This window comes from Calliphora vicina, chromosome 1 (genome assembly GCF_958450345.1).
Source record: "Calliphora vicina chromosome 1, idCalVici1.1, whole genome shotgun sequence".
NCBI lineage: Eukaryota > Metazoa > Arthropoda > Insecta > Diptera > Calliphoridae > Calliphora > Calliphora vicina.
In genome coordinates this window covers 151,667,121-151,777,799 of record NC_088780.1, presented here as the reverse complement: position 1 = coordinate 151,777,799, position 110,679 = coordinate 151,667,121, and the positions used below count along the sequence as shown (strand labels likewise).

The window sequence follows — 110,679 nt, the reverse complement described above, 5'->3', positions numbered from 1 at the left end:
ATGTATTTATGTATGTATGTTATGTTTATCTATTTTTGCAAAATTTTATGTTTAATTGCAATAATTGTATGTAGTTGCAACATAATCAAATAAAAATCATAATTAATTTAACCTTGAAAGTAATTGGTGTTGTGTCAATGGCAATCAATAATAAATTTTAAAGCACTTCAAATTCAGAATATATAAAACACAAGAATTCGGTGCAACCTGCAATAGTGACAAACATAACATTGAACTTAAATCATCCCAATATGTATTGTAGTTAGGAGAACAATTGAACATCATATTTGGCTTTTGTAATAAAAATATTGACATCATAATAAGTGTTGTGTACAAATGTGGTAAAGTTACGCTATTGACTTTTGTGAGTACATACATAGTTACACTTAAACAATAATTTAAATCTATTGATTTAGAACTAATAATTTGCTTAAAAGCTTTTTTATTTATTGTATTAGAGTTCATATTATTAGAGAACATACATATTAGACTTTAATATGTATGTTCTTTGTTCTGAACTTTTAAAATCACGAAAAACACAGTCATTTTGACCCCAAGTTCCCAAGGGTTAATTTCCATTTTTGTACTGTTATTGTAAATACTTGTATACCTGCGAAGGTTAACTGTATCCTATGAAGATAAAAACTCATATACATACAAGTAAATATCGATATATTTTCAGTAAGAATAAACTTTTTTTTTAATATTTCTCAAAATATGTTAATTTTATTCCTACATTTCTTGGAACGACAATTACGTACACATATCGATTCTTTCAAATTAAATTGCAAAAGTAATTACATAATAGCAAAATTTAAAAAAAAAAAAATGAAAAAAATGCATTTTTTTCCCTTGTAAATGCACCTCAAAACTAAATAGAAAGTTGGCACTGATTGCCCTTCTTAGAACAAGCTAAACAATTTTTTGGTGGTATTTTAGGTCATTACGAAAGTTTTAAGAGGGTACCGTGTCAACATTTCAAAAAATGTAATTCTATGGGACACTCTAATACATATGTATATAAAAAGAGTTTTTCTGGTCAACCGTGTCAAAAACTGTTATTGGAACACAGATTGTTTAATAAATCGTACACGCAGAAAAAACAAATACTAGTTGTACATGCTTACCATAACCATTTCAAAATGTTTACCATAATAGTTTTAAGTTACCATTGTTATGATTGTTGCAATCATTAACAATACTTGTAAAATTTTTGAAATGGTTATGGTAAACATTTACAACTATATTTTTTTCTGGGTGTAGTAAATATATGGTGTTTTTTAATATAATTGAACATTATTGGATATTAAGGTCTTAATAGGTCTTAAAATTCAACAGAAATAAGTTTCATGTCACTTAGTTTTATGACAATCGCTCCATAATTAGTCATGGCTCCATTATATAAGCCATAAATGTCTTCAAAATGTTGATAGCCTGTAGAAAACAATATTTCGTATAGAACATTTCGTGTATAACAGTATTTTCTATGGAAAATTGTTTGTTTACCTAAACAAATCCCACCATTAACATTTGGGTAACCTAATATTTATTTATTAGTTTTCAAATAATTTTAATTTAATAATATATAATTTTATTTGCAGAAACTATCAATTGTGTTGTTCTAACGCCATTATTTAAAAAAAGGAAACAAATATTTGTCAAACGGTATTTGTGTTTGTGTTTATGTTTATTTTTTATTTTGCATTATAATGCAAATTATTATTTTCCAGTCACTGAACTTCATGGGTTCTAATTTATTAATAAAATATAAATTAAATGGTTTAGTGTTTTTATAGAACAACATAATCATGAACTGTACTAGGTTTAGTGACATTATAACCCTGGTAATGAAACACATTTCTATAAGTATACTTAGTTATTTGCGTTTTTTTACAATAATAGGGAGATATACATATTTACATATGAATATATTAAGTGATAAACTACATAATTTTAAATTGATTGAGCTAATTTTATACTGTATTAAGTTCAATCTCAACATCAGCTACAGTAGTACTCTTAACATTGACATTTCCATCTTCATCATTCTCGGTTGAAGATTTTTCCTCCGTTGAATTTGACTCCATTGCAACAGTTGTCGACATTTGGTTATTGTTGCTATTATTATCGTCATTCTGATCGTTGTTATTATAACCGGGTGTATCACCAAATAACAACTCATTTATTGTCATTATGCGTACATGTTCTTTGGTGAGCGTAATACATGGCGCTGATTTCAATTCAATTTCCAAATGTATCACCTTAATGGGTGCCGTTATTATAACGCCATTTTCTGAAAGTTTATATTTTTCCACAGCTGGATGATAAACTTCAACATAAACAAATAAAGCGGGCTTTTTAACAGTTATTGTGATGGTGTAGTATTGTATATACTCGATATTGGTTTTTAAACAGTACTGGGAAGTTAGACCGTACTATAAAGGAAAAAAGAATAGAATTAAAAAATTATAAATTTAAGAACAACCATCTTTGTAAACAAACACATTTTAAGTATTATGGAGTAAAATATAAGTCATATCATCAACTTTCTATTCCCTCAGCTTCCTGATCGAAAGTTTTAAAATCTGGCTCAACTTCGATTTGAAACGGTATGTGACTAAGATTTACATGAGTACCTGACATGTTGGCCTTACCTCACCGATGACTTAACACAGGATAGAGACATGTATCTATCATAGCCATTGTGTGACTTGCAAGGAACACACAATTTCCTACTCTTCGTACATTTACTACATGCATTATTGCATGTAAGCCCGTTCTGCCATCTGTAGCTAGTCAATCAGCAAAGCCTAGGGCCATTTTCAAAACAGCATCGTCAGGTACTTTTAATCCAGTCTGACATGTGATTCATTCAACGTATATTGTTTCTCGATCCACAATAGGGCTCCTATTCGGGAAAAATTTCCTATGAATTCACAGGAATAATTTTTAGAAATTTTCCGGGAATTTTCGAGATTTTCTTTATACGTTTTCTTCTTAACGTTACAATATTCAGATTCGTTGAGATGAAATTTGAATCAACATTGGACAACCAAATAAATTTATTTTGTACTTCTTTTAAAACATCTATGAAAAATACCTACTATTCGAACAAACTTTACTGTTTTAATTCAGAATTAACAAATGAAAATATAATTTTGTAATTTTCTGCCGGAAAGAGAAAAAGTTCGGGAAATTAGGAACCCTAATCCGCATACAACTGATTTTGACTGAGATTTATGGCACGAACATCAACCCATTTCTTGGTTGCCCTAAGTTTGCCACTAACACAGACATCAGTGATTTCACCAACGATCTTCTCCCCGCTGTGAATCTCTGACTAATTACAAACAACACAGGTCAACAGCAAAAAATGGCTTTACTAACCACTATATACATTTGATGCATCATGGTTACCTAAGTACAAAAATGGTATAATTTTTAAATTCTATGGTTAGATTTTTTTTAAAAAAATTTGTTTTCTAAAATTGTGAATTTTTTTAGATGTTTCTCCACATAATTTATGATAACTCAAAAAAAATTAGTCCGATATTATTGAAGTAAACCTAGAAAAGTTTAAATTTACATAACCTTTAATCTTTTTATATATTGCGTTTTAATCGGCTCAGTAGATTCGGAGTTATAATAACAAATTGAAGCAAAAAATATGTTTTTTACGTGAAAATAGCAAATTTTTGTGTTTTTAAAAATCATGAAAAATCGAAAACGGCAGAACTTGTTCAGGTTTATTACTTTATAAAAATCTATTGATTATTTTCGAATTTATTCACATTTAAGTGAATTCGCTCATTTTCACAAAATTTAACTTTTTGTTTGATATACATAAAAATGAGTAGTTAATGTTCTTCTTTCGATTGATTGAATTTTGAAAACATTTCCTCCATGCTATGTACAAATTTTTACATATACAGGTAAGCCTTCATTTACGCGGTACTTTATTTACGCGAATTCGATATAACGCGAATTCAAATTAGCAACCATTTTTTCAAATACGCGACTTTTTTACACGATTTTTATATAACGCAGATTTCTTTTTTGAAAACTTCGTTAATTTTTATGATTTTTTTGTTATGATTTGATCTCTTTTGTGTATTGGAAAATTTTGTTTTTTTAATTGATATTTTTTCCATAATTTTCGATAAAAAATAATTTTTTTAGTTGATATTTTTAACTTTACTTTTGTTTAACTACAATAATTATTGTTTTTACAGGATACGATATAAAATCAATAATAATTGAGTATTCTTGGCAATTGTTCAATCAATCAAAAACTCGATTTTGAATTTTTGTCTAGTTACGTCCGCTTTCTATTTAACGCGATTTTTAGGTCCCAATTTCTTTTTTGTTATGTGACTGATGTATTGTTTTACGCGAAATAAAAAATCATTGGCCCCACAAAAGCATTTCGTTCTAAATTAGTACCTCGTTTTACGCGAATTTGATTTACACGCTATTTTTTTGGGCCCAACAAACCGCGTAAATGGAGGCCTACCTGTATATAGCATTTCAATCGGCTCAGTAGCTTCGGAGTTATAATAACAAATTGAAACAAAAAATATATTTTTTATGTAAAAATATTCAATTTTTTTGTTTTAAAAAAATCATGAAAAATCGAAAACGGCAAAAATTGTTTAGATTTATAACTTTATCGCAAAGCCTCATGAAATAGGAACAAAATGAGATACCGATCATAAAAATCGATGGATTATTTTCGAATTTATTCACTATTGCGCCGATTAAAATGCAGTATATAACCGGATTATAGGTTATGTAAATTTGAACGTTTTTAAGTTTAATAATATCGGACTAACCGTTTTTGAGTCATCATAAAATATGTGGAGTAACATTTAAAAAAATTCAGAATTTTAGGAAAACATTTTTTTTTTAAAAACATCTATCCATAGAATTTAAAAAATGTTAACCATTTTTGTACTACTGGAACCACAATACATCAAAATTGTCTACTGGTTTAAAAATCCTCTAAAATGTTTTCGATTAAAATCTTACTGGACGTGGTCAATAACATTTTTATCGAAGCCCAAATTTTTTGTGAAAGGATCGGCAACTATGGAATATATATATGACGTTTACCACAACTACTTACCTTTAACTGAGGATCTGACAAGCCATTCGAATTTGCAATCTTGCCCGGAATTATATAAGTACTGGATACGGTATTATTATTTTGTGTCAAGACAAATTTCAAAAAGCAATTGTTACGTGTAAATGGTGCAGTAAATACTGCATTCATATCCAAATAATCCGTATTAATACCATTAGAGCTCTATAAAATAAGAATTCAGTTATTAATGCGTTGAAACAACAACAATTCAAAACAAAATTATTTAAAATATGTACCAATGATGTTTCCCAAGTTATTGACTTTCGGTGATACAGTTCAGACCACAAAAATGTATACATTGTTATATTGTATTTCGTTGGTTTTTCAATTTCACTGACTACTTCTTCTTTGGTAACAGTGACATTGATTCTGGAATTTTTAACATCCATTAAGGCTATAATGGCTGTGGGGGCCATGAATTTTTTCGACCAATTCCAAACCATCTTGATTTAAGGGAAATAAATACTATTATTGAATACACAATACAAAACTGTTAGATTTCATTAGCTGCTTACCTTATAGTTACCAAAGTGGTCGATATTGGACCAGCTGGGTGCCACCCAATTATCATTTAGTTGCCAGTAAATGGCACCCATTGTTCTCTTATGTGTTCTATGTGATCTGAATACATCCGTTGCGGTTTTGGTGGCCATGGCTTGTGTTAATTGTGATAAATAGATCAAGGACTCTACATTTTTTTCCCAGTCCATTGCTGGCAATGCAAAATGTCTTGATATTAATTGTAGAATGGGTATAAAAGATTTCGGATCATGTTGACGATGTTGCACAATATTAGGCAAACTATCGCCCGGATAAATGGTACGATTCCACGATGCCAGGGCGGGTAAACTTTGAAATCCATATTCTGATATAAAACGGGCTCGCGGATAAATGTCCGGATCTAGGCCATCTTTTTCGTCTTCCCAGAAGTGAACTAAAATAATGAAAATTTAATTATCTTTAAAATCTTTACCTTACATGTAAGACTTAATTTTTAATTACCATCTCCATAATTTGGATTCTGCGGCTCTGTGGATAGTTCCTTTTTACTCTCTTCAACCCCCATTGAAGGTGTAGAAATCATGGGACCAGCCCTGGGATTGAAATCATTACGTGATATGACATTCAACTCGTGCCGTATGGTGCCCATAAACATTTGCTTGTATTCCTCTTCCAGGCGTGCTGAGTCTGGCCCCAATTCTGTTTTATTCTTTGTCAAGTACAGTTCAATTTCATCGTTGGTCACAAACATGCATAAGCTGGGATGAAAAGCTAAACGTCTGGCATTTTGTGAGGCCTCTAAGCGTACAGATCTTAGAAATAAAATAAAAAGTTTAATTAACTTAATCTTTACAATATACTAAAAAGTACTTACTCCACAAATGAATCGGTTAAGGGATAGGTGGCAGTTGTAAACGCCAAATCTTGCCACACCAACAGACCATAGAAATCGGTTAAATTATAAAAAGTATCCGACTCATAGAGACCACCACCCCATACTCGTATCATGTTCAAGTGGGTCTCTTTGGCTGACTTTATTAGATGTAACAGTTTATTCTCTCTGTAAGAATATTCGGGCAATATATGAGCAGGCATATAATTGGCTCCCTTAATGAAAATTGGCTGATCGTTCACTTTAAAATAGAAAGTGCGACCAAAATCTAAATCAAAAAGAAATATTAATAAAAATTCATATGGAAAGCTACTTCAAATGTACCATCTAAATCTTCTTCCAGTTCAATGGTGCGAAAACCAACATCTATGGTTTTTTGAGATTTTGTTCTCGATTTCAATCTAGGTCCAGCAGGATTTAACCAACAATTACTGGCAAAATATAAAGGATACAATTTCTGTTCGCCATAACCATTAGGCCACCATAATTTTATTCTATCCTAGAAACCAAGAATAATTTTTAAAAATAATTTTAAATTCGAATATCAATATTATGTACCTACCTTTGGTATATCCACTTTAAATTCTATTTTCAGAGAGTTATAGGAGATTTCACGGTTGAAAACTAAGGGATTACTTAGAAGTTCTCTAAAAGAAAAAACAATAATTTAAATTAAAGAATTATAATATTTCCTTTATTACTTACACCGCTATAAATGTAACTTCACAATAAAACTTCTGACGTATATCCGTACTTAAAAACAATCTCATATCCATCGTCCAATGTGTATCATTATGACGAATGGCCACATCAACATCTCTCATTATGGCCACTTCATAGTATTCCAAATCAACCGGTTTCCATATACCCATCGACAGTGCTGCCAAATTCCAATCTCCACCAAAACTTGCCTGCATTTTTCTCACCATATTACGATGACACTCGCCATTCGCACGAATATGTGGACAATCAGGTGGAGCATTGATGTCATTTTCCTTGAGTTTAGCTGCGCGTTCCTTTGCGGCCAATATGGGAGATATTATTTTGATTTCCAAAATATTTTCCGACTTCAAATATGGTCCAACGTCAAAGGAAGAGCGTACAAACATATTTTCGGTTTTACCAATTTCATAATTATTTAAATAAACTGTGGACACAGTATCTACGCCATGTAGAGTGAGATTAACACGTAGCTCCTTGTCGACTTTGACTGAAAGATGGATAATTATTCACAAATTATTAGTTTGAATTATAAATGTTTATAGATATCTAGCTTCAGAAGATATCTGCTTTTGGACCAATAAAAATATATTTTTTCAATTTATTTTTTGAATTCTTACAAAAACTATAATAATAAAATTACTTCGAATTCGTAAATTGTTTTCTTTGGTTTAAAGATATTTAGTTTAGGTACTTACCACTGAAGACTGTTGAAAAGGTCCAGTTATCATACGCAATCCATCTTAAGTTATCGTCATTTTTAGACTCCAAAATGCAACCATATTTATCTTTTAAAGCGGTATAAACTCCATTGGGACTTCTGAGATTATCTACATGGATTGCTATAAAAATAATGTAATTATGCGAATAATAAATATTTGGTACATACATTGAAGCTTAGATTTTTTTAAATTTTGCTTTAGGTAAATAAATACTATCAATGAATGCTCAATACAAAACTGTTATACTTCATATAGTTCTATAGTTACCAAAGATATTGGACCAGGTTGGTGCCACCCCACTGTCATTTAGTTATCAGCATATGGCACCCATTATTCTGTTATGTGTTCTATGTAAAGTTCCTTTTTTTCTTAATTTCCCGAAAGATTTCAGTCGGAAATTTCGGGAATTTCTTTATACGTTTTCTTCTTAAAGTTATAATATTTAGATTAGTGGTGATGACCAAATTTGTTGCGTATCGATTGATTCTAGCAAAATATAGCCCAACTAAATTTTTTCAGCAAAAGCAACAAAATTACGTCAATAAGAATGAATTAAAACGAAATTTTAAGTTCTAAGGGTATATAAGAGTATCTATAGATATTCATATTTAGTGAAAATAATGAAGTGGCCAATTGCCACTAGTAAAAATATTGTTTTATTTCTATCCCGGAAGTGAAAATGTGAGGGAATTTATGAACCTTAATTCGATTTGATCTGAATAAATTCCTTTTTGGTGGGCATGGCTTGTGTCAATTGTGATAAATAGACCAGTACATCTACATTATTTTCCCAGTCCATAAGTCTTGATGTTGTACAATATTAGATAAACTATGGCCTGAATAAATAGTATGATTCTACGACGTAATAGCTAAAAATCTTATTTCGTTATGGAACAAATTTCAAAAATAACAATTTTCAGAAATGTTTGGTCTTGAAAATGGGTAAAATCAGTTTAACTAAATAGTTTGAACCAGTAAACAATTATGGATTCTAATACATACAAATCGTTGGTACCTTCCACACAAAATTCACAATAGCTCTAGTTATCATTATTATTTGCAACAAGGACTCATTCAAATCCATGTTGTCTTCATGCGACCAATATTCGTCATAAGTATATTCAATTATCAAAATATTCTCAACCATCTCCATCGATTCCGAAGATATCACAAAAGGGTCATGTTTTTATTAATCGGCTCCCCTGAGCTATTCTGAAAGCAAGGTAATAAATACGAGTTTTTAAAAATATGATCTCAAGGATACACGTGCTCCAATATAATACGTTATTTTAAGGTTAACAATCATCATATAGGAATATGTATGCATTTCCTTCCATTTCAAGGTTTGTTATATTCATACATTTTTGTTTGTCCATCCGGCATAGCCAAATATATCATTCTTAACTAGTTTTTTGTATAATATTTATGTGTTTCTTTAATTAAAAAATGTTAGCAATTTCTTCCGAAGAATTTAGCTATTTTTGTCACAATAACGTAACAGCAAAACACTATTGCAATATTAAAATCATCACTGATTTAGAAATAGTTTCTCCTATTTAATCTTTAAACAGAATGACAAACACGTTTCCAAATAGAGATTTAGCTTTTTTATTTAATATTGATATTAATACCATACATTAAGGGTAAATATTAGACTCATAATCAATATTTGAGTCGATTTAACGTTGTCCGTCCGTCTCCGCTGGCTGGCTGGCATAATGTTATCTTCGGTCAGTTTCACATAAGTACATTAAAACTGGTAAAAATCGGTCCATTATTTTCCCACAAATAAGTTTTATATACAATAAGCACATAATTGACTATAGCTCCCATGTAAGGCCCACTTCCGAAAATTACTTTAACGAGCAGAAAACTACTAAAAATGTTGGTATCCAGAAATTAATCAACAGCATTAAAATAATATACAAAGAATGTTATGGCGATCGGTCCATCATTTCCGAAAATCACTCTCTAAAAAAATTATTTAAATTTTATTAGAATAATGATTTGCTCATAATCAGTGTAGGGTATTATATGGACGGGCTTGACCGAATATAAATTCTTACTGGTTTTGTTTTGAAAATTAGGTGACGATATGTGGAATAATTTCAATGTTTTGTTTATTTTCAGTAATATTGATTCAAAAATACACTTTTTATAAAATGTAATACAATCATGAAAATTATATTGATCATCACTAATACTCGTACGTATGTAGTTCTCAAAATAAAACTGTAAGTTTTTTACTTTTAGTATTTTATTACTCCTCTGAAAATATTTATAATAAAGCTGTGTAAAGTTTGCTACTGCACCTTTAGTTTATAGTTTATAAACAATCAATAAAAGAAAAACTAACAAATAATTTTGCACGCTGAACATTATCAATATCAATAATTATCGCTGTTAAATTTCTTATCTTATCTCCGGAAGCGCAGTATACATGAATATGAGTTAAAATAAACATTTTGAATTGTTATTGATTACAATATGTCTGCTACGTTTCTCTATTTACACTCCCAAATATGAGTTTATCAAACAAATTAAATTAACCCATTTTTAAATAAATATTTGTACAGATGTTTGATCAGCATGTTTTTGATCAAGTTTGATCAAAATTTTATTTCGAAATTTAACTTCCAACTTCAGGATTCTCATACAACATTTATTGGTAATTGGTAATTGCATCATTATTTCACAATAAAAATGTATATTTGCTAGCGACTAATTTAAAATTCTCTAAACAAAATTACATAAATTTAGGACCATAGAATAAATACATAGAACGGAAGGCGAGAAAAATATTAATAAAAATTACTCTCTTTTCACACATATATGTGATACAATAACAACCCATCTGTTCTAGAAGACTGCCCGAACTAGTGATTTTACCTACCATTTAGAGTAGCAAGTAGTTACATAATTAGTAACTAAGTAGGGGATCAATTAACTCTTTAGGATTATAATTAGACTTTCTGATAGCTGACCCAAAGTAGTCAACGCATTGGATTCATATACCGGTTACATAGAGACAGTTTCCTTACTAGCTACCTAACTGGTTACTTGATCAGCCACATAACTAGTTATTTTAACATATATGGGTGCTAACTGACCTCTAATAGTCAGTTAAAAAGACATCCCATAGATAGTGTAATAACCGATTGCTTGTAAACAGAACATCCTCCGACATCTCTACAATAGTTTACTAAACTGAAGTACAAAATAAATTTTTAAAGTGACTAGACTCTAGCTTTCTTAGAAACACTAAAGTGTCAATTTACTTTACGCTAGGTTACATAGAATGCTAGTACTCTTAAGTAAAAAGACAATAAACTATATGAATTATAGAAACACAATTTATAAAAAAACCAATTTGTACGAATTAGTCACAAAAAACTGCAGTAATAAAAGTTTAAGTGACTACCCTCTAGATTACTTAGAGACACTTAAGTGACAATTGTCTTTATGCTAGATTACATGAGATGTATAAAGTAACCAATTGATTGGATTGAGCCAATGGATCAGTTAGGACTCTTTAACGGGTTAAATGATAGATAAAATGAAAGTTCAGCCACTCTCTCTCTCTTTCCTCATTAAACTGTCTATTGACGTTGATAAATATATTATTAATTTGTCAATATGTTTTGTATTTAACTTTTGTAATTATAAATAATTTTTTAAGAACACTGTCTTAATTACGATTTAATATTTAATAAATTTAAATGTTAAAATATTTTTTAAATGTGATTTATAACTGATTATTTTGATTTATTTTCCACTCAATTTTCTATTGAACTTACTTCCATTTTCATTCGATAAACTCCAAGTATTTAAATTGACCACTTTAACTTTATCGCATATTATTTCGGGAGTTATATGACACACAATTACAAATATTATTAGGGTTTTTACATATTTCATTATGATTTTAGGGATAATTTCATATTATATTTTAATTTTTTTTGTTATTTCAAAATATTCTATGATTTTTCTTATCACAAGTACGAGTACTTGTTCTTTTGTACGAAAATATTTCCTCGACAGGTGTACCCGTGACTGATAATATTTTTTTTTTCGAAACTAAAAATGAAAACACAGCCGTTGTGTTCGTTCGTCGAGAGTTTGTTGAAAACTGTTTGGCCTGAAATTGATTTACCAAAAGTTGTCGTTGGTAATTTACACTCAATTCAATTGTTATTATTTATGTTTATTAAACTTATCAGTGGAAATTTAGAAGGAACTGATTTTTAGTATATGTTCAAATGCAATGGAAACAGGGTGCTCAGAATTAGTTAAGTGCTGTTTTATTTGTCAATTAACTAAATAGTTTTATTCTTTAATCTCTTGCAAATTGTTTCGGCCAAAGATACGCACTTCATATTTAAACCAATATGTATTTTGGGCTTTTAGCAATATACGTATATGATTTTGACCTATGCCACCTCCAATAATGTTTGCATCATGTTGTGTAGAACTTTGGTCGATTTTAATATCTACATAGGCCACATTGTGTCCCTCTTCAGCATGACAAAGCACTATGAATTCTATATCTTGGGGATATGTCCACTGTTTAGATTCTCGTCGATAATCAATTAAAGGATCACCTAAAAAATTTAGATACGATATTTTAAATTGAAAACTTGTTTGAAATCCTTACCTAGTTTCCTAAATCCATACAAGTAGTTATATTTAAATTCTCCTTCACGGGATCTTGCCAAAGCCTCTTGTAATTCAGCTCCAATTTCTTGATTCGTTAAAGCATCTACTTTAGAAGGCGTTGCATAAATTCTGGCACTTGCCTGAGCCATTTTGTTGTATTTAGATTTCTTGAAAATTACTTTTGATTGCAAATTTATTATTGTAAGTCTTTTTATAACTTTGATTCGCAAAGATAATAATTGTAATGTTACGTAAAGAAATTTCCTTTATTTCCTTATCTTCAAATTGAGAAATCCTTTGTGTTTTATTTAGAAATGTTTTTACCTTCAGATGGGTGCAATAATTACGCAATTTTGTATTGAAAAAAAATGCATGTAATGTGGAACAGTGGGATCATACTTAAATTAAGTTGAATAAAAAAGTGACAAGGAAAATCTTACTAGCCCAAGGAACCATATCTCTAAAATGAATTCTGATGTTCCTTATTTTGACCCAAAGATCAAATTTTGAAAAATCCCAAATTTTGAAAATTTTACCCATTTAAAGTGGCCCAATCGAGTCTAAATGTATGACCTACCCCCACAAACTTTGGAGAGCCGACCCACCCATGCTAGTGGCACACCACCTGGAAGAAGAATATTTTGATCCCTAGAATACGATTTTCCTTGTTACTTGGGTGTTTTTATTGCTCCCTACAAATCGACCACCCCCTAATATGTAGCGACTGTTCAAATTTTTCACTATTCGAGTATAGTGCAGATTTGTTCATTACACCCAGCGAAAAAATTAACACATCCGTGTACAATTTGACAACATTCGGTGTCAATAGCGTTTCAACCCCGTATGTGTACAAATTGTACACGAACGGTGCCGACTTGACACCATCCGTTGCCGATTTGACAACGTTCGTGTACGATTTGACACCATAAGTTGTCGACTTGATACCTTTCGTGTACGATTTTACACCTGACAATTTTTCCTTTCTTTTTTTTTGGTAATTAAAATACATAAATAACAATTTCTTTATTTTTTACATTTTTTTAATACAATACTTATAAATACTTATGTAAATATAAAATAAATATAAAAACTATAAGTTTCCATTTGGAGTTGTATGTCGTCACTGGATTCGGCGGTCTTCTCTGCCTAGATTTTCACTGACTTCACTGCCTGGATCTACATCTGCATCAACACAAATTCGCAATCAAACACAATAACACTTTCTTTTATATTTTGGTTTTTAAACCATTTATTTGCACCTCTATTAACCTTTATTATTTATTAAAATATCTTAAATTTTTTAATGTAAATAAAATTAAAACACACTTATAAAAAGCAACTCACGTTGAAATGCGTCGGGAATAATTTAACAACATTGATTAAAAATTACGACAAATCAATTGTTATATTAATTACCAAATTCGTCAATACAATTATTTTTTTAATTAAAAAGGCACCAACAATCATTTTTGTAAATACAGAGAATATATTTGTTACTCAAATTGTTTAACACCTAACAATTATTTTTAACAATTAGTTTGTAATATTGAATATCAAATTTGTTATCAATCAACTAATTATATCTTAACAATGAGTTCGTCATATCGATCGATTATATTGTTATTAGTTATCAAATTTTTCTGCATTTAAAGACAATAAATTTGCAATAAAAATTTGGTTTAAATAGCTTTATTTATGTTTTATACAGAATTATATAAATCAAAATATTAAATCTAGCAAAACAATTGTAAAACGATATACATATATACACTTAATATAGTTTTTTTTGGAAAATTCTTCATCAGTTCTAGTTTTTGAGAATTGATACATCTTAAAACGAATCTAGAATACTTTTTCGCTGCGATTTTTGATTGATATTATGTCTCAAACTGTTGCGAGAGTCTTTGAATCGGATCTTGAATCCATACCGAAGGGGATGAACTGTTGGAAAAAGTTATAAGTTCAATGTCCTAATTTTACACTATATATTATATTTACTAACTATGCAAAACCAAACCAATGAGAATAAACTCTAATAATGACCAAAGACTGTCCGAGCAGAATCAATGGCTTGATGAGGTAGATTCATTCTGTTATCTGGGAAGCATACTGGACAAAAGTGGTGGTTCTATGGCTGACATATCAAGCCGCATAAACAAGGCAAGGCAATCCGGTGTGGAATTCAAATGCTTACACAGAAAAAATTATGACTAAAATATTTTCAAACAAATGCATGTTTGAAATCAGATTTGTATTTTATTATTTATTTTATTTGGTTTCATAAATATTTTAGTTGGTTTTAAATTTGATGGTTAACAATGCTAACAACTTTTTTTAATAATGAGAAACGTCTATTTGTTTTGTAAATATTTTAACATAATGCACTTAAAATCAAGCACGTTTTCATTTTGTGATACATTTTTATAATATTCAAAATAATAGACAACACTTGTACATAACAAAATATTTTCTTTATTAAAATTTTGTTTGAATTTTTTTATAAACTCAAACAATTTTTTAAATTATTGAAAAAATGTTTGTTTACTTTGAAACAAAAACAAATTTATAGTGAATTTTGACAAACAGCTGTAAAATAAAAATAAATTATACATATATTTTGAAAAAAAATATTTACATATGTACACAATTTTTAAGTTTTGGTCGTCATGAAACAGACTAGGAGTTCAAGGGCTCAATAACTCCTCACGTTTCAAGATTGGTAAGTATGTATGAACTTAAAATTCTTTATTATATCATTGTTAAACATTCCGGTATAATTGCAGACGTTGTTAGCTTCCTATGACAGAAATTTGGGAGAATACGACATAATTGGTAAGACGATTGATTTTCATTAAGATGAATGTGAAAACTGGTTTATCTTCCCACAGGTGAACAATATCCATATAATTTGGATTCCCGTTTGCTGGATAGTCCGTAAGTGGGAGAAACTAGTTCATATTTTATATGACAGTATTTTCTATAGAAAATATTGTGTATAACAGTATTTTCTTTAGAAACTATTATATATAACAGTATTTTCTTTAGAAAATATTGTGTATAACAGTATTTTTATATAGAAAATATTATCTATAACAGTATTTTATATAGAAAATATTGTGTATAATAGTATTTTCTTTAGAAAATATTGTGTATAAAGTATATTCTTTATAAACTATTGTGTATAAAGTATTTTCTTTATAAACTATTGTGTATAACAGTGTTTTTCTATAGAAAATATTGTGTATAACAGTATTTTATATAGAAAATATTGTGTATAACAGTATTTTCTTTAGAAACTATTGTGTAAAATAGTATTTTCTTTAGAAAATATTGTGTATATCAGTAGTTTATATAGAAAATATTGTTTATAATATTATATTATAATATATAATTAAAATATTTATTGATTTTGAATTTAAATGTTATTAATATTTTAATTGATTTAATAAAAAATATTGTTTGAATATCTAGTCAAAACCAATTATTTGTTTCTATGGTTTTATTAAAAATATTGTTTGATTTTATGTGGAATTTCATATAAATGTTTCATTGATAGTTAAAATATTTTAATAAGAAAAAAATTTTTTTTTTTCAATAAAATATTTACAAATTTTGTTGTTTGATTTTGTGATTTTTGTGATAGGTCCCATTTCAATAAAATATTCAATTGACTTTATGAATTTTGTGATTGGATTTGAATTTTTGTTTTTTCTGTGTAAGGAAGAAATTATATATATATTGGCCAGAACAATTTCGAACAACGAGCAACCGATCCATCTGGAATGTCGAAAACGTAAATGGTGTTGGATTGGACATACATTGCAGAAACCATCGACAGATATTGCAAGACAAGCTATGGACTGGAATCCAAGGCAGTCGACGAATAGGAAGACCATCCCATACCTGGAAACGAAAAGTCGAAATCCCGTCTTCATCTACATTGGAATGAAATAAAACTTCGTGTTATCCTATGCTCCTTGTAGGAGTTAAAAGGAACAAATATATGTATATACCAGAGCTGTAAATGAGTCTCAAATTTCATTCAATGGTGACAACGTATGGTGTCAAAATGACACCAACCGTTGTCGATTTTGCAACGTCGTTTTTCAGTGTACCAGTAAATTTAGTGATAGTGAAGATATACTTCATTATCACTTAGTATGTGAAAAATTAAATTTAGTGCACTACCACCAACTCTGTCTCATCATAATTATAGGTTTATTTTCTTTGTGTAACAAATTAATTAAGTTACTTCCTTATTGCGAATTTCAATCAATGGAATATATACCTGACTATGAAATTATTAGTCAACGATGTTGCAAAAAGGAAATTTATCTACAAATTAAAAAATATTTCGTAAAATTCTTAGTATTGAAATGCAATTATATGATGATAAAATTTTTATTTATTTTTCTTTTAAAATGATTGCTTTATTCCATTAAATATATTAACCAATTCAACCATTAATCATCTTTTTAATCTTTCTGTTGATATATTGCTACAAAATTTATATAGAATTTCATGAACAAAGTTAAATGATAAATGCAAATTCCAAGAAGATGCAAAAGATTCTGATGGAATCTAAAGTGAAATCTATTATAAATAGTTTAAATTATAAAAATAACCCCCTGTCTATACTTGACAAACATTTATCATAACAATAAATGACATTTGTTGTCAAGACAAAGTTGTCTTAGCAAAAGCACTAACAATTTTGTCATAACGAAGCAATAATACTAATAAATGGAGACTATACCTGATAATTTTTTATCTTGACAACCATTTTGACGTTTATCATGATAAAAATTTGTCAAGTATAGACAGATAAATGCCATTATTGTTAAATTATTTTTAATTTTTGTAAATTTTGTTAATAATTTACTTCAGAGTGAAATTACCGTTACCGAAATAATCCAAATTAGCGTTACCGTTTCAAAATCGGAAGCCAACCTTGTAATAAATTAAAAACAAAACATATTAGCCAACAATTAGAACGTGTGAATGGACAATTTCACACATTATAATTGTTGGAAGACTGTATGTACTATATTAACTCTTTCAGCCAAGTTTTTTTGTGTATAAGTTTAAAATCAAAACAATTGCATTTTTACTTTAATCAAGGTTAGTTTATTATAAAAAGTAAGAAAAAATAAACCAAAATCTAAAAAACCACCCCATTCCAAGGTTTTTTTGTGGAGTAAAGTGGTTAGTTTACCAACCACCGTTAGTAAACCGCGGTTGGCATGAAAAATAACTGTAATAAAAATTTTTGTTTCGTATAAATTTTTTTGAAATCGAATATTTTTGACTAAATTTTCTAACCAAACAACCGAAATAGCAAATTAACACTGAATTCGATGAACAATAAACACTCTGTGCTTTTTTTTTATTGAATGTGTGAAAGTCTCTTAAAAAACAGATTTTTACAATATTTTTAAATTAATATATTTATCTAACCAGAAAGAAAAAATGTAATTATTTAGAAAAATTCCAATAGATGCCAATAAACTATGTTTTAAAGACTATACAAAAGGTGGTTAGTTAACCCTTTGACGGACACCAAAATTTTAGGAGTTCTTCCCGTGGGACACTTGCTGTATCTCCGTTATTTGGCAAGATACGAAAATTCCGACAACACCAAACTGCTGGAAATTGAAAATATAATCTATCTAAAACATAAAAATTGGTTTTAATATTTGACGTTTATTGACGTCATGAGTCTCCTTATATATTTTATTTGATACAAAACGTCATGACGTTTATAGACGTCATGACGTATATACACGTCATGGTACATGTAGACCATTTCAAGATTTATAATAAAGCACATGATTTATAATATGTCTATTCAGAAACACACACTTTACACGACTGATTAAGTTCTAATACAAGTATGACGTCTATACACGTCATGTTACCAGGGGAAGTCCCAAATTAAAAATTTGGCATGTTGCAATATTCGTAAGCTTTGTATCCGTATTTTGTCCGCAACAATGTTTATATACATATCGTTATAAAGAAAACAGATATATTATTGATTTTAACCAATTTTTAAGGGCATTAGCTTCTTTATAATGATTTTATGAAGGAAACAATTTATGACGTGTATACACGTCATGTCCCCCCAGAAACCCTTGTTATGACGTCTATAGACGTCAGTGTCCGTCAAAGGGTTAAGTGACCATTAAACCGCAAAGAGTTAAACAAAATGGAAAAACCATTAATTCTTTAAATGATAAAAAAAACTTTATGACAATAATAAACGTCTATATTTTAATTTTTTTACATAAAAATCAGTTAGACGATTTTTAAAGTCTTTGAGTTTTTATATTTTTGGTGATTTATGTATATAAGATATTTTTGCAAACATTTTTTTTGGTACGTAATATAAGTGATCACCAGGGAAACTGGAAATATGTTCTAAAAAGCAATCTTTTGTTTTTTTTGGTAAGTAATATAAGTGATCACCAGGGAAACTGGAAATATGTTCTAAAAAGCAATCTTTTGTTTATATTATCATCATAAAAAATTAAATATTGGGGTTTTTTTGGGTTAAGTGGTTAAGTGAACCAACTTTTAAAACCGATGTCTTCCGATGGTGATGAAATTTGCACCAAGATTAGTCCTATTGGATAGTAATTTAAATTTGACATTTTGGCCAAACGGGTGTTTTTTCTAATCCATGAACCTTATTACGTTTTGTTCTTAGAAAAATGTTTCCCAAATAGTTTAGATATCTATTTCTGCAACCTTTCGAAAAAATTTAAACTTTTGACTTTTTTTGCAAAAAAAAAATCTAGACGATATTTATAAAATCGATTTTTGGTGAAAAATAAATATAGGTGATCATCACCAAGGCAAGGATTTTCATGCACTAAAATATTAAAAATATGCGCTTATAATATGCACTGTAAAGAAAGAAAATATGCACTAAAAATTACAAAAATATGCAATAAAAACAAGTCTTTTATTTGTAATATATTTATTAATAATAGCAAAACATAAATTTCCCTATTTTCAGATAGGGCAATTATATGGGGGCTAGGAGAAATGGACCGATTCTAACCAAATTCAATAGACTTCGTCTTTGGAGCAATAGAAAATATTGTACCAAATTTTGACGAATTATCTTTGACAAAAAGAAACGATTTCGTTACATCATATGTATACATCCGACGGTAAAAGCTGACTGTTCTGCAGGTATTATCGAATTACTTCGTTAGTTTAATGATTTCTTGCAAGCATTCATTTTCTGATATTAGGGTGGCAGAAATACATTACATTAGGCGGATTTTTTTGAGGTACGGTCTAATGTACTGTGTACACTAACATAAAAATATATCCAAAAGAAAATTAAATATGTAATAAAATGGAAAAATATGCTAAATATATGCATTTAAAAGAAAAATATGCAAAATATGCATTTATAACAAAATGTGCAACAACAAATCGATGTCATTTTGTTGCAAATTCTTCGATTCGGAAAGATAAATTGTCAAAAGTTTGAGTTACTGAATACAAACATGCATTTGCATAGAAATCCTTGCCCTGGTGATCACAGATTGAGCACCTTTTCTCTATTAGGCGACTGTTAATAAAGTTGTCAACAATTTTAGTTTTTCGTATGAAAATGGATTTTTTGGTGCCTGATATAGCTGATCACAGATCGAGTTTCATTTCGAAGCTTATTAACAAAGTAATTAACGTTTTTAGGTTTTTTTAATTTTTCGAATAAATATAGATTTTTGATGAGAAATATGAGTGATCACCAGGCCAACAAAAAATGCTGTATAAACATATAAGTTAGTTATTTCTCCGTTTCAACAAATTTTAAGAATATTGGCATCCATTTAATTTTTTTGCATATTTTGCTCTTTGAATATATGACTCTTAACTTCATATTTCATTAAATTTATTTTCGAACATTTTTGAGAATATAATGTTCCATTGAAATCCAAGATTAGTTCAAACCACTTTAGGTATCGACAGAGAAAACTATCGATGAGAAATATAGTACATAGAACACATCATTCAACTATTGCACGTGTTTTTGATAATTCTTTTAAAATATTGGATGCCGACTTTACATAAAAATTAAAATGACACATGAATATGTGGACAATATAATTTCTAAGGATAACCTTTTTTGTAAAGAGAGTACAATAGAAATATTATAAAAAATGAGGAACAAAAGCAGATTTACTTTTTATAGGACTCAATTATGGATTTCAAACAATATTCGACAATTTTAAACTTGTGAATTTTCCTCAATTTGTAAATAATTCAGTATTTTATTTAACTTTTATTCATTTTTTAAAAAAAATAAATTTTAAACAAACAAAAACAATTTTAAGGCATATATTGTACATTTTAACAGCATTTTTTTTTTGTTTTAAATTTAAAATATATAAGTTTGTCATTCCGTTTGTAATTTCCACATTTTTCATTTCCGACCCTATAAAGTATATATATTCTGGATCCTTATAGATAGCGGAGTCGATTAAGCCATGTCCGTCTGTCTGTTGAAATCAATTTTCTGAAGACCCCAGATATCTTCGGGATCCAAATCTTCAATAATTCTGTCAGACATGCTTTCGAGAAGTTTGCTATTTTAAATCAGCAAAATCGGTCCACAAATGGCTGAGACATGAAAAATCCAGGACAACCTCGATTTTTGACCTATTTTTTACCTATATCTGGATTACTAAGACATTAACATGGACAATATGGATATCTAATGATAGATATTTCGAAGACATTTGCAACGACGTATATAAGACCATAGTAAGTTGGACCTACAATGGGTAAAAATCGGAAAAAAATTTTGAACCCGAATTTTTTTTTTCACCAAAAAAAAAATTGAAAAAACAAAAAAAAAATGTAAAAAAAAATTAAAATAACAATTAGAATTTTTTTTTTCCAAAAAATGAAAAAACAACTTTGGAACAAAAATAAATTTTGTTTACCTAAAAATATTTAAAATTTTTATTTTTAAGTATAATTTGGTGAAGGGTATATAAGATTCGGCACAGCCGAATATAGCACTCTTACTTGTTATACATATTTTTGGTTGTCCTAGTGATCACTGATCGAATTCATTGTCTTAATATTCATTGTATCAATTTTGTCGATTCATTTAACATAAATAAGAACCAATGGTGATGAGATTCTGCAACTGATTACCAACTCTTTAAAATAGTCGACACCAACTTATCAGAAAATACTTACTTCATTCGACTTTTTATTAAATAACGTTAGCATTTTCAACACAGTGTAAATAAAACATTTTAATTGTATTTAAGATGGATTCATTTAATAGGAATAAAATTTAGCCGAATAATTAAATATCAAAGTATTCCAAGCATTGATGGTTACGCCAATGTAACCCAAACCGACAGCTCCCTCGTTAACATAACAATTTACACTTGCAGATGATACGGAATAAATAATTTCAACATATGACAATGTCAAGCCACTTCCACTTCTGGGACAACGTAATTTTAATTCAACATTATGTAGAGAGTTCCATGAAGTGCTATCTTGAGCAGTACAAGCCAAACGACCTGAAAGGAAAAAAATAATAATATGTAACAGGAAAAATAACAAAAAATCAATCTCTTTGTGCACTTACTTGAAACGTAATTTCCTACGGTACATTTATAGGTATAAATGGCATCACCAGAGTCAGATTCGATAACTTTCAATTGTGTTAAGACGGCAATCTCAGCTGGATTAGTATCTACAACATTCTTTTCCACATCAGTTACTGCGATAGCATTAGTATTGCAAGAGACGAGTGCTAACGAAGCAATCAAAGTTGCCACAAAAAGTATATTGAAATTAAACATTTTCTTGAATTTTATTTGTGTTTTTCAGATATTAACGGTTGAAATTTCTGCAAAAGACTATTGTTGACTTACTTAACTGCGTTCTTATTTATAGGTCCGATTTGTTTATTTACAATAATAAAATTAAATTGCTTTCTTATCGCTGTTTTTTTTTTAATCAGCGAACAATATTTAGATTCGTTTGTGAATCACATTTATTTTTTAACCGCAAACAATATTTTATAGTGTTTGTTTTGACCGACTTTTCCATCAAAATTCAATCATAAATTGATAAAGAAAATCTGAGAATTACAATGTATAAACAATATTTTTGTTTCATTGATAACAGTTTTCAGCAGGAAATCGAAGATCTATTGCTGTATTTTGGGCGATTAAATAAACAATTCACTGGACTTCAAAATGATAGTTTAAATTGATAATTTAAATTTCAAAATTACAATATACTTTAGTCAAAGTGATAACAATTTGTAAAAGGAAATTAAAAATTTAGCTATTAATTTTTATAACGCTAAATAGGTTGTAAAAACACTGTTCAACGAGGTTTTTGTACAGAATGTTGTTGAAAAGATTAAAAAATCATAAATCGTTAAACGCTTGTTAACTTAAAAAATATGAAGTCTGTAATAACTTTGGCAATAAGCGATTAATTGTGAAAAGGAGCTCGATCTGTGATCGCTCATATATGTAATTCTCACCAAGATTATGATTTGATAATAGAATCTCGATCCGTAATCCTTTACATTTCTCACCAAAATGGTTTTTTAAATTATGTTATTTGAGGTAAGACACTCGATCTGTGATCACTATAGTCGATTAAACGATATCCGTGCTTCCGTCTGGCTGGCTGTCCATGAAACCTACAGCGCAATTTTGAAGATATTTCGATCAAATTTGGTACATACCTAGCCCCCATACAAATGTCCTCCCGAAATAGGACACTATTGGATATAAATGTTTAATTTATATAAGTATCTACACTTAATTTTATGAAGGTCGATTCATAATTAACCCAGATATACCGACTGTACTACATGTACTACATGTAGTACATGTAGTTCTTGTCTACAGGATACGTAACGTTTATCAAAATACCATTTTTTGTTGTTCACATACTTAGTACTCACCACTACCTCATGGGAGATTGTGTGATCGCATTATTTTTTGCTACTATTATTGAATTTTTAGTTTGTGATATTTTCAAAATGCCCATATTTAGTCATTATTGACATATCTCGTTTGTACTGAAAGTAAAATTTTGTACATTTACAAGTGAATAAATACTATATTTTTTTGGAATTTATATTTATGAAGAGTAGCTTGATTGTTATATGCATGAATGTTTCATTATTGCGTTTTAGTTTTTTTGTTGTGACCCCAAAGTCCTATATATAGGACGACTTAAAAAAACACTTTTATCAATAAATTTTTAAAAAAAAACTTTAATTGCACTGTTTCTTATTTATCATTTGCTTCCAAAATAATATAAAAGTACTTTTAAAATGATCAAGCTCAAGCCGTCGGCATATCTGGGTTAATCATAACTCCCATGTAAGGAACGCTTCCGGCTCTGATTATAATGGCTTTAAACATGTATAAATAAATGTTAACTCAGAAGCACAATTATGATTATAAAACTTGATTTATTCAATCTATATATATAAAAATGAAATGGTCCATGTATGTAATGTCATCACGTGAGAACTGCTAGAGCGATTTGGCTGATTTTCTTTTATTCGATTCGAAATTTTTAGGAGATGGTTTGTAAAGAAAAAAAAATCAAAAATTCCGGGTAAAACTCGGAAATTCTTTTTTTTTTGTGAGTCCAGTCAATTGTAATAAAAATGCTCCCTAAAGTATGCAGTACAAATTTAGATATTTTATTTGCAAATAAATAAGAACAGGCTGGTGTGCGTGGATTGAAGAAACTTGAAGAACTAACATTTGTAAATGCTACCGGGCGAAGACGGGGCGATCAACTAGTTGTTAATAATTTTTGTCCATTGAGCAATCTATAGTTATTTATTTTATTTTTCTGCTAAAAATATAAATGCATATTTTTAATTTTTAATCCATATTTTGATTTTTTTAAGCATATGTGAATATTTTTCAATAATAAATGCATAAAAATTCGCCTCCTAGTGATCACTTATATTTCAAAATATCGTTAATAAATTTTGTAATACTTTGTAATTAGAAAAATATATCTTTTCCCAATTTGTATACGATAAATTCAATAAATACAAAATCGTTAATATCTCTATTTAAATAGTTAATAGTGTCTATTTAAATAAAGAACTCGATCTGTGATCACTTATATTTCTCACCAAAAATCTAGTTTTCTTTAACAATCTCAAAAAATATTAAACGTCATATTTTTTCCTATTGTGTAAATAATTTTTCTATTGAGAAATGAAGTTCGATCGATGATCACTTGTAGTTTTCTCCAATAATAGGGTTTTAAAGAAAACCCTCAACAAATAAAAAAATCATCAATAATATTGTAGAGAAGAAGTTTGATCTCTTATCACTTATATTTAAGGAAATATAAATAAACAAATTTGTAAATGCTTGAGAATATTAGGTTTATAGAAATAATCTAAAATGGGAAAAAGATCGCGATTACCGATCACTCATAGTTTGTTTTGATTGTAATGACATTTTAAAAATAAATAAAAAAAAATAACAATAGTAGTAGTTGGGAAACAGTTCTAGGGGAAGTAATTCGTTAAGTAAATACATAATTACAAATTTGCATTGACGATGTTTTCTTTTTACACTTTCATTACAGCCCATATTGAATTACTTATAGTTAAAACAAAACACATTTAGTTCATTTTTTTTCTGAAAGAATAATACATTTTATATAGAAAAATATATCAGCCCAGATCCTTTTGAAGTACTGATAGTTAAAACAAAACACATTTAGTTCATCTGTTTTTTTTCTGAAAGAATAATACATTTTATATAATTAATTCGTTAATTAATTACAATTAATTACTTAATTTACATTTAATTACAGGAGTAAAAATTAAAAACTTAAGCTAAATATTCGTTTATCATAAAAATGTGTTATTCTAACTAACGTACATAATTTTTAAGAATGAAATAATTCTACTAAAACTAATAAGAGTTAGAATTAGAATTATTAATTGTTATAATATAAGATTACAATCTAGGTATCAGATTCCTATAAATTCCCAGCTTAGTTGGTCCCAATTTAATTAAGCTACCTTAGATTAACATTTTCAACTCTCATTTTAAATGTTTATAACAAATGAAATTCGAAATTCTTATGCTAAATTTTATATATAAATGAAACTAATTAAAAACTTAGTTTAAAGTAGCCAACGCAAAAAGCTACCAAATACCGTCAAACCTAATAATATGGCCGGCACAGTAATGGTTAAAAAGGCTCGAGTACGTGTTCCCGCTCCAGTAGCAGCTCGATATTCTTCTTCGGGTAAATATTCACGTATATGACGAGTTTTATTCATCATCCAGTAAAACGCCTGCATATTACCCTGACGTTTCAGTTCATCGCCCACATATTGACGGATTTTGGCATTGTAATCATTAAGCCAACGTTTCTGAAAAAAATAATTTTTTTTATTGTTATTTTTTGTATAAGGAGGATTTAATTTAGTGGTAATGTTCACCTCTAAGGCACTTAACATTGTACTATCTATCAGTTTCGGTTCATAAGGCACTAATGTTACATCATGGAATGCTAAAAACTCCGCTCCGGAAGGATGCTTGCGGCCAGTATCTTTAACTTCTAAAACGTTCTTCAAACGTACACCATATTCTCCATTTTTATAATAACCAGATTCTAGAAAATTAAATGATTAAAAAATCAATATAAAAAATAAAAATTTTCTGTTAGTTTATTGATGGATATATAAACAAATCGGAAAAATAATGCTCGATTTATGCTAAAATTGTGTGCAATCTGTCCTATTCCTTAATGACCAGAGTCAATTTGAACAATGACATTTATGGGCTAAGAACTTCATTCTCACAAGTATCCCAAAATTTACGATGCATAAAAAATGTATTTGTCACTCTTTATTATTGAACTTACCACTTGAAAAGAAATAGCCTTCTTTAAAATGAAAACGACTGTCATGTCCATAGGCCACGGCTATGGGAGCTGTAACGTAAATATTAAATAAAAATTCAAAAAAAATCTCTAACAAAACCATCATCATAATTTTCTGCTTACGTTCCTGTACAGCACCATAAGCTCCAATACCATGACCTGAAGCCTGAGGATAATCATTCATTGTTGACCACACCGGACCTCTAACCAAGGCATCTATTTCCGATAATTTCAAATCGGAGGGAATCTTCAAATGTGCTAATCTCAAAATACCTGCCAAAACATTTGTGTAGGCTTGCTTCATATCCGCAGTTGGTTCGCCAAATATAAAAGTTCTCGAAACATCGGTGGTGCCATCATAATACTGACTGCCCGATTCAATGACCAACAGGTTTTGATCGGTTACCTCAATATCGGTAACATTACTGGAAATGTAATAGGGATAGGAAGAATGTTCGCCATAGGCCACCACAGTCCTTAGAGATAAACCCTTAACAGATTTTTGTGATAAACGGGAACGGTTTATTTCGTATTTTATTTTTTCCTCGGTCCATTGTTCGGTAAAGAACTAAAATGTAAAAATGGCTGGGTTTAGTCCAAAAATATTTTTTTTATTTAAATCTAACTTACTCTTGTTTCTAAGTTGCTCATGGCTTCACAAAGAGCGGCACCATCTCTTATATGAGCTGTGCGCATGCCTTTTTGTTCCACCGAGTTCTTTTGGGCTCTCATCATTATTATGGGAGATATGTGTTCGAAAACATTTTTCAAAGGGAATGAAGAGAATACAGCTTCCGAAGCTCCAGGCTCCTGAACACAGGGTGCTGGTACCAATACACGTTTCCAAACTTGGGAATACGTACGTATATCATTCCATACTTGATGATATTCTTTTATTCTGGAAAAAGTATAAATATTTAAATTTACTAAATTGTGGGAAACATTAAGAGGAAATATACTCAAACAGGAAACATTTTCTAAAAATTCTGACATCAAGTGTGTTTTAATTTTAAAATTGTTTTTTTCTATAATACATTCTCACCACTTAGGGTTTTGTTAGCATAGTTTCCTCACTATGTCTGCCACTATTCAAGAACCCATAAAGAAATATATAGAACGGAAAGATTGCTGTCAAAAAGTTTGTTTTTTCATAGAGAAATATACATAGAACGGAAACTCTCTTTGCAAAGGCCTAACTCAATTGTCTAAAACTAATCACACATGCGAGTGTAGTTTTTGTTTTCACATGTTTTTTTTATGATGCATTCTCACAACTTGTTTTTTTGATAGATAAAGACAAATAGATCGGAATCTCTCCTGTCAAAGAACTAACTCAGTTGCCAAAATTTTCAAAATTTTTTTTTTTTAAATTTATTTAATTAATTTTTTTGGAAAAAGAATTTATGACAAAAAAAAATTTTTGATGAAAAAAAAATTCGGTCTTATATACGTCGTTGCAAAGGTCTTTGAAATATCTATCAATAGATATCCATATTGTATATATTAATGACTTAGTAATCCAGATATAGGTCAAAAGTTGGTAAAAAATCGAGGTTGTCTTTTCTTTATATCTCAGCCATTTGTGGACCGATTTTCTCGATGTATGATGTATGAATCGTGTATGTAAGTTATTTGGGGGCTTCGGAAAGTTGATTTCAACACACAGACGGACAGACGGACATATCCAGAATATATGTACTTTATGGGGTCGCAAATGAAAAATGTGGAAATTACAAACGGAATGACAAACTTATATATACCCTGCCACTCATGGTGAAGGGTATAATTAGACATTTTTTGAACCTCCAATAAACAGATTAGTGAGTATGTATAACAACTGTCATATTTAATTTACATGTCTTTGAAACTTTTTTTGAAATAAGTCTTTTATCATAACTAAACGAAACTATTAAATTGATCAAAATCTAGAACAATCCAAAAAGGAATATTCTTTATCACGCTTTTGATTTCTGAAACATACAATCAGCGAGAGAGTTTTTTTCCAAGAAAAGTTTTATAAAATCTGAAGAAAAAAATCGTTTAAATTATATTCTGTTTATAAAAGATTATTTCAGAAGATCTCACTAAAACCCTAAAAAACTCACACATCGCTCATTTGCTGCAACAACTTAATAATTCAAAAAAAGTCGTTTCGAGAAAAACGTCTTTGAATGTTTTATGACATTTTACTATTTCTTAAATAAATTTTCAACAAATCATGCGATTTCAGAAATAGTAGATGTTAATATCTTTCTAATCTGTATTTAATCCAAATTTTTACTTGTCAAATATACGAGAAAACATGTATTTTAATTGACTTTTTTGAAAACTGATAAAATATATGAAATATTGTAGAACGGCGCATATTTTGTATTACTCAGTTCAAAAAACACGGATTTTGAGTTATGATGTTGTTGCAGCAAATAGGCGATATGTTTACAAAAATGATCTCAAATACCTTATTTGCTGTTTTTTATGTTTTTGTACACAAAATTCGTTGTTGTATTTTCAATTTAAAATTAAAAAAAAATTATTCGGTTAATCGAATAATTTTAAATTAACCTATTATTAACCGAATAAATCTAAACGTCGATTAATTATATGCTCGCTTAACCGATTAAACCAGAAACCCGATTAATTGAATACCCTAATGTCTACTATGTATTTATCTTTTTCATGAATTCTACAATAGAGCGCAGAAAAAGTATTTTCTGGAAAAATTTCCTTATCTTTTGGAAAAATTCACGATTTTATTCACATTTAAAATCATGTAAATTTACATGTGATGTAAATACTTGTATTATAAGAACCTGACTTCGAATTTTATTGAGATAAGATGCATTTAAAAGACAAATGTGTTCATTTTAGATATTAAAAATAGTAGCCATAAACATTTTAATTTGTTTGTTTATTCAACTTAACACTTTTTAAGATTATTTGACAAAAATTTAAATTTTTTGTGGAGAACATTTCTAAAAATGCATCTGAGAATTGTATTGATGCCTTTTTGAAAACGAATAATGTGGAAAGATACTTATCTTTCAAATACATCTTAAATAATTTTTAAAAAATTTTAAATCGCGAATAAAATCGTGAATTTTTTGAATTAAAAAAAATGTCGAATTGTTTGTGCTGTCTTATGGAATTTATGATATATTTTTTATAAAATAAAAAATAAACAATAAAGAACAAGTTCGTTATCCATCACAAGACAAGCTTGGATTATGATACCTCCGCACTACAATTTATATTTATTTGTATAATTTAATAATATTGTGTGATAGGTGTAATCTTTAACATGGTTTTGGCAGTCATGTGAATGATGGTAGTAATCACAATATTATTCTTCGATAAAGTCGCAAGCATGTTTTTATGCAATTATATTGTGTAAAAAAAATCAATTCGATTTAAAAAATAAACTTCGATTCTCACATTTTATTTGAACAATCTGTATGTAAATGTTTTTTTTACTGGGTAATTAACCCTTTAATGCATTATGTTGCCAATTGTCTACATTCCAGTTCCACTTAATTTTAGGCGAAAATAAGCTTGATACTAATTCAGATTATCCTTCAGCAAAATCAAATGGAGTACGAAAAGTTTCAGCTACAGAAATTCTTAATCAAACTAAAGCTAAAGGAAATTCAATAAATAAAAATCAACTAAATATTTGATACTTTATAGAAAAATAAAAGTAAAAATCATGCATTTAATGTAGTGACACATTGTTTTGTGATCAACACGCAACCATGTTTTATGCTATTTCAGGGTGTAACTTCATACTTTATGATCCAAGTACATATAAAATAAAAAACGTACAATAAAATTTGATACTCACTTAACACACATTTCATTGAAACAATCGGTATGTAAATGTAAATCTATGCCCAAACTAATTTTAAAGCGATCCACATAAAAGAATATATCCTGATGGCTGACAATCAAATATGACTAGAATACAAAAATAAACTGATGTAAAATTCAAGATTATTTAAAAATTAATGTTTCTTACTTTAACAACTGGTGTGAATGGTATATCCCGGCCTCTGATATTTAGTAAATAGGCAATTTCGGTCAATGACGTTACAATCATGGCATCACTATTATGATGATGTAAACGTTTCCTTAACTCGTTGACTTTGTCCTCCCATTTTTCACCAGCAAACGATTTCTCTTGTACTTGTATGGTCACCAAATATGGTTCGGGTCTGTCAGCTTTCCATATTAAATCAATTAAATTGTTATTGATCTTTGTTAATTCTAATAATTTGTCGGTAATTTGATTCTCCCATTTCATCCATAAATGATGGGGCACTAAATGGGGATCAGCTCCAATACGTTGATTGGGATAGAGTTGAGACTGTAATATTTTATTTATTTAGGTTTCTTAACATATGTAATGCGTATAATAAGAATACTTACATCCAGCCAATCAGCTATTGTGGTGGTATCATTCAAACGATAGATTTCCCAGTCACAATCCAATTCGCCATCGGCTTGTTGTACATAACGATTTTCTACCCATAGTGCAGCACCTTTATTGGTAATAACAGCAAATGCATTAGTGCCTGTAAAACCGGTCAAGTATTTTAAACGTTGATCTCTTAAAGCAACTTCTTGATTCAAATGCTCATCGTAGGAGGGTAAAATGTAGGCATCTATTTCAGGACCCTGCAATGACGCTCTTATTTGCATTTGCTCACGCACGGCAAATAAACGACGACGATGATCACTGACAGGTTGTAGCTGAAAACATAAAATATATTCTCTTTATCATTTATTCCATTAAAGAAAGTCAAATTTATTTTTCCTACATACCAATTTTCTATATTTGCAAACTTCTCTCACAAAACCTTTAGGTGTTTCGGCATTTACTCTTAACGCCAGCAAAGCTGCAAGTATTAAAATAAAGACATATAAATTAAATAGATTTAACAATAAATTATGTAGTTATTTAAAAATGTGTGTTTTATTTTTCATTTGTTAATTACTACACTATTAATTATTTAACAAACTATTTAAATAATTTGAAAGATTTAATTTCTGATTTTAAATCATCCATTTATTTACAAAGGCAACTGTTGTTTTGCGAAATGAAACGAACACAAAAACAACAAAAGAAAAACTTTTCTATTTTTCTTATATTTTGTTTATTTTTAGACGAAAATTAATAAAATAATCTACAAAAATTATATTAAACACTTGTGAACTAAAATAAACTTAGTGCGTCACAAATATTTAACACAATGTGTTCAGATGAGTCTGAAATTGTTGTTTTATTTGATCTTTAAATACCCTACAATAGGATTTTTAAGTTAGGATGTTGTTTAGGGTATTAATTCGACTAATGATCGTTCGATTAATCGAATAATTTCTTACGAATAATTATTCGAACAATTTTAGATTGGCCATTTTCTAATAACGAATAATTCGAACAATTTTATGTAGAATAATCGAATAAAACGAATATATATTTAAATTTATTAAATTGCTTAAAATTTTTCATAATTTAAAATAGTAATAATGACTCACAAAAATTGTATTGTTTCTGAAATTCGACAAATAACTAAAGACAAAGGGACAAAGGGGATCACTGTAGATGAGTGTTCCGATAGCTCCTTCTATAAATATATAAATATTACTGCAAGAAGTTACAATTCTAAAAACAAATATTTCAAAATTTTGAACTTTGGACATGAACCAATGAAAATAAAAGGTACGGAATAAAATATTTGTTATTTAGCTGGCGAAATATTAGAAGAATCGCAATTAATAATCAAAATATTAACTTAGATTAAAGTGGAGTTGAATGTGATGGAGAATGTGATTTTGAAACGATCGTCGAAAGAGATATTGAGGATGACATTTATATTGATTACATTGAAATAGATGAAGGCCATGATCTTAAAATATATGTATATAAGTGATGTTATTAACCGCGTACGTAAGTGTTGCAAAATATTTCATAAATCGAATGATAAACACAAATATTGCAAACTAACGTTTTGCTGCAAGAAAAGCATGGAGTTCGTCTTATACATGATTTTGACCATCGTTGAATATCTTTGTCTAACATGGTAATCAATTTTTTGCTTATTTGTAAATGCGTCAATCATGCACTGCCTGACTTCAAATTAGCCACGTTCACTGACAATGATATGAAACTTTGGACAGATTCCCTTTATTGTGTAATTCCCCAAGACCACTTTATTAAGCAAAGATTCGGCAACGTTGATAGAGCTTGATGTATAATACAATTTGTTAAAATAATTTAGAAATAGTGAATAATTAATTTACTAAAAAATTAGTTACTCAATTTAAAGCCCGAATTAATGAACGACATAAAAAAGTTCTTAATACGTTTATATTGTATAAAGCATAGCTCCAAAACGGAAACTAAAGGGTTTGCTAGTCAATTGTTTTGTAGATTGTTCGGGAGTTAATCTGATCAGAATATTTCTGTTGAAAATTTAATGATGAACTTTGTTTTCGAATGTTTTTTAACATTATCAATACTTGAATTGTTAACTTTAACTTTAACGTTATGTTTTGTTTTTCTTTTACAATAAAATATTAAAAAACCGTCATCAAAACTTCATTCTTTACTTTTTTAAAAAAAAATTAAATTATTCGAATAATTCGATTAATTTTAAACGTGTGATCGAATTATTCGAACAAGTTAAAATCTCTTATTCGAATTATTCTATTTATTCGAACAAGAGAAAAATTTAATAATTCGAATACCCTAATGTTGTTATTACATTGATGAAGTAACCCTTGGATATTTTTTTTCAGTTATATTGCTCTAAATATACTTGTCCCGCAAGTTATGAAGAGAGGACTTTACTTTTTTTATATCAATGAAAAAAAAAAGTATCAATTAATTGTAATCCAGAATAAGTGCGTTTGGGTGTTAGCCTCCTATGATATTTACTACCTAAAGATTGTTTCTTCGTCCTAAGGAAATACATATTCTGCTTGCAATCAAATTTGGTAGACAAATCTATGATCAAATTCAGTCTTTAGATGCAGAAATGGAATGTTTTATTTTTTGTTTGGAAAAGTTTCCATTGTATTGTCAACCACTGTGCAGAGTTCATTACCATATTACACGAGTTGTGTTCGGCAATGCCTTATTTAAAATTTAGGGAGTCCCACGTTCGTTCTTGATCGTTAACAATTTTCCCATTTATTTAGTTTGTTCTTATTTTCAGGCATGATTTTTCCCACGATCATAACAATTAAAAATTTAAACTAACATAAGTTCTTAAAGATTATATTTACACTTGTATACTAAGAATTATTGCTTGTCTCAACTATGTAGTTTGCATTATATTTATATGTTTTTCTATTTATTTTAACAAATGTTGTATTAAAAGCTTTTCATTTTAAAAATAAAAAGGCAAAAAAAAACCGAAATGAAATAAAAAAAGTAGTTCGCAAGAAATATGTCATCCTCCATTTCAAGATAATTTCAAATTATGCGTTAAAGATATACAATCAGTCATGATCATTTAAACAAAAGAAGTAAAATGTCTTGACAGGCTATTTTTTGCAAAAATGTTTCAGAAAAAAAACATATATAGATTTTGATGGTCATGGATATGATTTGTTAAATGTATGTACTATTTGAAAATATCTACATATACTTGAAAATACTTTATCTGTAACAGTAAGAATTGTTTAAAATCATTTTTATTGTTGCAAATTATTTTTTAAATGAAACTTAAATGTAGATTTTTTTTCTTTTTAAAAATCTTGTATTTTTTGGAAATAGAAATTTATTTTGAGTATGTATTTTAAAAGTATTAAAAATGATGTCCAATTTTTCATGAGAATTAGCCAAAGTTCATAAATAAACAAAAGTGATTCATGCTATATTTTATTTTGTGTCTACAGACTTCCAGCAGCTTTTGAATCATTTTAGTAAAAATACCGATATTAAATCAACTAAATTATTATTGAAAAAACTAAAAAAAAAATTGTATATCAGAACATTTTCCTGATAAATGATAGCTACAACAGCATTTTAAATTTTACAACTACATTCTAACTGTTTCGAAAATCGGTTAATTTTAATTATTGTTGTATCTATTTCATAAAGTTTTATCCAAATTTGGAAGTGCGTTGTGACTACTTAGTACCTTTTGGTTTTAGCTAATTTTTTTATCACTTATTTTATATTTTTAGTGGACTTAGCACATTTTCTTTATCATTCAAATACCATACAGTTACGATAGTAGCTCTCAAATGGGTATGGAGCAACACATTTTGGTGTAAATAGTATTTTATATCGTATTTAGGTTTTCTAATTTCCCGATTTTTTTCCATCCCGGAAATTAATAAAAATTTCTATCAAACCAAACAAAAATATTAATAACTAGAATCCTTTGAATTCGTTTACAATGCGGTGATGTTCAAAATTTACATAAAATAATTTTTAAAAAACCGATTAAAAATACTGGCTTACTATAATTTTAAATATTTTGTAATATAAAAGCAGTCTCAAATGATTCATTTAAAGTTTTTTCATTTGTCATTTTTTCATAGATCTCGTGCGACTTGTCATCTTATTTTTATTAAGTATTGTTTGACATTTCAACAATGTCTCAAAATTAATCAGCTGTACTTATTACCAAAATCAACGTTCTGTGAGAAATCATTTTGGTGAGTAGCTAATATCGCTTTCCGGCCACCTAGATATGATATCACACCTATTTATACCCTACACCACCATAGTGGGGAGGATGTTTTGTGCAGATGTTTGTAACGTCCAAAAATATTATTTTAAAGTATACCATTCGACTCAGAATCACTTTCTGAGTCGATTAAGCAATGTCCGTCTGTCCATGTAAACTTTGAGCGCAAAGTACAGTTCGCAATTTTGAAGGTATTTCGATCAAATTTGGTTCATATTATTTTTTCGGCCCAAGGTCCAATTCAAATTGGCTGAAATCGGTACATTATTTCACCTAGCCCCCATACATATGTCCTTCCGAAATTGGAATTTATCGGTCATAAATGTTTAATTTATATATGTATCTCCACAAATTCCGCTCCAAATAAGTTTTATATATACAAAATTTGGTTAATAATTGGTCATAGCTCCCATATAAGGCCCACATCCGAAAATCACGCAAAAATATAAATTATTGAAATTTTAAAAGAAAAATGTTTTTGGTGTAGGGTATTATATGGTCGGGCTAGACCGACCACACTTCCTAACTTGTTTTTCTTTGTGGTTATGTGAAGTCAAAAGTCTTTGTCGATAACCCAGCTACGATTCTAGACTTACAGTTATCGCAATATATATTTAGCTATGATGAAAAAAGTAATCGAAAATTGCCCAAAATTTCGATGAAATTAATTTTAAAATGTAAATGTCAGGAATTGTTATTTCAGTTCATAATTAAGAATCCGACATCCAATTCTATTTTACTTATCATTATAGACGCTGTAAATAAAATATCGTGCATCTAAGAGTAGTTTTGTATTATCCGTGAATGTCAAGTTCTTAAGATGGATTAACATATACTGAACGATATATTTGAGGTATCGGGAACAGGATTATTTTACCTTGAATGGATTAGATTTGATCTATCAATAATTTCACTAACATCTAATCTTGAAATAGGAATCAAATGGATTGTATTTGCTGGCTTGCGTGCAATATGAACACTTAATCGAAATAATTTATTGGCAAAACGACAAAATCGTATATACTTGCTAGCAATATAGAATTTCTAAAAAAGGAAAAATTCAAATACTTTTGTTTATTCGATGCTGCTAAAAAATATTTCGTCTGTCTGTTGAAAATGGCCAATATCGGCCAACGATTTCACCTAGCCCCCATACAAATGTCCCCCCAGAAGACTGTTTAAACAGTCATAAATAAATTTTATTATATGGCAACAGTGATAAAATGTTGCACTAATTAGTTCTAAGAACTTTAAAAATATACTGTAAGGTACGGCGAAAAACTGGCAAAAATTTTTCCCTGGTCCCCATACAAGATCCCCCACAAAAAATGAATTGAACATTCATAATTGGCTTATAATAATAAATATCATAATGAAAATGGACATAAACATCTATATGAACCTAAATCTCTCAATCAACTTTTTTGAGAATCGGTCCATAATTGACCCTATCCTCTATATATCCTCAAAATCAGAAAAATATTTTATTATCACTTATTGATGGTGGGTATACAAGATTCGGCACAGGTGATTATAATACTCTTACTCTAAACTCTTACTCCTAAATAATATGTTGAAATAAGTTCAGAAAATTAAAATTGTTTGGATAAAATTGAGCACTTTCTTTAGTTTAACAAGAAAAAAACAAAATACCTATGAACGATTTTTTATATAAACAGTGTAATTTTAGTTAATCTATCACTTTGTGTTAAAATCTCAATTTTCTTAATAGATTTTCACACAAAATGTTGGCAACATATTTTGTAACATTTATTAAAGGTTACATATAACCATATAATGTGTTACATTTTTAACGATCAATTTATGCAATTTTCTTTTAGGTCACTTCTAAGTATTCTAAAACTATACTGTTTGCTTCCATTTGATACGATTGAGGATGAAACGTGTAGCATATTTTCGGGGGTTTAGGTCAACATTATTTGCAAATAACACGTTACATTTTTCAGAAAAGAACACAAAGAAGAGTAAAAGGCATCATAAGCTAATGATATATTACTCTTTGACATAACTTTTATCAAACTGTGAAAACACAAATCGAACATTTTATTAAAAGAAATTATTATTAGATTCGGCATTATTTAATTTAAAACCATTAATAACTATTTCTATTCATCTCCCCAAAAAATGGAAATATTAAAAGAAATTATTATTAGCTTCGGCCCTATTTAATTTAAAACCATCAATAAAACTATTTCTATTCATCTCCCCAAAAAATGATAATAATATAAAAACATTTTTAAACAACTTTGGACATTTTAATTAACAATTAAAAAACAAAATTTTCAATTTCTTTTAATAAAACGAAATCAATAAAAAATATTTTAAATGTATTTTCAATTTTAAGCCTAAAATATTGTATTTACGAATTTCATCAATAATAAAATTGATTGATGATCAACGATTGAATTAATTCAATTCAATGGCAGCATCTACGACCCAGACAACATAATTATCGCAATAGGCTCCCTTGAGAACAAAATTTGCGTCGTTAATGTTGTTGTTGTTCTTTTTTGACGTTCATTGCCAAAGACAAATAAACTCACGCACAAAAATAGACAAATTACCAACCAACGCCAACTTTTCAATTTAAAAAAAAATTAAGAAGGAAAATAAATTTCTAATTCTTTGATTTACGTTCAATCGAACGATAAATTTGGGACAAATTATGACATGGAAATTAACCATGGAATGTGGAAGAAAAACTCATGTGTTTTAAATTTAGGATAGGGAAAAAATCATACAAATTTATAAATAAAAAACACTCATACGCCATGTATGACGTCTTTATTTTTATATGGACGGAAATTTAAATGTTTTATATACTAATTTTTATGTTTTTTTTTTTGTAATAAACATAAATGTTTTTTGTTTTTTAATATTATTTCTACTTACCGAATATTGTTAGTGCTAAATACCAAATCCATTTAGCTGTCGTCATGGCCTGCAATTTTGTTGGTAACAGTCAATATCTTGCCAGTTTTATTCCCTCTATAGTTGTTGTATCTTTGTTTTATTTTATTTTATTTCAATACTTAATACTTTTTTCACAATTTAATTTCTAATTTTGATTTTTCACGCCTTGTCGTTTTTTTTCTTAATTTTATTTACACTTTTGCACATTTGCTGCCCGTGGCATTTGTTGTATTCTGCTGCCTGCCGCTGCTGCAAGCGAAATCTTTTTGTTTGTAGTACGTACTTTTTTCAACACTTCCGCAATTGCATGCGGTTCTCTTTTTTTTGTACTAATGTATTTTTATTAAGGAGTGTTTTTTTATTTATACTTTTGCTCTATAAACAAATTTGAAAATCGTTAATGATCTTAATGCAATTAATGTAAACTTTTGTGTTGGTATACAATTTTTTTTTCTTAATTTTAAATAAATAAGCAATGTGAAAAATTAGAATGAAATGAGGTCGATTGGCACAAAATAAAATTTAAATTTTAATATGTACCTATGTATAATTAAGTGTAATGTATTCATTAAATAAATGGATGAATTAGATAAAATCATGTTTAAATTATGTACTGATATTAGTCTAAGAACTGCTAGGATTTATAATTAAACATTAATTTAAATGTACAATTATTTTTAAATTAAGAATTCACTTTATACTATTACGGATAAATTAAATTTATCGTTAAATATTTTCTGAATAACTTTGAATAATTCTTTACATTAGTAGAATTTTTATAACTCATTCTAAAAGAACTAGCTTTACAATGAATATAATCAAAACTACTTTACATTCCTTAACAACATTCTTGGAATAAGTTAATTCGTAACCACTTCGATGAATCAGTTTTCTTAAATACATAGGCGCATATTCATAAACGATCACCAAGTGTTAACTTTTTTAAGTACCTATTTAAGTTATTCACAATTGGTTACTTTCAGCACAATTAGTTAGCACTTAATCATGGGTAAAGTTGTAACTAAATGCCAACTAACTAATACATTCAAAAAAACAGCTGATTGATTTCATTTTAATACATCTATACAAAAAGAAAATAATCTAGAGATGTGTTTTTTTTTTTGTCAACAACATTCTATTGAAAAATTTTATTTTACATGCCCTTATTTTAATTGATTTACATACAAACTATAACTATAAATTTTGTATGTACTTTTTAAAGAACAAAAATAGTTTTTGAATAGTTTTATAAGCCTTTTAATTAATTACTGCATATCGATCGAAATATTATCGACATTTTGTTTTCTCTACATGTCAAAGCAAAGCAAATTGTCAAAGCAAATTGTGAATAAGAAATACAACTATCTATGAACTATTTTTTAGTTTCTGTTTTACTAGTTCCGACTTTAGTTATGATTTATGAATATGCGCCATAGCTTTTTAATGATTTCTAAGTTAACGAAACAATAAAAGTTCCTTAACTTCTGCTCGAAACTAATTTCAGAATTTGGAAACAAAAACATTGAAAAATTAACCGTGCTAAAGAAGAAATGTTTGTTACTTAACGCTTTTGTATATCTAGTCCAAAATCCTCGATTAAATAACTGATTCCGGAAACATTACAAGGAAGGGTAACGCATCCGCAGAACTAATTAAGAGGTAAAAATTTCAAACAAAATTTATTGGTCTGGCATTTTGTGAAAACTCATAGGTTTTTTATACTTTTAATGGTAAATTTCACCTTGCTATATCCATGCGTTTAAATGTTATCGGGAACAGAATAGTTATGTACAATGGTCCAAACGTTTTTTAGCGGTTCAACTTATTTTGCTCATTTTTGGAAGTCTCCTTCCGTCATTTTGTTCTAATTTTTTTTTGGTTGAACCGATTTTTCCCATTTTTAAATCCAAACATTTCTGATCAACACAAAATGTTTAGGAGAAATGTCATCCCCCTAGATTCCTCCCTCTTAGAATTGTATAAAGACCCAGAATATATATGTATTTCAATGGTTGTGTATATAAAAATGGATCGTTAATGAACTGTTCCACTGCATAATAAATTTTAAAAATAATAAAATATTAAACGTATCTTTCAAGTATATTTATCATCAAGAGTAACGGCCCCAAAAGTTTAGAATATGCAATCGCGAGCATCTTTTAGGTTATTACGAAATCGCCAAAATCAAAATCAACTGATGAATCAAATAGTTCTGTAAATGTCATTGCATCCTAAACATTTGCATAACTAAAGGTTAATTCATTGACATATCATCGACATTTTTTATTCGTTAGAAAGACCTATCAATGTTATTATGTCAGGAATATAACATACATGACTCTGACGCATAAATCACGCTGAATTTGACCGATGTCAGGGGTTATGTTGGCTTTGGGGGTCGCTGTGGTTTGTGGCACAGAAAACCCCACAAGAAAAAGTCGAACGGAGTCAAATCGCAAAACGACCATGCCCTCAAATACCTCGTACAGAATGTTCAATGCCTGTTTAAACCACATGTCGTTGGTGTCCAGCCCAAAATCTTATGTGAATTGATATCGTCCCAAATTCGACACTTTTATTTGTTACCCATTTATTGGTTTTGATGAAAATGAAAAGGTCAGAACAAAACACCTATTTTGACAAAACAATGGTGATTTAACAAAACAAACTGAATAAATAACAGCCAATCAACAATATGTAAAAAAGTTCGACCGCTGGAATATTTTGAATATTTTGAAGGAAATGATTAAACTTGATTTTTAATTAAACGCTAAAACAGAAATATTTAAATATTTTTCTTCCATACCAATTCTTTACATAATTATACCCTACACCACCATAGTGGGGAGGGTATAATGCGTTTGTGCAGATGTTTGTAACGCCCAAAAATATTGGTCTAACACCCAGTATAGCGATCGACTTAGAATCACTTTCTGAGTCGATTAAACGATGTCCGTCCGTCCGTCCGTCTGGCTGGCTGTCCATGTAAACCTTGTGCGCAGAGTACAGGTCGCAATTTTGAAGATATTTCGATAAAATTTGGTACATGTAATTTTTTCGGCCCAAGGACGAAGCCTATTGAAACTGGCTGAAATCGGTCCATTATTTCACCTAGCCCCCATACAAACGTCCTCTCGAAATGGAACTTTATGGGTCATAATTGTTTAATTTATGTTTGTATCTACACAAAGTTCGCTCCAAATAAGTTGTATATATGTACAAAATTTATGTCACCAAATTTTGTTACGATCGGTTCATAATTAGTCATTGCTCCCATATAGACCCACTTCCGAAAATCACTTTAACGTACTTAAATCACTTAAAAATTTTGGTATATACACAAAATTCAACACAAATAACTTTCATATATCATAAATCATACGACCTAATTTCATGGTGATCGGTCCATAATTGATCATAGCTCCCATATAACGCCCACTTCCGAAAATCACTCACGAATATAAATTATTGATATTTTAAAAGAAAAATATTTTTACTCATTTACTTGGTGTAAGGTATTATATGGTCGGGCTTGACCGACCATACTTTCTTACTTGTTTTTAATTAAGTTCGAAACATTATTTTGAATTTATTGATACACAATTTCCTTAAATTATGAAAACTTAGCCTGAAATTAGCATTAACTACATTTCTTTATTTTACAAATTTTTTGTTAAAAATTTTACCAATATAAATTTTGTATTTAAATATAACTACAACTATCAAAAATAACATTTGCAATATTAAGGACTATACTTAAAGGTAACTAAAAATTAAGTCTTTATTGTTAATAGGAGTAATAGGGTAACTCCCTCTTTAAAGCCTTATTCATAAAGAAATTTTACATTTAAACAACTTTTTAAAATCAAATTTTATATGAAAATTACTAAAATTTTAATTTTTTTTAAAGAAATTCTAAAAATTTTGGATTTTTTCTATTGCAAATATTTATATTTATTGAATATTGAGAGACATGTTCTTGTAAAGTTTTGAATTGATATTGGAGGCAAAATAATCGTTTAATTTCATTGGCGCCAAAAGTTTGCGTAAATTACAATAAATGTCAAAATAAATAGATACATTAAATTTAATAAAAAAACGCACAATTTCTTAATAAAATATTTCAATATTTTTTAAACGTTTTCATTGTTTCTACAATAATTATTCAAAGTTACAAACAATTTCGTGCCTAAGAACGTTAAGTTCAATCATATGCTTGTCGCGTGTTATTGTCGTCAATTTGAATTTGATACCCAAATTCGTAAATTGCAATTGACTCAAAAACAAAAGATGAATTTTAAACTTCTATGGCAGTATGTATATGTATAAACGAGGGCTGGCACATAAATTATTTTGGTTTACATCTATGATGTGTTACAGGTTTGTGAAAACAATAGCTTAACTTAAAAACCACCTTCATTTTTCATAAATTTCTAAATTCAAATCACACTCAGAACAACACCCTCATTTCATAAATGTTGCTGTTGAATAATAAAACATTTTGTTATTTATTTTTTTTTAATTTTTTGCACTTATGTATACTGGTAGCATTTCTAAAATTAACTGCAAATATGAGTTGGAGTGTTGTGGAAAATGATAATGACAAGTGCAATATTCATGCAATATTTATTGCAATTATTACATAAATAAACGCCCTTAAATGGCTGTGAAAACAAGTTAAAACAAAAAAAAACGCTAAATTCTATTTGAATTCAAGTCAACAAACAGTGCCACCAACATTTGCATATAAATAATGACGTATTTGTTTAATAGCTGGGCGCCCACCACTCGAAACACATACATTTTTGCTGTAGTAATATTTTTGGTTACAAGTAGGAACAAAAAATAAATAAATATTTCATACAATTTGACATTGGCATTTAGTGAGTTTGTTTTTGGAAACTGTAATTTATTTTTATTCGAGGTTTTTCTCTTTAAGATAAAAAAATTTAATTAAAAAAAAATGTATTTAATTGAAATTTCCTAGAGGCGAATAAGTTTGATTTGCTATTTGTTGCGGTTTGTGAAAAACCTACGCTAATTGCTTGTACTCGTAGTATGAATGATTTTTAATTAAGAGAGCGAAAAGATCAATGAATTTTGCTTTTTTTCAATATAATTTTTTAATATAATTATTTTAAAATTGTAGTTAGTTGGATTAATTAGTTCAAGCTGTTTTTATGGCAAATAAATTGTTTTAATAACAAACTCAATTTCTTATCTTATAAATCAATAAAAATTCCTAGAATCTATAACTAGCTGCTGCAACGGGTGTGTTTGTTGATCAAGCGGTTTATTAATGTTTGATTTAATGGAAATATTGTTGTATTGAGGCTTTACTTCTAGATTAAAATCGTAATTTTAAATGCCATTTCTTTTTGAATTTCATTCATCTGAGCCACAAAATATAAAATATAGAAATGTCCCTGTAAAAATTGACTAAATTTTTATACCCACCACAAACAAGTTGGTTGTATGTTGCTTTTGTCTTTCTGTTTGCAACACATCGAAATATTGGTCATAGACCCACAAAAGTATGTATGCATTCTGGGTTCTTATTAAATTTGAAGACGATTTAGCTAAATCCGCCCGTCTGTCTATTGAAGACACGATAGGATCTAAAGGGAAGATCCTCGATGAATTTTCCCCAAATATTCTCAGAAATGTTTGTCACACCGAAATTTGGCACAAATAGTTATTTGCCAATGTTGGCTACCGTTAGCCCTAAAATAGCCTTTCAGCTCTATTACAGTTACCTAGAGGGGGTGAAATAGGAATTGCCCCTCCCAAAACCGAAAAGTATTCATATAAAAAAGAAAAAAATGTAGAACAAAATTTTAATTTTTGATGTTTGACCTTTATCCGCGCCTGGGTTATGTGAACTAATGGATTTCAACCAGTATTAATAGGCTGCTTCCTTGCGGCAAAAAAAGCATGAGCCAAATCTTATCGAAATAGCTTCTAAATTGCGACCCAATCGACTAGATTGGTATTCTTTAAGATGAGTGTTTGACTAATATATATAATACAATATGCAAACTAGAATATACAAACGGTGAAGTGAATTACCAGAATACAACAACTGTTGGGAATTTTTAAAATATTATACGTCACAATAAGTTTCCTATTGAAGCATGTGCTAACAAATAGAAATGTTTTATCAGTTTTACTTTATTTTTCAATTTAAATTCCGAATTAGTTTTACAAACTCTACACAGACATTTGAAGACTTCAAAATCACTAAATTTGATTTCTTTAAAATTATACAACTTTTATAATGAGTGTCTTACTATTTTCCCAAATTTATTTGGTATAATTTATTGCAAATAAATGTCTACCTTTAACGTTTATAATAGTAATTAAAAAAACATTTATAATGATTTTATTTTTTGCTTCTTTGTTTTAATTAATTCAAATTGTATTCTTCAGTTGCCTTTTTTAGCCGGTTGATTAATTAATTAATAGAAAAAATACGCTACAAATAATTATTTTATTTGTATTACATTTTTATGTTAATTTACATGCCAAATGTGTTTGTGTTCTCGTTCAAATATATTTGTATATTATGAGTAATTATTTTATATATGTATAACGTAATAGATCAGAAATTTTAAAATATGTATGTTCAAATGCTTATTTTGGCTTTAATTTTATTTAAAATTTTAACGGAAGTTGTGATATGTTTTTCCGCTTCAGCTAAATTTATTAAGCTATAAACGAAAAACTTTGATTATCGTTGTTTAGATTTTTTAACATCATTTTTGTTAGTATTAATTTTGGATAATAATTTCCAGAAGAATATAATTATAAATTTTGCCTGTTATATCATATCGTCCCCTCAATAAAACAATAGTGTATAAGCATATAAAACATTATGTTTTTTATTACATAATAAGAATCTACATAACTGATTCTATATATGGTCAAAATTTGGTGAAATTCTACTTCCACAAAGTGGGTCAAAAGATCAATTCAAATTTAAATAAGTAATAATGACTCACAAAAATTGTATTGTTTCTGAAATTCGACAAATAACTAAAGATAAAGAGAGTCATTCGATCACTGTAGATGAGTGTTCCGATAGCTCCTTCTATAAATATATAAATATTACTGCAAGAAGTTACAATTCTAAATACAAATCTTTAAAAATTTTTAACTAGGACTTGAATCAATGAAATTAAAAGGTACGGAATAATATTTCTTATTTAGCTGGCGTAATATAGAAGAATCGCAATTAATTATACCCTACACCACCATAGTGGGGAGGGTATTATGCGTTTGTGCAGATGTTTGTAACGCCCAAAAATATTTGTCTAACACCCACCTTAAAGTATACCGATCGACTTAGAATCACTTTCTGAGTCGATTAAACGATGTCCGTCCGTCCGTCCGTCTGGTTGGCTGGCTGGCTGTCCATGTAAACCTTGTGCGCAGAGTACAGGTCGCAATTTTGAAGATATTTCGATCAAATTCGGTACATATTACTTTTTCGGCCCAAGGACCAAGCCTATTGAAACTGACTAAAATCGGTCCATTATTTCACCTAGCCCCCATACAAATGTCCCCTCGAAATTGAACTTTATCGGTCATAAATGTTTAATTTATCTATGTATCTACACAAATTTCGCTCCAAATAAGTTTTATATATACAAAATTCATGTCACCAAATTTTGTTACGATCGGTCCATAATTAGTCATAGCTCCCATATAGACCCGCTTCCGAAAATCACTTTAACGTGCATAAATCGCTTAAAAATGTTGGTATACACACAAAATTCAATATAGTTAACTTTAATATAGACATAAATCACACGACCTAATTTTATGGTGATCGGTCCATAATTGGTCATAGCTCCCATATAAGGCCCACTTCCGAAAATCACTCAAAAATATAAATTATTGATATTTTAAAAGAAAAATATTTTTACTCATTTACTTGGTACCGACCATACTTTCTTACTTGTTTAACTTAGATTAAAGTGGAGTTGAATGTGATGGAGAATGTGATTTTGAAACGGTCGTCGAAAGTGATATTGAGGATGAGATTTACAATGATTACATTGAACTAGATGAAGGCCATGATCTTAAAATATATGTATATAAATGATGTAATTAACCTCGTACGTAAGTGTTAAGTGCAAAATATTTAATAAATCGAATGATTAACACGCATATTGCAAATTAACGTTTTGTTGCAAGAAAAGCATTGAGTTCGTCTTATACATGATTTTGAAGATCGTTGAACATCTTTGTCTAACATGGTAATAAACTTTTTGCGTATTTGTAAATGCGTCAATCATGCACTGCCTGACTTCAAATTAGCCACGTTCACTGACAATGATATCAAACTTTGGACAGATTCCCTTGTAATTCCCCAAGGCCACTTGATGTATAATACAATTTGTTATAAATTATTTAGAAATAGTGAATAATTCATTTACTAAAGAATTAGTTACTCAATTTAAAACCCGAATTAATGAACGACATAAAAAAGGTCTTAATAAGTTTATATTGTATTTGAATTCAGGATAATGTCCAACTAGCTCAAATTTTTTAAAGAATAGCTCCAAAACGGAAACTAAAGGGTTTGCTAGTCAATTGTTTTGTAGATTGTTCGGGAGTTAATCTGATCAGAATATTTCTGTTGAAAATTTAATGATGGACTTTGTTTTCGAATGTTTTTTAACATTATCAATACTTGAATTGTTAACTTTAACGTTATGTTTTGTTTTTCTTTAACAATAAAATATTAAACAAGTAAGAGTGCTATATTCGGCTATGCCGAATCTTATATACCCTTCACCTTTGTTGTGGATGCATTATTATTTTTTATAATTAGTATATATGTATGTACATTGCCCACTTTCAGCGTACAGCATCCTAAATTTATCAAGAACACAAAAAACAACAACAACGCCAAACGAAACAAAACACCAAAAGAAAAAACAAAATACGCAAGGCAATGAAACCAACACACATCCAAACATACGTTTAATTGTATAAAAAACAACAACAACGCCAAAAGAAACAAAATACGCAAAGCCTGCACATTCAAACATACGATTTGTTGATTTTTTGTCAAAAAAACCAACACACAACCAAACTAAACTTTAGTTGTATAAAAAACAACAACAACGCCAAAAGAAACAAAACACAAAAAAAAACAAAATACACAAAGCTTGCACATCCAAGCATACGTTTTGTTGTTTTTTTGTCAAAGCATGCAATACATTGTGTTTTTTGATGAAATTTTCAGAGGTTGTCTCGGATTTTTGCTCATATCTCCGTTATTTATGGACGGATTTTGCTGATTTTAAATAGCAAAATTCTCGAAAGTATGTCTGACAGAATTGTTGAAGATTTGGATCCCGGAGATATCTGGGGCCTTCAGAAAATTGATTTCAACAGACGGACAGACAGACAGACAGACATACAGACAGACAGACAGACAGACAGACAGACAGACAGACAGACAGACAGACAGACATACAGACAGACAGACAGACAGACAGACAGACAGACAGACAGACAGACAGACAGACAGACAGACAGACAGACAGACAGACAGACAGACAGACAGACAGACAGACAGACAGACAGACAGACAGACAGACAGACAGACAGACAGACAGACAGACAGACAGACAGACAGACAGACAGACAGACAGACAGACAGACAGACAGACAGACAGACAGACAGACAGACAGACAGACAGACAGACAGACAGACAGACAGACAGACAGACAGACAGACAGACAGACAGACAGACAGACAGACAGACAGACAGACAGACAGACAGACAGACAGACAGACAGACAGACAGACAGACAGACAGACAGACAGACAGACAGACAGACAGACAGACAGACAGACAGACAGACAGACAGACAGACAGACAGACAGACAGACAGACAGACAGACAGACAGACAGACAGACAGACAGACAGACAGACAGACAGACAGACAGACAGACAGACAGACAGACAGACAGACAGACAGACAGACAGACAGACAGACAGACAGACAGACAGACAGACAGACAGACAGACAGACAGACAGACAGACAGACAGACAGACAGACAGACAGACAGACAGACAGACAGACAGACAGACAGACAGACAGACAGACAGACAGACAGACAGACAGACAGACAGACAGACAGACAGACAGACAGACAGACAGACAGACAGACAGACAGACAGACAGACAGACAGACAGACAGACAGACAGACAGACAGACAGACAGACAGACAGACAGACAGACAGACAGACAGACAGACAGACAGACAGACAGACAGACAGACAGACAGACAGACAGACAGACAGACAGACAGACAGACAGACAGACAGACGGACATGGCTTAATCGACTCCGCTATCTATAAGGATCCAGAATATATATACTTTATAGGGTCGGAAATGAAAAATGTAGAAATTACAGACGGAATGACAAACTGAAGGGTATAAAAACCGACATCAAAACTTTATTCTTTACTTTTTTAAAAAAATGTAAATTATTTGAATAATCGAATTATTCGAACAAGTTAAAATCTCTTATTCGAATTATTCGTTTTACTCGAACAAGAGAAAAATCTAATAATTCGAGTTAACATACAACATTGGGTCTTGGGTGCATTAAAATCTAATCTATTCGCCCAACCCCATTCAGAGATTCAGACGAAATTTCAAAAAACTTTAAAATTTGTTTTCGGTTCTAATATTTGCTAAATGAGGATAAAAAATCATATTTTAACTGTTGTACCTATTATGGATTAGCATGGGACCGATTTTGTATTTATGTTCCTAAGTACCATAGGTTTGTTTATCATCAATAATTTAATCTCTCTCATATCGAAAAAAAACTTAAATTTTGATAACTGGAATATTTGAAAGATTTAATTCTTAGAAATATTTTGTAAAACTCTGTTTAAAAATAACAAATTTTGAATTAAAACGTTCTTATCACAAATGAGTAATATATTTGAAGATATGTCTATATTAAATATACATTTTTGGCTTCCAATAAAACCTATATAGTAGGCTTTAAAAAAAATAATTGTCTATCACTCGCAATTTTTATCATATTTCCTTGTAATTAAGATAAAAATTAATTTGAAATCTTATATTTAAATAAACAACACATTTTTTTAAGAAAAGAGATAAGATTATTATTGTGCAAAAAAAAAAACAAGACAACATTTGCAGTGGGTTTATTTATAATAAATTATATTAAAATAAAAAAAATATAAATTATTGCTTTAATAATTTATTTTTCTTTTTACAAAAAAAGATAAATAAAAACTTTTGTTTAGTATTTTTGTGTTTTTGGAACAAGTACAAAATATGTATAAAAGATAAAAATCAAAATTTTCAATTTCAAATGATGCCAAAAATAAAATGTTTACACACTATTTATATGTATAAAAATATAGAAAATTATTAAATTTTATATTTATAGTCAGAAAAAGATAAAGATAAACATACTCGGACATATGTTTTCTTAATAAAATTGTATATTTTATATGATTTTGTCATGAATTTTAAAGGTTTGTTTATGCGATTTTCATTTCGTATTATTTGATTTTGTTATTGTTTGTATACAAATTTCGCGGACATTATTTACATTTAGCAGTAAAATGAAAATGTAACATCAATGAACGTTTTCTGTTTTTTTCTTTTTGTTTGTAACACAATTTTCGTCACAATCACAGATACTCATGGGTAGTAAGTTGTATTTATTGTATATATTTTTTTTAAATAATCATGATATGAATGATGTTGATGATAATGATGCTTATAGTCATGAGTCATGTGCTTTTTGTTTTGACCCACTGTGCCAAATTTAAAAATATAAATTATTTCAAATTGGTTTTTGGGAAATTAACACGAATTATATTATTGTTGTTCTGTTATGTTCAGTTTTTTTTTTTATTTATTAACACTTCTTATTTTAAATTTTATAATATTTTCAAGATCACTTTCTATGTTTTAAAATTTTACCGACCGTTATTTATTAGCAAAGCAAAAAAATCTATATATTTTCCCGTTCATTCAGAGATTTTCAATTCAAAACTCTTTCATATTCGTTTTATTTGAAATTGTTTTAAATAATAATCTTTTGCACTTTCGTTGTGTTCACGAACATAGCACCCAAACAACTAAAAAATTGTTTTGCTATTTTTCTTTTCTCGCCACATTGTTTTTTCTTGATTTTTTATATATTTTTTTTTTTAAATTTTCTAATTCATTTTCAAATCGAATCGTTTCAAATGAGGCGGCATTCTGCTTATGAGTTTGTATTTAGTATTGTGTCTATTTGAGTAGTTTTGTACAATAATTTTCCAATACACTGATACATATGTAGTTGGATCTGTGTATGTATTTGTTTTGTTGTTTTCAGTTTTGTTTGGTATTAGCGGTGGCGGTATTTAAGCTTCTAAACAACACGATAGATACCAAACGAACGAGCGAACGAGAACGTAACCAACCAAACAAATAAAGAAAAAATCAAATACAACCAGCAATCAACAGCCAACATATGTTTACGTTTCTGCGAGCAAAATATCAACAACATAAACAGCCACTGACAATTTAGCTTTCTTTCAAGCGATTTTTTTACGCCAGCTTAAAGTGGAACACAAAATATTAACTACAAAAAAGCTTTTAACTTAAGACATAATTAAGTAGTTGGTGGGTTGCTACTTATATTTTAAGAAAATGAAAAGCTGCTACTCCAGTCAACTATTCCTTATATTATAGCCTTATACTTCTCCAAGCACAAGCATCACAAATGGAACTACACGCAAAGGAAAAATAAAGTTGTACATTTTACCATAACCATTACAACATTATTAATTTTTTTTTTTACAAAATTATGGTCACTATAATTATTTATATAATTGCGGGAATATGTTTAAGTTACCATTCATATCATTGTAGCAATCATATACTGTCAGAGTCAAAATGTAGAATACAACACGCATTTTCATCTATGAAGCGAAGGAAATATATAAGTTTGAATAGAGAATAAATAAGTTTGAATAAATTTAAAACTAAATTTAGAGTTTAATCCTTTATTATTTTTAAAAAACTTTGAAAATTAACTGTCAAGAATTAGTATACAGTTGATGGATACCGCTCTATTTTGTATTACCAAAATCCAAAAATAAAAAGTTAATATTTTGATGGTTCTCCATTCAGCTTAATTACGGCTTCTCGTACTTTCCCTCCCACTCTTCCTTAAAAAGAGGGTTCAGAGTTCATCCTTAAATCCTTCGTTTTCTAATATTCCGGTATAAAATTTCCCACAGGTGCTCTATTGGATTAAGCTGTTGAGACTGCGGATGTTAATTTAACTGCATAGCCACGTTATACCATAGCCACTCTTTAACAATTCTGGCGGTGTGCAGTTCCTTTCAAATTGTCCTCTAAAATGTTAAAATAGTCTCGGCTGTTCATTGTACTTTCAATAAATGCGCGTCAAATATGCGTAAACTAGTACTTTTTCCTAATATATGGTTAGAGAAAAGTCCTATAACTTTGTCATTTTTTATTCGAAATTATTTATTCCTTGTTGGAAAGACAATTTTCCGTAGAAGATAAGATTTATTTCAAATGTTTAAAAAATATTATCGTTTACCCAATTTTACAACATTCAATTTATCCGATTGCACTTAAATTTTTCAGTAGTTAGTTTTAGCTACTAATGAACAAAATAAGACCCATTCAAATCAAATCTATTTTTTAGGGGCATGTCTATATTAAAATTGCTACATGCGAAAATACTGATGGAATATCTTTTATGTGTAAAAATTGCGGGATTCAAAAAGTTTGACATATTACAGACTCAGCTTTACTTCATGAAGAAGAATTTTACACATAAAAGATATTCAATCAGCATTTTCGCATGTAGCAAGACTTTAGAGCAGTGATCGGCTCTCATAGCCACCAGGCGCTGAATATGATCGATTATTATAATGAATTGTCTACGAAGTTCATAATTATCAGGAAAGAAACAAAAATCACAGCAAAGAAAGTGCTAAACATTATAAATATTATAATACAAGTTGCGTGAGTAATTAGATCCAAACACAGATACATGATACGATCATGAATCGGCTTTTAACACAAACACAACACAATCTCTCCACGAAGAGTTCAAAATAAATACACACTTCGTTCAGTAACTGCTAACTTTTAACAAAGCTTCAAAGAAAACACTATTGTTAAACCAATACACTGTCAATTGGCTTTTTGGTTGACTATGCTTTAGACCAGTGGAGGCATTAATGTTGCCCAAATTACGAAGTTAGTCGGCTATTTACACAAATAACTATATTGGTGAGAAAAACATCCATAGCTTGCTTGTGTCAAATAAAGCACTGTCATGTTGTATGTTTGAAATGGGTTTTAGCCTGCGATGAGAATTTTCCTTAAGCGACTTTGCGCTCTTCCCGCAAGTAGAGCCCCATTATTAGTAAAAAAGATATGGTCCTTCACCTGTATACTTCACAATGAGGTTCCGGAACTATAAGCGAAGTATACAATGTGCAAATCATATAATGGTTTCCAAATTTTCGATAGATTTACTTTTCCAGTAAATACTTTCCAGGGACAATTTTAAGTTATAATACTGAAATGATAATGCGAAATAATCATTCAAATTGAATTTGACCAAGGTGTGGTGGTACATAATTTCAGGAAGAGTCACAATTTCTGTCTAAGATTTAAATTCTCTTAAACAATCTGAAACTAAAATCGACCAAATACAGATAAATACGCAAATATGGTAACTAAAGGCAATTTAAACAGATTTTAATATCCCAGCAGTTCTAAGATACTGTCCCGAACTAGTGATTTTACCTATCATTTAGGGTTACAACTAGTTGCTTCACTATTTTACACGTGTATGTGATATGCTGGGGTCAATTGACCCTTTTTGATTACAATGAGACTTTATGATGACTGGTCCAAAGTAGTCAACACATTGGATTCACATACTGGTTACATAGTGTCAGTTACCTTACAAGCTACCTAACTGGTTATTTGATCAGCTAGATATTTTAAGGGTATAATTGACCTCAAATAATCAGTTAAAAAGACAGTCAAACAAATGATAACTTGTAAACAAATCTTCCTCCGACAACTCTCCAATAGGGTGGGTAAAATAACTACATACCCTCTAAAGTGAAATACAAAAAAAAACGTTTAAAGTGACTACTTCACTATAGGTTTTTAAGAGACATTGACTTTACGCTATTTTACATGGGATGTTAGTATACTTGAGCAAAAATAAAAAAAAAACTGTATTAGAATTATATCAACACAATTTCTATAAAACCAGAATTACTCACAAAAAACTGCTGTACAAAATAAACGTTCCAAGTGACTATACTCTAGATTACTTAGAGACACTTAAGTGGCAATTGTCTTCATGATAGATTACTTGGGATGCATAAAATAACCATTTGGCATCTCACTCCACTACAAATAGCACATACGAGTCAAATTTTTAGTCAAGTGATTAAACATAGTGACAATTACTGTCTATAAGGGATACATTGACTACTTGCTTAACTGCTGGTATATGTATTTCGAATCAGTGGTCGGCATAAAGAGTAGTTTTTTTGTTTCTCATTTGATTCGTTTAATTCGAACATAACAAAAATCTAATAATTTGAATACCCTATTGCACACAAACTCACTTATCGTTGATTTTAATTACATTGTCTATTTATTAGAACACGAGTACCAACCAACCATCATGATTTGTTTTCTTGTTGGCCTGTTCTGTTCGCCAATCTTCAACGCAACTACATATATTGATGAAGTATGAATACAAACGAGAGTATTGGACGAGTATTGTTTCAATACTATTGAGAGGCGCACAGTGTTGTGAAATGTGTATCATGTGTAATTGTGTAAAATTGTAATTGTAAAATGAAAAATGTTAAATAACCACAAAAACACATATGCATATTTCTACAGATACATACATACATATGTATGTATATATGGATGTTAGTATGTTTGTTAGTAAAGTATACATATTTGAGGTTTTCAGCCATTGCCTAAGAGTTATTATAGGTGACACGTATTATTTACAATGGGAATTGAATTACTTTTGTTTAAGTACATTTATCACTAAAACCATGACAAGTCGGTAAAGCTGTCATTTAATTTCTAATATTCATAAAGATGGGTTGAGTTGAAGGTTGATTTGTTAATACATATATTTGTTTTTAATTTCAAGAATTTTAAAAAAGTTTTGTAATTGAAACTTTAACTATATCCTTCAAATGTCTATTATTGGTTACAAATTTAAACTAGTTATTATTAAAGCCTTGGTTTTCGATTACTTGGGAAAATAAAAAAACAAATTAGTTGAAAATTTTAGGTTTAACATAAAATCTTCATGCATTTTCATTATAGATGTAACATTACTAGTTATTATTCTTCACTTTATTTATTTAATTCGCCCCACTGTATACCCTCATTTACTTTTCTATTATTTATTATTAAATTTATTAAGTTCATTAATTTATTTTCCCCGATAGTTGAGAAGTATGGAAACATTTTGATATTGCATAATTTTCATCATCAACATCAATGTTTATAAACACAATTTTTTATTCTTTATTTTCGGTTAATTTTTTTAATCAAATGGAAATGTAAAAAGAAACACCCAAAAAAACGCACATCAATTACATAGGATACACAAACACACTTTTAATATAAATATAAAAAATATTTGAAGAATTCATGTAAAGGGGTGAAATCATGCTGATATAATGCTTGTTTAAAAATGCATTTTTTAAAAAAAAAATTCGGAAAATATAATTTATGAGTTTTAATTTAGATATATTAATTAAATTTTTATACCCTACACCACCGTAGTGGGGTGGTTATAGTGGGTTAGTGCTGATGTTTGTAACGTGCAAACATATTGTCCTAACACCCACCATGTAAACCCTGTAATTAAACTACAGGTTGAATTTGGTTAGCATATGTCCATTATTTCTCCTAGTCACCATACAACTTGCCTATCTGAATTTAGTTAATAAATTTAGTACCGATCTGTAAATAATATTCCATAGCTCCCATATAAACACCATTCTCGAAAATTTCATTCATCCATAATAAGTCATAGCTCCCCTATGAGGCCCACTTCCGAAAATCACTTTATCGAGCATAAATGAGGAGCCGCAAGAGGTACTTTTTCGCATTTTTTCTTCTAGAATCAATCAAGTTAGCAAATTTTTTTTAATTTTTTTACTAAGTAAATGGTTTCTAAAAAAAGTTTGTGCTTGACAAAACGTACAACACTAGTATAAAACGACAAAAAAATTTATTTAATTTCAATACGTAATTAAAAACATTCATTTAAAATATTATCGTTTAAAAAGAACGCATAAAAAACATATTTTTTAATTTTGTTTTTAACAAAACGTACTTTTTTTCTTTATTTTTTAACAAAAGGTTCTTTTTCCGATATTAACATGGTTTTATATCAAACATCCTTAACATTTAATGTGGTGACTTATGGCAGTTAGATGAATCTATTGATAAGCAAGAAACTAGTTACGATTTCCTGGTTCAATTTCCCAAAAATTTTAAATGAGCGAAAAAGTACCTTTTTTTGGTACCCTAATTTTGGTATTCAAATAAGTTTTCAAAAAAGATATATGTTATTCGCTTGTGTTTTTTCGTTTCTTGTTGTTTGTTGCCGCGTTATATAAAAAAAGTCGCGTATTTGAAAAAATGGTTGCTAATTTCAGTTCGCGTTATATCGAATTCGCGTAAATAAAGTACCGCGTAAATGGAGGCTTACCTGTATTCTATTTATTTTTTTAGTTTTTATATACATATGTATATTTACAGAATATATATTGTTTTACTATAAGAGAAAAATCTGTCACGTACGATATTAAATTTTATTTATTATAAAATCATCCAAAGATTGTTTTTATTTATATTTGACTGATTGTAAAGGAAAAATATTTGGTTTAGTGTAAGAAATTAAAAGAAAACAACGCCTCTCAAGATTCGCAAATTTTCGCATATTTTCACATGTACCTCAAAATTACTTCCGTTTTATGTCACGTACGATATACCCTTATTTCGCTCGAACATTGTTACGAACAATGGAACATAATGACTATATTATTTTTCAGATACTATGGATACGATGGAAATGCCCATATAGTAATTGTTTTAAGAACTGTTTCTTTATCAACTCTGCTCTAAATATACTCACAATAAGTTCGTATATGCCTGTTTATTCACTTAATAATCTCAACCCATAATAAAATCTATTTATTTAATTGTTTTAAATGATCAAGACACTGCTAATGAACTCAGTACTTTCAAATGGTTTATTTTACTTTTATTTCTAAGTTCGATTCTCTTTTCTACTAAAAAGAAACAACTAAAAACACACAATGGATGTAAAGAACTTAATAAAATCGGCGATGCACTCAATTTGTTTTCTAATTACCACTGTTTGCTAAAGACTCAAGTGCATGGATCATTGAATAACATGGACTCACATACAACATTTATGCATATTAAAACTCACATACAAACTATGTATATGTAAATACTACTTTTGAATACCATTGATCTTGTGTGAGGGCAGTCAAAGCTTTCATGGTAACTTTTCCATCAGGTTATTGATTTTCTACGAAATTTTCTTATGAGAAATTTCATGGTGTGAATTAGAATTATAGTTTTTCAGTTTACAACAACTTTTGCATCCAGTATTTACATAAAAATATACACTCGTACGTAGCGAGCGCAAAAAAAAACAACAATTCCATTGTTTAGTATTCTTGGTACTCGTTCGTACTCGTAGTAAGTATTTGTTAATGTGAAAAATACAAAAATTCTATGTTAAGATCAATCATTGACATGCCTGTAAGAGTGTAATATGAAGAGATAGAGAGAAAATAAATAACAATCAATATTATTTTCTTTGCATACAGTTCTATGCAGTTTGCATATTAATTTTATAAATAAAATAAAAATTATTATCTGAATTCCAGATGACTGATAAATAATCTTTATGGTAAATAAATATTCAGTTTATAATGTAAATTCAGAAAGAATAATTTTATAATATATTTATTTAAAACTAAAATATTTGTTTATTATTTTTGAAAATTATTTTTTTAAATACCTAGTACTTCTACGAGACTAACCTGAACTAGTGATTTTACCAGTTATTTCAGCACGCGTATGTCCTAAAATTACAATTAGACTGGCTGATAGCTGGTCCAAAGTAGTCAACGCATTGGATACACATACATAAAGTCAGTTACCTTACTAGCTACATAACTGGTTAATTGAGCACCTACATAACTAGTTATTTTAACATGTACGAGTGTTAAAAAAGTTCATTACAAAATAAACGTCTAGTGCTGGGTTACTAATCTGAGGGCTGCGGGTTCGATTCCTGTATGTCAAACAAAATAAAAACATGCTTATGACTCTCATGTTTCATTAATCAGCATGAATCATTTTCAAGTTGAACTGATAGATTATGTTGAAACTTAATACCTTTCTGTAATGCAAAATTTATTAAGTCTTACGAAACCGTATTTTTTTTAAGCCGAAACCGAACATAAATAAAAATTTCATTATTCTGCATAATTCAGAAAAAGAAACTTTTCAATTGTACTAATAATTTCTGACTCCATACATCTAGTTTTTTCTTCTAGAACTGAAAAGTTTTATGGGGGGAACTTTTGTTACATGAGTTCTACTACCGTTACCGAAATAACAGGAATAACCGTCACCGCTAAAATATCGTTACCAATCGTAAATATCGTTACCTCCAAATACCGTTACCGCTATTTTATAAATAATTTTAAATTCTGATAATAAACCTTTTTCATTTCAATAATTGAGCTTATGAAGTTAGAGAACATAAAATATAAAATACCTACCCCAATATCACCTTTTCTAATTTTTTAAGTCAGACTGAAATTACCATTACCGCTAAGCTACCATTCTCAAAATATCGTTACCGCTAAACTACCGGTACTCAAATAATCACAATGTGAGTTAACGTTACCTTTTAATGGATTCAAATTGGTAGCCAACTTTGATCCTATTAATAATGTATATTTAAAACTTGTTTCTCATTTAAAATGTCATTATTTATTTATAATAAATGTTTAAAAATCTTAAATGTTTTGGTGTTTTTAAAAAAATTATCTCATTATATGCCCACAATTTGAACCTCTAATGCATATTTTAAAAAGTTAATTATTAAAAACTTATTATTTGAAAACCCTAACTCAATATAATTTACACTCTGTTAATGTATTTGATGGCATCCCCTTTTGCTTTTATTAATTTTTTTATGGTAACACAATATACAGAACTATTAATTTTTTTATTTCTCCACTTAAAAATCTTTAAACAATAATTTTTCATTTGATCTGATTGTGTGGCATTTTCAGTTCATTAAATCGATTTCATAAGCACTTGATTGTTTTCAATATTTCAATAATTTTCTAATACTCCACTCATAATGCATACTTACAATCTTACAATATTTCATAAAAAAATACCACTGTATAAAGTTGTTTGTTCTTTTCGTAGAAGTTGATTAATAATTTCATTGTCGATGGTCGAAATAGAGTACTTAATTCATGATCAGTCAATTGTGGAGTAGATGTGTATGTTAAATATAGGAGTTGAGTTAATTTAAAACTAAGAATGCACTTTCTGTATAGCCGTAAGGTATATTTATACCCTTCGCCTTAGTGAGAAGGGTATAGTATATAAGTTTGTCATTTCGTTTGTAATTTCCATAATATAATTTTCCGTATATGTAGATAGCGGAGTCGATTAAGCCATGTCCGTCTGTCTGTTGAAATCAATTTTCTGAAGACCCCAGATATCTTCGGGATCCAAATCTTCAATAATTCTGTCAGACATGCTTTCGAGAAGTTTCCTATTTAAAATCAGCAAAATCGGTCCACAAATGGCAGAGATATGAGGAAAAAACAGGACAACCTCGATCTGGATTACTAAGTCATTAATATAGACAATATGGATATCTACTAGGGTGATCGATTCTTCGACATTTTTTAGAAACCGGTTTTCGGTTTCTTCGAAAAATTGCAATTTAATATAAACCGAAAAATATTGAAACGCATAGATGTAAGAAGAAAAAGAGATTTATTTATTAAAATAATAGTTATTAAAACAAAAACAGTTTATGGAAAAACATAACACAACAAAAATGATATCATATAACAAAAAATTATCCTTTTTAAAATGCTTAAAAACTGTTTAATACTAATTTTGATTATTTCTTTTAACCTTCTCAAGGTCTTCGGATCAAATTTGACCCATGCTGAAATTAAAATTGAATTTTTTCTAAAAGTGAGTGGTTGATACTTTTAGAAACACAAATTGGCCAAAAAAATATCTCGATTTTTTTCTTTTGCTTTTATAAAGCTTTGAAAAAGATCTTTCTCAGTGTGTTTGTAGGACATATAGTTAACAAAGTTTTGAGTACGTTTTTATGCTTTCCAGATCGCTTGTGACATTTATATAAATATAAAAAGTCTTCGAAAATAGTTGGAGTTTTAAAAGAGTTTTTTGGATTTTAAAGTTTTTAATAGACAAAAACTCATAAAAACACACTTTTAAAAAAACCGGCTATTCGAGGAGAGAAACCCGGTTTCTTCGATATTCAAAATGTGAGCTTTTCAAAAAAAACAGAAACCGATTTTGTTTACCTAAAAATATTTAAAATTTGTATTTTGAAGTATAATTTGGTGAAGGGTATATAAGATTTGGCACAGCCGAATATAGCTCTCTTACTTGTTTTTATTATATTAATTGCTCACCATCGCCAATGGTAATGTTGCCGAATAATACATTTTTTTCCAATTTAAAATTAAACCATAATACAAGCTATAGTTTAATTTAACTACAAGGTAGTTGTATCAAAGATTATGTGACACATTTCAATATTTAACTTCATATTACATTTAGCTTACTTTTAGTTAGATTTAAGTTTGGCAAAGTGTTGCAGTGTTGTTTTTTAATATACTTACATACTTACTTTTTATTCAAGTACCATCTTTAAAAAAATCTGAAAAGCTCATCTATGATGATATGGGTTAGACAATTCAAATTTATAAACATTTGTGCCAATGATTTTGATTAGTCATATAAAATTTTCATCCTGAAGGTATGCTGTAGTACTTTTCGATAAAAAAAAGTGTATGACACTTGGCTTATTTCTGAGATTCTGAGCTCCTGGAACTTTAACAAAAACAAAGATATTGGTTTCAAAAACACCAATCAAATTTGTTTTAAATTAATGACTGCGGGCATACTTGAAAAGATAATTTTAAATAAGGGAAGTATCCCTCACACTTGCAAAAAAAATAGTTGAAATTATTTATAAAATTTTTCAGAGAAAAAAATAATTTGGTATATTTTAGAAATTGGTGCTGGTTTTTGATTCCAAATGACCTAAAAACATGATTTTCATTACTTATACAACATTGGCCATCACGTGGTGGTATTCCAAAAATGTCGCCAATATTAGTTATATGCCAAAAGTCCATATATTTTTTTTACTCACAATTATTCAATTCCAAAATCGTTTTGTTAAATTGGTATTACGATTGTCGGATAGGAGAAAATTTCTATGTATTTTACATTGTTGTTGTCGATAAAAACGACTACGACAACAGATTCGTTTCGAATAAAGGTAATGCACAGTTTAACAATACTCAAAACTAAAGCTTTGAATTAATTAATTCACGAAAATTGTATTCCGTATTAAAAAAGTCAACAATTCAATTGCAAATCTTTCTAAAAAAAATAATTCAATTGAATAGAATTTATTTATCATTGTATTAATTCATAATATGAATGATTAAAACTTTTAGCTCATTCAATTCTTCACAGTAACGAAAGAAATTTGGTTTTAGACTTTGCTAAAAGAATTTTATAATTTTCAAATGAAATTCTTAACTATTGAAATTTGTCATAGCTCTCATATAAGGCCAACTTCCTAAAATCACTTAAACGAGCATAAATCTCATAAAAATATAATTCAGTAGAAATAAGTTTCAAATAGAAACTAAATCATCCGACCTAATTTCATGGGGATCGGTCATAATTGGTCATAGCTACCATATTAGGCCTTCCTAAAATCACTTTAAATAGCATAAACCTCTTAAAAGTGTTGGAATCCAAATATAAGTTAAAAAAAATAAGTTTCATATAGAAATAAATCACGTGGACTAAAATGTCTTAATTTGAAAACATTTTTTATGGAAGCTTTTACACGCACAACATGAAAGCTTTAAATAAAAAAAAAACTATTTGCATTTGTTTTTCTTAATACTTTTTTTATTTTTTATTTATTTTATTAATATTTTTAATATGTATAATATTTTTTTTGTTTGTTTTAAATTAAAATTGTTGGGTTTTTATACATTTTTAATGATTTTTGTTTAGTTTTTTTTTATATTTTTGTTGTTTAGATAGAGAGTAAAGGAAAATACATGTATTTTTTTGTAGTTGGTTGGTTGATGATAAATTCTTCTGCAAATATTCTTTGTTATGTTTTGCGATTTCTTTTGTTTACGTTTTTTAATACATTATTATTTATTTAATATTTATATAATAATAATAATATTAATTATAAAGAATTGTGGTTTGTTTCCTTTTAGTTTTTATAATAATACAATGATTTTTTAAAGAAGGATAGTGAAGAGAGTGAGTAGTAAGTAAGTAAATAGGAAAAATTTGTTTATAACTAAAGAAATAGAGAAGAGCAAAAGAAAAATACAAAATAAAACAATTACATTTAAATATATGTATATATAAAGAAATAATTATTTAATTAAAACTATAATTATGTATATAAACGGAAGAACGGTTAATATAATTAGAAAATAAAAAATATAAGTATATAAATTTATAATGATATAAAATAGAAATAATAAAGAAAATTAAAATGAATCACTTTGTGTTAAAAATTAAAAATTGAAATTAATTAAATAAAAAATGTTGAGAAAATTAAATTTTCCAATTTTACATAAAGGAATAAGAAATAAAATAATAACAAAGTAAAATAATAGAGTGAGTGTTCAATAATAAAATACAAATTTATAAATATTTTATAAGACTGGTACTAAACTAACCATAAAATCAATCAATTAAGATGATTTTTATATTGTTTGTTTTGTTTTTCATTTGTACTTAATTTATAAAGTACGATTTTACTATTTCTTGTAAGATGTTTTTCTTTTTTTATTTTTTCGAAGGCATTTTCTCTATAAATTGTTTAAAAATTTATTTTTCTTGGTTCTATATATATATAAAAATCAATCATATCGTTTAAACGACAATTGTTTGATGAAATTGAGAAGAAAAAAAAAACAAAAAAAAGGGTTATTTTTTTATTATTGTTTGTTGGGGGAGGAGAGGGAGGAGGAAAAAAGAAATAATACCTCACTAAAAGATCATAATAATGTCTCTTCTTTTCTCTTTGTTTTTCAATGTAATTTTTAATTATTTTATAATATCTTTTTTGTTTAGTTTTACTTTAGTTTATATTTTGTTTAATTTTAAGCAAATTTGGGGGGAATTGCTTTATTTCAATATGACTTGAGCTTGTTTGGAAAATACTAAATTTGTATTGTATTTTAGCATTTAATTAATTAGATGCATTTTTGTTTTATATTTCATATATGTATACTATATAGAAAATATTTAGATTATTACTTTACAAATATGATACCATTTTAATAATGTATTATTTTTAATTATTTTTTTTCTTTCTTTAAATATATGTGTATATTGCAACAAAAAACATTTACAAAGCTTTTACTTTTCACCTCTTTTTTTTCCTTACTTAAAATATAAATTTATAAGTTATTTGTTTATTTAATAGAAAAAATAAAAAATAAAAATCTTTTATATTCTTTTCTTTTTTTCTGTTTGTTAATAAATCAGAAGAAGTCTTGTTTTTTTTTATTTTTTTCTCTGAGCCCTAGTAGTTCAAAATCATCATAATCATAATGAATAAAATTCAACTAAATTAAACTTCTGATTTTCTATAATATCACTGGAGAGAACTTAAGATGTTAAGATGTTGAAGAAAACATACACATTTGTGTGGTCTGGGTACTAACTAGGGTACACAAAGTTTAGGAATATTTTGCATTAGGGTAATCGTGTTTGTTTAAGGGCAGGATTATTGAACTAATTTACAAATAGCAAAATATTATTTAATGGGGTAGGAGTTAGTAGTTCTCTGTTCTGAATGTCTTCTTGAAGCCTATAAATAATTTATAAATAGTTTACAATTTGTTTCTGTTATTACTTATAAATTAAATTCTATAAGCATGTTTGTTTTGTTATCCTTTTGTGAGTAAATATATATAGAATTGCTTAACTAATATATAAACTCTAGTGCATGATGAAGAGGAATCCATGTTGAAAAAAAAAAAAAAAACACAGGAGGGGAATGTGTTTTCTTTTTTGTCTGTATTATCATTTCTTTCAAATTTATCGCACTCTGGGAATTGTTCTGCAATGGTAGGAAGATAAAAAGCATAATTAGTAAGATAGTTAATACAATATTATGGTTTAAATAATAAAATAATTTTCTACCTATCTTCGTCTATTTCTAAAGTGAAAAAATGTGGCCGATAAATAATTTCGTCATTGAAGTTATTAAAAAATTATCGATTTCAATAACTTTTTTGATTTTTTTTCAAAATGGGACTACTATCGACCAAAAACCCATTAAAGGAAATGACCTAAGCTTTCTTTTGAGCAAAAACATTAAAAAAGGTCCATTTTGAAAAAAAAAATCTTTAGTTACAAAACATTTATTTTGATAGATATCCAACCTGCATCCCACTAAGCGACCAAAAATCTGTTCAAGGAAAAGACCTAAGCTTTCTTTTGAGAGAAAAAAGACCCATTAGGTTTTAGCAACAGATAGTCAGTTAACAATGAAACATTACGGTTGAAATGCCCAAATATGTTCACACAACTACAATTTTTCAGCCACAGCTGAAAAAATCGGTATTTAAAAATTGATATTTTATGTTTTTAAAGGAACATTACAAATTCATAGGATCTTAACATTAATCTGATTTGAAAAACTTCACTTTCGAAACGAAATATTCATGTTTTCCTGATTTTGCATTACATTAGAAACCCTTGAAAAGTTACTTTATACTTCTTTTAAAACGCTGTAAAAATCTTTTTATCGGGACGATAAAAAAAATGTTAATTGACTATTTATTCGGAAAAAATTTATTGGTTTAATTTAATAAGGGTATTCATTTCAAAAAAAATTAAAATTGCACTCTGATTTTTTTACACAAAAAAAAATACAACTTTTTTGGATTTTTTTTTTTCTTGAGTGTAATTTTCCATTTTTTTAAATGAATAATACCCTCAATATTAAAACATTCTCGAGAATGAAAAGATTTTTTTAATTTCCTTCCGTGAAGGGAAAAAGTCCGGAAAATTATAAATCTAGTTAAAACGATACAAATTAGGAAACATTTTATAAGAAAATGTGCTCAGTTCACTAAAAAAAAATTTAGATCGCGAATCAATATTTCACATGAAATATGTTTCCTTTTCCCATTTTTCGTTGATCAACTTTGTTCACGTGAAAAAATTCCCCATGTTGTGAAATTTTTGGATGAAATTTTGTAAACAATCAACAGCTGTTACGAACAAAATCAACTAATGTGAATGAAAAGTTCAAAGGAATATCACGATAGCAATATTCCCTTTGAGGGAAACTGGTAAGATTTGAAAAATGAACCCATGTTATTCATAAAAAATTCACAGTGGCGGTTCCCTAATGGTTTAGGTTGCGTTTAGCTTAAGTGGAACCTTCAAATAGAATGTATAGTTTGGAATTTCAAGACTGCTATCATCAAATCATTTCGAAGACCATCGCAAGTCAGCCGTAAAATGCAAGTTGTCCAGATCAACTAAGAATAATAATTCTTATATCGAAATTATAGTGAAATATACTAAATTTCTTAATCGATATGGAATGCCATAACCTCAAATATGAAAATTAAAATCAATTTTACTAGATACCAATGCAGTAAATAATTCGGTTGAAGAGCTGAAAATTAAAATTTTAAATGATTGACATGAATACAAGAAAATTTCATAAATCCTATACCTAACATTAGGAAAACTTACAAATCTAACAAAATAAGACCAAAATAAAAGCTGACTTTAAACACAATTAGATAAAATATAAAACTCACCTTGGTGATTGCACTCGTTTCTTTGGAGTATTTGGCGCAGTTACTGCCACTCTACTGTTTGGTGTCCGAGCTCTGGTTGTTGTAGTACCTGCCGATGATGTTGGTGTTGTTATTGGTGACGGTGTTACTGCAGCAGCTGCTGTCATGCTATAACGTTTCGGTGGCTGTATACGACTTGGTGATCGTGTTGCTTTTGAGGGATCTGCTTGATTTGTTATTCTAGCAAGTTGTGGAGAAATAGCACATGGAGGTTTAGGTATTTTTGTATTATTTGCAATGTTATTAATTTTATGAGGGGTTTCAGTCATTGTTGTTGTTCTTGGAATTTTACAATTATCAGTTCTTCTACGAAAGTGTTGTTTTGTGTGTGTGTGGGGGGTTTGGATAAATAATATCATGCAGAAATAAAACCATGATTGTCAAAGTAAAGGGAGTATACAATAAAATTAAAACCCGAAATAATATGTTGATGATAGTTAAGCAGGAGGGGATGTGCAGGAAAAGTATATAAAGAGATAAATAAAAAAACAAAACAAATAATTTTGATGAGAACATAAACAAAGAGTTTTAAAAATAACACAAATAAAAAGTAATCACAAAAATGTTACAAAACAAATAAATATCTGGAAACTTAAATGTTTTGACACTTTACATACCAATAACCCCTTAAATTTAATCCCCATATTCAAAAATGATTATTAAAGTTATGAAAGGATTTTTCTTTAATTTGTTAATAATAGTTATTGAATATTGGGGTAAAAGTTTAACTACATACTTAAAAACTAATAAAACATTCTACATTAAATAATTAGTATATGGAATTAGACAAGTTACTTACTTTCCAGCGGGATAGCTAACGGGACGAGGTATACGTGACTTCTGAGCCGCGGCGGCAGCAGCAGCATTAGCAGCAGCTACAGCTGACGTTGGTGTAGAACCACCACTCTTTGTTTGTTCCTCAAGTGCCAGTTCCTTAAGCATACTCGAATCCTTGCTCATTAATTCCCATTGAATTTGCAAACGTTTAAAGCGATTACTTTCTAATTTTTGTTTTTCCAATTCATCACGTTTCGAACAACGTCTAGTAGCCACAGGAGGTGCTGCAAATCCAGCAGCAGTAGCGGGTTGCCGTAATGTTGCGTTATTAGTTGCGGTTGTAGCTGTGGCGTTGGTAGCCATTGAAATATTTGGTGAATTTGGTGGTGTTGTAAATCGTTGCCGAGTTTCTGTGGGCAAATGGACCAAATTGTTTTGTGTGCTGTCGGCCTCTTCTTTGTCATTAAACGATACTTTTTTCTGTTGGCTCAATGCTCGTGATACTTCCTTCTTCAAAGCAGCCGCATCATACTGAACCTGTTGTTCGGAAGACTCTAAAATTGAAGCTATTTCGGCGTAATATTTTAATTCATTGCGTGGCAAAGAAGACAAGAAGTTTTCGGCCCTAGCCCTTGCATCCAAATCCTTACGAGATAATCGTTCAGTTCGTGGTTGTGGCGTTGCGTATATTTCGGCACCTGATATTTCCTCTTCGAATACCTCTGCCAATTCTTCGGCCGAGCCAATGTGGTAATTGTATGGCGCCTCTTGCAGAGAACGACGTTTTTCTAACTTTGTTAATTTAGCGTCTTGCTCAATCATTGAATTGCGTTTACTTCTCACAGCCGAAGAACTCTTGCGTAGAATACCGCGGGGCATGGGTATCGGTGTAGACTGTACTTTGGGACTCATTTCTACGCCCGAGTCCATACGTTGTTGTTCGTATTGGTATACATACATCTGCTTAAGATTATCACCGCCGCCATGAGCGTTATTATTAGCATTTTCAAATTCCGAATCGGTGAGCAACGTCGAAGAGCCTCTGTAACCTGATGAAGGTTGGTGACTAGATCCCGAACTTGAAGATCCACCTGCGGCTTCTGTCTGTTGTTCACCGCGTTGGAAATATTGATTGCAGTCACAAATATGTGTGCGATTACGTCTCACTGGGGGCGTTAAGCAGAAGAGAGGTTTTTGTGCCAGTTCTCTTTCCAAATGGCTTAGAATGCCATTCACTTCTGGAATGTGTTTTAATCTACGTCTATAGTCACCGGGCAATAAAGTCGCCAAAGATTGCCAATCCACCACATGCTTGTAATCCATAGTCTTTAGTATCTCATCTTCATCGCTACCCGTCATCAGACTGAAACGTTTCTTAATAGAAGCGCAAGATGAAGCTGTCGAGGTGTTCCCACCCATATTCATTTTATAGTTGAAGGGTGAGAAGATGACATCTGGTGTAGCTGAGGTCTTCACGAAGCCCAAATCGGGTAATGCGTAGTTGGGATAGATGACATAAATGGGTGCTTGATTTTCTTCGCCCAAGTTATTGAGTTTTTCCAGAAATGAGGGTGGCACAAAACGGAATCGATCACTTAAACTACTACGGGTACTTAAGGAACCACAGGAAGTTTGCATAGATCTGGTAATCATCTCGGATGATGAAGCATTTGAAATGGGTCTGGACGCATCACGAGATCTTCTTTGTTTATTTCGTTCAGCCGCCTTGGCCGAGGAGGAAGAAGACTCCTGTCCGCCAGATAGCTGCACCTGAGTCAATTGTTCTGAGGTGTTATCCGAAGATAAGAGACTAGCTGAGGAATTATTATTGCCGTTTAGCTGAAGAGCCAATTGATTTAAAGCGGGATTGCGTAAGGGCATACTTCTACGTCTATGGGCTGGGGAATTTGTAGCAGTCAATGAACCCGTCGAACTTGAACTTGGATCTTCCTCGTAGAACACCGAGGAACGGCCTTGATGTTGTTTTTTAGGTGTAGAAGCCGAAGCATCCATGTGGAATGTGGATGTTGTATTATCAGCTTCTTCGTCATGTCTACTTAAAGCTGAACCTTTGCCCGAATCATTCATACTCTTCTTTCTCAAACGTTGTTCCAACGATGAACTGGAACTTGAGTTGTTGGCGTCACTGGAAGGCCAACAACCCGATGAAATATCCATACAAGTATGAGCACTCGGCTGATCTTCGAGAGAACAATTTGTGCTCTTTTGTTTGATAAACAATTTGACTAGATTAAAAGCTGGCGGGTTCGAAGAACCCGAAGAAGTGGAGCCTGTAATGTGATGGCCCTTATTTGAATGATGTGAAATAATTGTAGCTGAACCATTGTTACTGCCCATTGAGACATTCGAATGATTACTTAAGTTGCTACCAATTGCTCCAACACCACCGCTAACACCACTGCCACAACAACATCTATGCTTTGGCTGCCTGGTGTGACACTGCTGTTGTTGCTGCTGCTGCTGCTGTTGTAGGCTTAAAACATTTAATCGTTCCTCTATCGAAGCGGCTGTGGAATTGCATGATATTGGTATCTGGCACATGGGTAATAAATTGCGCGATTTAGTTTGTTGCAAATTATGTTCTATATGTGACGTGGTTATCGCCGTTGATACATTCAATTGCTGCTGATGCTGCTGTTGCTGCTGCCTTTGTGGCGTCTGTTGCTGAGTATGTATCTGTGTTTGACTTGAGTTCAATTGCTCCTGTGTGTCGTCTCTCAAATTTGGCAAACTACTACATTTACGTACACAACCTGTGGTCAGATGAATGGGTGGACGTATAATGGTGATAGTTTCTGGAGTATTGTTGTTATTACCCGATGGATATCTACGCGCAGGAGAAGAAAGTAAAGCATATAGACTGGTTTTATGCATGATCAAGTCCACATACATATACATATAAATAAACATACATAAATGTTTAAAAAGTGGGGTTGGGTGAAAAAAGGGAAGAAAAAAAATTAAATTAAATTTTTGGGGAAAACTACAACAAAACCATTAAAAATAATTAAGAAATAAACTAAGAAATAAAGAGTAGATTTTTCAATTAACATATTAGTTTTGAAAGCCCTTTTAAATTGCTTTATTTTGTGCTTATTATATTCTGTTTAATATTGGAAATAACTATTCTTGTACTTTTCTTAAAAGAGTAAAAATTAATACCTTACTTGGAAAAACTAGTTTAAATAACTATTTTTAATTGACTCATCGGCTATTAAATAAAATTCATATTCAATATCATCAAATAAAATTCGTTATAAAACAAAGCTAAAAATCTGTGTTGTCGTTGTAACAGAAATATTGTGCTGTAACCTAATTAAGAAATTGTGAAAATTTAACTTTTTTTTCGAATATGTACTTGTATAATTTAGCTAAACTGAAATAAACAAATATTTAAATCCATAAACATTCATAAAAACTAAACGGTTGCTCGTTTATGGTTGAACCTCAACGTCACACACATAAAATTTAATAAATTTAAATTAAAGACAATTGAAATGACCTCATAGAAATTGCACAAAATGTAGAAGAAAAATAAATACCAAATTAAAACAATATTCATGTTTATCATATAAAATATTTAAACGATAAAACGTTAAACGGAAATTGACTTGAATTGCTTGCTACAAACAGTGTAGGGTCAGACCGACGATAGTCATACGAAAACAGCACGAAACTGAATCATACATTTGATGTGCAAATAAATGAAAAAATAAAATTACTTTTACTAAAACTTATTTCTTTGTTTATTTCTTTAAATTGATCCAAAAACACAAATTTAAAAAACTTATAAAAAGTTTATAAGAGGGAAACAAAACAAAAAAATATGAATTATTTTTCCTTCTAAATTAAACAATTTAATAATAAAAATTTGTTCTAATAACAATTACCTTTGCAGTTGTGTGGTATGACTCTTTTGCAATTTATTACGCAAACTGCATTGCTGAGGTTGTTCCGAACGTGACATTGAAACTTCTAAGGATTTACGTTTAACAATATCATCCAAATTGCTGTGTAGATTAATGAAATTTTGCTTATTCTTCATGGCAATTTCATTTGGTTCTAAGAAAATTTTAATTTAAAAAAAAATATGTTAGAAATATAGTATTATTTTGTAACATAAAACCAACTTACCATAAAAACTTTCATCTGAATACAAAACACTACCCTCAAATGCAATTGTATAATTATCCTTGTTGGCCTTACATGTCAATATTATATCACCGTCTTCGGGATAAGCATCCATGTCCAAAGAATCCACAGATATGTGTGATTCTTTGACGGGTGAAAAGAGCAATTCCGATTTACAGAAAGAATTGTCTATTAGATCATTTGTTGATGTTGTAGATGTTTGAGACATGTTGTGAGCCATCTGATGTTGACAATTGTTAGAGGGTAGCATGTGCTGTTGCAACATCAATGAATGTTGCAGGCGATTACCTCCCAGGCTTTTACAATACGAGGGTAATTGTGAGAGTAATGAGTGGATGTCTTCGGCCCGAAAACTTTCCATATCGACTTCGGCCAAATTGGCATCGAGATTTTTGGCCAAATCCTCGTAGATCAAATCGCCCAGTCCGTTGTAGGAAGCCGATAGTGAGGATAGAACACTGCGTTGCATACCGCCGCAGCCATCTCGATAGCCATAGTCCAAGAACCACTGATAATCAGAATTGTCATGAGTAAAATCGTGAGATGAAGCGAGAGAACAATTTAAATTGTTGCCCATATAACCAACACCACAAGCATTATTCAATACACCACCACCATTATTAACACCACCACCACCCGTAGTTGTGTTTGAAAAACCTACCAAATGTTGATGTGGCTGCTGTTGATTATGTGGCAACATATTACCGCTGGACTCGTAAGGCAACATGTTGCTGTTGCGTGATCCAGGCGTTGTAGCATTGCTGTTGTAATCGGATTCTGGTGTTATAGCTGTAGCCATGGTTGCTAGTTGATGTTGTTGTTGCTGCTGCTGATAATGATGATGTTGCAAATTAACACTATTGTTATTGCCGCCGCCACCACAGTTGCCACCCGTCAAAAAATTCAAATCACTTTCGTCGTAAAACACACTATTGTTCGTGTTGACCTGCTCATTCAAAATAATACTGCGCAGAGCGTTATTGTAACGATCTAAATTATTCAGAACAATGGCCACATTTTGTTTTAAACTCTCTTCGCTCAGTTCACTCTCATCCGAGGCGTCTTTGCTCTGCAACAATTGTTGTTGCTGTTGTTGCAGTTGCTGCTGCTGCAGGAGCAAATCATTCAAGTGTTGCTGATACTGAGTATGTGTCAAAAACGGCAATTTACCGCTATTGCGTCTCTGTTGCTGCAACAGCTGCTGCTGCTGATGTTGTTGTTGCTGTTGCTGCAGCTGCTGCTGATTTCCACCGCCGCCACAATACGCGAATGGTGAATTATTTGGCGAATTGAAGGGCTTACGATAGTGATGATGCGTGGGGGAATGTGTTACTGACGATCCATTCGACGATGGGGTACGTGCATTTGCAGAAGAATTATTATAGGGAAGCGTTTGTTGATTATTCTTGTTATTGTTAATGAGTTGTTGTTTTAGTGTTTGTGTAAATTGTTGCTTAGTAAATTGTGCATTAGATGATTGTGTGTTTGTTGTGTTATGAATGGGATAATTATTGGTTAAGGATGTAAGATGATGTGTTGTGTTGTTTGTTGTTGATGATGATGATGGATTAGAAGTGGGATATGGTGTGAAATGATGGCGTGGTGAATTTTGAAGCGGTTGAGATGATAAATGAGTTTTATTGTTGATGTCGTTGTTTGTAGAGAATTCTGTCATGCCACGACAGGATTTTTGTCCTGCAATGATAAGAAAATGTAGAAAAATGTAGTTTAGTAAACTTTAGTTACAAGGTTTATAATGGGTAGTTTTATGATAATGGTATGTTTTAACAGCAATTAGAGGTAAGTTTGCGACAAAAGACTCAAATATAAAGAACTTTATAACCATGTTGCTGATACCTTATGAATATAAGATATGGGCAACATTGTTTATAAACCAAATGTAAACAATTTCAAGTAATTGTTAGGTGCAACATGTTGCTAATAGGCTGCTAAGGGGAAATATATGTTTTCTTTTCATTTAAATGTCGTCTTTTTCTAAAGTATTTACAAAATAAATTTAAAAAAAGTAGTTTTTATTGCAACAAATTTAATGAACTTGATTTTAATTTATCTTTATTAATAATGTTGCACATAAAATTTGTTAAAAATAATCAAAATTTTATGATTTTTTCTAAACATTTCAATTATTTTAAATGTCTTTTCAGGGGTAAATCTTTTAAACAATAAAAATAAACATAAACATCTTTAGAAAACCAATGAAGAATTCTTGAGATTTTTTTCTAAACACCAAATACATGTACTTCAACAACTAGTTTAAGTAGTTTTTGTGATAAAAATTAAGAAAACTCAATTAAATTTTATGACTTTTACTTTTAAAAAATCGTAAAATATTTAATGATTAAAGTAAATAATAGAGAAGAGATCACATTGTCATCATCATAGAGATCGTCAACAATAAATTTTATGAACATGTAGAGAATACTGAAACAAAAAGTGACACTTGAGGTGTGAAAGAAAAGAAAAAATAAAAGAAAATGAAATGAGGTTTTAAATAATGTCAAGTTTTACAAACTCAGATAGAAATTAATTTTATGATTTTTCACATAAATGTGTACAATAGTGTTTGAAAGAATGACAAATTCTCTAAGATAAAAAAATTTTAAAATATATATTTCAATAGTTTTTCAAATAAATGTGTAATTTAATTAAAATATTAGTTTCAAATATTTTATAACCACATGTTTAGAAAAGATGTATGTATGTTTCAGTACAAAATGTTTGTTTAACCCCAAATAGCTTTATCTCTCCCCTCCTTTCAAAGGCTTCTACGATTTCAATCTGTTGATCTCTCCCTCTATTTTTTTAAAACAGACTAATCTTAATCAGTTGGGGATAGTTTGTTTTCTTTAAACTTTGAATAGCAAATGTTTTTATAATTAACTTGGAAGTTTTTTGTTCCCAGATTATTTGTTTAATGTACTCCAATTTCTAAAGTTTGTGGTATTTAAAAAAAACAAGTGTGTGGTAGAAAATATTAGAATTTATTTTTTTAGGGGGGAAAAAAAATGTAGTTTTTACAAACATGTTTAATATTGTGTTAGTTGACAAGTGTTAATTATCAAGTGTAGCTTTTAAATAGAGCAAATAGTAAAGAAAAAAAATAAGAAAAATTTAAAACAAAAAAAAAACATTTAAAAAGGGAGGGGTAGGTATTTGATGTAAGAGCTTTCATTGTTTGTAAGATGTGCCACATATGTTTTACATAAAATGTTCTAATAAATTACAAATATAACGAGTATCATTATTCATTTGAAGGCAAAGAAGATATACAAATAATTCACTGAAATTCTAAATAAATTTATTTAATGTTACAAAAAATTTTATATACTCACACAGAAAAGAGATCGGTTGGAAATCAGTTCCCATTTCAAATATTTAATAATATCAACCGATATTTAAGTATCATTATGAAAAAACTATAAATTCAACTGAATTTCTATGATAGGTATTATAAAAATATAATTTCAAGCGAATTAAGGTTCTGACAATACTAAAGTTAGTTATTATAACCGAATATACATTTACTTAAAATTATGGTATTAATTCGTCCACAATAACCGAATTAATTCAGCAGTATACGCTTAAATTCCAAATATTATTGGTTGTAATCGAAAAATTCGATTGTGATTTAAATTCAAATTCGGTGTTCTCAACCGCCTACAATTATTCTGACATTTTCGTATGTAACAAAATTTGTCAATAAAATAAATAAAAAATCAAGAAAAAATATAAATTCGACTAAATTTTAAAATAAAAAATTAACATCATCTGGTGGATATGAATGGGTAAGTCTATACTATTCATCTTTTCTGTAATTGTTATATGTATATGTATGTGTTAACAACATATTTAAATACATTTTCAGGTTTCATAACAACAATTATACGTTACTAATTCTTGCGATACTATTCGTTCCCGGATTAAATGTTCTGCTATATACGACCTACGATGGTGTCCTTCAACAACACTCAGATGAAAACTCAATAAATTTACTGTTTCAGTGGAATTTGTATCCCTTTTATGTGGAGAAATAGAGATATTAATAGAAGGCCAATAACTTCAGTCAAGTTGCCGTTTACAAATCCTTACCAGAATAAATGTAGACAAAAAAAGCGTGAAGATCACATGTTGTTTTTGTATATTACATACATACATTGTAATCTGTAAACATCTTTGACTTTGCAAATAAATTGGAAAAAAATTATACATATTAGTCTTTAATTATTTCATATACAAATATTTGTTATATTAGGTACCAGTACTGATAAATTCGGTCTTCAGAATCGAATTGTATTATTTTTAGCAGTTGTGTGTATCATTTATTCAGCAATTGAATGATGTTGGTACCATATATTCTATTCTCTCAATCGAATTATATGATAGTACGTGCAACCGACAAAATTCGATTGGCGACAAATTCGGTTGTGATCACGAATCTATTTTCTCTGTGCTGGAATATAAGAATTTGTTTTAAATTAAAAAAGATAGTAACTAGAAACGTTATTAATCATTGTTATATTAATCAGCTATAAAAAACTGATAAATAATAACTTTAGCAACATGTTGCGAAACAAATTTTAAATGAAATGTTGCTTAAATTGTTTGTTTTTAACAAATTCCACAAACTTTTAATACAAATGCAAAATATGTTAAGGATGTTTTGTCGAATTACAATAATTATAACAAAAAAAATTACACAGAGAAAACAGATTCGTGATAGCAACCGAATTTGTTGCCAATCGAATGATTCTACCTTAGTGATCGAATTTTACAGTTGTAGCTAGAGTATTTTGGAAAGGGTAACAAAAGTTTGGTTGCTTCAACCCAAATTCTTCGGATGCTATCCTGAATTTGTTTTCTCTGTGTATATTTTAAACTTAAAAGTTTAAGCCCCATTTTCTAAATCTCTGGTTATTTTTCATCGTGGCGATATACAGACATTAATTGAAAGTTCATATATCGTTATGGAAAACGATAACCAGAGATTGATCAAAACATTTTATAACTTTCAAACTATAATCACCAACATGTTGCATATATCAAAATTACATTTTTCTTATATTAAAAATAACAATTACTTCATTCCTTATGTAAAGAAAAAAACTCCACTTAAAAAGTTAAATTGTTTGCTCGAAAAAAAACCTCAAAACAAAATGTACTTAAAACAGAATTACATATACAAAAAAGTACTTGAACAAAACAGCAAATCTTTATATAAATTGCTTACAATTAAATTTGTATATAAGATGTCATAACTCCCACATTCATACGGTAAGTATTTACGTATGTACCCAATGAATTGTATATACATTACCACTTATATACAATTTAAGAAATTAAAGATAAGAGTAGAAACCACCAACCGCTATAGAAATTTAAAGAAAGAACACAATCAACACAAAATGTCAAGCTTTAATAATAAGAAAATCTAAATGTAACGATAAAGAGAATAAAATAGAAGCAGCAGACTTGGGGTTGCATTCCAGTCAAATATATTTTATAATATAAGAAAATATGTGTATAATGCAGATATTTGACTTTGTTATAATAAATAAAGTATGTAGTTACTCGTAGAAATTCTACAAAATTTAAGAAATGCAATAATAATGACGTAAAGTATAAGCGATCCATAAAGGGGTGTTCGTTGATTTTTTTTTTATATTTATTACTGCAACATTCAATGACCGGACGGATGTGTGGTTAGTAAGTATTTTAAGTAATAATTGAGGACGAGAATTATACTTGAATAAATATTTAATAATGAGAAAAAATATAAAGAAAAGCAGGTGTTTAAATGTAAAATCAGATATTCAAATCAAAATATATAAACCCACACGCAGAGAAAAAACATGGTTGTGGTAAACATAATCTAAGAGCAACATATTATGATCATTATTAGTATCAGAAAATATAATATTATGATCAAATATAGTCGTAATATCATTGACATACATGATCATAATATATGCTGAAGTAATCATATTATGATTCAAAGAAATTATAATATAACCCAATGAAATTATATTATGAACCAATGAAATCATATTATGATGGGAATACAAAATTGTATCTTAAAAGGTTTAAGTTTTAACGTACTAAATTCCCAATTAAAATATTATTGATAAATTCACTGAAATTTATTGTTATTGGTGATAGGAAAAGTATTTTATACGATAACAAACATCTTTAATACTATTTAATTCTGCTTTTATAAAAAACAAATGTTTAAACATATTTTGTAATTGAAATTAAACTCGAAAATTAAAAGTGTCCGGCCCGGTCTTTTAAAAAATATTTTATTATTTCATTAAAAAACGATGTCACTCATCTGGTGTTGCCAAATATTTAAACAAGTGATAAATTGTTTATATTTATTAAAGAATTAATTTCTCAGTTTCCCTCAACAGTAGCACCAGCAGACTACACCATTTCGCATTGTATTTCAGAAGTTTCCAATAGTATTTCAGAAATATCTGAAACTATATCTTAAAATTCAAAAAAAAATATCTGAATAAATATTTTAATATACAAAAAGAAACTTCTTAATTGGAATTTATTCCATATAATAATAATAATATTACAAATGGTGTTGAATATTGTATTTCATTTCGTCTACCAACAATTTTTTGTTTAAAAAATATATAAACGAGAAAATATAATGTATTTTTTAAATATGTATAAATAGAAGAACGGTTTCATGATGAATAAAAATATTAAACTAAAATGAGTTCAAAAAAAATACAATTTGGCCGGAATTCAAAAAATAACAATATGCATTAACATATAACAATTTGAAGGTGATTTAAAAAAAAAAAACATGGCAAATTAGAATTAAAAATAAATAAATTAGACTGAACAATTTTAATAAAAATACATAAATATTAATAAGATAATATTTTTACTACAACATGTAGCAAGGACAAGAAGTAAAGTCCAAACGAAACCGAAAGTTAATTATCATACTTTTAAACATATGGACTTTTTATCAAATCCAATTTCGAAGCCCCAAATAACTTACATACTATAGTCCCGTTTCGGGTTCTATTTAAAATCGAGAAAATCGGCCCAAAAACGGCTAATATAAACAAAAACCACGACGGCTTCGATTGTAGACCTACTTTTGATCTTTATCAGGGTTACTAAGTTATTAATATAGGATATAATATGGATATCTAAAGATAGATATTTCAAAGATCGACCTATATAAAGAACAAATATTTTTTAACCCGATTTTTTTTTTTTTTTTTTTCTAAAATACAATTTTTTTATATCAAACTATTTTTTTACCATACATTTTTTTCATAATAAATAAAAAAAAAAATTCTAAAAAAAAAAATTTTCAATCTTCTCACTCTTTGGTGATTTTCTTTATAAAAGTTTCGGTTTCAATATTCGATTGTTGGCTTAACCCCTTGTGGCTTTAAATCATTGAAAAAGTTTTATTTTTTTTATTAAATATTGAAAATAAGGACTTCAGGAAGTTATTTACAATATTTTAACTTTGTGGAGGACCTGCAAGAATCCGAAAGGGACCTGGTACCGTTAGGTCAACACCAGTCAAAAGACAAAAAAAAACACATATATTTTTGTTTAAATTTTATTAATATATTGATAAGTTTTGTAACTTTTATAACATTTTCTATTACAAGTCCATTTTATGGTATTTTACGAAACAGTATTTTATACCATACAACATCACAATGAGAACATGAAATAATTCACCGTTATTCAGGGTAAGCGAGTTTGCCAATAGGCAAACAAAAAATATATTATTCCAATGACGATAGTGTACTTCAAAGTACTTTTGGGCAAAAAGGGTCAAAATATGGTTGGTTTTCATTTTCTAAGCTTATTGTTATGGTACTTAAAGTACCGATGGTCGACAAAGGGTTAGTACGGATTCGAAACCGAATATTAGACCATACTCTAAAAATATTTGTTAATAGATAATAAAATTAAAAACTAATAAAAAATTGAAATGCTAATTAAAAAATCCCACCTTTAAATATCATACGACCACCACCATTACTTAGTTGTTGTAATTCTGGATTCAGATTATTGTTATTGTTGTTGTTATTATTTAAAATATCATTTAGATTACGATTAAGATTTTTATTATGAAACATAAAATTATCAATATGTTGCGCCGGTTGTTGATGCTGCGGCAATCTCATATTATATAAATGATGTTGCTGCTGCTGTTGTTGCTGCTGCAATCTTAGTTGTTTCAAATATTGTTGGTTACAAGTTAACGTGGCCGTTGAGCCGGTGGGAGGAGGTCTTTTAATTTCCACTCCCTGTTCACGTAATTGTTGTTGCAAACGTTTGCGTTGCAACAATTGCTGTTGCAGCAATTGTAATTGTTGTTGCTGCAATTGTTGATAGTGACGCAATTGTTGCAATTGTTGGGGTGTTAAAGAGTGATGTTGCTGCTGCTGTTGTTGTTGCGTCTGCTGCGGCTGCTGCTGTTGATAGTTATTTTCCTTGGAAGAGGAAGAGCCTGAACTATCACAGCCGGAACTAGTGCTGCTAGAATTTGAATTGGTTTTATTGTTAGCATTGTGTAGCTGCCATCGTTTTTGTGACATGATGCTAGTATTGGTGTTGTTGTTGTTATTATTCTGATTATTAGTATTGTTGTTGTTATTTATACAGCGTTTACTCTGCATTTTGGAAATGTCAGCGAATTTCATTAAAAATGCTAAGATTATTAAGAACATTTAGTTTTTAGCTAAACAATATTGTAGCTGGAGATTTTTGAGTTAATTCTTTTTTAAATTATTGTTTAGAGCTTTGTAATATTTTTAGGAGAAATTGTTTTTACAAAACATTTTGTTTGGTTTTAGACTCAATGTTGGGCAACAATGTTGCTGCACTGCTTGTTTTAGTTTAAATTTTGATTTATTTTTAGTATTTGTTTTCTTTTTTTATTATGGTAACATCAATATGTTTGTTATTTTTATGCTTTTGAGGACCAATGCAAAGTTTTGTTTTTATCTGTTTTTATTCAAACGCGGGAAGACTTTTTTTAAATTATTTTGTTGCTATGCACTTTTTTGGTATTTTTAGGATTTGTGTTTTATTTTTATAGATTTTGTATTGAGTGTTTCTTTATTTCTGTTTGTTTGTTTGGTTTTCTTTTCAGTCTTTCATTAATTTTATGTTTTATTATTGAGTGCTGTTTTAAACACTTTCAGTATGTAGTACATAGTTCTTTTAAAAAATTCTGCATAAATGGAAATGAAATAAAGAAATAAATACTTGATACCACAACCCAGCTAAATGCATGCTAAATAAATAATACTTTGGAGTTTTCTTTAGTCATATTATATTAAAAGATTTTCAAGATTAAAAGATTTAGTTGTTTTTGATGTGAAGGATTTAAAACAATATACATACATACATATTTTTGTTTAAATATATTGCAATTGCTGCAGCAATGTTTTATAACCAAAAACTGTTAAACATTTCATTAAATACTTTAAAAAAAAGGTTTGAAGGACCATATACATATATTCACTTAATAAATAACCTATAAAAAATAGAAACTTATTTAAATCATTTCAATTTTCAAGGTTTTCCTTTAAATACAAGTCATTTGAAAGCTAAACACTTTGAAGGACAAAGCCTTAATGAAAATAAAATTTGCTCGGAATTCAAACAATAACAATATTCATTAAGATATAACCTTATAAAGGTGATTTAAAATAAAAACATGGCAAATTAAAATTAAAATTTACTACAACATGTAGCAGGAGAAATCAATAGAGTTAGCTAGAAATAAACCAACACTTTTTCCAAAAATTAAATTATTTTAGTTTTAAAACAGGGTGAACCTTTTCTCAATTCCATCTTGGATCTTCCTTCTCTTGATCATTAAAGTGGTTTTGATGAAACAGTTTTTCAGAATGGTTTTTAATATCTATTACACGCAGAGTAAAAATATAATTGGGCATGGTTACTGTAACCATTTAAATATTGTTACAAGTTTTTTAACTATCAGTTGCGGCAAAAGAAGCCAATCATTTGTGACATCAGGCACGATAAACACAGAAATATATATTGCAGATTTCTGGCCCGTTTTGGCATCATGCCACTATGGAAAAAAGCCATTGTAAAAATTAAAGAACACAGGAAATGACCGAATTTAAGCGTAAGGGAGCACCTCGTCCAAAAAGGTAACGGAAGCAACTATAAAACCTTAAAACAATAAAAGTGGATAAATTTATAAATACCGAGTACCTGAAAGTAATTGAAAAAAGGAGGAATGTAAATCTAAAAAAAGAAGTCAGTATTATTATCCCAATTGTACATGTTTTTTATAAACACAGTAGTAAAAATACTAACTTTTTTTTAAAATAGTTGCAGAAATACTACCTTTTTTAAAAGAGTAGTAGAAATACTACTTTTTTAAAATATTAGTTGAAATACTACCTTTTTTCAAAATAGTAGTAGAAATACTAATTTTTTAAAATAATAGTATTTCAAAATAGTAGAAAACTACCTTTTTAAAAATAGTAGTAGAAATACTACTTGTTTAAAATGGTAGTAGAAATGCTACTTTTTTAAAATTGGTACTAGAAATACTACCATTTCTAAAAAAATAGTAGAAATACTACTTTTTTAAAATTTTAGTAGAAATACCTTTTTAAAAAATTGTATTAAAAATACTACCTTTTTAAAACTAGTAGTAGAAATACTACTTTTTTAAAATTGTAGTAGAAATACTAATTTTTTTAAAATAGTAGTAAAAATACTACTTTTTTTGAAAATAGTTGTAGAAATAATACTTTTCTTAAAATAGTAGTAGAAATACTACTTTTTTTGAAAATAGTACTAGAAATACTACCTTTTTTAAAATAGTAGTAGAAATACTACTTTTTAAAATAGTAGTAAAAATAGTACCTTTTTAAAATAGTAGTAGAAATACTATATTTTTTAAAATACATACAAGCAATTTTAAAGCTAAACTGAAGGACGAAGGGAAATGATGTAATGAAGTAATTTTAAATGGTCCTTCAAACCTAAATTTAAAAAAAAAATAGTTCAAAACTTTACCTTTAACATTAAGGGGACATAATTAAAATAAGAATAATAGAAATCCAAAATAAATATACAAAGGACCATATAAGTCATTACAAATTATATAACTCGTAAAGCATAATTAAAAAGCTATTTGAAACACCCATCTCACATCAAACCAATTTATTATTTCAATTAACCAAGTTTTTGTTGCAAATACCAGTGATTTAAAAGTCAAACACTTTGAAGGGTTAGACATTAAGGAAGACCTTTTAAGTCTCATTAAATCATTAACTCTAATTACAATGTTTTGCAAACTAACAAAGTTAATTTTAGTTGAAAAATTTTAATTTTGTGGAAAATTTATGGCTTTTATATTTGGTTTTGCCTTCAAGTCATAGAAAATTTATGAGAATTTTGTTTTATATAGATTTCGTTTTTCTGGTATGTGCAAAATGTTTTCCTTATGCTAAAAAATATAAAACAATTTGGAGCATAGCAAACTAACATTTCCTGTTTGGCGTGTGGCTGGCTGTTAGTGTTTGAACACTAGTATTAAATTTAACCTTTTGGTTAGTAGTTCACTCTGTTTTCTCACAAAGAAATCACTATAATAAATATGTATATGCAAAGTGAATTTGAGTTTTTCGCGTATTTAGCGCATATAATAAATTTTAAAATTAAAACAAAAACGAGAACAAAAAAACAACAAGAACGATATTACAAAATTTAATTTATGGTATCGAGATACTCAAAGGTTTGGCCATGGTAATTATTTCTAAAAACACGCCAAATGAAAATTCAACATGAAAAGGAGTGCATGAGTAACACAACAAACGACAGACTGACAGGCAGAAAATAGTCGTTTATAAAATACAAATTCAAACAAAAAACTTGAATTTGTTTATAAACAAATTATTTATATAATAATAAAACTAATAAAAAATCGGCAAAAAGAATTAGAACAATCTAATAAATTTTTCTTTTAAAAAATCATAAAATTTTTAATACATTTCGCGTGCACATAAGATAAATTTAAAAAAGTATATCTAGTGAATTGTTTTTGTATTTAGCTTTAGTTCAAGTTTATCATTTGTTTGTTGTTCTTTTGCCAGACAAAAGTCTAAAAAACATTTTTTATTTGATTATTTTTCTTTTGAAAATTTCAAGCTTTTCACAAAAATAAATTGAGAACAAACATTGTCATCTGAAAAATTTGTGTTGCTTGTGTTTTTAAGATTAAAATTCATTTATACTCATGTGTATTTTAAAAGGCAGGTGTTGTTCTGTTCTTAATAGAAAAATTGAAAAGAAATACATATACTTGTTTAAATATAGATATAGAGACTTTATAAAAATATTTTGAGTAAACATTTTTCAAATATGAGATCATTTTGTGCTGTGCAGAAATGATTTATTTAGACAGTTTTGAAATTTTTACAAAAATAAGCAAATACAAAACAAAATATTGGTTTTAAGTATATAAGCAAAATTATATTTGTTTAGTAACTTCAATATAAAAACATTTTTCATGTTTTCAGGAAATTTGTAAATATTTTAATATTTATTTATGTTTTGTGTGTAAATTTTGTTGTTTATAAGAAAAACACAAATAAAATGTTTTTAATATTTATTTCAAGTAAACAAAATAATAAATTTTATTAACAAATTGAGTTTGCTGGTAATGAGGCTGGGAAAAGACTTGATGATTACATGCAATATTTATAACTGCATTTTAAAATTTACATAAATTCAATCAATAATAAATTAAAAATAAACATAACAAGTTTTCAAAATTAATTAAATTTATATCCGTAGCTTCGAAGGACCACATTAAAAAGTTTTTCAAATGAATTCAATTTGAAGCCGTATTAGCTATTAAAATTAAACTGTAGCTTCGAAGGACCACATTAAAAAGTTTTTCAAATGAATTCCATTTGTATCCCTATTGGCGATCAAAATGAAATACTATGTTCGAAGGACCATATTAAATTGAGAGTAGAGATAATGCTCTTAGTTCTCTGTCACATATTAAAGCACTGTGTCTAACTTACAACAAAGCCTAATTTAAGTTATACTTACTAAATAAAATCGTATAATATTAACATATTTCTTTCTTTTAAAATTTACATAAATTCAATTAATAATAAATCAAGAATTAAATTTCCAAATACTAAAATATTGTATTACCTGCAAGCAAATAAACATAACAAGTTTTCAATTGAGTAACATTTATATTCGCAGTAGCAATGAAAATAAAACACAAGGTTCAAAGGACCATATTAAACTTAAAGCAATGACCAAACTAAAATATCACTGTCACAGCAAAATATGTAAATATATTTAAAAAAAACCCCAATTTAACCGCTTCTTACTAAATATAATCTTGTTATATTAACAACATTCTTATTTTCTTTTCAGATAAAAGGGACATTTCAGCTTTGACGCCAAAGATTTCAGAAACTTAAACATTATTTATAACTGCATTTTTAAATTTACATAAATTCAATCAATAATAAATTAAAAATGAAAATTCAAATTCAAGTTTTTAAAATATTTTACTACATGCAAGCAAATAAGCATAACAGGTTTCTAATTGTTGCAATTAATATAAAACACTGGGTGCGAAGGACCATATTAAATACGTAAGAAACACGTTGAAATGTTCAACAATTTTAAATATATTTTAAAAAACCAAATATAACCTCATGTAACAGAATTCCATTGTCAAATTAAATTTGGAAATTCAGAATTAAAAACTATTTTGGGAATTAACAAAATCAAATGGAATCCAAAGAAGCTAAAACAAAATCGATTGGAATTATAACTACGGAATAGAAACCATTTCGAACGAAATGTGTGACAGGCCTGATAATCTTTTAATATTAACAACTTTCTTTCATTCTTTTCAGATAAACCGGAAATTTCAGCTTTAACGCCAAAGATTTCCGAAATCACAGAACATATAAATGCTTTGTTTCCTTCACTATATGCAAACTTTAAAAGGATCAACCCATGTAAAGTGTTTTTCTACATATCAAAACAGGAAAATGCGCATTTACAAAAAATTACATGAAAATGACAACTAACAACAACAAAGCTGTGTATAAATTTCAAATAACTTTTTGTTGTCTGCTTTAAAATTAAAAAACAAATAAAAGAAGAATGAAAACAACTTGAGATAAATGGCAAATACACCAGCAGACATGTTATATCCTTCATTTTCTTTTCCTTTTTTTTCTTAAAAAATAAATAAATGAAATAAAATCATCCCAAAAATGTATCGTGTAAGGATATTAAAAATGAAAGAGAAAGTTTTTCTCATATAAAACAACTTCAGAATAAAAAAACATCAAATACATAAATCGTATTTATATAAAAAGGTTCTTTAAAGAAAATTAAACGAGCAGAGTTTAAAGACAAATATGTATGGACACAGAAATTATACTAAATGTGTATGTACAGAAGGCAAATAAATACTCAAGCTTAAATATTGACAATAATTTGAGAAAATGTTAATAAAATGCTTCAAGAAAAATTGCAAATAGTAGAAAAATAGCAAAAACACAGACACGAGTAGTTAACGACTTGTATGGAATACAATATTAGAGAAAAGCTCGTAAAAGAGTGAATTATTTTAATTACACACTGGATGAATATTTTAATTAAATTTACTACACAGAGAAAACAGATTCGTAGTAGCAAATGAATGAAGGCTCTTCCAATAGGATCTTTAACTGTTGATAACGGCAATATTTTAGAAGCTACATCTGTCAAATTAGCTGTCACACAGAGAAAACAGATTCGTAGTAGCAACCAAATTTGTTGCCAATCGAATGATTCGGTTGAACACATAGAATTTGTTGATTTTATCAACAGAAAGTCAGTTGATAAAGAAGAATTTCGTTTGCAGTAAACAAACTTCTGTAACCCCTTCTAAAATTGTGTAGCCACAACTGTAAAATTCGCTCAATATGACAGAATTATTCGATTGGCAACAAATTCGGTTGCTACTACGAATCTGTTTTCTCTGTTCAGATATAGCGTTCTGTGCTCTGGAGCAGTAACAGACCCTAATTTTCATCAAAATATCATCTTCAGCGATGAGGCCCATTTCAGGATGAATGGGTACGTCAACAAATAAAATTATCTAATTTGGGACGATATCAATTCACATGAGATCCAAGAACGACGAATGAATTCGGAAAAGTCATATTTATTTGAAAAAGACGTTGGCCAGGCAATCACCATCAACAGCAAACAGTATAGGTCGATGATTACCAACTTCTTTTTGCATGAATTTGACAGAGATCATGCCACCCACATTCAACATTCTGCACGAGCAATAATGTGAACTGGCCACCGAGATCGGGCGATTTGACCCCGTCAAACTTTTTTGTGTGGGTTTGCAAAGCTGCCCTCAAAGCCAAAATAACCCATGACATCGGTCAAATTCAGTCTGATTTATGAGCCATTTAAAAAATAGCAAATTTTTGATACAATCATGAAAGAAAAATTTTTGAATACTTTTTTACAAAACACTCTTTTAAAGTACTTTTATTTGTATTCCTTTTTGCAGAAGACAACAAAAAACAAATCAGAAAAACGCCATTTTCATTTTCATAAAAACAAACAAACAACATCAACAACAAAGTTTTGTTTTGACGCAATATTTTCTTGTTACAATAATAAAACAACAACAAAAAAACAGAAAAAAACCCAGTCATATGTTAAAGTTTAGATGGTTAAAGAAAATTTCTTAAACACAGACAAGATGAAACCTGCTGCAAAAAAAATAACATTAAGTATACGACGCACTGTCACGGTGGGTGGTGTTTGGTTGCCTGTAAAAGGGGTTAGAGAGTCTCTCTAGCAGTGTAGTTGTCATTAGAACTTGTTAAGAAAGACACGTTTACTTAAAAGGAATGAACCGACGAGGTTTATTTTGCTTTTATCTTCACAGCAGTTTTTATAGTATTAACAAGACAACTATTGTCTAGTAGTTTTGTTATGTGCAGGATTTTTTTTTGTGAAATATAAAAAAATTTCAGACTCAAACGGTTTGAGGAGAAGCATTTTTATATACATATATGTATAAGTAAGTATTATAAGTTTGCAAAGAACGACAATGGAAAATTGCAACCGAAATAAAATTTACGACATTATTAGCAAGGATACAAATATCTGCGCTACGGGTAGCAAGCAGTTATTATTATATTTTAAGTGTTGGGGTTAAGGATAAAATGAAAATTCTTTGCAGTAGTTTTTATTTTTTGTTGAAAACAAGCCAATTATGGGAAATTTTGAGCAAAACAAATTGTATAAGAATTTAAGTGAAGATGTTAAATTTTTTTTCACACATTTGCAGTAAAATTTTTAATAGCGAAGAATAGAAAAAGAGAATAAGATATGATTTAGGGGTTGGCGGTGAAATAATAATTTTTTTAAGATTTTGAAGTCTTTGGTTTTTACAATATTGAATACTGTTATAAGGAGTAAGATTGAAAAAATCTTAATATACATAAATGTTAATAGAAAAGAAACCTACAGTTTTGATTTTTTTTTATTTGATTGAAAATATTATTACAACTTACAAACAATATTATTTTTATCGTTCTAATCAATAGTTATGAATTTATGAACCTTTTCCGGAAACCCTTCTGTTAAGGTTTTTATAGAGCTTTCAGACACTTTGTTCGCAGATGGACACTTTGTCCATCTGCGTTTAAAATCTACCACATTTTGGGACACCTTTTTTGTGCTCCTCAATTCTATTTTAACAAGAGCCCAATATCTCTCCACTGGCCTTAGCACCAGCAAGTTTGGAGGATTTGCCTCTCTTGGTACAAATACCGCATTATTGTTCTTTTAATGATAGGATGCCAAATCAGACCAAAAATAAGTGAACACATTAGGAAGACTTATGAATGGAAACATCGTCTTTTGTAAACATTCCTTGATGTAAATTTCGGTATTTATAGAGCTCTTTGTAACAAATGTTTGGCTTCTCTTGCCGCAACTGCATATTGCTTGCCATGCCAAGACATTTTTATATGTGCTAGGTGAAATCATGGACCGATATTTCCCATTTTCAATACCTATCAACAGAGAGTAGCTATTGAAAATGAGCTAGCTCCTTTCGTTTAGTGTGGTGTTTTCAACAAATGGACAGATTTAATACTATTAGTATATATTTGACTTCTATATTGGCTTCTGGGTCAAATTTTTATTTTTTCTAACATAGCTTAATAAGTAAAATAGGTAGCAATATAGTCATATTCATACTACCCTTAATTTACATGACAATTTCAGTGCTAGGTATATTTTATCCTTAAAATTACCCACTCCTTATTTGTTTTCCTCTTAATAAAGTTTATTAAAATATTAACCCTATTTTAGTTAAGTAATTATAGGCAACTTTAGTTTTTTTGAAATATTAATTACAATTCAATATCTATTGAAATCACTCTTTATAAAAACTTGATAATCATGATAAGAAAACAAACAATCTTAACTGGAAATCAAATAAAAAATATAGATATCTCGTAAAACACACACACAACTGTACTGCGAAATTCAAGATAATAATAAACAAAAATTGTATCTAATGGAAAACAGAAAATAATAAATAAAGACAAGTGCAAACATTTCAAATGCGTATTGCATGAATGTAATTTACTTTTTTTTGTAGTGCAAAAAAAAAACAGAATAAATACTGAAATGATAAAGAAACAAAACTTGTATAAAATGCATGGAGTACTAAACAGCTTATATAGTTTACGAGTTCCTGACTGAGTGCTGAAAATTGAAATTATGAAAAATACACAAAACAAAGACACAACGCAGGCAAAAAAAAAGTATTCAAATGCACGTACGCAGTCACTTGTTCAGTAACAATCAGTGTATAGATGAGTATGTCATACATTTATGCATTTGCACTATTTAAAACTAAAAACAGTGCCCGATAAAATTAAACATATACCTTAGAAAAGTGTTCTAAATATTCAATATTTTTAAAGCAGAATCCAATGAAATAGTTTACCAAACTATTAACATCTTTATAATTTCTTTTGATTTTCTACATGTTGACTTTTTTAACCAACTGTATTTCGTATGTAGCTTAAGAAAACAACAAACCCATCGTGTGCATGAAATCATTTCTGTATGTAAACAAAATCTTACCCATGCTAAGAAACAAACGAAAAAATAAACATAAAAATGTTGCAGAACAATATATTTATTGATTTGCAAACTGCTACATGTGGTAGGTATGGGTAGCAAAGTACATTTCTACATCTAGTTGCAAAGTTGCGGTATGAACTCATCGTCATCGTCGTCGTACTATCATCAGCCATTGAAAATGAGAACATTGTAAATATTTCAACAAATCATTACAACATTTGCATTTGCGGCGTTAGTACTGGGTATATTTATTAGAGTGACAGCCGATTTTTTTTTTTTAGATTTCAAAGAGTGCCGGGTGGAATATTGTGACACTAGGCCTAAATGTTAAGTGCTGAAAATTTGAGCCAAATCGGGCAACGATTTCTGGACGCGCATCGAGGTCAAAGTTCAGATATATGCAAAATTATACTATTTATATGGGATAAATAGGTGAAACTCGTTAAATTTCTGCATTGTTTTCTAGAAATGTGTAGATTTATTTATATTAATGAATATTACATTAAAAAATTTTTTTTGGAAGTTAACCCTGCATCTCCTTTGTGTCAAAATGACCCAAAAACTGTATTATCGCCAAAATTCGGAAAAAATGCAAATTTTTCAGATATTTTAAAAATTTTGCTACTAAATAAATACTTTTGCAATTGAATGCAAAAGAATCGAAATATGTACGTAATTATCGTTGTATTGAGAAATAAGTGACAAAATTTGGTTAAAAAATGTTAAAGTTATTACAAATTCGCCAAACCATTAACGTGTTTCAGGCCACTTGAACAAAAAATTTAGGGAAAAAAATTAATATATTTCGAGAAAAATTAAAATAAAAGCTCATTTTTATTTAAAATATGTCCATATTTACTTGTATATAAGTTTTTGTCTTCGTAGGATACCGTTAACCTATTCGCAGGTATGGCCAAAAAAAATAATTTTTTTTAACGGCTGTTTCAATACTCCATTTTCAAATTTTTAAAAATTTTGTTAAACAAATTTCAGATTTTTTCGATCATCACATTGGGGTTTATTGAGATCAAAATAGGGAATAAAAATATGAAAAAATTATGTCAATACCTCTTACAGTTTTTCAGTACCTGCGATTGAAATTTTGCGTTTTTCAAGAAAAACTATTTTTTTGTCCATATTTAGGCGAATGAGTCCAATTTCCTTACTGTTATAAATTTTAAGTAAAACCTATTCATAATATTATAGTCCTTATAATTTTAAATATGTTCTGAAAGTTTTACTAAAATCGGAAAACGATTACCTTTGAATCGTGAAGGTCAAAGGTCAAATTTTTCAATATTTGGAATTTCTAATGAAAAGATAGCGAAATGTTACATATTTTTGGGCCGATTTTCATGAAACTTGAGGAAAATATATATTGGGGTCTAGCATTTACAACAACAGTGCAAAAATGAATTTTGACCTTTAAGAGGACTTGGGGTCAAAATGGTTGTGTTTTTCTTGATTTTAAAAGTTGAGAATAATTTGGACCCCAAGTGCTGCTAAGGGTTAATTTCCATTTTTGTGCTGTTATTTTAAATTCTGGACTTTATGTTATATTTTCATCAAGTTTCATGAAAATCGGCCCAAAAATATGTAACATTTCGCTATCTTTTCATTAGAAATTCCAAATATTGAAAAATTTGACCTTTGACCTTCACGATTCAAAGGTAATCGTTTTCCGATTTTAGTAAAACTTTCAGAACATATTTAAAATTATAAGGACTATAATATTATGAATAGGTTTTACTTAAAATTTATAACAGTAAGGAAATTGGACTCATTCGCCTAAATATGGACAAAAAATTAGTTTTTCTTGAAAAACGCCAAATTTCAATCGCAGGTACGGAAAAACTGTAAGAGGTATTGACATAATTTTTTCATATTTTTATTCCCTATTTTGATCTCAATAAACCCCAATGTGATGATCGAAAAAATCTGAAATTTGTTTAACAAAATTTTTAAAAATTTGAAAATGGAGTTTTGAAACAGCCTTTAAAAAAAATTATTTTTTTTGGCCATACCTGCGAATAGGTTAACGGTATCCTACGAAGACAAAAACTTATATACAAGTAAATATGGACATATTTTAAGTAAAAATGAGCTTTTATTTTAATTTTTCTCGAAATATATTAATTTTTTTTCTAAATTTTTTGTTCAATTGGCCTGAAACACGGTAATGGTCTGGCGAATTTGTAATAACTTTAACATTTTTTAATCAAATTTTGTCATTTATATTTCATTACAACGATAATTACGTACATATTTCGATTCTTTTGCATTCAATTGCAAAAGTATTTATTTAGTAGCAACATTTTTTCAAAAACTGAAAAATTTGCATTTTTCTCTAATTTTGGCGATAATACAGTATTGGGTCATTTTGAACCAAAGGAGATACAGGGTTAATTTCCAAAACTTTTTTTTTAATGTAATATTCATTAATATAAATAAATCTACATATTTCTAGAAAACAATGCAGAAAGTTAACGAGTTTCACCTATTTATTCCATATTAACAGTAAAATTTTGCATATATCTGAACTTTGACCTCGATGCGCGTCCAGAAATCGTTGCCCGATTTGGCTCAAATTTTCAGCACTTAACATTTAGGCCTAGTGTCACAATATTCCACCCGGCACTCTTCAAAATTTTAACAAAAATTTTTTTCCATACAACTGATTGTCACTCTAATATTTATGTAAAGTGTTTTTTATTTCTATTTTTCAAAACATCTCGCATTGATTTAGTGTGTTGACTAAACTATTGCAACACTTTACTCTAGAATTACGATCAGTTAGCTATCAAGATATGGCAAAGAGTCAAAACGCCTGAGAGTAAGAGAAAGAGTGAACACATGAAACTGATTTTGCGGCACAACAACACCCAACATTTGAATAAACGAACAAATAAAGATTGACAGCTAAATCGTGAATGGTTTATTTTTAGGAGGGAAAAGGTAAGAAGCTAACAATTTGCATAAGATTCTAAAATTAGTGGAATTAAAATAACAGTGGTCCGAACGAGGGTGTTGAGAGAGAAAAAAATTTATTTGATGTTTATATAAATGAAAAATGAGACATGGGGAAACCTTTCATATCTCAAACAAAGGATTTTTTTATTATTAAATTTATTCTTTCAAATAATTCATTACAAATTGGCATTGTAGGAGCGAGTTGGCTTTATTTAAATCATCTTAAAAAATATATTTCATATAATTTAAAAATAACAGAGGCAAATTCTCCAAACTGCCTGGAGCTAAGGCCAGTGGAGAGATAATGGGATTTTGTTAAAAGGGAATTGAAGAGCACAAAAAAGGAGTCCAAAAGAGTGATCGATTTTAAACCGACATAGGCTACCTGTTCGAACAAAGTGACAGAAAGCTCAATAAAAACCTTTTGAATGGAAGCATCCTCTTTTGCAAAGATTCCTTGATGTAAATTTCGGTATTTATAGAGCCCTTTGTAACAAATGTTTGGCTTTTAAGTCCTAATTTTTTCTACAACATTCCCTCGAGCATCAGCAACATAAAAATATTGACCCGGAGACTGCGAAAAATATTCTAGTACATATGTTTCGTCATCCATTATGCAGCAGGAATATTTTTTTTTTTTATAAAATTTGACTTCAATTTCCGTGCTCTGTGTTTAGCCTCTAAATTTTTAGCACAGTTCCTGTCATGAACTTTTTGAGCCTTGTATGTTTTTAAACATTTATTGGCTTTAACTTTTCGTAGCAAATAGTCCGAGTACTGAGCTAACCGGACTGCTTTCCGACCGGATGCCTTGGGAGCTCTTTTGAAAATGCTTTCTATTTATTGGCTTTAGAAATATCATGTGGACCATTCCTTCTACATGGATCAGGTTTTCTAGCAACGGACAAGTATTCCCGATACTGTTTAATAACATTGGAATCAGTTACTTGGGTTAAAAGCTTTAATGAAAAACATGTGTTAAGGTTTTTTCGATCTCAGTCCTTATTAGAAAATGACGATAACTAAATATGAAAATCGTATATCGAAAAAAGTTTCCAGATTTTCACTGTAATACAATTCTGAAGTGAAAGAACAATAGTCCTTATAGTTGGAAGTGCGACATGTGTGAACATAAAAATATGCTTCGAAACTTGAAACACAGAACAACTATTTAGTTGAAATGGTAGTTGGATTAAGTTAGCATAGCATAGCATTGCGCAACACCTCGCTTGAGTCGTTACAAACAGCAGCTTATGGAATATTTGAGTATAGCATTTTGTTTCGGGTTTTAGTGCCTTATCTGTTTGTGTTGTAAAAGTCACTTGATTATAAAGATCTTTAAAATCTCGAACTGTCGAGATGGATGTTTACGAGAACTTCTCAAATTGAAAAAAAGTTGATTGATCTTAAAAATTAAGATTTTTGAAAAAGAATCAAGTACTTACTTGTTCAGTTGAACCAAAACACTGTGCCAATTTTGGAAAAATAAGGTAAACAACTCCATTACCAGAACTACAAATAGAAAACTGAAACAAAATAGGCCGTGCATTGAAAACACAACTCAATCTTGTTGCTATTTTAGCATATACACGTACGGTTCCATACGTTTATCATTTGCATGAGCGTGCATAATTTTAGAACAAAAAGAAGACAACAAAAAAAAATAAAAGCATAAAAAAAACATAAAACAAATTAGAATGAAACCAAAAATCATTACATTTACAGCCATGGAGAAATAAAAAATAAACAAGTTCAATCACATTTTGAACTTTTGATATTTAGAGGTAAATATGTAAAAGAAAAGATGCATAAATGCAACAAATACTTCAGTCAGCATTTAGCGGCATTAATAAAAAAATTGGTACAGTTGTCGATAAGTGATAAAGATTTGTAAGAGATAATCTGGGATTGTTGGCTATTTAGGCAAGAATAAAAGAAAATTCATGTGGCACTGTTTTTATGACAGTAGTTACATGTTTAATCTAAGTTTAACCTGGTTCTTTTGTTGCGATTTTCTTTTTTAATATTTTGCCTAAATATTACAAATTGCGATGATGTGGAGGGTTGGTTATGAAACCAAAATAATAAATGAAGGGGAAGTTAGCCTCGAATTGTTTCTTACATATAAAGAGGCAAATGATGTTAATAAATATTTTGACTTCTCAGGGATCCGACAAGTTCTAAGTAGACTTAGAGCTTTTTAAAAGCCTACAACATCCTCTAATTGTTACTAGGCAACTTCCCTTACATAAACCTGATTATATCGGTTATAAAAATACAATTTGAATTTTATTGTTTTCTTTGTTGACTTTTTTCATTAAAAACATATAGTATATCTTCCATATGTATCAAAAAAAACTAAAAAAAAAGTAAAAATGCTTCAGTTCAATGTACTTGTTGGCCTATATTGCGTACAGCAACCACTACTATATAAACTGATGTTGCAACATCTTACAACAATAACTACAAAACTAAAGAAACTACTAGAAGAAACATAAAAGAATGGAGTGCAACACTACATTTTTTTTTATTTTTTTTTTAGTAATTTTTTCGACAACCCTCCACTTGCACTCACTCACTCACTTGCATGCATAATGTATAGTAAATGTATAAATATTTTAAAGGAAAGATGGGACGTGTAGTTTTTAGATGTTATGGGAATGGGATGCAAGCAGCAAGCAATTGCTTTAAAGTTGCCAAGATTTTATGCTGCCAAATGTTGCACATTTGCAAAATACAAAATAAACAAAATTTTAATAACATAAGGTAAGTTGAAAGGAAAACAACAAAATAATAAACAAAAAAAAAATACTACAAACTAAAAATATATTAGCGCGCCAAAAATCAACTAAATACCACATACAACTCCTTCATGAAAATAAAAGAAAAATTCAATAAGAATCTAGTAGTTGTGGGTCTCTCAACATGATCACATTTGTTAAATGAAAACTACTACAACATCAGTGGAATATAAAATTCTATGTTGCATGCATGTTGTTATGCTCACTCAACTTATTGAAGAAAGTGAAATGTTTTAATTTTTACTACACAGTAAAATTTGTTTATTGCTGCAGTCCAGGCTGGCTGGCAGCACAAGTAGCAGTATGGGGTTTTTTTGCTGTTGTTTGTATAGTACTTTGTGACTGTATTTAATGTATTTTATACAATTGCTACAAATTACATGAGTTTTTTTTTGAGTAATAAAAGCAATTTAAAGCAATTAAACTTAAAAAGCAAAAGTTATTTGAAAAATTGTATTTCAGTACTTTAAATATTATAGAGCTGCCATTTAAATGTTTTAATCCAGTATAACATTTTAACATTTTTATCACTTTCGTAAAAAATTAAGACTTTTCCAGAATTGTATTAACACTACAACACTGGAAATACAAAATTACAACTCAGTCTGAAATATAACGATCTTCCAAAAAGCCGGTTATAATTACAATGTTGTGACTACTTCTTAAATTTGGTAAACAGTATGTTGTAATGACATAAGTTCTAAAGTTTTAAAGCAACAGCTTCCAGTACCAAATTATGGGTTAAAGGGATACTATAACTCTAATCCAATGCGCATTAAATTGATGAATAGTAGAATTTTACATAAAAAAAACGTTTTTTGATGGGTCCCTCGTTATCAAAAATTTTGTATTTCAAATATTTTATGTAGAGTTAGCTTTTCATAAAGTATTCATTTCTTATACATCTTAGCAATTTTTTAGATAACTTAAAAAGAAAAAAAATTCAAAAAACTAGCGAAAAATCGCATTTTTTACATTTTTTTGAATGTATACAACTTTGGAGTCAGACATTTCATTCTTTATTTAACATATACATTTGTTGTTAGTCCAATAAATGGAGAAAATCGAGAAATATTTGGACCCGCTGGACTGGAGTTGGGTGCGAATATTTACTAAGCTGTAATAGATAATTGGTAGTGCTCGGCGAGGAGGTTCTACATTAGGGTCCTAATTTCCCTGGAGGAAATTAGAAAATCATTTCAGTCCCGGGAATTCCTAGGAATTTTTTAACACTAAATTAAACCAAAAACCAGAAATTTTTTCGAATAAATTGACTTTTAATTTTACCAGGGTTTTAAAAGAAGTATAAAATAACTATATTTGGTTGTACAATGTTGGTCAAGCCTTTATAAGGGTTTCTAATTTAATAATGGCATTTGATCGGTATTGTCAGAGTCGTAGTTTTAATCAGTATAAAATCAATAAATTCATTGTTTAATTAAAAAACTTAGAATTTCGACAATGTTAAATCTATAAAACATGCGTAGGTTAGACAATTTTTTCAATGGATAAACAAATTTGAACCACTATTAGTTATTATTTTCTCTAAATATGAATAATAATCATTGAATATCCCTAAAAGTTGTAATTAGGGTTTTTAATTTCCCGACCTTTCTGATTCCCGGGAATCGGGAAATTTTTTCTACATTCCCGGGGTACCCGGCTATTCCCGAAATATATAATTATAATGTTAATTAGGAATATTATAGCCAAATTTAATATAAAAACTTAGTGTTATAATTATTAAATATCAGAGCTTCGAATTAATTAATAAAATTTGAGCTTAATTCACTAAAATCTTAATCCGTAATTAGAAAATGTCAGCCTTTCATTCCATAAATCCATTACTAATATTTAATTTTTTAGATTCATTCCAAAGCTTTTGTTTAAACTAAATTAATTTTAAAGTTAATTAATAACAGAATTTATTCAAACTTTTAATGATTACATTTTTTTTAAATCAAATCATTTACAAAATTAATTGAAAAAATTGTCTTAAGCCTTTTTGTACTAGATTTGAATTGAAGAACAATTTAATCATTAAAAGTTTGAATAAATTCTGTTATTAATTAACTTTAAAATTAATTTAGTTTAAACAAAAGCTTTGGAATGAATCTAAAAAATTAAATATTAGTAATGGATTTATGGAATGAAAGGCTGACATTTTCTAATTACGGATTAAGATTTTAGTGAATTAAGCTCAAATTTTATTAATTAATTCGAAGCTCTGATATTTAATAATTATAACACTAAGTTTTTATATTAACGAATAACCCCAAATAAAATTAACAAAAAAATATTCCCGGGAATACCCGGGAAATTTTTTCCGTGTAGGAGCCCTATTCTACATATGTAATTTTTTGAACCAGAAGACAGTGATGCAAATGGATATGTGTGGATCGTCATCATAATAATAGCTTCTTAACTTCATTGTATTTAAATGAAGACAATTCTGAATGATCTCTTAATTTGTATTAAGATCATTTTTGTGGTTAACATTTTCCAACCTGACACTTTAATAACAGGTTAAAGGGGGGTAATAAAAATCAGTTTTATAAGATTATCTAATAAATTGAGTAGCGTCTGATCGAACTTGTTTGGAAATTCTCTCGAACTTGTTTGATCATATACATTGCTGTTGATTTTTAGTAGTGCAGGCGAGGTTAGTAAAAATTATATTTACAAATCTACTTCTAAGTAATACAGACGGTATATAGTTCTCATTACAAAGTCTTTCTTGGCTATTGTCTCTGTCACTATCGTAAACATATGTATAGCGAGAACTTTGGCTGTAAGGTTTTTATTAAATCAGGACAAGGTCTTTTCTGTTTTTGTTTAAAAGAAAGTTTAAACTGCTATTGTAAATCAGTTAAACCATATCTAACCATATAAGTTGTGCTGCACTTATCATAGATTTGCAACATATGCAAGGTTTTCAGGAACGAAGAGTAATTTCCGCTAATGTTTGCGTTTCTTCATTAATATTGACTTTACTTCTTGAAGTCTTTAAATTACTACTCGATCATTTAAAAAGAATGTACATAAATATATAGTTTAACTTTTAAGCGATAAATACAATCGAGAGTTTAAGCTTTAGTTAAGATTATAAAGCTTAAAATTGTTTAAATGGGCTTAAAAAAGTTAAATTATTTACAATCTACTACAAGGTAATGTTTAATCTGCAGTTTAACGTTTAAACTTCAGTTAAAAGCCTAAGCAGTAGTCAAATACATTTCTAAATCTTTTAGATTTGAAAAGATTTACAAATCAAACAAGTATTTGGCAATACTTTTTTTATTTATTTCTAATCATCAACATGCGTAATGTTTTAACAATTACGAAATCAATTTATTTTTAAAGCTAATTTCTTTCCATTTATTTTTTTTCTTAAACTAATTATTGATTTATTTTCTTCTGCATTATCTGTATCTTATAGTTGTTTTCGAACAATTTAAGAGAGAAAATGAATTAAACGTTGAACAAAAAAAAGTTCAAATGTTATTTTCAGTGTCTGTTGTCGGTTTGGGGTATTTTATACAGCCAAAAACCATTCTGTTTCAATTTATTTACATGCAATGCGGAAATTTACAGATGCTGTAACAAAATAGAATTAAAATTAAAGTTTTCTTTTATATTATTTTTTGTTTTTTTTTTTTCTTTTTTTGTTCAATATTTGTTTTGTTTGTAGCCTTAACAAATAAAAGAAGAAAAAAACAAAGAGAAAAATTCGTATGAAAAATGTAAAGGCTAAATACACATCAAAGTCCACATAGACCAGTTTCACATGTCGATGGTACGAGCAAAAGTTTATAAAATAAAAAATTTTATTTTATTTGGTCGAATATATCGAACGAACAGTTTTGTTTACTTTTGGGAGTGAGTTTATATTGTGCATTTTTATGATGAACCCATTGAATGAACGAACACATACGAAAAAAGCTTTAGAGGTTTTTTTTGGAAACAAATTTACTTAAAATGTTCTAGTTTTTTTATATTTATTTCGTTTAAAATGAATCGTTAAAACATTTATGGAGGATATGTGTACAGAGACTTTGTTTATGTAAATATTTATTGAAATATACAATAAGCTTTATAAATATGTACATAAACAATTAAATAGTTCATGTCTATAATACTCGCAGGCCTTTTCAGCTATACCAGGGGTCATTTCTTGTATTCAGAAATAAATTTAATAAAATTGTAAGAAAAAAAAAGATTCCAGTGTTATTTAAAGTTGAGTATTAGATTGTTACTGCCAGTTTATACTACTTTAGAAGTCTCAATATCATTACAGGAAAGAATAAATGTAAATGGCACTTCCGTTCTATGATATTTATGAGTTTAAACTAATAAGAAACATTTTAAATGTTATACACAGATTGTAATATCTACTAGACCATTTTTTTTATATTCTGGTCATCCAGAATTAAATGCTACAAGCAAGTGTTGTTATATATAATAGTATCATTAAAACCTTACTTTTAGTTGTGTTTACAACTTATTGTTATCTCAAACATAACACAATGCTACACCAAAAATATACAGAGGTTCTCATATAGCAATTCTTACTTATTAGAGTCCTTTCAAAGAGAAAAAACTTTTTCAAAATCGTTTTAAAACGGCTGTGTTACGGTCGTTTAAGTTTCATAAAACGCATTTTTTAAACAAATTTTTATTTTCTTCATGCTCTATGTTGATCGTGAACCCAGTAAAATATTTTTAAATAAAAATCAATTAGAAAATAAATGAGTTTTTTGACTTTTTTCGGTTTTCTTCATCCAAAATAAAAACATAGCAGACAGTATTTGGCTTTAGTTGGGGAACATCCGGAATTTAAACTACCTTAACTTGGCTATTTTCCAACCGATTTTTACAAATCTTTTTCTGTTTAAAAGTTTAAACTCATATTTTTCAAACATAAACAAAACAATTTTCAAATTAGTTTCAAAAGAACATATTTATAATGTTTTGAAATTGCAACTTTAACAATACCGTTATTTCACTGAAAATAAGTGATAGAGAAAATTACAAGTATTTTCGTACTCTATCAATTCCAACAAAATAGAATTGCTACATGAGAACAACTGCATATTTTTTTAATTCACTGTTTTATCACTGTGTATTTATCCGGAAGTTTAAGAACTTACTCTTTAAATAGAACATAAACTTACAAAATCGTTTATATGAATAAATTTGCATTTTAGAAATACAAATTTACTGCACAACTGTGGTACTAATCTTACAATATATAGAGTATATTTGCAATCTGAGAAGTTATTATGATATTTTTTCATAATTGAATTTGTTATTTTTAATTTAACAAAAGCATTTTTATTTTTAAAACATTTAACAAACTTATCTTGAAAAAAATTCCTGAACTTTATCAGTAAATTACTTCTTATCATAATGCAATTATAAAGACAGTGAAATGTGACTATAATAAATTCAAAAGGCAGTATAATGTGAAACAAAAATTACATTTAATTTAACTTTAATAGATTCCAATATATCACCTTACTCACTACCCTATGCATTACCTTGAACCAATGCTAGGTAATTTGTAATTTTTTATGGCAATCCAGTTTTATTTTTCCGATACAGGAAGATATACAATTCACAGAGAACCTGATTTATCCGTACTCTTTAAGTTGTTTAAAAGATTTCGACTATTTTTATTGAGATCGAAATTGACCAAGAAGTTTAAATAGTTACGTCTGAGGCGGTAGGAAAAAAAAGAAGACGAGTAGTATTTTAGAAAATTCCTGTAGAGCAAAGAATACTATTAACACGTATTAACATTATATACCGACAACCATGCTTCATTTAATCGTTATCATCACTAGCTCTAGGCCAAGATCATCTAAAATTGATAAGAAATCATGGATGCTGCGTGGACTTAAATGATACTGGGTATAAGTTTCCAAGACTTATGTCAATTGTTTGAAGAAATTATAAAAAAAAAATTCTATAGCTAAAAGATAACATGTTTCATTATTCCGAGCGAAAAAAAGCTGCAATAAAGAGACCATATTTTGGAGACACAAGGATACCCAGCCGCATTGCAAAATAATTTAAATTTTACACGGAGTTTCATTGGGACAAGACATTGCATACTCGCTTCTACTACCTTCCAAGAAATGCCTCATAGAATGCTTACATATGAACTTCTAGTAAAAGTACTTCAAATTAAAGCCTAATTGAAGGTCTGCTAATGCAAACCTTTTAAGAGGGTCATTTGGAAAAATTTTTTAATGAATTCAGCATATAACCCAAATAATGGAATTTGAAGACGGTTTAATTATTAATATTTTATTACTGTGCCGTAAAGAGTGCAAAATAAATGTTATTATAGAGAGGCAATTTGCAGAATGAATTGCAAAACCAATCATGTTTGAATTTTAAATAACGGTTTGTAAGGCCTTATTTTATAATGCAGTTTTGAATGTGTATGAAATGTTTTAGAAGGAAAAGCAAAATCCCTCTAGAACATCTTCTGCGATACCCATTGCATATTTAAGAATGTGTAATATGTCTTTTAAAAGGCCTACAAAGTGAAGCCCTAGCAATTTTTATTAAATAAATTTTAATGTTGTCTAAAATGAATTTATCCAATTTCTTTCTATATATTAATAATGTTAAAGAGATTCGCTCATATTGGTGTGTTGTGCATCTGAATAGTTGATTTGGTTTGGCTCCTAGTGGCTATGAATGCCGACCACTGGTTTATCGCACTAACATAGAGCGGTCAATTCAAAATGACAAAATAGAGTAGTAAACCGTCATTTCCCTCTACGACAATGTGATATATAATAGTTAGGCTCAAAGACATTACAGAATTGTCAAATCAGATGTTTGTAAACATCGATTTTTTGATGTATAATCAGATCATATGATTCATATGATGCAGAGACCGAAAATAACGGGTTCACTTTCATTTCAATGATAAATTCTCATTCGCAGAAATTTAAAAATATTTTTTTGTGATATATCACTGGGAGAGTGATTTATTCGAGAACATTTTAGGTTTGGGGTTGAGAGAAACAGAAAAGAACCAAAAACAAATAATCTGGATGAGTGATTTATAATTTATTTTTTTCGTAAAGGTCAGCTTGTGACTTTTATTTGCGAACATGAAAAATAAATCGCTTAAATGCATTTGATGCAAATCAACGATTAAACATATAAAATTTATCAAAAGATTAATAACAATTTAAATAAAAATTCTCATTTCTGTTACTCAGACTTCATTACTTCATACTTATCATATTATTTCCATAATTTGTTAAACAATTACTAACAATATGTTATTGTATGTAAATAAAAGAGAAAGTAACAGTTATTAAGAACAAGAACAAACGAATTGTTTATATCACACCAAACCATTAAAAAACAACAAAAACGAATAAAGGCCATACCAAACCATTTAAATAGAAATCATTTATAACTGTTATTTTCAGTGATTTATTTTTATCACAAAAATATTAATCACAATTTGGGTTTTTTGGTATATGGACGAGTTATTTTCGATCTCTGATTAGATGACTAAGAGTAAAGCATCACTATATTCCGATTTTATAAATTTTTGAAAATCTAAATGAAAATTTAGAAAATTAAATATCTATTTAATAAACATCGATTGTTTCGTTATATAGGAAAACTAAAGATCGGTAACACATATTTTAATAAAATTAACGTATTCTTTAAAATAAATTAAAGTATAGAAACACTAGATAAACTCTTTTATGCATAAAGTTTAATATGAATTGAAATAAACATAAATAAATAAAATATTAAAAAAATACAATACATAATTTAATAATAATCTAATAGACTTTACAATACAAAGACTAGACAGAAAAATTAATATATATAACTTCAAAGAAACAGCTTATCTTAAGTTATTTGTGATCAAAACAACCTATGTAAGTTCATTATAACCTGTTTCTACTGTATTATACAAATATATAAACAAAATATATGTATGTATATTTTATTTTTAAATACACAAAACAAACTCATTATTTAATTAATTTTATTAAATTTATAATGTGTTGAAAAAATTTCACCCAATGACTAAAGAAAACTCATGTTTATTTATTAAGAAAAGTAATATAATTTTGTTTTTAAGTCAAATATTTTTACGACTACTAATTTACTTATGCAAGAAAATTTTGAAAAATATAATAGATAAAATAAATATGTATTGAAAAAAATTTACCAGAAATTTATAAAAAAAAACATTTTCATATACTGTATATTTTTCTAGTTCGTGTTGAGGTTTTTTTACCAATAGTATAATTTAAATAATCCAGTATGCAAAGAGTAAGATACTAAGGTAATATTTGTGTAGATTTATAAAAAATAGTATAATTTTTAAGGTATTTTATTTGTGGTGAAGAACACAAATTATCCAAATTATTTTTATTTTTTTTTTGTAAAGTAGAGCAGGAAGAAGTTCGCTTATTATTGTCTATTTAAAGTCGTTTTAACAGACATATACACAATTTTATTTTGCACAAAAAAGGGTTTGTTTTTCACAAAGTACTAAGGGGTTTTTAATAGATTTTTTAAAACATAAATCATATGTCATTTTGTTTAAATATTTATATTATTTGCCAAATTCTTTTTTTCTTTTTATATTTCAATATTTTTAATTGAATTTCTTTAATTGATACATCTAATTAATTTTGTTGTTCTTTTTTTGGTTTCAGAAATTCTTTATTATTTTCAATTAAATGGTAACTGCGTCATTTAAAACACAAAGATACAAATTTCATCTCTTAATTTTTGTTGTTTTATTATCATTATTATAAATTTTTATTATTTTATGAAGTTGTTTTTGTTTAATCACACATAATTATTTTTATTTGTTGTTTATTTTTTCACTGTTACACTCTCAAAAAATATGAAAACAACATTTATTATTCACGGTCAAACAAATTGTTGTTATCTTTAGATTTTGTTTCTTTTTTCTCTCATGAATAAAATAAATTCCATTCCACTAATATTACATTTAACAAACGATTGGAGCGAAAATTGAAATCATATACAATTGTTTAAACAAAACGAAATGTGTAAAAGAAAATTAAAAATTTATTTAAAAGAAAAAATTCACGAAAAACACGCGACTACGTAACGTCTATACATTTTTACAGTCAGACATGCTCAAGGAGACTAAATGTGAAAATAAAAGCCGACGAGGAAAATTCACTTGCTCCCGACGAATACGAATAATAAACCGACAACAACAGCAATAAGTATTACAATAACAAAATACACCAAACACCAACAAAAACCACACTAACTAGTGGATGGCAAAGTAGAAGAAGAAAATGAGGAAGCAACAACAACAATAACATCCAACAATGCAAACAACAAAATGTGATGTTGTTGTTTGATTTTAATAGAGAAAAATATTTAAAAAAAAACACACGAGCACACATACAAATACTTGGACCTGATATTAATGAAACGAACACAAAGTATCTACAGAATACGGGTGCCTCAGCTGTGATGAGCTGGTTTTTTTTTTATTGTAGTGTAACGTATACCAATTGAGCGAGAGGGGTTCCACAATTTGAAAAATAAAAACAAATTATAACAAAACTCCCTGTGAGAGATGTTAAATAAATTTGGTTGGTGGTGGTGCTCTGTTATATTTTACAGTGGTTAAATTTTAAATATGATCATCAAAGAAGATATTTAAAAAAAAAAATATGATCCTAACAAAATGTCAAGAGGGAGATCATGTCTCTTACGGATTTCTAATTAAACTTTTACTTTTTGGAAATCTTGTTCTTCAATTGTAACTACTTTGTCCTAAATGTAAATTTTCGACCGAAAACAAAAAATTATATTCCAGTATAGCTACCTTTTTACATGTCCTTCAGATCACAGAATAGAATTATGACAATATGTGACCTTAGTTTCTAATGATCAGTAAAGCCTTCAAATCAACCTTCTAAGAGAGGACCTACTTCGTTTCAGAATATCAATTCCAAGTTTTATTGTGTCGATGTTTCGCCATAGATTGCTTATATTTAGTGTCAATACTTCATAACCTTATAATTCACCTGTCTTCCCAAATCGTAGCCTCATTATATGTAGTCCCTTATTGGCTATTTTTAGATGAGATGAAAATGTCGGACACACTTTTTACAAATACCACATTTTTGTGACACGATGCTAAATCAGTCCAAAAATAAGTGGAAGCACAATTGTTTGTAAACATTCCTTGATATTTCGGTATTTATAGAGCCATTTGTATCAAATTGGGAAAATGTTTGCTTTTGGGTCGCTCGAGCATCAGCAACATAAAAATATTGACCAGGAAGCTGTGAACATACGTTTTGTCATCCATTATTCAGCAGGTATATTTTTTTTATAAAACTTGACCTCAATTCCCGTGCTCTGTCTTTGGCCTCTAAATTTTTAGCAGCGATCCTTTAACATTTCGTACGAGTACTAAGCTAATCGGACTACTTTCCTACCGGATGTGTTGGGAGCTCTTTTGAAAATGCTTTCTATTTATTGGCTTTAGAAACATCATGTGGATCATTCCATCTACCTGTACCAGGTTTTCTATCAACGGACAAGTTCTCCCGATACTGTTTAATAACATTGGAATCTGTTTGACGGCAGACCTTTGATTGTTTGGCCAACTTTTTGTAGGACCAAGTTGGGTTTTGTTGAAAATATTTAATAATTTTAGTACCCACTTTTTTCTCGCCACTCATTTTAATCTGATTAACCACAAGTGAACATAATTAACATTAAACATAATAATTGACATACTTTTCAAAGGTTAAAAGTTTGATCTCACTCCTTATGTCAATAAAAGTATAGGCATTATTGAATTTTTCAACCGATTAACTAGGAGCTTGGCAAGTCCGGTAAAATAGTACCAACATTAGTATTATTCGAACAACTATACTGGTTTTTAGCTTAATTTAGTATTACAAAATTCCAAGGAATGGAAAAAGTCCGAAAAATTTGGAACCCTACTATAAACATTAGAATATTTACAAATGAATGATTAGTCGATATTTAGGCTTTCGATTGAGAGATGATGAAAATACATCAGTCAGTCACACAGGAAAGTAACACTTTAATATCACGGTCTATTTTATTTACTTTGATCAAACCCGAGAGCTGTTCCAAACTAGTTGAAAATAGTTCCGTTCCTGATGCAGTCATTAATAAACATAAGCATGAATACACAGATTTCAAACTTGGAAAAACCCATATCTGGAAGATATGCTCTCAGTTCCCTTTGACCAGTATAGTCCGCATTTAATTAAATCGTTATCTTTCTATCGGATTCCGCTTAATGTTCAGTCAGTGTCTATTCCTTGAAGTCCTACTTCAATTTAATGACAGACTTTCAAGTATTTCTTAAGGTAGGGTCAGACTACGCAAATTATTTGACACAAGATGTTTCATGTGTTTGATCAAAACTACATCAAATAATTCATGGGTTGATTTTGTGTTCACACTGTACACATTTATTTGCCATATTTGTTTAATCAAACTACACCGAAATAATATCAAACACACAAAGGGGAAAATATATTTGACTTGTGGTCACATTTATGGTAATATTTGTTCTAAATAATTATTAAATAAAGCTGCAAAACAACTTTAATTTCTTTCATCAATAAAAAAGACATTTCTAGAAAGTAAAATATTACCAGATTTTGCTTTACATTTGAAAGAATTATGAAATTTCAGTACTTTTATTTAAGCGTCAAATATTTTATGTTTCTAGTTTGAACAGAAAATATTTTTGCACTGCAAACAAGAAAACAGCTGAATTTGGTCAAACAAATTTATTTGCCAATATGAAAACATTCTTGTAATGTGACCAATGTGTGACCACTAAACAGCAAATATTTTCCTGCATTTTGGGTATTTTTTTATTTGATCTTGCAATTCATTTGCAAGATCAAACAGCGTCAAATAACAGCTGTTGCATCATGTGTTATCGCAAAAGTAGTGTTGCTATATCTTAAATTAAAAATCGCTAAATAATGAAAACAAATCGCGAAAAGAACACAAGCTTGAACAATTTAATAATTTAATTATTAAATGTTTATTTATTAAATTATATTACTATCTCAATTCATAATTGAAATTGAATGGAAATGTAATCATGTTTTATACTTGAAAAATATTTGAAATATTAAATATTTTTCAAACAAAAAACATATGGCTTGAATTTATGTTTCCTTTTTACTGGAGAATGCTATTGAAATAAAGTGTAATACAACTGTAATTCAATTGCTTGACTATAACTCAAGGCTTGAATTACACTTGCTATCAACTTGAATTCCAGTAAAAATGCTTATTGGTTTTTTAATACATATTATTAATCGAACACGACTTTTTCCAAACTTTTTTCATTCAGAATAAGAACATGTTCACAAATATTGTTAAATTTTATGGAAATGTTTACCTTTTTTACATAATTTTTTAATTAATTCCAATTCAATCGCATTATCTAAAAATCTTTAATAAAAATTTTTGTATGATACTAAAATCAGAAAAGGGAAAAATGCTATTAGACATATTCTTCTTCTGCAGTAAACAAAAATTAAACAGATCATACTGTTTAAGAATTATTTTTTAATTACAATCAATTCATACTATTTATGTATGTATGAAAAATTTTCTTTGATTTTAAATTCAATCTGTATAAAATTTCAGTTAATATTCCATATGTACATATGAGCAATTTTAAATTTTGAAAATAGACAAACTCCATGTATAAATAAAAAATAATCAAACATCAGACTATGTTAAACGTATAAAAATATAAATCGCATAAAATTGAAAAATCGCAACATAGACTTCATGTCTTCAATTAGTTTTTCTCCCAGTATGTCATCCTAGGCTGAATGACTTTTATGTGAAGAAGAAGACTTCATTTATTGATGCAATTATTTAGTGAAAATAATTTAAATAACAAATATTCAAGAAATATTGAATATGTATTTATGTTTAAAAAATAAAATAGTGAATTTGTGTCTTTAATTTAGTACGAAAAATATTTAAATAATCTCCTCTTATTTTTCCGCCATGCTGAGCAAATAATTTTCTGTTTTTTTCTATTTGATCAAACAATTATTTTATGAAAGTGTTTGATATAGTGTGACCACACGGCAAATATATTTACTGATTCTTTTTCGCAGCAGTTTGGTCAAACAAAAAGTGAAAAATTAAATTCAATATATGATAAAAAAATTCAATAAATCTCTAATAAAATGATTACTTTACAATTCGAAATAAGTGTTTTAACCTTAAAAATATTTGCAAGATCAAATTATATATTTTTTAGGTATTTATGTAGCTAGTGGTCACACTTTGTTCACATTAAGAAAATATTTTGTTTGCCGACAAATAATTTTGTTTGACTAAAATCATCTGTTTTGTTGTTTGCTCTAAATTTTATTTGTGGTCAGATTCAGGCAATGAAATATTTGACGATAAACGTCAAATATTAGCTGTGTGTGATCGTACCTTTAGTTGTCTTTAAGAATTCGGACAAAACCTCAGCTTTTCAACCTTTTTTCTTTGGCAATAGACATAATTTCAATTGGAAGATATAAAGATTTTGTTTTACTGGTTTCAGAATACATTCTAAAGTTTTACATTGTGCGTAACGCTAATAAACATATCCTATAGACCCTTCTATAAGTAGAGATCAATTTATGGAACGAAATATTTGGTTTTCAAACCGTAAGCTGTAATTTACCCATAGTCTTAGCAAAAAATTAATGATATTATTGAGGTTTGAGTTCTTTATTTCTGCAAAGTTTTCGGGCAAACAATTTCTAAATTGGCTGTTATATAGTTGCGATAAGTGCGTTTGTTTTTTGAAGTAATAGGCGTCCGTTTGCTTTGAAAAAATACTTGAGTCTGCCGAAAGCAGTTTTTAGGCCGAAACCGAACCGAACCTAATAATCGGCCAAGAAATCATTATTCGGACTAATCTAAAACAAGCCGTAACACCCCTTTCACACTATGCAATTTAGTTGCGAAAGTCTCTTTCCCAACAACAAAACAGCATGAACAATTTTCATCTCCTTTACCCGACATTACATCTGGTATCTAAATTAGTCGAATTAGACGAAGTCGATGACATTTTTTGGAACTTTGTGATTGTCATGCTCCTACAAAATTATTTTTATCGAATTGTTTGCCCTACATTTCTTAAGATTAATCGAAATTAATATTTGATGGCGATAGTCGCTTTATACAACGTGTTTTTGAAAGCCAAATATTGCTGAACATTTTAACATATCCAACTAGAATTAAATAATTCCTTCCTCTATTCAAATGACTCTTAATGTAAAACTCTAACGAGAAAAAAGAGAGAAACCGAATCTAATTCAAAACGCTCACACAAACACTTGCATACAATTAAACAACTACAACAAAAACGAAAATATATTATTCTGCGTGTCTAACGATTCATCCATCATTCCCAACAAATAGAAAAGAAACTACAAAAAACTGAAACTGTTAAATATTTCATAGAGGGAGCACTTAACGAGATGAACAGCACGTTCAAAATTTAACCCCAAAAAAATTTTGGAAATTGATAAAAAAAAAAATTTAAACACACATAGATACACGTACACTCACACACTTCAATGTAAAGGCACACAAACATTCATCAAAATATTTTAAAGAAGGGTGTAAAAGCACAAAGAGCTAAATATTTAAACGAAAAGAAAAGATAACACAATTTACTCGCACTGAGAAAGCAGAGCAAAACAAATGAAAAACTATAAATGTTAATGATAACATAATGTTAAGTAACATTTTACTAATGTTGATAACATTAATTTACAAATATGCCTGTTAATGTGATGTTATAATCATTATTAAAATGTGTATCGTAAGTGGAAGATAATATTACTTTTATAATCAAGAAATTAATACAATTTCTTAACATTTTTTATGGTATTGTATATTGTTGTCATGTGTTTTTTGCAGTGATAACAATTTATAACAATATCTACATCAATTTCATGTATGAAAAAAAATTTTATAAAATCATAACAATAAATAGAATGAGAAAATAATTATGACTGTTTTGTTTTGTTTGATTTGTTTGTTATCAGTTCATTTTAGCACTGCAAATACAAATGTAAACAAACTACAAATTGACAATGCTAAAGTTAATTCAGCAAATTATTTATATTTTTAATAAGAAATTATTGAAATAAAAAAATAATAGCAGTTTTTGTGTTACTGCTCATATTACTAAACTATATGTAACAAATATATTTTTTGATTTTGCTGTTTTTTATATAAAATGACTCATTTAAATGTCATGGTTAGTTAAAAGGGGTGGCAAATGGTAGTTAAGAAGGAAAACTCTGGGCATGAATAATTCAAAGTGTCATATTGCACTTTTACTTTCTAGGATTTATAAATGAGTCATAGACAACGCGTATTAAGGAGATGTGTTAGTAATTTTATATTGGCTATAGTGCATACAAAAAGTTAGGCCACAAACTTACATAATTACTGTTGAGTTTCCTTTGAGATAGCAGTTAAAGGGGTAGATATAATTGCAGATAACTCACCTAAAAAGAAATGAAATATAAGAAATTAATTAATATGAAATTTAAAAACATTTTAATAATTTTAAATTAAATACTAAGGTTTAGGTAGATTAACTTGATAGATATGTTTTATATGAGTTTTTAATATAAAGCTGCAAAAAACTTGAATCAATGTAACTTTATCCGGAACTAAATATTAACATAACATTTCAAAAGAGTTAAACAAACCACACTCACTTGGTTTGTTCGAAGGAGTTTATAAAACCAAAAAAAAAATAAAAATATTATCTATCCTCGTTAAGATTATATTTACATGCGTTTATCTAGAGCAGTGGTCGGCCCTCATAGACCCAAGGGTCCGAACATAATCGGTTAATTACCGGTTGATCATATTACAGCATACTAAAATTAAAAACTATCAAATAACAAACAAAAACCACAATCAATAGCAATCAAATTCAGGTTCTATCATCTCTTTATATCGACCACTGAGCTGGAGTTTCATGTTCGCTTTTAATCGAAAGCAGACCTAACAGAAAATAGGTCGATCCTGATGATTCATTCAGGATCAAGGATTTTTTAACTGCAAAAATACGGTTTTCTAAAGA

General features: G+C 28.8%; 5 protein-coding genes across 10 annotated transcripts; all 5 read right to left on the bottom strand.

Annotated features, from left to right (window-relative positions):
* Positions 1-1,867: 1,867 nt before the first annotated feature.
* Positions 1,868-12,083, bottom strand: LOC135964105 (beta-mannosidase-like). The gene is made up of 11 exons (XM_065516181.1): positions 11,776-12,083; positions 7,955-8,098; positions 7,242-7,746; positions 7,099-7,183; positions 6,861-7,035; positions 6,519-6,804; positions 6,146-6,456; positions 5,659-6,077; positions 5,380-5,586; positions 5,126-5,305; positions 1,868-2,435 (listed from the first exon to the last, which is right to left on the bottom strand). The coding sequence occupies exons 1-11, from the start codon at positions 11,894-11,896 to the stop codon at positions 1,974-1,976; spliced, it is 2,895 nt and encodes a 964-aa protein (XP_065372253.1). The 5' UTR covers positions 11,897-12,083; the 3' UTR covers positions 1,868-1,973.
* An 83-nt stretch (positions 12,084-12,166) lies between these two features.
* LOC135964106 (uncharacterized) lies at positions 12,167-12,798 on the bottom strand. Its single transcript, XM_065516182.1, has 2 exons — positions 12,633-12,798; positions 12,167-12,579 (listed from the first exon to the last, which is right to left on the bottom strand). The coding sequence occupies exons 1-2, from the start codon at positions 12,781-12,783 to the stop codon at positions 12,305-12,307; spliced, it is 426 nt and encodes a 141-aa protein (XP_065372254.1). The 5' UTR covers positions 12,784-12,798; the 3' UTR covers positions 12,167-12,304.
* Positions 12,799-21,906: 9,108 nt separating this feature from the next.
* Positions 21,907-22,530, bottom strand: LOC135959137 (uncharacterized). The gene is made up of 2 exons (XM_065510186.1): positions 22,266-22,530; positions 21,907-22,197 (listed from the first exon to the last, which is right to left on the bottom strand). Exons 1-2 carry the CDS (start codon positions 22,480-22,482, stop codon positions 21,947-21,949), a joined length of 468 nt encoding a protein of 155 aa, XP_065366258.1. The 5' UTR covers positions 22,483-22,530; the 3' UTR covers positions 21,907-21,946.
* A 2,905-nt stretch (positions 22,531-25,435) lies between these two features.
* LOC135964103 (xaa-Pro aminopeptidase 2) lies at positions 25,436-50,695 on the bottom strand. Of its 2 annotated transcripts, none has more exons than XM_065516179.1 (11): positions 50,220-50,695; positions 38,194-38,589; positions 31,400-31,473; positions 31,004-31,327; positions 30,594-30,941; positions 30,420-30,532; positions 27,212-27,479; positions 26,705-27,149; positions 26,564-26,632; positions 26,139-26,311; positions 25,436-26,069 (listed from the first exon to the last, which is right to left on the bottom strand). In XM_065516179.1, the coding sequence occupies exons 2-11, from the start codon at positions 38,237-38,239 to the stop codon at positions 25,818-25,820; spliced, it is 2,112 nt and encodes a 703-aa protein (XP_065372251.1). In that variant the 5' UTR covers positions 38,240-38,589; positions 50,220-50,695; the 3' UTR covers positions 25,436-25,817. The 2 variants fall into 2 exon arrangements, with proteins under 2 accessions (XP_065372251.1, XP_065372252.1); XM_065516180.1 differs by lacking the exon at positions 50,220-50,695 and adding an exon at positions 50,048-50,176.
* Positions 50,696-61,581: 10,886 nt separating this feature from the next.
* LOC135964101 (homeobox protein 5) lies at positions 61,582-110,070 on the bottom strand. Of its 5 annotated transcripts, XM_065516176.1 has the most exons (7): positions 78,521-79,747; positions 71,162-72,195; positions 70,483-71,008; positions 70,239-70,410; positions 66,350-69,208; positions 65,512-65,856; positions 61,582-63,791 (listed from the first exon to the last, which is right to left on the bottom strand). In XM_065516176.1, the coding sequence occupies exons 1-7, from the start codon at positions 79,239-79,241 to the stop codon at positions 63,770-63,772; spliced, it is 5,679 nt and encodes a 1,892-aa protein (XP_065372248.1). In that variant the 5' UTR covers positions 79,242-79,747; the 3' UTR covers positions 61,582-63,769. The 5 variants fall into 5 exon arrangements, with proteins under 5 accessions (XP_065372248.1, XP_065372249.1, XP_065372245.1 ...); XM_065516177.1 differs by lacking the exon at positions 78,521-79,747 and adding an exon at positions 110,027-110,070 and having other exon boundaries at positions 70,483-72,195; XM_065516173.1 differs by having other exon boundaries at positions 70,483-72,195.
* Between the last annotated feature and the right edge of the window lie 609 nt (positions 110,071-110,679).

What these genes read in the sequence shown, in the direction of transcription:
- LOC135964105 (XM_065516181.1), bottom strand. Translation starts at nt 11,896, where the DNA reads ATGAAATATGTAAAAACCCTAATAATATTTGTAATTGTGTGTCATATA. An exon ending in TTAACCGATTCATTTGTGGA is followed by an intron (nt 6,457 to 6,518) that starts GTAAGTACTTTT and finishes TTTATTTCTAAG; the next exon opens with ATCTGTACGCTTAGAGGCCT. An exon ending in GAATCCAAATTATGGAGATG is followed by an intron (nt 6,078 to 6,145) that starts GTAATTAAAAAT and finishes TCATTATTTTAG; the next exon opens with TTCACTTCTGGGAAGACGAA.
- LOC135964106 (XM_065516182.1), bottom strand. Translation starts at nt 12,783, where the DNA reads ATGGCTCAGGCAAGTGCCAGAATTTATGCAACGCCTTCTAAAGTAGAT. An exon ending in GTATGGATTTAGGAAACTAG is followed by an intron (nt 12,580 to 12,632) that starts GTAAGGATTTCA and finishes TAAATTTTTTAG; the next exon opens with GTGATCCTTTAATTGATTAT.
- LOC135959137 (XM_065510186.1), bottom strand. Translation starts at nt 22,482, where the DNA reads ATGTTTAATTTCAATATACTTTTTGTGGCAACTTTGATTGCTTCGTTA. An exon ending in CGTAGGAAATTACGTTTCAA is followed by an intron (nt 22,198 to 22,265) that starts GTAAGTGCACAA and finishes TTTTCCTTTCAG; the next exon opens with GTCGTTTGGCTTGTACTGCT.
- LOC135964103 (XM_065516179.1), bottom strand. Translation starts at nt 38,239, where the DNA reads ATGACGACAGCTAAATGGATTTGGTATTTAGCACTAACAATATTCG. An exon ending in TTTAGCACTAACAATATTCG is followed by an intron (nt 31,474 to 38,193) that starts GTAAGTAGAAAT and finishes TAATACTTGCAG; the next exon opens with CTTTGCTGGCGTTAAGAGTA. An exon ending in TTTGCAAATATAGAAAATTG is followed by an intron (nt 31,328 to 31,399) that starts GTATGTAGGAAA and finishes TTATGTTTTCAG; the next exon opens with CTACAACCTGTCAGTGATCA.
- LOC135964101 (XM_065516173.1), bottom strand. Translation starts at nt 79,241, where the DNA reads ATGTTCTTAATAATCTTAGCATTTTTAATGAAATTCGCTGACATTTCC. An exon ending in CATACCACACAACTGCAAAG is followed by an intron (nt 69,209 to 70,238) that starts GTAATTGTTATT and finishes GCATAAAACCAG; the next exon opens with TCTATATGCTTTACTTTCTT. An exon ending in GTTAGCTATCCCGCTGGAAA is followed by an intron (nt 65,857 to 66,349) that starts GTAAGTAACTTG and finishes ACACTTTCGTAG; the next exon opens with AAGAACTGATAATTGTAAAA.